At 33.2% G+C, this 144,179-nt stretch overlaps 2 protein-coding genes across 4 annotated transcripts; both read right to left on the bottom strand.

Moving 5' to 3' along the window:
• Positions 1–13,982: 13,982 nt before the first annotated feature.
• LOC118183478 (nucleoside diphosphate kinase 5-like) lies at positions 13,983–30,465 on the bottom strand. Of its 2 annotated transcripts, none has more exons than XM_085825551.1 (2): positions 30,360–30,437; positions 13,983–20,617 (listed from the first exon to the last, which is right to left on the bottom strand). In XM_085825551.1, the coding sequence occupies exon 2, from the start codon at positions 20,577–20,579 to the stop codon at positions 19,821–19,823; it is 759 nt and encodes a 252-aa protein (XP_085681677.1). In that variant the 5' UTR covers positions 20,580–20,617; positions 30,360–30,437; the 3' UTR covers positions 13,983–19,820. The 2 variants fall into 2 exon arrangements, with proteins under 2 accessions (XP_085681677.1, XP_035208926.1); XM_035353035.2 differs by having other exon boundaries at positions 13,984–20,632; positions 30,360–30,465.
• A 12,153-nt stretch (positions 30,466–42,618) lies between these two features.
• Positions 42,619–120,377, bottom strand: LOC118183472 (solute carrier family 12 member 2-like). 2 transcript variants are annotated; one of them, XM_035353026.2, is made up of 26 exons: positions 120,049–120,377; positions 116,597–116,788; positions 115,965–116,146; positions 112,893–112,970; positions 108,400–108,475; positions 104,024–104,119; positions 101,473–101,612; positions 98,646–98,765; positions 93,292–93,403; positions 92,954–93,078; positions 92,518–92,712; positions 89,999–90,106; positions 89,769–89,892; positions 84,567–84,668; positions 83,084–83,239; positions 81,058–81,157; positions 76,875–76,986; positions 76,174–76,308; positions 72,976–73,082; positions 69,711–69,859; positions 65,128–65,415; positions 61,860–61,974; positions 51,558–51,644; positions 48,152–48,257; positions 45,262–45,329; positions 42,619–42,944 (listed from the first exon to the last, which is right to left on the bottom strand). In XM_035353026.2, exons 1-26 carry the CDS (start codon positions 120,068–120,070, stop codon positions 42,809–42,811), a joined length of 3,231 nt encoding a protein of 1,076 aa, XP_035208917.1. In that variant the 5' UTR covers positions 120,071–120,377; the 3' UTR covers positions 42,619–42,808. The 2 variants fall into 2 exon arrangements, with proteins under 2 accessions (XP_035208917.1, XP_035208919.1); XM_035353028.2 differs by lacking the exons at positions 115,965–116,146; positions 120,049–120,377 and having other exon boundaries at positions 116,597–116,707.
• Positions 120,378–144,179: the final 23,802 nt, after the last annotated feature.

Here is a 144,179-nt window from a genome sequence, read left to right as displayed (position 1 = left end):
TGGAGTCTTTGATATATTTGTTTCACATTGAAAAAATTCTTCATTGAGGTCTTTTCCATGTCATGTTTGCTAATTATTGATGAGTTTGTGAACAAAGGAAAGAACTTATGTGATGATAAAATGTGATATCAGAATTCTTAAGAAATGTAATGAATTTGCATGTAAACATACATCAGAAGTTTGCAAGAAGAATTGAGCTTCAGAAGTTAAAAAGCTAACAGGAAAATAAATAAATGAAGTCTTTTAGCACATTGAATGCCGAGTATGAATTCAGTGTATTTTTTTAAAGTCTGAATTTGTCGTCTGCTCTAGGTCATTACACAGAACTTGAGGAGATGCCTGAATTTAAACCAGTAACTTCTTTTGAATATGATACAGAAAAATGCAGCAGAGATTAAAATTATGAATTAAAATTTTGTAGATAACATGACTGCAAAAAGAAGGAATATCGCACATTAACACTTCTTTAATTGTAGATATATCTGTTAAAAAGTATGCCTTTTGTTTGTTTGTTTAATTAAATGTTAAAAGTAAAAAAAAACTAAAAATTATACCTGCAAGATTTAAGGAAATCTCAGCTGCAGAATTGTTAGACTGTTAAAGTAAAATGTGATTTATCTAGTGCACAGTTCAATTCATTTTTTAGACAGTAATAAAATACACATTTTTGAGTAATAGGTAAGACTGAAAGTTAGAAGAAGTAGAAAAAAGTGTATTAAGAATTGAAATTTTCTGCCCTGTATACTCTGAGAATGCCATAAGTTGTTTTGAAAAACATAATAAAGGCAAATGCAGTTCTAGATAATTTTTTACAGTAGGCTACTTATAAGTATTTTATTTTTGTATGCTGATATTATTTTTATATCTGCTAAAAATTCTTGCAAATTTTGTGTAAAGTCCTGCCTGATTAGGTGAATAAAATTGTCACTCCTGTATGAATCACTGGATCCTTGTGTAAATTTATCCACCATCTATATTTTTAAAGTGATTATTCAATGTGTTAAAAGGTCTAACCAATTTTATTTAATATTTGACTTATATAACACACTTTTTGATAGTGTTGTCTAGTATTCAGATCCTTTTTATGAGTTTATCAAAAATCTTTATTCAACTATTGCCTCCTTTTTAAAATTATGAAATTGCAGATGTAAAATATATACATTGTTTACATTTTAAAAGCAAAAGATAATTTATTGATACTTTATAAATAAATGTAAAAATTTTTATTCCTTTTTATTTCAAAGCAGAAAATGAAAATGTGATTCTATTTCATGTATTTTTTTTTTTAAGTGAACATATTATATTTATATTATCTGGTGATATTTTTCTAGCTGTTTCAAGAAATGTTTTTAAAATAATATCATAAATTGAGTATTATATTTAATATGAAGTTGTTGCAAAAACAAAATTTATGATTGTATTTACATTGTAATTCCAGTATATTTTAATGAATACTATAGGCATAACCTGTTTCATATTTCTTATCAATTAAAACATCAGTAGATGTTTTTTTTTGGGGGGGGGGTCAGCATTGTATATGGATCCACTGTACTGAATACTTTTGAGTTAATTTAAAAGTATTCTTTAGTTATAATTCTATATTGTAATAACTGTATATATTTTAAATTGTTAATTTTGAAGTGCTTAAATGCTGTCTGTGTTATTATTATAACCTGAATGTCACCAGCTGACTTTTGTCTTCCAGTTTTACATATATGCTGTTTATTTCTTTAAATCTAAATCTTATTTGTTCTAAATTTATCATTATAGACATGCAATTTGCAAAAACACACTTTTGTATAGTACACTTTTTGAGTTAATATGGTTTATAAATTAGTCTCTCTTTTCTTAACTTTATATGAGTGAATTTTGTTTAACATATTTCATCTGTGCTTGTATCCAGATTATTGTTGAAGAATGTGGAAGGAGGAAGCAACTATTAATGAAATTGATAGCAGTGATTATGAATTAGGTTTCAGTGAAGTGACTTATCAAAAGTGCAGGAGTTATTAAAATCATAATACGAAGAGTTTGGCTGTAAGGATCTTCTGAACTTTGATCGGCAGCAGATACACTAAAGCAAAAATTAATTTTCCAAACAAGAAAACCCTTTCAAAAAGCTGATAAGTGGTTGCTCATACAACAGTTTTAATGCTTTGTTTTGCTTTTAGTAAAGTAGTTATAAAGAAATATAACTATGCGAAAGAATTTATATTAACAGCTGAATGAATTATGTTTATATATATTTTCATATTCAAAATTAACACTGTTTTAATAACATAACATTTTACCTGGATAATTTAATTTTGTTAATTGAAAAATGGTTGCATTGATCCTGAACAGTATTGCATGAAATCAGTTTGAAAAATATTTTAACATATCTAAAATTTATTTATTGTTATACGTGCATATACTTTTGAGCACTACTTTTAAGTTCTTTACTAAGACGTTTATATATGTAATTCTATAGTGATTCAGTGGTCTGTGAGATAATTTGAAAAACCAAAAAGAATGGGATAATTCTGAAGAAACTCTTTTTGAATTTTCTTTATTGAGAATAAAATTTGAATCTTATATGTTGCTATCTGGTGTAAAAAACATGTATCTTCATAAAACTTACATGTTTCCTTTGCCATATTCTTCTGCGTCTTCCGTTTTGATAAATGTTTACTTCATTTAATATGATACTTTTTACTTGTATCATCATTAACCAAGCTGAGCATTTTAGATATTAGAAAGATGTCACTGATGTAAAAATGCTTTTCTTATTCCATGGTTTGAGAAAGAAAATATTTTTCTCCAATTTTATGGCTAAAATACTGATTACTGTTTTAAGTAAGTGAAAGAAAGCATGCGTTATTCAATCAGTATATAATAAGCTTCTGGTGAAACAGAGGAATTCTATTATGTCTAATATGATATAAGCCGTTAAGTCTAATATGATCTGTATATAACTTTAACAGAAAATACTACCAGTATTAAGTTTTTTTTAATAAAATATAATGATCATGTTATACACTTTTTACTTACTAACAAATTATTATATGAAAATTGTTATGAATGTAGACTTTATATTTCTATTCCATGTTTGCTTCCTGTATTGATGCCAAAACACTTTTTTACTAGAATATATTTTCTACTATCTATTTGTGCTATTTATAACTTTTGACTAATAATTTTGTACTTAAATTTAAAACGAATGAACTGTGTGATTTTTTGTACTTCCATTTTAATAAATATTTTATCAAGCAATACATATATTATGTGTAATTTAGAAAGCAATAAAATGGTATAGCATTTACACTTCACTGCATTATGTAATTTACTGTTATTGACTTACCAATAAAATGGTAGTTTAACTTTTACTTTTAGATTAATTTGATATGAAAACTTTATCGTTCACATTGACTATAATATTAAATTTTCCTTAAAGTTGTCCTGTATAGTTGATAATAATATTAGGACAGTGTTATTGTAAAAATTTCTCGTAAACCTTTACCAATAATATTTTCAAAGCTGTATCATTTAATAACCAAGAAGAATTATGCTTTCCAATAATGCTTTTTTTTTATTTATATGTATATATAATATAATCTGTAAATACAGTGTTTACTTGTATTTTGCCAATTTTTCGTCGTGAAAGTCGAGGTGCGAGTATTATGTTGGTGAAATCTACTTCACAAGATTGTACACTCTAATAATAAAACATTAGTGGTGTAAAAAATACATTATAATAAAATTAGTAATTTAACAAATGTTGTCAGATTATGTACTATTTATTAAATAGTCTTTTCATCAGTTGTACACAAAAAAGACACATTTTTCTTTTTAATATAAAATTTTTATAGACATAAAATTCACAAATGATTTGTGTGAAAATTTTGACAAACAATTCTAATAACATAATACATAATAAATCACTTTCACTGAAGGTAATAGTATTACTTGTAATTTGAATGGGTATCTGAAGAATCTCCGTCTTTCCGTAAAATGTTATCTTCACTTCCACCCAAAGTGTTGAGATACCCGTCTTCATAAAACTTTTTGAAATGATATGGCTTGTTATTGAAATACAGCTTTCTAATATCCAACTTCACATTAGTTCTAGGGGACTACTTACTTTTCCACTGGGAATTAATATGAATTCTACAGTAATAACGGCAAGATCTGTTTTGGCTTCTGAAAGTTCCTTCCCACATACATGAACAACAAGATGTTATTGGAAGCTATTGAGTACCAAGCACGGCTGGTTTTTTGAGCAATGCTCCAGACCTCTTTTTGCAAACCCAAACTTTCATCATTTTTTCATCCATCCAACACTTTTCTTGAAATCGCACGTGGATTCCAGCAGACCTTTAAGAACAGTTTTCCTTTTAAAATTAACAGTTGGAGGTTGCTTACATCCATCTGTTGTAATACCGAGCATTACAGTGCAGTGCATTTTTACATATCCACTTGTGCACACTGAAACACTTGAAGCACCTTTTTCTGCAACAGTTGTATTGCATGGCATGTCAAAATAGACTGGCAACTGATGAGCACTTCCAGTTGCGGATGGGAGATAATCCATTCTTTGGAAAGTCGGATAATGTACTTCTGAAAAAGTAGTCTTATATATGTAAAATCCAGTGGCAGTTTCTGGCAAACACTTCTTCTTTTAACTGTTAAATCCTTATGCCACACAAATCTGCTTATCCTCCCATGACTAGTTTTAAGCTTTTCTTTTGGAACATTTTTCTTTATTACAGTTTCCTTTGCAGCAATTCACACGAAACCGCGCATACATAATTTCGTAATGCATGAGCATAAGAAAGAAATTCATTTTCTATTTTCTATCATTGGGAAAATTCCATGCTTTGATCTTCTGAATGCTCTCATAGTTACATTTGTTTCTTGTAGCAGTTGTTTGGATTTTTTCCAGTCTCATTAATTTTTCACTTATATTCCATTCTCGTTGAGCAGCTCTGTTTCCGTTCTCTTCAGCATATTCAATAATCTTCAATTTAAATCTGCCATATAACTATTATTATTTATAGACTTACCCATATTCAATTAAAAAAAAAAAGTCCAAAACACACAACGAAATTCACCACAAACAAAATATTGTCAAAGATTCTTTTTATGTAACTTTAAATACATGCAGCCTAGTAAATTTAGAGAATGTGCATACTTTGTTTAACTAAAAATGAGTTTAAAACTATAAAATGTAGGGTGGGGAAATAAGTAATCCTGCTCCAGGGAGCTCTTCCATCCTTCCAGCGGAAACGAGCAACTCCTTATCTCACTATGGAGTGACCAATGAAAATATCTATCGCAAGCTGATAATTTTCTATTTTCTAGATGAATGTGAAATACGTGAGTGCGACTTTTATACGGGAAAAATTATTTTGACAATTTTGTCTGGTTCAAAACAGAGGTGCGAGTAAACACAGCAATGAACTTATCAAAATAGTTTGTTAGAAAATCACTTGCAAAATATAATTAGCATTGACTTACAACAATCATTTTGTAATTTTAGGGTGGTACTAATCAATTTTGGTTTGTTATTTCATTTGCACATTTTTATTTTATTGATTCATTTTATAAAAACATGCAGTGTACAAATTGATTAATTACTGAGTGAATAAATTTTCCTTTTAAAGTCATATACTTTTCTTGCTTTTTACCCCTCCCTGTTATATATTGTTTCACAATTAGAATTTTTTTTGTCAAATTTTGAATGACAAAGGCAGAATTGCTCCAAAAGTTATTTTTGGCACCTAAAAGTACTTACTTTCCCTCTAAATTATATATAAAAGAAAACCTAAGCCGTTTTGTCAGTGAGACGTCTTGGCGCACTTCTGCTTTGTGTGTGAGAATACGTATATACATAAATTTCCTGTTCCAGTTCTTCAATGAGTATCGAGCATCGCTGCTGCTCATCTGGCATATATTAGCCAGTGAGCCCAAAGCAAGATCGTGGATGTTATTTTGTTCATCTTGCCGTTGAGCGCTGTGAACTTCATGTTTATTCGAGAAATAGTAAGAAATCATGATATTTTGTGTTACTTATGTCTGCAAAAAAAAGTGTAATATTCATATACGTTTAAAAAATAAAAAATTGGCCAGTGGGCAAGAAGGCAGATTTTTTGATGCACAAAACTGAAAGTTTACTTTTGGTCCCACTCGGCAAAAATACACTGAAGGTGCAGAAACTGACTTAATTCACTATTCTGCTAAGTTTCACATGCAAACAAATATGGCTGCTATGGTTAAAAAAAAAAAAAAAAAAAAAAATTAGGCTTAGCCGCAATTAAACAACTTTTACATTGTTGATAATGCTGCGACTATTGCATGCAGATTAACTGAAGGCATAAAAGCCTTAATTGGAAGATAAGAACAATATAATTCAATCATTTTTAAAGCATGTACAATTTACAATAAGAATGAAAAAAAAAAAAAAAAAAAGCGAGTGTACGGAGGCGAGTATCAGAGTAGGTATATATGTATATATACATATTTATAAATACTCTTGGTGCGGCCGATTGCAACCAAAAAGGGAGGTGCACAACTACATGTTATAGCAGTCTTGTATACAAAATTTCAACGTTTCTGTTCTGAGGCTACTTATTTTTGAGTTACGCGGGATACATACATGCGTACGTATAGACGTCGCGAAAATAATCTCTTCTGAATCCATTTTAAATCCTTTTTGAAACCCGTTTCGGGACAAAGTGTCCTTTATTTTATCCTTAAGTACAGAGATCATGGAAAATTATCGTTAAATTAGATTCGATAGCGATCAAAATGGATATTTTCGTTGAAATATGATACCCAAAAATTTTCGCGATACTTCGTACAAGGAATGTAAAAATGAAAAATTAAGTTTTTCTGTGGAAACAAAGCGCCAAAAAGTTAATGCAGAATGCCTTTTTACTTTTTTCTCTCCCTTTTTACTGTAGCACAACCTACTACTGAATGCATTGGATCATGCTGCAGTTTTATTTAGAAAAGTGTTTCCCGATAGCGAAATCGCTGGGAAATACTCAAGGGTGAGTACGAAAACGGCTGCAATTAATAAAGAAAGAAAAATAAATCTTCATTATTGATTGCATTAAGTATGTGATTACATACTACATAAATTTCCAATCTACGATGAAGCGATTTTTCATCCAAAGTTGCAAATGTTGCTGCTCTAGCAAATGCACCTTTTTCTGGTATAACATAATTTTTTAATAGATTTCCAGTTTTTACTTCATATAGTTTTGAAAGACAACGATACTGATGCTGCAAATGATTGCAATCGCAGTTTTACAATTAGAAAACTTGGATCAAGTTATGAAACCAGCAAGGATTGATACCCAATGGAGTTCTGGAAAACTGAAAAGGTGATGGAAATTCAAAGTATAGTGAACTGTCTAGAATAATATTAGCCGTCCTGACAATTACTAGTGCATAATTATAATAGTGCAGATTGCGAGAGGATTTTCACTGTTGTTAATAAAACAAGTCGGTTCTGTAGAAGAAACAGAAAAGTTGAAATTTGGGAACAGAAGTTCGTTTAAAGGCAGGGCTTAATTTCTAAAATCAGAAGTGCTGCAGCCCTCTCGAAGGCCGCCAGGAAGAAGAGAAAAAATAAAATGACTAACGATTAAAATAATTAAATTAAAATTGAAATTCAATGAAATATAAAGATATAAATAAAATTTAATACATTATTAAATTCATGATAAATAGTTAAATTAAAAAAAAAAAAATTGGCCCTCATCGTATTTGGAACTCCAGCTGGACTTGTATATCATTCAGAAAGCCTTAGGCATTCTCCGGCTGAATTCAAGCCCTGAATATGCGATATTAAGGGATGAGAGAAACAAAAACCATTCTTTTCCCAACATAACATATTTTAAAATATAACCATTAAAGCGGAGAACAGAGAGAATGATAGAAACAATATGGGAGTATGGAAAGAAATTTTAATGGAGAAGTGTAGCTTCGAAAACAGAGAAGAGTTCTAAGCTTTATGACCGCGATGCCCTACCCGTATAATTCTACCTGTCAAGCAGAATGCGACTGTTCCAAAAAATTTCCCTAGAATCCACGAGAACAAATGTAAGGTCTGCAGTGAAAGGTCACTAGCACTGGAAGTGCACAACCATGATAATCATTTTTAGTACTTTCGGGACAAAACATTTTGCCCCCTCTCATAAATTCATTGCACTACTTAGAGAAAAAGATTTTGACATGTGGATGGAGGATTTTCTTTACTTAAAAGTATTAACACCTTGTCCCAGGTAATCTTAATCCGGCGGACCTGCCATGGTCTGATTGTAGCTCTAAACATCTTATCGAGATGGGGTTGTGGGAAGGACGAAAATGGTTAAAGGAAGAAGAAAATAATTTGTCTCAGTCCGAACAGGCTTCTATTAGTTACGTCAGAAAGAAAACTGCAGTATCATTAATTTCCTGTACAAAAGTATATCAATTCATGAATTTTTAAAGAATTTCGAACTTTTGCAATTTCGTAACTATCATTTGTTGAATGAAAATATTCCTATCAAAACGCAAACAGAAATTATGTTTTTCCATCTAAAATTTCTATCAAAGCAAAGAAAGAGGCAGAGAAGTTGGTGGTGTCTCAGATACTGTCAAAGGATTCATTGTTGTGAAAGATGAAGATAACATTATACAAGTAAAAACAAAGTTGTCTGAACTTGACGAATTTTCTTTCAAATATCCAACTTAGTAAATTGTTTAATACGATATCCAAATTAGTAAATTGTTCATTACGAGACTGTCATGCTAGTTTCCAGACTGTTGGTTCCGTCTTGCGAGAAATTTATCGGATTATTTCTTCTAAGCGTAACATTTGAAGTGAATTATAAAATTGCATTTGAAATGCAAAATGTTTCCGTCAAAACTCTTTGTGACTCCACCCATTCGTCTTCCATTCGACCAACTCAGGGATTCGAAAGTTTTTGAAGTTGTGGACATCGATTTATGTGGTCCTCACTTTCTAAAGAACAAATCCAAGGTATGAATTATTATTTTCACATGTGGTGCGCATTGAGCCATACACTTGGAATCAGTGACTAATTTATCAGCAGAAGACTTCACCCCTGCCCTCAGGAGAATTTCAACAATCCACAGCGAGAGCGGAACTGATCAACGAACAGCCTTTTGAAACTACCAACAATATTTTGAAATCTTTGAACTGGAGTCAAATAGAAAATTCTGGGGACCTAGCTACCATTAAATGGAAGTTTATTCCTCCACAAGCCACGTTGTTGGGTGGCTCGTGGGAGCGGCTCATTCGCAGTGTCAAAAGCCTTCTTGAAGCTACAATAATTGACCTCTTACATACACTCACTTCCAAAAGTTAAGCACGGAGAGAAAACCTCTACATAGTAAGTTACCTGTCTATATTATCTGTACATAATGCCTTTACTGATGAGGCATCTACACCATCTTCAATGTTACGCTTCCACATTAACTTTTGATATTACATGCCATTTTGTTAATAATTTTGCATGTAAAAGTTTATTTTAAATACTTCGTCTTGGACAGCCAATCCGATGTCTTGCCGCGTCACACGTGACTATTGGTCATGCCCCTTTCACCTCCTAGTTTGTCCTCCGGACCCACCCTGAGCATTCAACTCACAACATCGTTCGTAGTAGCAACTTATGTGACGACAGCCGGAACAAAGCGAGCAAATTTGCAAGCTACTCGCTGCTAACACTGGAACTGGAAGGGTTACAGAAGTTGATTGTAAGTGCTGATAGAAGGTGTTTAAAATATTCGTACAATTTGTCTTCAAGACATACGTGTTTCTATGACTTCCAGAAGACGAATGGAAGATTTTGAGCGCTGGCTTGCTGTGGGGCGAATTGATGCAGGATAGTCGATCACAGATGTTACTCTTTTCTTCGGCGTTTATCATTCTGTAGTTTCACGTTTATGGAAACAATTCCAAACCACACAGACAGTTGTCCGAAGGCCCGTAGCCGGTCGCCCAAGGGTTACAACCTCCGCGGAAGATCGATATATTGCTATAGTAGCCGAGCGGAATCGCAGAGCGACCTCCACACGTGTGACATCTATGGTTACAGCGTCCATTGGTAAGGCGATATCTGCAGCTACTGTAAGATTACATAAGCGTGTACTGTACGCCCAGATACCTCGAGTTTGTGTTATTCTTTCCGTCCAATCAAGAGGGGCACGATTACAGTGGTGCCGGGAACATGTTAATTGGAACGTGTCTGACTGGGGCAATGCCATGTTTGCTGATGAGTCAAGATTTGCTCTGGAGCCAGATGACAAGCGTATAAGGATATGGCGTAAACAACGAACACACAATCAGTCCCAAAACATCACCGAACATCACGCATTCCGAGGCGGAAGCATTATGGTGTGGGCAGGGATTTCATTAGGATACCGAACTGACCTGCACATCTTTAAACGGGGTTCTTTGACAGCTGTCCGGTATCGAGATGAAGTCCTAGAACCCATTCTGAGATTGTACGCTGCAGCAGTTGGCCCTACTTTTGTTTTAATGGACGATAACGCACTTCCCCAAAGAGCTGACATCGTCGATGACTACCTGGAGAGTGAAGGGATTGCGTGTATGGTGTGGCCAGCAAATTCGCCTGACCGTTAATTCTATGGAAAATTTTTGGGATGCTCTCGGCCATGCTGTATCTTCACGTTTACCACCTCCAGCCACTCTTATTGAGTTGGAAACTGCTTTACAAGAAGAATGGCAATTGCTTAATTCTGCGGTGGTTGACCACCTAATTGAAAGCATGGTCACAAGGTGTAAACATTGTATACAGATGAGGAGGGATTACATATCCTATTAATGTCCTTTTTTTCATTTTATGCTGTTTATTTTCACTTTATACATAATTCTATTTAAGTCTCCAGTATGTCATTAGGTGATAACTTACAAAAATTTAATATTGCTTTCATTCCTGTATATAATTATTTATTTTGTTTTACGCATAAATATATGTGCTATTTTCCTGCCGAATTTTGTGTTAATCAAAGCAGTATTTGTTGATTTTCTTGCATTTTACATCTTCGTGCTTAACTTTTGGAAGTGAGTGTATATTGCAGAAGAGTCTGATAAACGTATTTCTTTGACTCCATCATTTTTTATTCAAGACACACAAAATTGAAATATCTGACCTAGAGAAAATTAATTCCCAGAAATTTCGAAAACGATACCGAAAATGCCAAAATATAAAAGATTAATTGAAAAATAGATTCCGAAAGCAATATTTGGCAGCACTCGTTCAAAAATAATAATAAAAAAGGCTCGAGCTGTCTAGGTGGGTGATGTAGTACTAATTGAACTTGGCAGCCGAAAGAGATTTAATTGGCCAATAGGCAAAATCAAAAAAATGTTCCCAAGTTGAAACGGTTGAGCACCTGTAGCAGAGGTGAAAATATCTTCGGATCATTTTTAGAACTCAATTTTAGGACTCTAATTTTTTATTCTTTGAAATTAAGATATTAGTTTTTTTTTTAAAAAATTATTATGTTATTTTTGAGTAATGACGTAAATTTAATTTTGTGTATAATTTCTGGCTTCCACCATAAACCATTAGTATTTTCTCCTTCCTTCCAGCACGCCTTTGTGGTGTAACAGTAGCACAATCGGCGCGTATTCGAGAAGTTTAGGTTCGAGTCTTTGCGAGGGCGTTGTTCATTTTTCATGCCTCCAGTACCAAAAAACTCTAATGACTCTACACTGGCGCCCGAACTAAAAGGTGGTGAACACAATTCGTCACCACCAGGATTTGGCGATTAGGTCCCCTAATCCCTTTTAAAAGGGAGAGTATATAAGGTATTTTCTCCCCCTTCCAGTATGCAATCGTGCTGTAACGGTAGCACACTCGGGGAGTCTTCGAGAGAACGAGGCCATTTCACATTTTTGACGTATTCCCTATTTCAAAAAGTCCCAATAACTCTAGAGTGGCGCTCGAACTAAAAAAAAAAGGTAGTGGATGATGATTCTTCACCACTAGGATCTGGTGACTGTGTCCCCTAATCCTGAGTCGCCTTTAAGAACGGAGAGTATATAAAGAATTTTATCCCTCCTTTTCTGCATGCCTTCGTAGTGTAACGATAGTACACTTGGCGTGTATACGAGAGGACCAGGCTCGAGTCCCGGTGAGGGCATTGCTCATTTTTCACTTTCATAACATCAAAAATTCCTAATGATTCTAGAATTGCCTTAATAACCTGTAAAAGTTTTACGAAGATTCTACAAATATAAATCACATAATATTTGCATTAGATTTTGTTTTACATCGTAATTATAAAAATGGAATCTTTAATATCTGCAATAGATTTAGGAAAATTACTGTTTTAGATATAATCCAATGGATTAATGTTGCACTGAAAGGAGGAAATTTTCTACAAGTAGGGGTTCCTAACGATGCCAGTATTTACCCCATGGTGGTCGATGAAATTTTAAGCAGGGTCAAAGATGCTCAAGAAATCGATAACCGAATATGGAACTGCAACAGATCGGCATATTCAAGATTCCATTGATTTTAATAATTTTAAATAATTAATTATTATTATTAATATTCAATTAATAATAATTAACTAATTATTAATATTCAATTAATAATAATTAACTAATTATTAATATTAATGAATTAATCAACGAACTAATGAATTAATAATTAATAATTAATTAATAATTTATTAACTATTATTTTATAATTAATTAGTAATTTAATTAATGATTTATTAACTACTATTTTATAATTAATTATTAATCAACTGACTAATTATTATTTAATTATTTATTAAGTATTTTAATTAGTTATTTATTATTTTATGTATTAATTTATTATTGTATTATTAATTAGTTATTTATTGGAATAATGTATCATGTAGTAAGGAAGAAATAAAAAAATAAATATAGAAAAAAATACTTAAAAAGTGTAACAAATATTCTCTATTCGTATAAAGCTAATATAAACTTAAAATTTAATTAATAAATTTTAATTGCAAAAATAAAATTAATTATTGCTGCGAACTAATTTATAATATCATTTAAATTCTAAGAGCATATAAATTAAGTGCACATATCTAAAACCATGGAAAAATATATAATATTCCAAAAAAATTAATCTCAAAATTTTTTAAAGGAATTTTTAAGACCTAATTAAATTGCATAAGTGAATAATTATTGAGCAGGCAGGCGACAGACTTATCAAGGGAAAGTTGCCTCCAAACCTAATTCTTCAATTACTCAATTCGTGTTTCGTCATCCATATAGGCAAGGGTAAAAGTAATTCAAAACCAAAAGTGAAACCAAATGTTGTGAATTACTAAAAAAGAAATTTAAACTAGTAGGAATTTTGAGAAACTTAGCAAATAAAATGACTAGGATTTAAAATATTAATTAATGTTAATTAAGAATAGAAAACGAAATTTTTTAGAAAATTAAAGTGATTTAGAAACTTTGGCCTACTGAAAAGTTCCCCTACACGAATTGTGCATGTAAACCTAAAATAAATTATATACTATCTATCAAAATATAAAAATAATAATAATAAGGCTAGTAAATAGCAAATTTTAATTTAACTTACCTAGAATTATATATTTGAATTCCTGAGTGTGGACTAGCATTTGCTACACTATGTGAAGTTGAATAGTTTGTTACTGCTAACTGTATAAATAGAGAGCGCTAATACAATGTAAAGATGAGTGTTAGCTGCTACCTGTGAGAGCTATTGTAAAAACCTATGCTGTAAACTTTAATAATGTAAAATACTTGTTTTGTGTCCAAAAATGTTGCTAACTTTGAGGCATTGTTAAAATGTGTAAAAAAGTAAAAATTGTGAACTGCTACTGTTTGTGAAAATAGATGTTGCAAGGCTACTAACGATGTAAAAATTTGAAAAGATGTTATTGAAATTTTTTTTAGTATAACACATTTATTAATAACATTTATTGATAACATTTATTAATAACATTTATTGATAACATTTATTGATAACACATTTATTGATTCCTGATAAAACACATTTAGCCCATACATTTTAATTGATGAGGTGGGATCAGCGGAATGTGATGAATCAAACATAACAAAAATAGTAAAAATTTTTATTGCTTTTCAAAAAGAAGCATCAGATGAAGGAAATTATGAGCAATGCATGAACTTAGATCTTCCATTACTTAGTTTTATTGAAGCATATGATATTTTAAAAGCCTTAAAGTATTTTGCACTCATAATAATGGTGAAAAGTTTAGGTTAATTCCTGAATTAGAATTTCGCTTTGAAAATCGTATTATAAGTATAAAATGCCATTGGAAGAGTATTACTGATTATTTTAAATCAAAATAAAATGCAAGTGCTTTAATTATTAATACATATTAATGTACAGTTTTGTATCATTATTAATTTAAATGTTTCAATACATTTTAAAATAACAAAATACTTTTTGTGTTAATAGTGCCCTTTAGTTAACGTTAATGAAAAAATGTTAATTCTGTATGACGAAAGGAAACTTAATTTTTTTTTTTTTTTACTTCTGATTTGAGAACACCTTTAATTTCGAGACCATTTCACTTCGGTCCCAAAGATATCCTTAAAAGCGGAATATACAAGGTGTGTTCGAAATGTTCGGTGAATTTTACCATAAAAAAAGGAAACAAGAGAAACAAGCAAAAAAGTTTTACTGGCCTTCAAAATATTCGCCATTAGCAACAATAAACTTTTGACATCGGGTGTACAATTGTTGGAAACTGTCTGCAAAGGCTTCTTTCGGTATGGCTCGAAGCACATTTGTCACACGTTGTTGGATCTCAGTAATGACGGAAAAGTGTTGGCCTTTCAGAACTCCTTTGAGGCGGGGAAACAGGAAGAAGTCCGCGGGAGCCAGATCTGGAGAATATGGAGGGTGATTCAAAACTGAAACCTGGTGCCTGTCGAGGAATTGGGTTACACGGATCGCAGTGTGCGGCCGGGCGTTGTCATTGAGCAGATTCCACTATCCATTCCGGTACTGTGGCCGAATCCGGCGTATGCGTAGCAGCAGCCGTTTCAGAACCCCCTCGTAGTATTCCGCATTGACGGTTGTAGCCGCGGGTACAAATTCACAATGGATCAAACTCTTACTGTCGAAAAAGACGACCAACAACGTCTTGATCCTGGATTGTGTCAAACGACTTTTTTTGGGAGCGGGTGACGACGTTGAACACCATGCCATGGATTGCCGTTTGGTCTCAGGATCGTATTGATAGCACCACGACTCATCCCCTGTAATTATTGTTTCCAAGAATTGTGGATTCCGGTCACACGTGTCGATAAAACTCCAGAGGTTTCCATTCGGTGTTGCTTTTGCTCGTCTGACAGCGAGTGCGGTACAAACCGGGCGCATATACGTTTATGAAAATGTTTGTGCACAATGGTGCTCACACTGTCTAGGCTTATCTGCAATTCGCCAGCTATCATTCTTAAAGATAGTCTTCGATCTGCCGCAAGCATCCGTCGAACTCATTCCACATTGTCTGGAGTTGTGCTTGTTGTAGGACGCCCCGACCGCGGCTCATCTTTGACATCCTCCTTTCCGTCTGTAAAGCGTTTAAACCACTCATAAACACACCTTTTACTCACTGCTTCTGGACCGTAAACTTTCTCTATCATGTAATGTGTCTCCGTCGCCGTTTTGCCTAACGTGAAGCAAAACTTTATGTTTATGCGTTGCTCCATGTCACACTGACAATCTTTCTCACACTGACTGTGTTAAACTGCTCATAGCATGCGCTTTCTTTTATCTGTCGTAAAATGGCCGTTAGATGGCTCTAGATGACATTTCGCTCACTGCGTCTGCGTGAGTGCAAGATCCTAACCGGCGTGGTTTTTAATTATGAGACCAATCACTGAACTTTTCGAACACACCTTGTAGGATAGGTGATGATCTACACAGTTGTGTAGAAAGTAATCGCCAGCTGTATTCTAGCCTGAAAAACCACATAATTTTCTGTTGTTGTGACTTTAACATCAGAGCAAGTCCACGAACTTCATCGTGCCGAAACGTGCAATATTGCGCGTGTCGTTGGCAAAACCCTTGAGCACCGTACAGGTGATAGTACGACTTTTGCTCAGTTCCACCTCCAATTTTGAAGGAGAGCACCATTCAGGGGAACGGGTCTGAGGGTCTTCCACCCCTTTTCTCGTACCCTCAACCTCTCGAGAGTAACATAATTTTCTTCCAGTCTAATGGATCATGGTAAGTAAAACTGTGTTTTAAACTATCATTTTATGTGAAAAACTTACTTATGAACAAAATCGATGCTTAAAGTCTAAGTTTAAAATGAATGCATCATTCAACTTTTAACTTTTAGTAAGTTCAGGCTCTGGATAAAAAAACTGGAGATATATTTTCGTTATAGTTTTCTTTACATAATTTAACAAAGGAAATAATTTATTTTTGCTTAATCTAAGCTTAATTTGATAGAATGGTAGTAGACTTTAATTGTAATTAGTGGTGAGCTAATAAATATAATTTTAACAACATTTTACCTTTGGAAACAAAATAGCAGATTCTAATTAAATATTTTATTTTTTACAAAAACAAGAAATACAAATAATTGTGAGTGATACAAAACATTTTTAAAATAAAAAATCTTAAAATTAATTTTTTTAAAATCACAAAATGATATTGAATTGCATAAAATAACATGTAAATTTGCCGCAGTCAGAAGCTACCATACATTATTTTCTTCACACCAGTTAATTTTCTAGGAGGTTCTAAGTCGAATGGTTGATTTTTCAGTAAAGGGTTTTCCTTAAGATGTAAAATTTCTTAAAGCAATTTTTTATTTAAGAAAAATTAAACTAGTAAACATTAATGGTAAATCAAGCAATAAGACAATATTCAGTTCATCGTCTAGTTGTTAATCAGCTTAATACCCAACAATAAATTTATTGAAAACAGACGGCTTGCTTAATTTATCTACAGTGCGCTTAATTGAACTAAACGCTTTGTTTAGCCGAGGGCTTTGAGGTCACAAGAAACATAACCTGAGCTTCCTTGTAGGCAACGAGACCTTACTACATCACAAAAACCGGTATAGGAATTTTGCCTAAATGTTCTAACTTTTCGACTTCATGCTAACTTAGTATAAGAACCAATCAATCATAGCGAAGCAAATAAGAACTGTACATTCAATCGGCTGTTTTAGTCAGCAGCACGTTTCCGCTTGGACAACTTTACTTTCCTCGATGGTTAAGGCTTAAATTACACTGGTGAAATAAATTAAGAGATTTTGCATATTTTATCGAATTGCATGAAAACAACTGAACTGAAGGAAACACCACTGCTTCTAGATAAAAATGCAAATCTTGTACAGCAAATAGGTAAGCCTACACGTGTGTGTAAGCGGAGCCAGCAGAAAAACAGGCTTTATTAACGCGTGGAGGGTAAGACGAATTGCGTTCGCTAGCACACCTCGGCGAATTTCTTGGTGTTATCTTGCACGAATCGGTTCAATTCACATCGGAACAGTAAAAATGAGTAACCACCAACGTTTAGATGATGGAATGTGGAGAGGGTGCGAATTGTGGAGAGGCTAGAGGAAGGCCAATCGCAAGTCCATATATGCAGAGAGCTTAATTTAACCCACAGCGTCGTGTGTAGCATATGGAAACAGTTCCAGGATACTGGATCCATCGAGAGAAAGCCTGGGCAAGGTCGTCCAAGAGCCGCGACGGCCAGAGAAGATCGTTATATGTCCATTTTAGCGAGGCGTACTAGAGGGGCTACAGCTTCTCAGCTCTCTTGGGACCTGTATGCAGCCGCAGGAACCCGTGTAACAAGGGTGACTGTTTCCAAAAGACTGAATGAGAGAGGGTTGTTTGCCAAAAGACCGGCTGTTTGCGTCCCGCTGACGTCCCGCAGTCCGATTAGCATGGTACAAGCAACATAGTCATTGGAGTACGGAGCAATGGGCGACCGTTCTGCTCACCGACAAGTCCTGTTTTAGCCCAAACACCGATTCTCGTCGTACTTTCATATGGAGAGAGCCAGATACTCGCTACCTACTCCCGAATGTCCGCGAAATCAACAATTATGGCGGTGGCGGTGAAATGGTCTGGGCAGACATCATATTGGATGGGCGCACATCTCTCTACGTCTTTGACAGAGGCTCTGTGACTGGTGCGAGGTATGAGGTTTTGGATTTCCGGAGTGCAGTGGGCCCCGAGTTCATCTTAGAGGGCTTTAACATGAGGCCACATAGAGTTCTTCTGGTCGACGAATTTCTCGAGAGTGAGGATATTTGCCGGATGGATTGGACAGCAAGGTCTCCAGACCTCAACCCTATAGAACATGTCTGAGATGCTGTGGGAGGGCAACTGCAATTCGCAACCCCCTCCGAGAACCATCAAGGAACTGAAAACAGCGTTACTGAATGAGTGGGACCAATTGCCACAGGCACTGATATACTGCCTTATTTCCAGTATGACATCATGCTGCGAGGCCTGTATGGCTGTGAGAGGGGACCATACCGCCTCTTACAGCCATACAAGTATTTTCTTTTGTGTCTTCTGCAACCAATGTTTCAGACCTTCAGACTCCCATTAGTGTTACAGACGAATATGTCTGTCTGTTATAACCGTTGAATGTTTATTTTGTTTGTATTATATCCACCTATGTTCAAATCAAATTTTATTAAAACCTGTCTAGTAGTTATGGAGATCGTAAATTAAAGATGAAAATTCTCTTAATTTATTTTACCAGTGTATATTATTTACGGCATAAGTCTATGACAGTAATGACGAGTAGACCATCGTGTGAATGGTCCCAAACGGAACCAAATCAGATCCTAATTCTCAGGAACGGAAAGACCAGCGTAAGTGTGATTAAGAAAAGGATGATCTTTTTTCTTGGAATAAATAAACAAGCGCACAAAAAGAACAAGGGGCTCCCACAAATTATCGCAACACCTCTTTAACTGATTATAATAAAAATATTAATGTTAAAAATTTGTTTTGTAATATTGTGAACTTTTAAAATGTTATTGTGTAATGCTTTAAAATATGTGAGTGATGAGTAAACAGTAAATATAGTTCACTGATTTTCAGAATTTTTGGATGCAATTCTCTTATACCATAGGTATCGACAATTATAAAAGAAGAACATGCAGTATTGCTGAAATTAACGTTGTAGATTTTTTAAAAAATTATTTTATTCGTTTATCATATGTGCTTTTAAAATTAAGTATTTGATGCTCGAGTATTTTTTCTCGCTTCTTGATTAGCTAATTTTGCACACATTTCGTATTTGGAAGATAGTTAAAAGTTTTTAGGAAAGTGGCCAAATAGGATATAATTCGTGTTATACTAACGGATGAAAGATAATTTTTTTTTTTATATAAACTATTTTCAGCTTCCGTCGTTTTGCCCTTAAAAAATCAGTACAATTTCTGCAGGTTTAGAATCCTGCAGAAATCCTGCAGGTTTGGAATCCTGCAGAATCCAAGAGATAAAGACACAATTTATCTCATTGCACAAATTTAAAATAGGATTACCAAAACACTTCTTCCTCTGGAAAAATGGAAATGAAATGTTTCACAGACCAGTTTGTAGATTTTCGAAAAGAATTCTGAGAAATTTTGTTGTACATTACTGAATAAAGAAAATATTTTTCATTTAAAAATTCATAAAATCATCTAAAAAATCTAGTAATAAGGCCTTCTGTTAGGAATTTTTTAAAAGAAGCTAATCGGCCTACCACACCAATAGATTAGGATTTTACTGGCAAAATGAGTGAATCATTTAAAAATAAATCTAATAATGAAACAAAATCTTGTAGTTAAGGCTTGGTGTTAGGGTTATTTGCAAGAAGCCAATCAGCGAGCCATACTAATGGATTATCAGGTTTTTGCCTGCACAATTGAATGAGCCCCTTCAGAAGTATTGGATTAACTGTCTTTGATAAGTACTCTCCAGATGCTCCTAACTTGGATTCCGTGTCGAATTTAGCCTCGGGGAAGAAAAATCGGATTTCCTTTTCCGCCTGGGTGTGAGTTTCACTACCATGTACCGCGTTGCGTAAGATGGATTCACCACCGAATTTGGCTCTGATACTGTCTGGCATGATTTCGCGAGCAACTCTTGGATCTTCAGGGCCCATGAGGCGCACAAGTTTTGCAACTGCACCACGGCCACCCAACACAAGAATTTCAACTGGACCACTGGTCATGAAGTCCACAAATTCTTCCACATCAGAAGTGGGAATTGGTTCTTCTACGTCTTCTATTGTGATAACTGGCATTTTGTACCTAGGATTTCTCGCCTTATCCGCTTCTATTAATTCCTGATACAGTTCGTAGTATCTCTTAGCATCTTCGTCTTCTCTAGCACGGATATAAAAGTCTCTTGCTTGTGTGGGTTTAAGATACATTCGTCTTCTGTGAAGAACGAAAAATTTCTCTTTTTTTACGATGGATTCGATGGCTTTAGCCTTAGATATTGCATTGGGCTTGATGAGCAGCAAAGTTCTTTCGAACTCAGGTGGAGGGAGATCATCTCCAAGACTTATAACTCTATTCTGATTTTCATTCGGCTCCATATCAGAAATATATTATGAGAATAATCAAAATATCGTTCCTGAAATGAAATAATCTGTAAGAAAAAATACATTTAAAATTTATTTTGTCTTGTATCAGAGTTAAATTATTTTGACATTCAGGCAGAAATGTACACATGTTGAAAGTAAGTAACAAAACTTCATAATATACATTTCTCAAGAGTTAAATAAAATCGCTCTTTGATGCAGTGCCACTGCGTGAGTCAGATTCGCGCCCTTTTGAGAAAAGTTATGTTTCAGCGTCCTTCCGTAAAAAAATATGAAAATCAAAATGAAATTAATTAAAAAGAGATTTATTTAGGACATAATATAACAAGCTACTTTTTGAAAACAAAGCATCTCAATAAATAATAACAATTCAAGTATAAAAAAGTCACAACGCAGTGCTATGTTTCGAGCTTTGGTATATATATATATATATATATCTCAAAAGTTGTATGATCTTAAATTCACTTAGTTCAGAAACAAGTTTTTCTAATACTTGCGCAGTAGCTGCAAATATATATATATATATATATATATAAGACTTAAAGGAAAAGGACGGTTAAAAAAACTAAAGCTATTTAAAGTACATTTGATGCAGCTAATTACAGAGTTTACAGGTAACACCATGTAAAAACAATTACACTAAATGAAAGCAGTTAAATTTTACGCGAAAAAGCCTTTGTCAAGAGTCATAATTTTGAGTATACCAGGGAAGAATTTAGGCAGATCAAGTAGACTGTTATAGATTTCTTCTAGAGGAAGTGAGGTATATAAGTTTTCAAAGTCATAGCAGTTAATGTTTTGGATGTTAATTATTTGAATGGTATTAATGATTGTTTTCGCACTAAATGAATTTAAGATCATACAACATTATATATATATATATAATGTTTATTCTCCTAGTTTTAGCCGTCACAAAAAGAAATACATAATGTCAACACAACAAAATATGTATTGTATGTAAGCAATCTGTATACAGTATACAACAATCAATAAAGTAATCCGTACCAAACCAGTTATTTACTATTTCAACACTGATAAATTGGTCAGTGTTATTTGTTAAATTTTATTTTGTATTGATAACAAATTATCTTTTATTAATCGCAAAAATGTTTTCTTGAAAATATACATGCCCATTTTACGTTGTCTATGAATGAATTAATTTGCTTTCTTATAAATATTTTAAAACATCGTGACAGAGTGTTTAAAAAATTTAATAAAATCTGAAGAAAACAGTTTTAGCACTGTTTAAGCTTTCTACGCGTATTTATTCTCCTACATTTCTTGGCATGTTTGCATAGCTACAGCACTGCTTCTTAGAAGTATCAGTTCTTGAAATATTTTTTCATTCTGTGGTTGGCGTAATCTGCATCGAGTGAAGTGTTATCAAAACTGTACCCTTTAAATTGGTTTGATTTATTTGATTATGACAAAATACTCAAGGGCTACCTGCCTAAGGGGTGGGATGACTTCTTCGAAGACTTTCTAACCTTTAAATTATTCTTTAAGTAATTGTTGTTTGGTTCATAGATGGTTAGATTAGGTTATTTGAATGTATCAAAGCCACGAAGACCTTCTGTCTAAAAGCAGGTATACCTTTCTGGAGGATTTAAGGGAAGCTGGTTCTTATTCATGTTATGCATAGAAAAACAACGAAAACCAACCATGCAGCTAGCCCGTTCGTCTGAGTTCGAAGCCGAAGCAGATCGAACTACCAGTACTAACGGTTAATCAAATGCACCGATTGCGAATCGATACATCAGAATACATTACTATCCAGAATAAAGTGGATAAGCACTTGATAAACTTTAAGGAAATTTAATACAAAAATATTTTATCCAGTGAACAACAATATACCTATGGCAATTAAAAGGAGAAAATCACATTTCTGTGATATAGAAATTCCTGTGATATTTCGGAAAGATAAATTGTGCGTTCATAAAATCATACTAGTTTTTATTGTAACAAAAATAAATCTGAAGGACAAAACTTCTTAGCATTCTAAATGAATAAAGTGATGTCAAATTCAAAATGATTTCAACAATTTTTAATAATTCCATTGTAACATGACTTACAATTTGAGGCAGTTATACATATTTCATTATAATCAGCTTCTTCAGGTATTGCCTTCATCTCGATTTAATCTTTTCTTTTAGATAAAATATCTGATATAGACACCATATGAATTGAAGGCCGATTATATCATACACATTATTTGCTGCATTTCATTTAAACTTATTTTCTCGATTTTTATTACAGATATATTTCTCATTCAAATAATTCAGTTCTCACTTCGCGACAAGGCAAAAATACATAAAAACTCGAAGCATCTTCGTTAAAAATTGTAAAAAAAAAAAAAAAAAAAAAAAAAAAAAAAAATCAAATACAGAAGTAGAAAAACAACGAAAATTGCATGCAGATTAAATAAAGGCAAAAAAACCTTAACCGGAATATTTAGGACGACATAATTCAGTCACTCTTAAAGTAAAAAATGCGCAATTTACAACATGTAAGAATAAACAAATGAGCCCATCGAGCCAGGTAACAGATTGGGTATAATATATATATATATATATATATATATATATATATATATATACTTTTAGTGCAACCAAAAAGGGAGGTTCGCAACTACATGTTGTAGCAGTCCCATATGCAAACTTTCTATGTTCTAAAGCTACTCGTTTTTGAATTATGTGAGATACATACATACATACATACATACGTACTTTAAAAAATTATATTATTGACTTCCTGAATCTGGGAAAAAAAAAAAAAAAAAAAAACCCTCTGAAAATGCTAATTATCGCCCTCATTTTTCCGAGTGGCAACAGTCTCGTACGCTGGAGATAAAAATCTGCTTTATTTCGAGAAGTGTGGGCACAGCGATCGCTTTCAAATCGTAGAGTTGGTTAATAAAATTTTTTTTAAAGTTTTACAACGAAATAAAAATAGCATTGCCGAACATTAAATACATTATTCCCGATTCCAAAAATTAGTGGGAAGCCATTTCAACTGTTCAAATCTTTGTACGACTTTAATCAGACGAGATATTAATCAAAAACTCTGAAAACACTTATTTTTTCGAGTGGCAATAGTCTCGCGCGTTGGAGATAAAAGTTTATTTATATCTGAATTTATATCGCGATTATTTATATCGGATTTATATCGCGATTGTTTATATCGGAAAGTGTTGCTACTGTTTGCTTTCAAATCGTAGGGTTTGTTAATTAAAAGTTTGTAAGTTTTACAAAATCTATATATATAAAGAAAAATGTTTGTTTGTGTGTTTCTTTGTTTGTTCGCGTTACTGATTTCTGATGAATTATGATTAATCTTTTGCCACATTAAATCAACTAAAATTGAATATAGATGAAATATTGGTCGGAACTCGAGCTTTTACGACCATTTAATTAGAAAGTCAAAAATCATTAAAAATTGCGTGCCTTTGTTCCTGATATAATGAGAGAGAATTTAGTTTATTTTTCTATCGAAATTTTTTATATGGGTTCCATATCGCATAAGACTGAAAAATGTATGAGTATAAATCGTATTTTTTTGTATCGTTATCAGAGGAGGATTACAGTCTCTCTTGTTAGATACATTACTCTCAATCTAACTTAACTGGTATCGGGTACTTCCGCTAGTATATAAAATATATGTAAGATAAAAAATACGTAAATCAGCTTTATAATTTAAAAGGTATTTCTCCTACCTTCTTAGCATGCCTTCGTGGTGTAGTGGTCTGCACGCTGGGCGCATATTCCAGAGGTCCGCGGTTTGATTCCCGGTGAAGGCGTTGCTAATTTTTCAACTCTCTCGCTTCGAAATAACATAATGTCTCTACATATTTAATTTACTAATAGTCTCTTGATTCCTCATTTTTAATTTGGATATTTCGTTTCTCTATTCTAAAAATAATAACATCGCTGGACTGCGTCCTTTCTAGATTAATCTATGCCACAAAGCGTGCGTAATGCTGATGACGTAGTTAATTGGGAACTTGAACTCTGAACTTTTGTATCCTAAACCAAAACCTTCTCTTGGTAAGCTTCTGTCTTGGATAAATGCGCACTTGTAGCTTCACCCTCTGTGTTATTAGGATGCAATCTCCTTGTGCTATCTTTCTATCGCAATAGTATTCAAAAATGTAGATTTTCTGAAAACAGGCACGATTGGAGTACCAAGGGAATTGTGGCGTCAATAGGAAATAAAAATGGAATTAAACCACCTCGACTGCCAAGTTTCTAAGTAATTAGGAATTCATGATTGTATATAAGAACATAATTCGTGAAATTAAATTAACAGAAAGATATTTTAGCAGCGACCGCTGACCTTTCTTTGTACTATGTACCCAGCTGGTAGATTAGTTGTATCGGCTTGGTCTTTTGCTAGCTGTATTTGCTCGCGTGACTGAAGGTCCTGAACTTAAGTTTACAATAGGACTTTTCTGCTGAATTGCATACTTCTAATTACTCTGCTGAATTGCATACTTCTAATTACGTAGTTTTATAGTAGCTTACATCCTGGAAGAAGCAGTGAGTTATTTGTAATACTTGTGCTGTTTGTTAAGTTAGAATGCAAAAGATTATTTAAACCAGCGGTGCCCAACCTTGTGCTCGCCGATCGTTTTGTATGTGCTCGCCAGCCTTATTAGGTACTATGAACAAAAGATATTTTTAAAATAACCATTAATTTATATCTCTTAATTGTTAAAATATGGTAAGCATTTATAGTCATAAGAGATATCTTGCAAGACGTTATAAAATAACTGATTGCTGACTGATGAACTTGATGGCGAAGCGAACATGGAATCTTATTGCTTCATTCCGATGTTAGATGGCTTAGCAGGGGAAAAGTACTTGAACAATTTGCAGAACTTCTCTCGCCAATAAAGCAGTTTTGGGAATCCGGAAACGAAAGTTATAAAGAATTGGACGATAATAACTGGTTATCCGATCTGTATGTTCTCAAGCATATAACAGCTAAACTGAACAAACTGAACGAAGATCTCCAGGGAAAAGTCCCAGTCAATTGAAAAATCCTTTTTCAATTGACTGGGACTGTATCTGCTTTTCAGATAAAGTTAAATTTGAGGGTAAATCAGATGAAAGAAACAAATTTCATCCATTTTTCAGAATTTATCAAGCCATATTAATAACCACAAGACAATTGAAACAGAGATATACTCGGAAAACCTAAACGCCCTGAAAAATAATTTTGAACGTCGCTTCTCTAATTTCCATAAAGTTCAACAAATATTATTATTCATCTCAAACCTATTTACCGAAATTAATATTTCAGATGTATCACATAAGATTGGAAATATTAATTCAGAAGTCAAACAACAAAAATCAGCGTTATATTTTCAAATGTAAATTTTCTGAAAATACGCACGATTGGATTGATTTTTGTTCTTTGACTTCTGAATTAGTATTTATTCGGCGTGTTATTGTGTCTTAATTGGAAATATGTTTAACAAAAATGTTGACGTTTTGAAAATGTGCTTGCGATAGGCCAAAGTTTGGGAACCACTGATTTAAACCTTCTTCTAGGTTTGTAGTTACTTTTACCGGAAGTTTAGGACTGGGCAATAAGTCGCCTGACTGTCTACATGTAGCCAGAAGTTAGCTTGAAGTACTTAAATTTCTAAAAGATTTCTAAAAGTTAGCTTGAAGTTAATTATGGAATGCAGGAATTGCTACTAATAACAGGGCATTGTACTGATTTGGTAGTACAAGAAATTGCTGTGACTAAATCAGAAAGCTCTAGCAAGAGGCTTCATGAATTCTACTACACTGATTTTGAGGCATAAGAACCGAAGAGAACTGCAACATCTTTTAGAACATTAAGGTTTTATATCAAAATGACCAGAGTGAAACATAAATGAATTGCATGATTAAAGAGAGTACGCAAAAAAGAGACTTGGTGCAACAAAGAGATTTGCTGCACCAGTTAAGAACCGGTGCAACAAGTCTTGCCTGCCTGCCTTGGTCTTGCCTGCCGGTGCAACAAGTCTTGCCTCTGTTCCTGTCCTCTGCGTCATTTAGATGCTCTATGTCCAATACAAAATTTTACAATGTTTAATTTGAGCTTTCGGGAATGCTATGTTGATTATATAACTTCTTTGGAATAAACCTACTAATGACCTTCCGGATTTCTTTCGCAAGGTGAACACTTCACACGCGAATGAATACTTTATTTTTGAAATTAAGTTCAACTATGTCCCTCCCTTCTTGGACATACTTGTTAGAAATTTGATAATGAATATTATTATACGAATATTTTTCGTGGATCATTAGCTGTCTTCACACCGTTGGTTTTCTTAAGTATATGAATATCTGATTTTTATACCCTCTTTAATAATGCAACTAGTTTATGCTTTACTCTTGTTATTTTGATAAAAAATCTTAATGTTCTAAAAGATGCTGCAGTTTCTTAAGATTATTCTACTACTATCATCAAAAGCACATGTAAGAGCTTTCCAAAACTTCGTTTCGTTTTTTCAAACTAAGAACATTTCAGTTTTTACAATCGGTTAAACCTTCATTCTCAAACTCAATTCTGTCTTTTCTTACTCTTCCATAGTCTCCTTCAAGTTTCTCAAATCAAATTTGCATTCCTGAACGATAAAATAACAGATTTTTATTCATGGATCCTTTATAAAATTTCTTTTAAACGGACAGAAGTGAAAGAAAAAGGTTACAGTTGACAAACAGCTTTGAATCTTTTGGGATGAGCATACGGCCGATATTTTAAAGAAACCTAAGCAGCATCATTGCATGCATAACATCATCACCAGAAAATAAAACCGTTTAGAATTACTCTAATATCTCCTAAATGAAGTTATTTTAATGCTTTTAGCCTACAGATTCGTCCTTGCAATCATGAATCCAGCAACTCTTATTGTATCTATGATACATTCTAACAAAAAAAAAAAAAAAAAAAAAAGGTTTACTGAGTATTGAGATGCACCATTTCTTTTGTTGCAGGCAAATTGTTTACATAAGTTATCTGAAACTCAAATTACATGTGGGCCAAATATACGATTGTGGGCCAAATGTACAATCCGAAAGCTACTGTTTTTTTAAAAAACAAAATGAATAGTTTTTTTTAGCAAAATACATTTTTTTATCTAAATTTTAAATTGTATTTCCTAAATATTTATCAAAGCATACATAAACAGTAATAAAAATCATGAAACGAAAAAAAAATATTCTCTATATATTTTTTGTCGAAATCTAAAAGTTTGCATTTACAAGAAATTTCTGTTGGCTACGCTTCGTAACTGAAACATGTTAATAGCGAAATATTAAACCCTTTTTCAAATTCAGACATTTATTTCATATAACTCTAATATACTGAAGGAACCAATTAATAATTTGGTAATTTAAATTAATAATAAAATATAAAAAAATTTCTAAATGAGACAAAACATGAGAATAAATAATAATGATCTTATTTGTTAAATATTTCTTTGATGCATACAGAGAAAATTCATACATTTGTAAGTAAATAATTATAAACTTCTTTATCTTTTACTATACAACCTTCAGCTACAACAGATTCGATTTTGATAAGGTTTGTTATCTTGGAGAAAATTTACTAGAAACTATCTTTATCAGGAATTGTAGATGCTTATCGATCATTCTTTTCTATTTTTATACTTATTAATTTTCTGTTGGAAAAGAAAAAGATAGAAAGAAAGAAAATGTTCACATAATAAATATACCAAATAAAGCAATTAATCGTTTTCCGAAAATTCGTAACTGACGGTATTTATCATTTGACAAGTATGAAAAAAGTTAACTAGATTGGTATCTACAAATTTTTGAACAAGAACTGTGTCATAATGCAAATTAATTAGCTTCATTTGTAGATTTTCTTGGGCGTTACTCATGTTCGTTTTAATGGTAGTGCAAATAATGCAAACTTGGACTCTAGATCATTAAAATCAAATCTTTCTTCAAATTTTTGTCATAACAGTGCTAATGAATTTACGATAAATGCATTCGCGGACTGCAAAAACTTGCTTCTGGGACAAATGCAGCCCGCAGACCACTGGTCTAGATTAACACATATATTGTTGCTTATAGCTTATGGCTTCAATCATTTTGTAAAGTTACTTCCACGTCTTCAATTATCTAATCCATTGCTACTTAAGCATGGTGAATACATTACAAAGAGCTTGTTGTAGGGTTGAAGGAAAGTTAATCTAACAGAAGATAATTTTAGGTTTTGTAAAGAACCATTTACATTTGTCAAATCAGTGATGTGATCACTTTGTTCATGTCATATTACAAGACTTGCGAATGACATAGAGTCCTGAGGCCAGTTTCCTAAACTATTAACCGTAGCAAATAAAAAGTGGCCGGGTTTATCTTGGTTTCCAACTTTGCAACAAATATACAAAATGACAAATTATATCCCTTTTTGACAAAAGACGAAGGCTTTGTTATTGCTTTTCCACTGTGGACTTCCAGCACACAAAGCAGAGCATCCTCGAGACACTTTGATTTTCACATCTTCGAGACACTTTAGACACCGATACTGCTATGCTTATTCTGGGCTACTATTACCTCGGTAGCACTTTCCAGAGATTCAGAGAGTTTCGTAATGGAGCCTTTGAGTAAGAAAATGCGTAGTGATTTTCCTAAGAGAGAGATCTTAAGAAATCTGTAGAAAAAAGGTGAGAGACGTTGTCTCATGTTTGCATCGTCCAGGTACATTGGCAGTACTTTAGATAACGAAAGATTTGAAACATATATTTGCATGAAAGGGGGTGATTCGACGGAATGAGAACCAGAAACAGCAAGTGCAGTATAGCATAATGGAAAAATCCTTCAATATGCCAAATAGAAACGTAAAACTTTGCGTTGGAACGCATTTGTTGCATTATTGTGACTTGTCTGACAATAAGTCCACGAATTCTGTCGTGGTAAGATGCACAGGATTATGTTTATCGTTCGCATGGGTCTCTGGATATATGTAATAGTACAACTTTACTCAGCTCCGTTCAAGTTTTGAAGGAGAATTTTTCGGGGAAGAGCAGATTTGTTAAGCTTAAATGATATGTACATGAATTGTAATAACAAATAGCAATACTAAGAGTTGTATATCAAAGGGTGAAGATAATAAATAAGTCCTATGCTTTAAAACCTGAGAAATGTAATTATCCCATATTAGTTAGTCAAAAGAAATAAAATTTCGAATTCTATCGAATAAAATATGGAATGTCAAGATACATGATAGTGAGAAACTACATTCATTTTTGGAAATGCCATAGCTATTTTTATACAGAGGACAAAGCTATCGGATTAAAAGAAAACTATTCAATGTAAAATTTAAAATTTGACTAAAAAGAAAGCTTGGAATTTTAACCAAAATCCAAACCAACTTAAAGTTGCTTTTGACAAATTTAAAAAGGCAAAAACCATATTGTATTTTATAATTTATCTAAGTTCACCAATTTTCAGCAAGTGGCCAAGGTAATTAATTTCTTAGTGAAATATTAATAATAGTTTCTCGTTTCAGCTTGTATGTTGGAACGAAGCAGTGCAGTTGCTTATCATGATTACTCCAGCATAAAATAAATACAGGATAGTTACCATTTTAGGAAATCTTCAATTAAAGACATTCACTTTGAGAAAAGATATACTTTAAAAACAATCACCCATTCGATATAATTAATTTGCATTTTGTAATCCTTCAAGAAATCTGAATATTTTAATAAATAAATATAAAGCTCTAAATCAGTGACTAAAAATAAATACATACCTCTTTTGTTACTATTTCTTTCTGCGAAGCCCAAACAGTTTACACAAAGAAATACGGAAGATCATTGACCATGCCCGCTTGTGAAATAACAATGATCGATAAAAACAAACTAGAAATATCTTCACCGGCAACGGGCGGCCACTGGTCATTTCCTGTGGCGTCATTGATTAGCCCACTCAAGTGGGAGGGTTCTTGCTGGTTACCTTAGAGACCATGAGCTGTCTCTTCGAAGTCGAAATGAAAACCCATGTGGGCTTAGTAGAAACAGAAGAATGTAAACATGCCTTTCGGTAACAGATTACATGTACGCCAAAAGTTAAATATAATAGAAATATGTAGTCATTGCGGAGAGATTATTTATTGACTCTCATAAGGGAATTTTTCTCGCAGAACGTTTCCAAATAAATCTTTGTATTAGAAAGGAAAATGCAAATTCAGTAAGCATTTAATTAGTCCAAAGGGGCTTTGTCCCTGAAGACTATTGTTTTCGTTTTGCGATTTTGCGTTGGTTCGCTATAAATGTCCGTTTCACTTTTCAAACTGTTGCCTGAGTCCTACATTATATTTGAAGAAATTAAATACTGAAAAATATGCATAAATGTATGCATATTTCTCGCATTGTGATAAAACAACGGTACATAGAGCCATCGAATTTTGAATGACGTTATCCTACTGCGGATGAAGGCATGTGGAAGCCCAAATTTGAAATTTGAAATTTGTTTTATGAACGATTTAATATTTTGTAAAATTTTAACGAATTTTTGATTAGCAAACTCAAGGATTTCAAAGCGAGCCATGGCAACGTTGTACAGAAAAAACATTTTTATCTCCAGTGTCGGAAATTCTAAAGATATGCTCAATTTAAAACTATTTTGCGATATTGCTCTTGAACTGAATTTGATGGTTTAAGTGCGAAGAACGTGATATTTAATAAATAAAGGCAACATACAAAACTTTAAAAAAATGCCCCTTTAGGCGTAATATAATTTCTGAAAGCTTTGAGATTTTTATTTATTTTTTCATTTGCTCAGCTTGCTGTCTATTCCAAAGAAAATCGGTTAATAGTAAAAGTAATGTTTGTCATCCACGAGTTCCTGTTGCTATGGTAAGTTAGAATAAATTCTTTCAAACCACGAGGTTTTCTGTTTTGCCAATAACCAGTGCTGTCTTCTTAATTGTTGGATACATATTGCCCGTTAATAACACATTTACTTATTCTTTCAGTTTCTTAAATCACTTGATGTTTCATTTTTATAATTTAATGGGTGTTCTGGAGATGTTTTGTAATTCAGTCCAGTTTCGTCAGTATCATACGTTTCGTGTGCCCTTTATTCATTTACAGCCTAAGCAAGATGTCTTGTATCTAGTTATCAGCTTCATGACGATCCGCTCCTTACTTCTCACCATCAATTTCTGGTAAAGAATGTTTTATTTCACCTTCTCTAACTACTGGGCCATATGTAATTTAATACAAAATTCTCTAGTATACTACAAAATGTTAAAAAAAGCCCCTTCGGACGCAGTTTAAAATCTGAATCCTTTCAGATTTTTACAAATTTAATTAATTATTAATTTTTTCTTTCTTTTCTTTTCTTTATTTCCTAATTTGCTTGCATTTTACCTTTTGAATACAATAAAAACGAGCTTACTGTTCTGGCATCGTCCGCGTAGATTATTATTCCGTTCTTCAGATATAACCTTTCTTCTTCAAAGTCAAATAAATTACCAGTTTATTTGTGCTAAAGTTCTATTTTAAAAATTATTCAGTGAAGAATGTATATTTGTTTATTTTGAGAAGAAAATAAGTCTTCCACCCCCCGGATAGGAGCTTATCGATAACCAAGTGAATAAAATCACTGACCAACAATTTGTTTTGTACTATGATTTTAAATTATAAGGATTATTAAAACAAAGGAGTATTGTAATGCGCTACTTCAATACCACGTGACTCGAAAATTTAGGCTATAGCTCGATTTTTCTTTAGATTTGAGTAGTCAATGCTCACTGCAGTTGAGCTGCAGAGGTTGCTACTGTAGTATACAATTTACACTGCTCGTCACTGAAAATGCAACACCAAGAAGGATTGGTCAGAAATTTATGCAAATTTTAGAGTAGACGCACGTCACTGAGTTATGCGAATGATGTGAAATGCGAAGCACTCCAACGCACGTGAAGTAAGATATAAGGGAAGGAACGTGCAGAATGGGCAATATTCGTGTCGTTATTTCTGCCAGAGGAATTATCGAAGAAAGTTGGTTTTTGTCCCGGAGGATACGTGTAATAGGAGAGAATGCCAGGCCGTCATCAACGAAGGCACGTCCAGCAGATAGACGACTTTACGAGGGGTATGGTGATCGGACTGAAAAGAGCGGGTTAGACCTTACGTCAAATCGCAGCTGATACCCACATGGATGCGAGCACGGTGCATCGGCTATGGCGAACATGGTTGGAACAAGGAAATGTGCGAAGACGGAGGGGTGCAGGTGCAGCCAGAGTGGCGTCAGCACGCGTGGATCGACGCATCCACCTACAAGCTGTGGCGGTCCCGCAAGTCACTTGTACCGCGATTCTGCAGCATGGGAAAGATACCCTGGATGTTCCCGTGTCGACCAGAGTCATTTCCCGTTGATTGGTTGAACGTGGCCTGCAGTCTCGGCGTCCGTTAAGAAGACTGCTATTGACCACACAGTATAGACGCGAACGTTTAGAATGGTGCCGGACTGGAGCGATATGGATGACAGAATGGCGAAACGTCGTGTTCTCAGATGAGTCACGCTTCTGTTTATCCAGTGACAGTCGCCGGATACGTGTGTGGCGTCGACGTGGAGACAGATCTAATCCGGCAGTAACTGTGGAACGCCCCACCGCGTGACAATGTGGCATAATGGTTTGGGGCGCTATTGCCTATGATTTCAGGTCACCTCTAGTTCGTATTCAGGGCACTATGACGACCCAACGATACTTGGATAATGTACCGCGGTCGGTGGCAATCCCCTACCTTCAGGGGCTGCCTAATGCAAATTTTCAGTAGGATAACGCCCGATCACATAGTGCTCGCATCTGCCAACATGCTCCGCAAAGTATACAGATGCTTCCCTGGTTACCGTACTCTCCTAACCTGTCACCAATCGAACATGTGTGGGATGTGATTGGACGCCGTTTTCAGACTCTGCCCCTGCCTCGTTGAGAAGACGAACTGTGGCAAATGATTGAAAGGGAATGAAGAGCCATCCCTCAGGACACCATCCGCTCTCTCATTGAGTCTATGCCTAGACGTGTTTCTTTGTGCATCGCTGTCCGCCGTGGGCCTACATCCTACTGAACCTAAGATATCTTGGGATTGCAATAGATAATAAACTTAACTTCATTGAGCACCTACAGTAAATTAAGAAGAAAACCTCCAGTATAGCTAACAACCTGAAAAGAATGCAAGGTGTCGGATGGGGCTCAAACCCCCAGATACAAAAGCTGCTGTATAATGTTATAGAAAAGTTAGCACTGTATGGCGCAGCGATATGGGCGTCACCAATGACGGTAAGAAAACAAAAGCAACTCCTATCCATAAGGCCCTTTCTTTTAAATTATTCGAGAGCTTACAGAACAACCTCAAATGCTGCACTGTTTCAGCTCACTAGCAGCATCCCCCTGTTCTTAGTAGCAGAGCAGGAACATGCAAAGGCTTCAGTTCTTCGGCTAAGAGAAGACTGCAAAATTAAAAATGAGATAGTAGCTGCCAGCTCTTACACCTCACTGATCCATTCATATGAAAGACACCCAGCTAGCCGAAATAATATCACACTATGCATAAAGCAGAATAAATACCAAGCATTATTTCCGAAGATCTACACTGATGGTTCTGGCATAAACAACGGAAAAGGATGTGCTTTAAAAATATATCTCAGTGATCATGACGCAAAAGATTTCAAGTTCCAACTTGACAAAGAGAATAGCGTTTTTCAGTCGGAAATGTTCGCGATTTTGCAGGCAATCAACGTAAGCACACATCATCATTTTCCAAGGACTTAGATCTATACAGATTGCCTCTCGGCAATGCATGCACTCGTGAACACAAATAATAGATCACCATTAGCTCAGGAAATTCTTATAAAGTCCTCCAATGCCCAAGGCCAACACTTCTTTATAATCTGGATCAAGGCCCATGTTGGTCATAAAGGAAACGAAGAGGCTGACATATTAGCCAAGGAGGCAGAACAGGGAATCAATGAAAAAAAATAAAATAAAAAAAAATAAATAAAAAAAAATAAAACTACAAATCACAACTAAAGACTTATGGCAACAGTGGTGAGACGCTGCAAATACAGGCAGAAGAGTTTACAACCTCTTCACCAAAGTTGACTCTCCTCCAATCCCTCTCTCCAGACATATCACGTGGTTTATCACGGGGCACGGTCCCTTTCCCACGTACCTCTATGCAAATCTTTCTTCATCAGACTCCTGTGCATGTGGTGAAAAGGGTCACCCCGAACATTATCTATTTTCCTGCCCGTTTACAGATTCCTTTCATCTACACTCATGTCCATAAATTAAGGATAATTCGGAGTCACGCGGAAATCGAACTATAAAATAAATATATCACCTGTAAAATCACTACACACATCTTCAAGAATCATATGCAAATTTCAGGAGTGTGTATGTGTGATTATGGCAAAGCCTCGAGGGCTATCTGCCTAAGGGGAGGGATGCCTTCGTGGAGGACTTTCTAAGGGAAACTGGCTCGTATACACGTTACACATGGGGAAAACCACGAAAACGCCCATGCAGCCAGCCCGTTCGCGGGATTCGAACCTCGGACCGAACTACTAGTGTTCAGCGACTTTACCGCTCGGCCGCTGGTGGGCCCCCGCAAATTTCTGGAAGTATCTAGATGACACCGATGGTACATCACAATGACGAGAGTGTAAGAGAGTGATATATAAGGAATATCGGCCGTTTGGAATGTGGGTGTTTAAATTTTTATGTCCACAAGGGTCGTGCGCGGGGCCACACTTATGGAACATAACGCGTAATGAAGTGCTCTCTGCTGCATGGCCCGCGCACACCCAAATCTTCGCCTATGCTGATGACGCTGCAATGGTCGTCAAGGGACGGACTACGGACGTTCTCCAGACAAACTGTAACGAAGTGTGTCACATCTTTTATGTCAAGTGCACCAATCTTAAACTGCAAATAGCAGATCATAAATCTAAAATCCTCTTGATCCCTAAGAAAGGCGGATCACTTGCAAGACGCCCTACGATCAAACTAAATGGGCATAGAATTAAAATTGTGAATACCTTGAAATATCTGGGTGTCACTTTTGATACTAAAATGACGTGGCTCCCCACATTCAAGATCTCAAGCTAAGAACTAGTGCTATAGTTAAGCAAATGCGCCAGTTTTATGGTTATAAGTGGGGACTCAATCCACACATACAAAAAGTGTTATATACGACAGTAGTGGAAAAGATAGCTACATACGCAGCAGCAGTTTGGTGCCACCCAATGCAGGGCAGGAAGATTAAACATCTTTATACCATACAACGGCCCTTCGCATTGGGCATTACAAGGGCCTACCGTACAACCTCATCGGATGCTCTTAATGTATTAGCTGGTCTACTCCCACTACACATACGAGTTGAAGAAGAGGCGGCCAGACAGATTATACTGCAACTCAAAAAGCCAACTGTGTTTGACGAGGAATACTTCCATCCGGAAGAATATGAAATCATTGATCGACCACTGCATGTCCACCCACGGAGCAAAGGCTCTGGTGTCAAAATCACCATCAACCCGTCTACGACTAATTTCCCCACACTATTTAACATCTTCACCGACGGCTCCAAAATCGATGAAAAAGCGGGATGCTCATACATAGTCATGCGACATGATACAATTCAAGCAAGATGGAAAGCACAACTGCGGCAGCATAACAGTGTTTTTCAAGGAGTGCACATCAAGCTTGAATGGATCAAAGCACATGCGGGTCATCTCGGAAACGAGATGGCGGACCAACTTGTCAAAGAAGCGGCGTTAGGCCCGACAGATTTGCAGTTCAATATCCCATGGCCGGCCACATTTCTAAAGAAGTCACCACGACTTAAAGCCATTGGCAAGTGGCAACAAGAATGGAATGAGAGTACCACTGGAAGACGTGTCCACTACCACATCAGCTATGAACGGAACATTGCCAATTCACAGCTGATTAGGTACATTTCGGGACATGGACCTTTTCCTGTATACTTCTACCGATTTGGCATCTGTTCCTCAGATCAATGTACGTGTGGACACACAGGCTCCCCGGAGCACTACCTAACTTCTTGTCCACTCACAGAGGGACAACATGTTCCTATACCAACGACTAACAGACAGTCATTTTGTAAATTCCTTATTAAGCAGCGCCACTTAATCCAAAAAATTGGACGTATGATGGATAAGCTGGCAGACCTAAACACAGACTTATGCCAAATATAGCAGTCCGCGCAGCCTAAGCACACTTGCATATACTCAATGCAATATGAACTGCATAACGTTACAAGTACTGTGAAATTTATAATGAATGGACGCCTAAACTCTGCGTCTGATTTTACACCCAATATGCAAACCACATAGGCACATGTAATATTAAAACGCAATAGTATCTGTAAGTTTGTTCCAAATGTAATCTGCAAAATTGCAAACTGTGCGTATGTGTGTCTAAGACAAAATGTGCTATACTACAGTTCAAATGTATTTATGTAACTCCAACATAGTAAGCGAAGCTATAATGTAACCAGTGTTCAAGTCATTGATTTATATGTAACGTGTGTTTAATGTAAATATAGTGTCTAAACTATTGATTGTACTCAGTATATGTTTTTTATATTTATGATATTTGTGTATGTTTTTTATATTTTAGCATGGTTTCTTCATATAACTGTCCAATGGCTTATTGTACCGATTTTATGTAACATATGCTTACTGTACCCATGATATCAGGGACTGTATTCTGTATTGTAGCATGCTCCCACATATGGTTATCCTATGCAATTTTGTGTAACTATCTTCCATGCTTTACTCCTGTATGTATATAACTATGTTCCATAGCATATTATAACACGCACCTGTGAAGCGCAGTAAGTGAAGTTTTAACGCAACCAGAATTTCAGTCCTTGATTTATATATATAATGTCTGTTTAATGTAGACAAACTCAGTCATTGATTTTCATGTAATGTATGTGTAATGTATATATGATATCTGTGTTTGTATTTTATATTTAAGCGTGTCTCTACATGTATTATGCATTAATATGTAACTGTTTTTCATGCTTTACCCCTGCATGTACATGGCTATGTACCATGGAATATTTTAACATGCTCCAGTAGTAGCGCAATAGCATCTGAGTCTTTGATATATGTCAGGTTAATGTAAACATAGTATCTCAGTCACTAATTTTTATGGACATATGTTTAGTGCTTATATAATATTGTTTCCATAATCGTTATGTAACTCTTCACAAGTTTCATCCCTGCATGTAAATAACTATGTACATAGATTATTTTAACGTGCCCCTGTGTGGTGCAGTTAAGTGAAGATTTAATGCAACCAGTGCCTTCATTTTTTTATATTTAGGCTACGCCTTTTTAATGTAGATATAGTATTTTAGACGTTAATTTTCATGTAACGTGTGTGTAATGTATGTGTAATGTATCTAAGATGTTTTCATGTAATGTATGTGTAATGTATCTATGATATCTGTGTTTGTATCTTATAGTTCAGCATGTCTCCACATATGATTGTGTTATGCATTATTATCTAACTGTTTTCTATGCCTTACTTACCCCTGCACATATATAACCTTGTACCATAGAATACTTTAATATGTGGCTGTGTAGCGCAATAAGTGAAGCTTAATGCACAGCGTCTGAGTCCGTGATATCCATGCAATGTCTGTCTAATGTAAACATATTATCCAAGTCATTAATGTTTACGTAGCAAAAGTTTAATGTATTTAGGATATTGGGTGTTAATAATTGTTAAGTAACTTTTTCCATGTTTTACCCTGCATGTAAATAACTATGTACCATAGAATATTTTAACGCGCCCCTGTGTGGAGTAGTAAGTGAAATTTTAATGCAACTAGTGCCTCAGTCCTTGATATTTAGGTAATGTTTGATTAATGTAGGTATAATAGTATGTTAGTTATTGATTTTTATGTAACATATGTTTAATGTATCTATGATATCTGTGTTGGTATGTTATATTTCAGCATATCTCCACATATAACTGTTTTATGCATTATCATCTTACTGTTTCCATATCCTACCCCTGCATGCATATAACCTTGCACAGTAGAATATTTTATCTTACGCCAGTCAGGCGCAATAAGTGAAATCTAATGCACCTAGCGTCCGAGTCCTTGATATTTATATTGACACTAGTGGACGTGGCGCTACACCAATTAACCGTATGGTAAAGGGGTTGTGCCCACGTCCTCCGTCGCATGTCGCATGTCACACGAACTTAAGCGATTATTCGCTGGCTAGTTCTTAAGATTCGTCACTTTCTACAGTAACTGAGATTTACACAGTGAAAAATCTTATATTTAAATGTAAGATTTTGACAGGAAAGAAACTTAAAATTTAACTGTTAATAAAATTAACACTTACATAACAAAATAAATTTTAACAACCTATCATCGGATCTGTGTGCATTCAATCTATTGCGAACCCGTACGCACGCAACAGTATCCTTGTTAATTAATTATAAAAAATAAGTTTTCTCTAAATCTGCGTTATCTTACGAATTTGGGATATTGTATTTAGTTAGTTATAAAATTCTGTTTGTTATAAATAGATGATATTATTGCCAGTTGAGGATGCATACACCATTCTTGCTTTCTGAGAAAGCAAGAATGTTGCATACATCCTCAAGCCCTGGAACGTTGCTAAAAGGTTTTTGATTTAAACACCATGCTTAAGAAATTACAGGTCAGTTGAATGTTTACTTTCATATCTTGATAAATTGCTTTAGGGTATCTTCATGTGCAGAATGCTTAGCCAACTCAACAGTGTACCAGATGAATAGTTCAGCTACCGATAGGAACTTACAACAACTAAAAACTAAACAGTTTGCGTACATCATGAAGTATATTGAATTAGCTATTCGCAATAAACAAAGCATTGCTGTCCTGATGCTAGACGTCACCAAAGCTTCTGACATGTGGGGACTCATGAACATATTCTTATAATCAACTCTCTCTTCGAAAACAGGAAATTCTGTGTAAAGCAACTAAGCAGTTCTATAATATTTCTACTCAGAGCAGCACAAGGCTCAATAGTAGGTGCCCCTTTGGATGTAATATTTAAATTACGTCCAAAGAGGCGTTTTTTTAACACTTTTTCTGTTACCTTTATTTATTAAATATCACGTTCTTCGCACTTAAACATAAAATTCAGTTCAAGAGCAATATCGCAAAATAGTTTTAAATTGAGCATATCTTTAGAATTTTATACGCAGTCTCACGCGCTGGAGATAAAAATGTTTTTCTGTACAACGTTGCCTTTGCTGGCTTTGAAATCCTTGAGTTTGTTAATCAAAAATTCGCTACAGTTTTACAAAATCTGAAATCGACAATAAAACAAATTTCAAATTTGGGCTTCGCATGCTCTTATTCGCAGTAGGATTACGTCATTCAAAATTTGATGGCTCTAGGTATCGTTGTTTTATCACAATGCGAGAAATAGACGTACATTTATGCAGATTTTTCATTATTGAATTTCTTCAAATATAATCCAGAACTCTAACATTGGGTGGCAACAGTTGTAAAAGTGAAACGGACATTATTTATAGTGAGCCGACGCAAAATAGCAAAACGAAAACAATTGTCCTTCCCCACCTTTGAGAGATTACACCATTAAAAATCACTCCCACCCTTTGAGGACTAGTGCAGAAAATGGAAGACCAACATTAATCCTGTCGAATTCTGTTTTTGTTTCTTTATAAGCTAATAAAGGACGTATTAAAAATTAAGTAATAATCCTAAGTTACTAAGAAAATCTATTTCTAAAGTTAATAAGACCAAATATTTTAGCATGTAAATTAATAATATTGAAAAAGAACTTCATGTGAATCTTACGCTTAAAGGAAATTAGAATCAAGGCCAATCGCCTTATGATCAAATCTAAGTCAATCTTGCATAAGGATGCTTCGCTAAATCTACTGCTAAACAAACCCATCTATACCTCAATCATCCTAACCGTTCGTAGTTTATGCCTTTAAATTTGGCTTAAACAAGTGCTACTAAAAAGTGTATCGAAAAATTTCGAATCATACAAAATGGTTTCTTCATCTAATCACCGGAGCCCCATGTTGTGTTTAGAATGCAGACCTGCAGAAGGATTAAAAACTGATAATATGAAAGATTATTTGATTTTCCCCAATGCCATCAATGCTAAAAAGGGCTAACCTGTTAACTTCTCAAACAACTTAAGATAAATGATAAAAACGCCCTTTTAGACGTAATTTAAAATCTAAAACCTTTTAGACTATATATATATTTTTATCGTTTTTATTTTTGTTGTTGTCTGATTGAATATGACAAAGTTTTACCAGTAAGGACTATCATGTGAGTCTTCAGGAAGCCTGTTTTCAACAAAACAGTGCTTTTTATTAATATTCCTTTATAATTCTGATTATTTCGTCTGATTTCATCTGACTTCTCTTTAACTTTAAAATTTCATTTTATCAGTTAATGCTCAATGCCATTTGAACAAAGTGGGATTGCGAAATGCCATCAATGCTAAAAAGTAGTGCAATAAGTCATGCGGAATATGCGACATATAAAATCAAATCAAATTATTACTATTAAAATACATAAGAGGGAATCGGGACAAAGATGAAACGACGTATAAATGTAAAAGACATATAAACATATATAAACGGTGCTCCACTGTTATTTATAATTTTGAAATCTCACTGAGACTATATTTTCCAATTCTGGGAGTATGAATATTTAGGTTGCATCTTTAAATTCAGTTTCGAATTAAGAATAATTTTATTTATTTTCTGGAAAATACTAGGGGGAACTTCAAAACAGTAGCTTGCGCATCAATGTATCAATGTACGAAGATGCATAAAATCTTCCATTCTCGTTCGACGACATTTATCGGGTCTCTAAAAATGTTTTCACTTATGCTCATACTACAAAGACAGTTTTTCATGCATTGACAAAAACAAGTTTTTGTCCATTGACATTTATCTAATAAGAAAACTGACTAATTATCTTTCTTTGCTTATAATAAAGGTTTGAATCCTCAATAGCTTGGAATCCAGGCAGCTGTTAGGTTCGTCATGCGTTTGATCTGTCTCTGAATGTACCAGGTGGCCGAATGAAAAGAACGATAAACATTAGTTTGAACCGAGTTTGAATCTGTACGAAACGCTAAGCTGCATATAGAGTTTCATATGTTTTCCTGCATGTAACGTAAGTACAAGCCATTATCCTTTAAAAAACATTCCTGTAGGAATACACCTTTTCCCTTTAGCAAGATAGATTTCTTGGGCTTTGTCATATTCAATCAGACAACAACAAAAATAAAAACAGTAAAAATATGTATAAAAAAATCTAAAAGGTTTTAGATTTTAAATTACGTCTAAAAGGGCGTTTTTTTAACGTTTTATGTGTTTTTATTTATTAAATATCATCTTCTTCACAGTTAAACCATAGAATTCAGTTTAACAGCAATATCGCAAAATAATTTTAAAATGCGCATATCTTTAGAATTTTCGATACACAGTCTCGCGCGCTGGCGTTAAAAATGTTTTGTTGTGTTGCAGTGCTACCATTGCTCGCCTTGGAATCATTGAGTGTTTTAAACAAAAATTAATTAAAGTTTTACAAAATATGAAATAGGTAATAAAACCAATTCGAAATTAAAAATTCGAGCTTATAGATGCTCATATTAGGGGAGTACAATGTTATTCAACGTAAGTTTCATTATTTTAATTTCTTTAAATATAATACAGGGCGATAACATTTGTAGCAGCAATTTGAAAAGTGATTCAACGCTTTTAGTGATTCGACTCAAAAGGCCATTCTAGACTATTAGCTCTTCTGGCTAATAAGTTGTATATATCAGTTTTAAAACCATGAAATGTAAAACTTTCCACCTTCAAAATTTTACAATAAATATGCAATTGTAGATATAGTCATTCGTAGGAGCAAGCTAATTTGTAATCAATGAACTGAATGTAAAGCAGCGTTTTTAAAACAGAATGATACTTTAAAAGTCAGAGCAATTTATTGATTCAGTATTTAAAACATATTTTTCAAAATCTAAGTAAAAAAATCTACATATCTATAATCTATAGCATATACAAGTGAGATGTAACATACAACTGGAAGAATAACAATTTTCAATAACTGCTATCTGTAAAAGTTCAGAGCCAATGGAATGTACTAAAACTGTTATTTAAGAATAGAAAGTTAGGACAGAATTTTGGTTTCCTCTGACTAACAAAAATGGTGGCATGCCATTAGTTAAAATATCTAACCAGGCCATGTATAAGAATGCCGGGCAATGGTCTTTTCTTGGCAAAGGCAAAGTCCTGCAAGCAAAAAAATAGTAAAATATTTATAATACTTATCTTATGAATTTCGTATTTCCAGTAGCTGAATATAAAAACCAGATAGTAGGTATTAGAATAATTCAGATTCACTGGTTTGTAAAAGATAGTAGTTCATGTTTTACTGTATTTGTAAAACTTCATAAAATCCAGTTTGAAAACTTCGGTACATTTATTCTTGTCTTTCACCACTAATATTCATAGTTATATATCATGTGTTAATTTCTAGTTTTAACATTCTGAAAAGTTTAATGTTTCCAAATTCATAACTTCTTTTATTTTCTCAATAAAATGTATCTTATTATTCACCAAAAAAGACTGTTTCAAAATAAAAATACCACTGAGACGAAACATCTTCTTAATACACAAATTTCAGTTGACCGGCCAAAATGGTTGCTGACGCCTGGTCTAGAGCTTTCAAGTTGGATAGGAAAAGAAAGTTAATGGAGTGCTTCTTTTCAACAATGCAAAACGTATACCTGTAACTTAATGGTATAGTTAAAGTATAATGATTGTGACATGTGATAGAAAAAAAGCAGGCAGGTCTATGGCAAAATATTTTGCATAAAGAAATAGTGAACATATTCTCTGAAATGAAGCGAGGTTTGGGAAAAAGATATAAAAATTTTAAGCTTCAATTTTTTTATAGAAAAAACACTTTCAGTTAAAATGTAATCACGTGTTTCAGCAGCTTATAGAGCTATAATTTTTTGATGATTAAGTTCGGCTATGCATATACGTATTATTTCAATACATGTATTATTGTATTGATTACAATATATGATAATGTATTATTTCAATAGATTAGGACAACATTTCTATATGCTTTCGTTGCTCAGAACGTAGAACGACACGTGTACAGAAATTATGAATGGGTGAATTGGGTATGAGATTTTATCTGCTGTGGTTTATAAGGTATTTCTCCCGCCTTCTTAGCATGCCTTCGTAGGGCAGTGGTTAGCATGCTCGGCGCGCATTCGAGAGGCTCGTGGTTCGCGTTCCGGCGAAGGCGTTGCTCCTTTTTTATCTCTCCTGCTTCGAAATAACCTAATAGTCTCTACAGGATTTTTATTTTTACATCAACTTACAAGGACCATTTTAAAAGTTTATAGTCAAAAACTCAACAATTTAATTGAACGTAAAAGTGTATTTAAGTGCAATGCAGGGGAAATCTCTAGAACAGTGGTTCCCAACGTAATTTGCCCCAAGTTATCATTATTAGAAGATTATGCCTCCCTCTCTTCCAAAATTCGAAAAATACATGTAAATTTATTTAGATTTTGATTAGTTTTTAATGCATTTTTAAAGCAAAGATCAAAAGAAATAAAAAATATTCATAAATACTAAAACTAATAAACGTAGTTTTTTGTATTCATGAACTAAAAACTAAATACTTAATAGCTAAATAAAAGGTTGATTGCGTCTTCCTGAAAATATGAAATTTTCCCTTCAGGAAGGATTCCTTCCTCGTTGAAAGTTCCTTCTAGAATGTTTCACTCTGGAAAACCCCTCTAGAACATAAAATAACTGCTCTATAACTTTTCAAAATATTTTTGCAGTGTAGAGATTGATTTTAAATGTATGGGTAGGGATGGGTATTTTAAATGTATTGATAGAGTATGATTGAAAAGTATTAAACGCTTTATGGTCAGGTTGATTTTTGGTCAAATGTATTTGTTTTTGGGATAAGGAATAAAATAGCCAATAATTATATTTTAACTTCGTTATAATTATTTTTTAATGCATCCGGTTCTACTGAAATACACAATTAATGATAAAATTACCAATGTTGTAAATTTCAAAGGAATTATTACTCTAATTTTCATAATTCTAAAGCTCTGAATGAGATTCAAATTGCTCTTTCTCAAGTTTAATATTGTTTATCTTTGAACCTTTAAGGAAGCCATATAAAATTTTCAATCAGAATAAAAAAACGGCCTTCTACGGTATTTTGTTTAAACCTTTTCGTTTCCGGGGAAAAAAAAAAAAAAAAAACTAACGAAATTTCCTAGGTGAAGCCAGCTTCTTTGCCGAGATCTGAACCCAAAGCGAACTACCAGCGTTTTACTACTTCACCGCTAGTGGTTCCCCGAAACAAGAACTTATTTGTGCTAATGAAACTAGTGAATGTGAAATTTTTGGCCTTCTTGGATATTTTGTACCTTTCTTCTAAGAAAAGTGGTGACTGTTTAATTCTTTTATTTGAAAACTGAGTTAATGCATTTAACAAAAAATTTAGTATTTTTAAAAATTCTTATTAGGGAAACGTAACTTAAATAGATGTACATTCATTTCTTACATTATAACCATGTTTGAAGATTTCGAATGCTTCTCGAGTAGCTCTCGAAGCCGTAGAAACTGATTTGTCTGAAAAATAAAAAATTGGAATTAAATCAATATCAAATTTATTGGGATTCTTACCAGTTACCATACAATTCTTAATTCTGAAGGAGAAAGCATAATATATTTCAATGAGTTTAGTACATTTTTAGTTTAGTATAATATTTTTCAATGAGTTTCTGATTATTAACTCAAATACTTTAAACTCCAGCCTTTCCTTTATAGCGTAAATCACAAATAATAACTTCAAGCAATTATTCTGAAGATAAAGGCTTTTATCTCCCAAAATTAAGCAGTATCCTTTAAAATATTGGGTCATATAAAATGTCTCCGCGTTTTGTTTCGCCATTAGATGGTGTTGATGCCTATATATCCGGCAATACTTACCCGATTGTGTCAAGCGAACATGTGCTTACAAGGTGACATTCAGCTTCCACTGTTTGTGAAAATAGTTATCTAATACGTTGCTTGTGTCAATCAAGCAACGTATTAGATAACTATTTTCCAGACCAGAGAATTATATTGATTTGAAAATGAGTGAAATATCTGAACAAATTCATTATGTTATGCTGTTTTACTATAAAAAGCGTAAAAAGGCTGCAAAAATATGCCGAAAAATTTGTGAAGTGTATGGCGAGAATTCTGTGAGTGAACGAAGGGCCCAAGAGCGGTTTGCTGGATTCCGTTCCGGAAATTTCGATATCAAAGGTGCACCTCGCTCTGGTCACTGAAAAAGTCTCTGAAATTTTGCAACTGGTGGAGCAAGACAGCACATAAGCAGTCAGGAAATAGCAGAGGCACTAAACATCAACCACATAACAGTTTGGAATCATTTGAAAAGAGCAGGTTACAAAAAGAAGCTCGATGTTTGGGTGCCACATAAATTGCAACCAAGTGCAACCTGGCAAAACCATCAATTCGGCCCTGTACTGTGCACAAGTCGACCGTTTGAACGAAGCAATATATATATATATATAGAAAGACCGGAATTGGCCAAAAGAAAGAGAGTTGTATTCCATCATGACAATGGGCGGCCACACACATCTTTGATGACTTGGAACAAATTGATGGAACTTGGTTGGGAAGTTTTGATGCATCCACCATATAGCCCGAATCTTGCATCGTCTGACCACCCTTTATTTCCGTCTCTGCAAAACAGCCTTGATGGAAAAAAAATGGCCGACCGAAGAGCTACTGAAAATCACTCGGCCAAGTTTTTCTCCGATAAACCACAGAAGTTCTATACCGATGGAATTATGAAGCTACTCGGAAAATGGCAAAAGATCATAGATAATAATCGTCAATATATGCTTGATTAAAATTGATTTACAATAATAAAAAAATTTGTTAAAAAAGTACCAGAAAAGCGCGGATACTTTTTATATAACCCAATATTTTGGATGAACTGTATGTAGTATCTGAGTTTCTAATTAAAGCTTTCCCTTGCAAATGGATCTAGATAGAAAGGCAAAAGCTACAAAACTGACTATTGCTTCAACAGGAGTTTAAAATATAAATAATTATAAATCTCATTATTATCTGAAGTAACTCACTACTATTAAACCGAAATGAAATTATTATTTCTTTTCATAAAAATATTCTTAGAAAAAATTTGAAATAATTTTTCATACGTAAATGAATTAGTTTAAACATTGATTTTTTAAATTAAAAATGTTGTGCAAAACAAGCGGTATATAATTTAGAAATCTAATTTACCGTTATGTTGGTTCATGTATATATAATGAATTTTTCAACAATTATGATGACGCAAGATACCCCTTATTTACGTATTTAAATATTATTTTACGAAAATATAGTCTATTACTTTAAAATAAGTATTTCAAGGTCGTATCAACATCCCTTCATTTACGCTGGTAATGTGTAATCTCATCACCACAAGGAGGAAGTTTGGGGATTTTAGCAAATTAGAGAACTCGACCTTTTTTCCGCAGCCGTTGTTACCATGATAAAGAGGTACGATTTTGAAGTCCTTAAATGGCTTTGAAGTGCCTATTCCAAAGTAACAAATTATAGGTTGGTTTCCGTAATCCCAAAGAATTTTTTTAACATATTACACAAACTACTTTTGCAATACGAAAGGATCTCAAATGAGGTTGCGCCGTCTATTGCACATGTAATTTCTGTATTCAGTTTATAGTTATTTTATCCATAAACTGATAACTGATTATATTGCAGTTTTCATTCAGTCGAAACAGAACACTAAAAATGATTACTCATTGGCACAAGAATTGTTAATGATTTTATGCCAAAACAGCTTAATTAACTAACTAACCTACCCCCAAAAATTAAACACTGTTTAAATTAGAAGAGAAACGCGCCAAAGTGAAATTTAAAATTAGTAAAGAAACAACCTTTTATTTGGCGTAGATTTAGAGAAGCAACTCAATCGATTCCGAGGGCAAACAGGTCCCTTTTTCATCAGGAGCAAAGAAATGTTTAAACATTTAATGAAGAATGTTTTTAAACACTGTTTGTTAAAAGCATATAATAGAATCACACGTTTACTTATTCACTCCTGACAGAAATAAAGAACGCTGGCAGAATTTTTAAATAATTCAAATGGAAAGATTTTGCTCCAAAATCTCGAAATTTCGAAATTTAATGCAAGAATATTTAAGTTTACATGTAGATTTGATTTTAAACCAGGATTTTTAATTCGTAGCAGTGAAGTTTGTTCTGCGGCAGAATTTCTAACACAGAATGTTATGTTATTACATAACAAATAATAAAGTATTATTATGACATAAAAATGAATTTAAATATAAAGAAGCATATGCTTTCTTAAACACGAATGATTAAATATATTACTAATATTGAACCCGTTTTACTTTTTTCTTGTGTGAATTGAGGCAACTTCTAGTTATGGCTACTGGATCCTTTTCTGCTTCGTTCTTTGTCAACCACTTAGAAATCGTGTTCTCAAATATCTGCGCACTTGAAAAACATTTAAATTAGGGAATTTGACATGACATGTTTTTAAATTATTTGAAAAACATTTATTAAAAACATAATCTACAATGAGCAAAAACTGAACACAATTCATAGATTTGAAAAATGTACCATTATTTGAAAAATGTACCATGATACAATTTTTAAATGGCGAATTTTTTCATAGAATTCACGATTCTTCATTTACCACTAGACAAAAGAAGATGTTAATTGACAAACACGCGTAAAAATAAGAAACATAATAGATTAAAATATTTGAATAAATGAGTTATTATCTGTTTGAACGAATGTTAGTTATTATTTATGTCATGGATATGATTGATCAACATTACTTGAATTAGAATTTATGATTTGATGTATTAAATATGTAGCGATTCCCATCAATCTGCAACTGCGGTTAATTGCTTTTATTAATTCCAATCTATAAGTTATTATATGAATATTCTAGAAGGCTTCAGTTTGTCAAGAATAAAGGGATCTTAATCCAGAAGGATGCTAAATTTGTTACTGTCCTGTTTCTGTAACGATATTTCTGGGTCTAAAATTAAGCGATATAAAATCCTGTATGTTACACTGCGAGAAAGAAAAACAGTTCTATATCTCCCGTTCTACTGGGCCGATTGATGAAATTCAAATTGCGTCCTTCATGTCTTGAAAACTAAGGATATGTATTAGATTTATATACAGCACTGTTCTAATATAGGCATTTTGACACAGAATCGGACTTTTATGAAATAACATAACCAATTGTTTTCCATATTTCAATTCTACCACTCAAATTACGCCAAACTGCCAAGTTTTGTAAAAATCGCACGAATAGTATTAAAAAAATTAACTCTCAAAATTTTAGCTCCTCAATGTTAATTGTGGTATATATTTATTAATATCTCTTTTTTTATTAAACCTATTTGATTTTTTCTTTCACATTTCGAAATTTAGGTTCATTCCAAATAAAATTCACTCATTTTTTTATGATTTATTTTTAAAATTTGTAATTTTAAATAAATTTTCGGAAAAAAATCTGAATTATAATCTATAAAAGTTTTACCATCATCTTAAAGTAGATGCATTTCTAAGCATACCTGCAAAAAAATGAAAATTTTTTTATTCAAACTATATAAATTCATACATAAATTTATATATTGGTGCGTTTTGAAATTTGACATATTTATTGAAAGCGATAATAACATCAAATGTGGCTTATACACTTTGTTAAAATTATATAAAAGGTGAGCGATGTGACTTTTTCCCGCTCATGCACTGTATAAAAAAGTAGGAAAGATGTGGCTTTTTTCTTGGTCCTTCACAATGGAAAGGAAAGGAAATTGGGTTGCCATACATTAAGAAGTTCGCCAAGTGAATTATTTTTGGCGCAAACTGAAAAAAAGAGTCCAAGATAAATTTGAGAATTTCTCCGTAAATTTCGCACCAAATTTATTTAGGGATAATTTGAATCGTAGAATCGAAATATGGAAAAAAATAGTGTTTTTTTCAGAAAAAGGTCTTATTTTGTGTCAAAATATCTATGTTAGAAAAATGCTATATATAAATCTAATATATATCCTAAGTCGCGCTTTCCAGACATGAAAAACGCAATTTGAATTTCGTCAATAGGCCCAGTAACAGGAGACACAGAACTGTCCCCCCCTTTTTTTGGCCAGTGTACATATAGGTCATTAATATAACGGCAAATAAATGTTGTATACATGCATGCATGTTAAATCCATACATGTATTCTGTCATAATCATCCGTTTTTTATGTCAAATTACTAGGTAACATTTTACTAGTTGTTATTGCCCTACATTTTTTTTTCACTTTCTGGGATCACTGAGGTGCGGTTTTAGCTCAAGCAGCAGAACAGAATATGTTTTTTGTGTAATCGAAAACAACACACAGTTGATAAAAACAAATGCAAGCAATAGTTAGTTTCAAGTAGATAAATCATTCTCTCAAACATCTCAGGCAATTTCAAGGCAAGACTGGATTGGATTACTTAGATTACGCCAAATCACACGAGGCTATCTGTCTAAGGGAAGAGATGCATTTGATAAGACACTGTAGGGGTTGTGCCTGAAATTAAGTGTAAGGTATGGCGAATCCTTGAATAGACGTTTAAGCGATTTAGCCCTACGTCTGAGATAACACAGAAGGATATACGTAAAAGACTCTTTTATTCAGAACTCAAAACAACTGAACTGAAAGCCCTAATATACATAAGAAAATATACATGTGATATATATTTTACTTGTCAAATGTTTATTTCTTTTCCAAGTGCAACATTTTCTTTTTGAAATATGAAGTTAATAAAATGGCAAAACCAAAGAACAGAATCTTTAAATATCTCTGGAGAATGAAATTAATGCCGAGATAGCGCAGTTAATGGAAGACGCTTTTGTATTATCCAGTGAGACGCATTCCGATGATCTCAGAGACCACGTGACTTATGTATAGTAATGTAAACAGTTAAAGTCATTATTCCTCTTCTCCTCTTTACGTCGTTGGCAATTTTCGTGTTCTAGTAGAAGTTATTGTCTTTCTTTCTGAAGATATCTGAGCATATATCATGCTCAAAATAGAAGTTAATAAATTAAATAAAGCGCTAGTGGCTGAAAATGCGTTAAAAATACAGTGTTTGAAGAATCAAACGCGCTAATATTTTTTGGGGAAGAAAAGCTGTGCGCACAGTAATGCAAAATTGGATCTCGAGAAGCGTCAGTTTTTCACATAAACACAATCCCGAATAAAACATCAAGGTAGTCTGGAAATCTGTACAAAATATCTTTCAGAAACCCTCATGGTTTGCTTTTATCTTTTGTAGGAATTAAGATTATGAGGAATCGTAAGATGTTTTATAGTCCCGTAAATTCTGCGGCCCTAAGTCCAGGCCTCTTGGCTTAGGCTGTAATCGGTCCTCACTTAAACTTCTACTTTTTCTTTTTCGTTTCCAATTTTTTTCAGTGAATCCATAATTTTCAATCAATTGCTTCAGGAAATACTTTGATGGTCAAAGTATTTCCTTACTTCAATTGTCTTATCAATGCCATATTTTTAGATTTCTTCTGAGTGATCCAATTTCTACGTAAGCTTCTTCTGAAGCTTACGTAGAAATTTGATTATTTGGCCTCTAACAGAAATTATTAACAGAAATACAATTTGGACTCAAATAGAAAAATCAGCAAATATTGATAAATATCGTGAACATATATAATGCAAAATTAGCATAAATTAATACTTTAATAAAATTACACGCCAATGTTTTATTTCAAAATTAATCCAGAAATTACCTTTGCTGATGCAACGGTTCTCCAGCTGATGACAGTACAGACAGATCCGTGAATGGAATTCTGAATTTTCGAAGTAAAGCCGCTAAACTGTTAAAAAGTGCATTATTATTAAATCATTTTAGTTTGCGATAAAAATGAGAGGAAAAAAAATAAACTTCCAAAGAAAATGTTTCGGAAAAATTTTTATAAAACATTTAAGTTTCTTCCTCTTACATAATAGGTGCTTTACAGTATTTTACACAGGTACATTATGAAAGCTTTGCATAACTCTTAAGAGTTGCTTGATACAGACTATTAATTTCATTCGTTCGAGTGGCATAAGATGCTAAATGATTTATTCCTAGATTCTTAGACCTTTATTCCTAGATTTGCTAATATTTAGTTCTGACTTAAACTCTGTTCTGCTCTTTTGAGGTCCTATCATAATATTCGCTCAGTAAGTTTATGCAAATTTCATTACAAATGCCATAGAAGGTTAATCTTTACCTGGATAATCAACAGCAGCTAACCGCAGGTAACCGCCCTGTTGAATGAGAATAGTACTTTCCTACTGTATTTATGAAAGGATAACACTTATTACTTACTTTGCCTTGGTAAGTTGATTTAAGCTGCCTTGGTAAATTGTTCGTTACTTTGTCTTAGTAAGCTGATACAGGCGATCCAACGTAGGCCATATAGTTTTCAGATTAATATGTTACTGTAAAACAATTGAAACATATCAACGAGAGAAGTCACCACACGTTGTGCTTTGTATAACGAAAAGCAATTGTTTTAGCTTGCGTTATAAGGTGTTTTCTCCCACTTTCCTAGCGTGCCTTCGTGGTGTAGTGATTCTGCACGCTGGGCCGGTATTCCAGAAGTCCGTGGTTCGATTCCCGGCGAAGGCCATCACTCAATTCTCATCTTGCCTGCCTCTAAAAAAATCCCAGTGTCTCTACAGTGTTATCATTTTAAGTTTGTGAAAACACCATAAATGGCCAATAAATATCTGTTTAATTTTGAGTTAGAATTATTTTTGTGTTATGAGCTAAAATGTTGCTAAGACTGATAATTCATCAAAGTTACAGACGAAAACTTCGTGCCGCGGACAACAATGTTGTGAAGAAAACAACGTTGAAGGATAAAAACATTGTCGTACAAAGCATCCTGGGAGAAAAGACAGTAAAGAGTAAATATCGCAGTTCTAAAAAAATTATGGTATAAAATATCGTAGTAGAAAATATAGTTCAAAAACTTTGTAGTTTCAAAACATCGTTGTATAAAATATCGTGCTAAAAATAAAGCATCTACAAATCATCGCAGACAATACGATAATTTTAAGCAATTTTAGTAGGTACCTTCATGCATATATATATAATTCCTTTTTTCTAATCCTTTTTATATTATATTCTTCAGAAAAAGGAACTGCTGTATAGAAGAAATTAATTAAATAACTTTAATAGTTAACTATGTTAATTTTAAAATTCTAGTAACTGTTTCACGTAGCTTTAATTACCTACATATTTTCATTTTTTGAACGCTTAAATTTCCTTCTTGTTTTCCCCTCAAAAATTTATTAGTCTATCCAAAAATACGAAATATAGAGGAAAAAGTATTCCACCATTCCTTCTTGCGTTCCCAGTCATTATACGAACACACATTTAAAACGTTTTAAGTATGCGTCATACGTGTGCGATGTTACCAACATGCGATGATTTGCAGGTGCTTGATTTTTTACCAAGCTATTTATTTCGACGATGTTTTAAAACTGCGAAGATTTGTAACTGCTTTATTTTATACCACGATGTTTTAGAAGTGTAACGTTTTGTTCTTGTTTTTATTCTCTCCTACTATGTTTTGTACGACGATATTTTCCTCTTTTGTTGCTTTCTATGTGCCGTTTTCATCCGAGATTTTTTTTGGTGGTTTATTTTCGATAGACATCCTCTTCAGACCAGTTAAATAAGTTTGCGATTAGTCATTAGGTTGTAACACCAGTTTTAAGTTAATTTCACACGGCAGAATCTACAAAAATCCCGCGAGAAAGATAAGAAATGTAATGATTTTGAATTATTATTGTTAATATCTTTAAAATTTGCTTCCCCTTCATCTTAATTTTTCAGAATACATATTTTTCAATTAATGGAGGCTCATACTGATTGTTATTGCTTATAATCACTTGCTGCAAAATTTAATTCTTATAGGTACTCTTTTATTACATATTCTAGACACAGTAGTTAAAAAAATCAAAAAAAGAAAAATATTGAAAGGCTTCAGATTTTAAAGATCGCCTAAACTAACTTATTAAGGCTTTTTAATCCTTCGATGAGTTCGCAGTCCACCAGTTTGATGTTGCACGCATTCCCACTAACTCATTACCGTTTTGTGTGTTGACTTTATTTATTAAATATCATATTCTTTGCCCTTACGACACATTAACTTCAGTTTAACAACAAAATCACAAAATATTTCAGAACAGCATATCTTTAGAATTTCCGATACACAGTCTCGCGCGATGGAGGTAAAAATGTTTTATTCCGTACAGTGTTGCTCGCATTCAGATCGATTAGTCTGCTAAAAAAAATTAAAGTTTTGCAAAGAAATCAAGTTTTCAAAAATTAAAAAATTTGGACTTCCAGGTGCACGTATTCGGGTGGAGAACTACATTATTAAAAATTTGGTGCTTGTACAAATATAAGATGAAATTAGAAGATGTATAGCTGAATAAAAGAATATTATTTCAATAAATTTTATGTGCCCAGAATATATTTAAGCAGTGAATAGAGAAATATCTCCCCATCGCGAATTAAGATATGTTTTGTATCAGTATATTATGGGTTGATATTTATAAACTATGCAAATGCAGAACACAAGAAAAAAGAATAATTCTTAACTCTGAAATTAAATTTAAATTACCGTATAATTGCAGTGATTTGCATCATGCACTGTTAACAGAAATTCGTATTTTCTGAATGGAATGTTTAAAAGATTTGCTAGTTTATATCGTATTGGGATTTTAATATTACTAATAGTCTTGAACAACAGAAACAAAAGTATTTTATTGTAATTTATTAATACAAACTATAGATGCAGCATTAAAGAATTATCATATTTTGATGAAATAAAATCCGAAGAATAAAAAGAAAATACTTTAAATTAAGAGTTCACCAGTAAGCATTTAACACAGTGTACTATAGAAAGATAATACAAATAAATATCTCTTGAACAGCTTTTTGTAGACTCTCAGTTTTCAGCATAAAAATGAATCAATTCAGTCAATTAAACAGTTATGCCAGTAAAAAAATCGATTTAGGACAATAAAAAATACAATAAAAAATCGATTTAGGATGCCATTAAAAAGAGATTTAAGTTATTGAGTGTACAAAATATTCCAAATGTTTTTACTAACAGGAGTCTACAAATATGAATTTGAAATTTTTACTTAGATCGTTATATACACTGACTACCAATAAGTATTTGGACACCTATGATAGAAAGGAAAAACGAACTTTATTCAAAATCAATAGTTGGTAGAACCTCCACGAGAGGTAATTACAGCGTGGACCCTCCGGGGCATACTTTTCACAAGTCTTTGTATCATAGCTAGTGGTATTTTCTTCCACTTGTCTTAGAGAAGACATAGAGTTCCTTCACCGATTTTGCACGGGTAGTGCACCCCTGAATTCGGCGATGCAACTCGTCCCAGACGTTCTCGATAGAGTTCAGGTCTGGACTCTGGGCAGGCCAGTCCATTCGATGAACTCCATTGGCACCATACCAAGCTTTGGTTAACGTCGAAACATGACAACTGGCATTGTCGTTCTGAAAGTAACAGGGGTCCAACCTGTAAAACTGCCACAACGTAGGAAGCACATTGTCATCCAAAATAGTGCAGTAGGCATCGGAGTTGAGCTTACCATGAATGGGGCCCAAGGGTCCCAGTCCATACTAGGAGAAACAGCCCCAGACCATAATTCCACCTCCGCCGAACTTGACTGTTGGCACAATGCATTCTAGCAGGAGACGTTCTCCAGGTAGAAGCCAGACCCAGACCCTGCCATCCGAACGGTAAAGGGTGAACCTTGATTCGTCACTCCAAAGAACCCGTTTCCACTGATCTACGATCCAATTCCGATGTGCTTTGCACCACATCATTAGCCGAGCAGCGCGGTTGGACTTTGTGATCAAAGGCTTATGGGCAGCAGCACGACCATGAAACCAAACAGAACAGATGTGCTTCCTTATGGATGCTATTCATTGAAACAATACTCTCGGATGCCTGTTGAAACTCCTCGCGGATGAGGGCCATCAGTTGGGTGCCGTTCTTCCGAATTTCTCTTGACAGTACTCATCGGTCTCTATCTCCCAGTTTCGTTGGTCTGCCGACTCGGGGCACATTCCAACAATTACCACTCACCTTCCACTTCTTAATCACATAGGCCACTGTCGATTTTGGGTACTTCAGATCGCTAGATCTGTCCCTTAAGGATCGGCCACATTTGTGATACCCGATAATTATACCTTTCTCGAAATCAGAAAGCTCCGAACTGCGAGGCATCTTGCATGCGACTAAAGCCGATGCTTTTTCCTACACGATATATACCGGGGGAGTCCGTGACGTACCTTAGGACCGCAGATATCGTCATGTGCATAGGTGTCCAACTACGTTTTGGTAGTCAGCGTATTTCTGACTTAAAAAATACCTTTCATAAATTTGTATAAAATTACTTATCTGTGGCAATATTTATATATGATTCCCTAAAATGCTGACCTATTTGAACGATATCTTCGGTAATTCTTACGATATAAGGAAAGATGTATTTTATTTAACCAATTTGGTTCTGGGGAGACGTTTTCACATTGACACTTTTCTCGTACGATTTGTACATACTAATTGAAATTTCTTGCAATTTTACAAAAGGTATCATGCGTCTAAAACTAGCCTAATCTGATAGCCATTTTATTTGGATTAATTGGATGGATTATTTAGGTTACAGCAAAAGCAAAGTCTATGGAAAGGAATGCCTTCGTAAGGAAACTTTTTAAGAGAAACTGGTTAGTATCCACGGAAAAAGCTACATGGGAAAGCCATGAGAACTCCCAAGTGTATTCTGAGAAGTTTGAACTCAAGTAGAACTACTAGTGTTCAGCGTATTTACTACTCAGCCATTGATAGGCTTCGATCTTATTTTATTTATTTCTTGAATTTAAATAATCGTGAATATATAAGCCAGTCGTTCAAGGATATTTAGTTATGCAAACTTTCTGAGACACCTTGTCTTTAATTAACATCTTTTTTCCATAGCTACAACTAAGTTTTTATAGCGAGATATATGTGAAGAACACGGTTAGTTAAATTGTGGAAATAAAACACTTGCGTCATCTGATTAAGTTCTAGTAGGTTTGAATTTCAAATAGGTGACGCTGAGTTTCAAATCTTTATTTTAAATAAAATTAATAGAAGTTGGTTACCAGCTTCTGATATATCGGTTAGTAACCGCAAGCTTGACCAGTCAAAAAGCATTGACCAGGAATTGGAAGATCCTCAGTTCAAATCCCAAACGGAGCCCATGTGCTAATAATGCTGAATAAAATGTTCCTCTTTTATGTAAATTCGCAGTAAAGTCATATCACGTGCATGAAACGTTCAGTAGAGAATTAGAGTATCAGATAGCACTAGGGTATACTCTACAGAAGAAATAAGTGAAAAATGTTCCTTGGACAATTTAATTTATGTCGTAGAGCAAATGGAGTTAAAGTATATTTTGATATTTTGATGAGCAGAAAACGTGGGGTATTTTCTTTGATCAGAAAACATCATTGTCATTCCACGACCATTTAACATGCTGGATGTTTCATTCACTGAATTCGAAATTTTTCTTTCATAAGTATGCTTCTATTCAGTTAAAGTTTCCAGACGATTCAAGCTATCGAAAACGATGGTATATGAGAGCCATCAAAGTACTTTCCCAGAGTTTCCAGGATTATCAGGAGTACTTCAGCAAGTATATGCGTTTCATGGATATAATTTTAAGGCAATAAATTCAAGCAAAATTGCGTTATAATTTCAAGCAAAACTGCGTTATAAACAACTTCCGTGACCATTTGAGCACTGGGATTGAACTCTTCCAGGAAGAGACAAAAAATATGAATGGACGGATTCCTATTGATATTCTTTGTAAGGGAACTTCATTAGCCATTGTTGTGCTTTGTCCAAAAATGTTTTTCCCAAATAAAAGGGGAGGGAGTCCGTAAGTCGATTGGGTAACTGAAATAAAGTGTTTATACAGAAAAATCGTTTAGTTGAAGTTTAAATTTTATACTTAAGTAAGAAATACTTAAATTCATTGCCAGTTTAAATTAAAAACAGTCGGCGAGTGCTGCAGAAGATGGAACAATAAGCTACTGATCACACTCAAAATCTGAAAAGGTGTCTCAAATTTGCTAGAAACAATAGTGCCAGATGTAAATCCAGTTACTTACTAGAGATTTTATACCGATTTTTGGATCTAAATCATAGTTAATGCCTTATTCTCAGAGTATTAAATTTAAAGTAAGTAGAGCTTCTCCGTTAACAAAAAAAGAATCATAGACAGTTTTCAGTGGGAGAAGCCAACCAGTCAGTATCAGTTGAAACTCAGTAGTTTCGTTAACACTTAATCAATCTTTGCGAAATACACACACACACACACACATATATATATATATATCTTTTTGCGAAATATACATATATATATATTATCTTATATATATATATATATATATATATATTTCACAAGCGAAACTCTACGACATTATATACTCTCTCGCTCTCTCTCTCTCTATATATATTTCACAAACAAAACTCTACGACTCTTATTGCTCTACGACATAAACTATTTTGGTTTTCATATTTTGTATCTTATATATATCTATATGTATATCTATACATATATCTATAAGTATATATATGTATAAGATACAAAATATGAAAACCAAAATTCTAATTTAAATTAGCAATAACCCTTAATTCCTCATTTTTAATTTAAGTACTTCCCTTCTTTATTCTAAAAGTAGTAATATATTTTCAGACTGCTTCATTTCTAGATCAATCCATATACGATGTAGATAATTCGGAACTTAAACCTACACTTTCTCTTAATAAGCTGCCATAACTGGATAACTACGTACTTTGTTTCTACCTCTATTCTCGCTAAAACGCTGCCTCGCTGATCTCTTCCTATCACAACAGTATCAAAAATAATTTTAATAGGCATGATTAGAACTCAAGTGAATTGTTGCCTCAAATGTTAATTGAAATAAAGATGGATATTTAATATATTATTTTACATTATTTTTAATTATTTTACGGCTATCTAGTTTGCTGTTCATTACGGATTCAACATTCTATAATCTAAGCAATTTATGTTTCTACACCATCATTACTTCTAAATCTTGTTTCCATTAAAATGCAGTCACTCTTTTTACAACATTATTATATATTATATATATGTACATTATTATATATATATATATATATCTATAACATACATGTACATAAGTGTTATGATGTAGAAAAGTAAAACCGAAACTTCCACTTCGTGGTGCTATCGCTGAAATCACGAGATACTATCTATAGCATTTTATATATCCTTTTTAATTTCTTTTTTTAATTAAACAAATTTCATTACAAAAGTAAACCAGATTTTACTTACAGCAACCACGCCTAAAGTACGTGCACATTCCCCCCCCCACAAGGAAGGCTATAATCATAGCCGTAGATACTACATAGGTTTTAAACAAGTATTCGTGTTATAAATACATTATTAAAACAAGTTAGTCTGACGTAGAAACAAATGTGTGTTTTATTTTATTGCGGTTATTATTTCATGTAATTTTAGCTTCTTAGGATTATTGATTGTATATATGGAAAGGTTTAAAGTTGAAATGAAAAATGAAAAAAATGTTAATAGGAGTATTGCGTGACAATCCATTGGATAATAAAAGTGCACAACACACGACATATCAATCTTAGACGTAAAGGAAGAAAATATTTTATTTAACATGCTAGATTAACAATCTACGTGAAATTTTTTATAAAGTCATACACAGAGAATTTATTTTTGCTTGCGTTAATCACATGCAAGCAGCATAAGGCGAAATCTTTTGTTATATATATGAAAATTCTGGAAATGTTATTTATAAATTAATCTGCTTACTATACGTGGTAATGCACTCTTTTTCACTGAAGATATAGCAACATCATAGAAATAGCAGACTGACTGGAAATTATTAAGAAGCCTGGCTTATCGCAGATGATATTAATGTTTATAATTTCAGTACATTTGTAAAAGTATTACTAGTAGAATGTGAACTTGCATTTAAAAGAAGGATCTCACAATCATGTCCCCAAAACCGTTGTGAACTAGACCAAATATCTGATACTTGAACTTAAATATGCCATATTACAGATAAAGGGAGAGCTATGATTAACTGTTGAGATCTGGAAAAGGAAGAATTATTAGACTGAGAACTGGTTTATCATGTCGTGATATTTCCGCATACGTCATCTAAAACCTTAAGACAGTTATGCACATAATTGCAGTAATGTACAGAAAGTTCTGAACATAATCACGACGGACATGTAACTCAAATCCCTCTCTCTCAGAAAAAAAGTACACTACATGAGCAATCTCATCACCGAGAATGTTGCTCAAGGTACACCACAGGGAACTAAAGATTTTACGTGGACGCTTCCTCTCAGTTTTGATGGAAAATATCTCGGACGAATGTACCAGGGGTATTTCACCTCTCGTCCCGTACCATTAAACCTCTTGAGAAGGCTTTCGGCTTGCAGAATTTTAAGTGTACGGTGCATTTATACTACAAACATCCAATCCTTTCCCGGGATTCGAACTCGGGCTCAACGATACGGCAGCCAGCAGCACTAACCACTATACCATACCCATTTGAGGCGCAGTACAAACGGATAATATGTTAGCAGATATATGCAGAACCTAATAGGGAAGAATCATAGAAATTAGAAGTATTGAATGGCTTGGCAAAAAACGATCATCTCCAAATACAGCAACTAGTATTATTTAGCAAGCCAATTATTATTACGACTTCCCTGAACCTTTCACTATAAACTGAAAAGAGGTTGCCCAATGATGTCAAACATAAGCACAATAAAACTTCGAATGAGAACAAGCACTACTTCTTGACAAATCACGATGGACAAATATTTGCTCACAGATGTAATGGAGAAAGGCACCAGGAAGGCGATTTGCAAAATATTTACCTGGGGTTTGATAGTTCACGACTGTGTTGCGTTTCATCTACGTTCTCACCATATATACTCTGCAGGTATCGTGAAAAATATATCATCTGTATATCTTGAATATAGGCGTTCGCTTTTAGCAAGACAGTGGTCGTCCTTACATCACACTGTTTAAATCTTCTATGTAGTTTAACCCGTACCACTACTTCATTGGACTTCCTCGTCCAGACATGGGAGAGAACTGCGTAATGCATTACTCATCTAGCCCCTGAATGTCGTCATTTGGTAAATATTAGCTCATAATTTCAAATATTTTGCCATCTTACTTTCTTTAATAATGTAAATGTCATCCTAAAAATGGAAGTTTATGGAAATAGAGACTAACGTTAGTAATTTAAAAAATTTAGCTAATAAATGCTGCTTAAATGCAGGCATTCATGAGCATAGAGGATTCATGAGGTACTCATGAGATCCCAAAACCCTTGCCATTCATAGCATTACCTGGAATCAATGATGAAAAATTTGGGATGCGTACAAAAAAATTTCTTCGAACGGATCTATCATTTCACACCTTTGCCTTGAACAATCTGCTCATGATATGTATAAGAAATATTGATCTAAGCTGCAAGATGATTTGTTGTGTTACTTATATTTGATACCACAAATCACCTGGCAACACTGTTAGCACAAATCTTTGCTGGTACTGCAGTTCCAGAGAATGTAGATACAATCATACCACAATTGTAACAATGATGACTCATTTGCATTTGAAAACTTATTTTAACTTATCGAATGAGGTAAAAGATTTAAAACAGTTTGTTATTACAAAATATTTGCATTTGAATCCAGGCTTTATCTAGATTTAGTACGTCATTTTTCATGGAGGTTTGGAAAATCATGTATACAACTTGCAATCTAATGCAATTATTTCTTCATCTAATTTATTCTTTTTATTAAAATTGTGTAAGAATTTAAAAGAACCTAACTGAAATAAAGACTGCAGTTATTCTGGAATGGTAATTAATAAATACCATTTTGAAAGTTACAAAATAAATATTACGTACTTCCTCTGCTCATCGCTGATGACTTTATCATCTTGAGCAACCGAAAAGACCCTTAGTTTGCAGTCCTTGAATCGGGATCGAGTTGTTAAGATATAAGGAAGTAGAAGCGTTAAACCTATGGAAGGAAAACAGATTTCAGTAAGAGTATTTTGTTTTTAATTTACGTTTAATACACTATCCTCTAATGTATCATGACGTGTAATTTGACGGATTGACCTAGCATGACATGTAGTTTGGTTTAGTTGACTATGGCAAAGCACACTTAAGGCTATCTGCCTAAGGTACGAAAAAGCCCATGCAGCCAGCCTATTTGCATGGATTTTGAACCCAACTCGGAACTACCAGTGTTCAAAAATTTTACCGCTCGGCCGCTGGTGGGCATGTAACTGAGAAGCGACTGAATGGATCTGAAATATGGAATTTACTTTATTTAAGCATAGCATTTTAAACATTTCAGATTTAATATACCTGAGCTATTCTAAAATTTTAAAGGCTCATGTATGATTTATTAAAATATTGCCATCTTGAAGTATTTTGATAAAACCCACGTTCTGTGCTTCTTTAGTACTTCTCTGTTTCTTTAGAAATTTAGGAGCTTCATGACGCTGTACTTCATAAAATGTATATTTTGTTATGGTTTGTTATGTTTTTTTATGTTATTCTAAAATCTTGTTGCTGTTATGAAATTTCAGGTTGTAACATATAGAGAAATATAAAAATTTGCCTGATATTGAAAATTATTTTCTAAAATTTAAAATTTGCTTTTTGATGTAGAATTGAAACTTGCCTCATCTCAAGCATTATTATAAATCACATACTCATTTTGTTTACATTAGTAGTGAGTTCTCAGTTAATTAGCTCTATATAAATGTAAATTTTATTGACATGAAAAGAATATCAGGAAATATGCTAATACACATATAAGGATTATGTTAATTTGATTAACAGTTAAATTTTGAGTTAAAGTTCCTTTCCTGTAGATTTTTAACTTCAACTTACTATTTCTGGCCAGAACGTAGTTTTAGAATCACGTCTGAATACATAATAAGGAAGAGCGGTATTTAACCGCGAAGCTCTTCGGTCTTAGTGAGAGAGATACCAGGTATTCTGTCTGCACGCGCCCGCCTTTTTAAGCTACTCTCTCGTAAGCTTCGTAAGTTCGGCCGTACTTTAGGCCCTTGATAGCTTCGCAGTCTATGAACGTTAAGGGGCCAACTCTATTAGAACTTTTGATAGCTTCTATATCTCTTTAGTTAAGATTAGTTTAGTACTATTCTTAGTCTCTTAAGTTCAAAGCCCAAGTGTCGACTTTATTGTACACTAAAAGACGGAGTTCTGTTAAACGTTAGTTGGAATAATAAAGGGTTCATTTACCCTTCGATCTTGTTGTTTCATGTCACACGAAATCAAGCGATTATTCTCTTATCAGTTCTTAAGATTCTTCCCTTCCATCAGTAACTTAGAATTCACAAAGTGAGGAACTCTACACACAAGAATGTACTCAAGAACACATATGTAAAGTTAAAAAAGGTTAAATTGAACGATATTTTTTGTTATAATACAACAGTGTTTTCGAGGCTGTGTAACATGTATAAAATGTAGCTTAGTTAAAAAATATGAGAAACTTAAATTTTCTGACAAATTAAAAGTTTTTGCTTCGTAATTTACTTTTCGCTGAAAAGTTGGGTGAAAGGAAAGGTTTAAGATATATAGAAATTTCACACACCTGATGGAGAAAAAAGAAAATGCATATTACTCACATTAGGTGACGGTTAACATTACCGTATTTGCCGGCGTATACGACCGGCCTATAAGAAGCACCCTCTATTTTATACCCATTTTTGAAGGATGAAATTTTATTACTGATCATTATAATGAATTTACAGTATTTTAAATATAAAGTAATACAAATACGAAGTAATACTTTCTGTAAATACCCAATTTATGAGTTGCTTTTGTTTAGATACTCTTCCTGATTCCACCAAGTTCTTATCAGTTTCTCAGTTGGAGGTGGCCCGAAATGCCTCTCTACAGCTCTGCTTCCATGTTCTTTAGCATAAGCATAGCAGTGCCGACGTTGGCTTTAAGCCATAACTTGAGCAACAAATTTAAGAAAACTGAATTGTAGAAATTTCACACTTAAAAGTCGTTGACAAAAATTCGAAAGTTTAAACGAACCTAGCTGTGATCGTCGATGACAGCGCATGCGTATTCACTGAACTCTACGTAACTGTAATATTCTGACACTCCGCAAGGAAGCAAGAAAAAAATTGCATAATTCCAAATAGAGGAAATTTTCAGAACTGAGTATCGACGTATAAGACGCACCCCATTTTCAGCCCTATTTTCAAGTGAAAAAGTAGTGTGTCTTATATGTCAGCAAATACGGATAATACATTATGATGTATTATAATAATACAATGTGGGATAATACATTATGATCTTTTATAATAATACAATGTGGGATTATACATTATGATGTATTTTAATAGTACAGTGTGGGATAATACATTATGATGTATTATACCATCGTACGGATTTTATAGAAAAAATATTGAAACAAAGGTATTTAACTTTCCAAACGTTATGGATGTAAAATTCCATATCGAAGAATGGCTTTCCCATTCGTCACACATGAAAATTTCTGACAGATCCTTATGAATCCGATGTTAGACTAGATGTATATTTTAAAAAAAGGAACCAAGCTACACGGTAAGAGGGTCATTTTGAAATTATAATCCAGAAATATGGTATTTTATGGGTCTCTGAAATTTCAGGGCCAAACCCGTAACGCTGGGAGAGTTAAAAAAGGAGCTTTTATTTAAAACTCATAAAATAATTAACGAACTGAAAGAAGGAAAATAACTGAGTAGTTTAGAGGAAATAATGGATTAAAAAATTCTCTTTACGGAGTTCATCAACAAATTTATATCACGAATAAATAAAATGTGGGGCGTTATATAGTAATATTACTTCATGTACCGAGCTGCTGTTCTCTGAATCGGTCATCAGACAGAAGGTTCTCATGCTAAAACTCCAAAGACAAGCTTATGCAAACATTATCTTGTAATACACAAAGCACATACTAACTGAGTTAGCAGCTATCTTATATCTAATATACATCGCAATTTGGTTTTGAAATATATTTTACAAAGCACGTAACCGAATTTGATCACGTAAATTAACGAATAGTTAACTTAATAATACCACAAGAATTAAAAAAATATTTTGCTTTTTAAAAAGAAGAAATTGAAACTAAACTCCTTACCACCATCATCGTATAACCACCAAACATCAATATTTCCTTTCTTCTGCTTGTGATGAAATGTGTTAGCCATGATGTGGTTAAAATGATCCTTTGTGCGAGCATATATTTCCTTTTCTTCTAGTTGCACTGAGTGTTCTTCAATCTGTAATTCTTTGCATACAGCTGCAGCAAAGTCTGACGTAGACAGCTCGGTGTGTTTTGTAATTGTATTTGCATATGATGGAGGAGCAGAATTTCCTTCTATATAAGATGGTTCTTCAAGTACAGTTTCTAGTGGTAATTTCGTACCTATGAAGGAATAAAATAATTGTATTACAATTGGTTATTGCAAAGTATTTTCGATCTGTTCATCGTGACTACCATTTGCTTTGCTTTTTTGAATATATATTTTTATATAACGATACATGTAATAATATTTAAATATATATTGGTTAATCCCCTTGAATATATTGATATCAAATACCAACTAGATATTAATGTTTTGTGAAAGAAAAAAATTTCTGATACAATGTTAAAAGCAAACCCATTATGTATGTTACACGAACAACAGTCTGCAAACTAAATGACCTAACGTGTACACTGGTGGCTCTAAAATATAAGACAACGCTGGGACTGGTGTGCACAGTAAACGCTTTTCATAATGTACTCCTGTAGGACACTTCATGTCGAATTTTGATGCAAGTATCCTTGTAATCTCCCTAGTTACAGAAAACCTCAAGATAAAAATCAATTGTTCCTCTAAAGCAGTTATTCTAGTCGATTCTAAAGCAGACATCCAGGCTGTATTTAAAAATCCCCACACAGATACCTTGATTATCTCAAAAATAAGACAAATCTTGAACTTTCTTTATAAATACAACAAAACAATTATTTTTCAATGAATCCTTTCACATGTGGGTATCGACAGCAACGAAAAGGCAGACTCACTAGCCAAGAGAGGAACACTTGAGCCACAACAACAAACCACTTCCACCAGAGTCACTTAAAAAGCATATTTTTGAGAAATTCATGGATACTCTTAAATCTGACCAGGTAGCAAAATCAACCTGGGCTAACATTGAAGACACCTGGAAAAAGTTTTGTCAAAAAGCCCGTAAACATACTGTCGCAAACTTCAGACTGCAAACAGGCCACGATTGCATGGCACATCATCTTAATAAAATAGGCATCCTTCCATTCAGTATATGGCAAATTTGTAATTCGGGATTCATGAATGCAGACCATTTTCTTATATGCCCAGAACTAGATAAAGAGTCTCAGAATTATAGTGAGATAAGCAAACTATACTGGAATTCCAGAATTTTCATGAATGCCTTTTAAAGACTGAATCTCTTATGTTTCTTTTCTTGTTGTTTAAATTTTTAAGTTTTTAATTATGTTCCCATGTTCATTTGTTCAGGTTCTTACTTTAAATATTTGTTCTTTTTTATTATATATCATTGCTTTTGTGTGATACTTGAGCTATTTTATATGTTTGGATTGATCCCTCCAATAAAGCCATATGTAACAACAACATTTAAATATGTGTTATAGTCACGAATGTTCGACATACTTAGCATACAAAAGCCCTACAGCGCAACCGTTCTGCATTGATATTACAGTGACCGTAAAGAAATAACTGTATCCAACACTCACAAGTAGCTATCATTTTTTAATAGTGGGCACTAGCCCCATATATATATTTTTACGTCGGGCGCTAGCCATTGTTTAGGCTTTCGCCACTTCTAAGGACAGAAGAGGTGGTCATTTTATTATAGAGGCATCTAAAAGGCACCGTTACCTTCTATAAAGAAACAGACAATTTACATTCATATCTTCTCCGGGGTTCGAAACCGGGCCCTGCAGTACGACAGTCGACTCACTAACCACTTTTCCACCTGAGCAGCCTAGTAGCTAACATAACATGCCCCACTATGCTTTACTAGTGGAAAGTTTACGACGCACATGTATCCGTAGTGTCCGTAATTTGCTTCTGTTTCAGAGTTAAAGATTTTAGCACCCATTTTTCCTAGGTGGTAAGAAGTGATGAACTTGTAATTGAGACACATCTGCCAGTCCATCCGTTATTATTCGATGATCTTCTCGAAGCGACAATCATATTGGCTACGTTTATCATAATATACTATTGACTGCATTAACAAGAGTTTAAGTAGAAATACTGTTTTGCTTTGAAAATGAAACACGGTCGGTCGTCTTTAAATTGTTTTAAGTATCGAAATGCTATCAGTTGCGATAAAACATCTTAGCCATATGTCAGCTACAACATTTCATGACATAGCATCATTTACTTTGTTCCTATACAGTGTGGCTTTTCTTTTACCTTTTTATTTAGCTTGTTTTTCTGTTTGTTACCGTTAAATTTTAACTATGTTTCATCCCTTTCTACAGCGCCAATTCTTTTTAAAATTTACCACCGATATATATTTGCAGTAATAGTTCAATATTATATAAATATTAAAAAAAATATTTATTGTTGTCTTTCAAATATTCTCTTTCAGCTGCCAAACTAATCATTGCAGAATTCGTTTCTTAGCACCACTGGATAGGATGAAAAACAATTTTTTAAATGGCGTTTTGAAATGTGAAATTTCACCAATTTTTAGACAGTTTTAAATTTCACTAATTTTCGGACAATGTTTGTGTTTTGAAAATTCACAGTTTTCGGACAATGTTAAGAAATCCTTCTATCTTTTTAACTTTATAACTAACTTTTTAGCTACTAATCAATGATGGGTTTTTAGATCAAATTTTATTCGTTTTTGCTAACATCATCGTTGATTTCAAATAGTTATGAGATCGAATTTTTAAATCAAGTTGAAATTGTAGTGGTTTAATGCTGTCCAGGCTCAACGGACAGATCGGAAGGCAAAGACAGGGGAGAAAAAAAAAGATCACATCGTATGCCTCTTATTATTACAATTGGTAAGAAAAAATAATTTTACTACCTTCACAAATGATGATTTTGTTAATAATTTTCTTCCCACTCAATAGACTGAAATGTGTAAAATTGTATAAAAAGCATTTTAAACTATACAGGATGTCCCGTAAATGTCGCGGGACACATTTACGGGACATCCTGTATAGCTTTAGTTAAGGTAAGTAATTCTTCAAATTATCATAATAGTTTTAATTATAAGTGAATAAAATCGTAAAATGCTCATATTAAAATTGTTTTGGGACATTAATGGAATTCCAAGGAACAATAGAACTGATGCTATAGAAAGGGAATATATAAGAATGATTACATTCAGTTCCCTCTTTGACAATTTAAAATCTGTCATTTTTTGATGAAACATCATTTTATTTAAAATTACATATTAGAAAGAATACTGCGATAATTAAAGTGTTTTTATTAGTGCATTATCTAAAACAGTATAAATAAAAATCATTTTTAATTGCACCATTCCATGCGCTTACGGGGTGGATTTCTGCAAATGAATACATATAAGTTCAAAGCTGCATGATCAAACATCATTTTCCGCAGGCGATAAAGAATTCGCTTTATATTTGCGGTATTCCACCAAACGCATTGCCAGATTTATTTACTATAATTTCTTTTCCAAGTAAAGAAATTACAATTTCATACAAATGCTATTCCCCAAGTTCAAATTATTCGTGAAGATTTATTTCGTTGCTACATATTACTTGCTTGTTAAAAATAAATTCATCCTCAATTTCTTCTTTTATTATCCTACACATGCAGTTGTAATGATCTGTCTCTATTACTCCACATAAACTAAGTTAGATCCTACAATGAACCTGGCGAATTTTCGCAGAGGCGTGAATAAATTCAGCACGGAAGAAGGTGTTACTGTAGAGAAATTAGGATTTTTTTTGAAGCAGGAGTCATGAAAAATGAGCAGTGCCTTTGCTGGAACTCGGATCTCTCGAATACGCGGCAAGCGTGCTGACCACTACACCACGAAGGCATGCTAAGAGGGCGGGAGAAATACCTTATACAATATATGACTATCATTGCAAATGCAAGTTGCAATGATATGATTGTAAAAATGTAAATTGCAAATGTATCATTGAAAATGCACAGATACAGAACTCTGATTAAAAGTTTTTAAGCTTTTATCCAATCCCAAATATTGATTACTTTGATGAATGCGATTATTTTGATGAATACTCCACTCAGAGATCGTGAATTTTTTTCCGAAATGGGCACTTTCTAATTTCAGATTGGTTTCAAATGAGCACCTTCTTCTTCAGATTCATCTTATCTTTTCCTCTGGTTTGAAGCTATAGCTACAAAAACTCACACTTTATTTCTCTTAGCCGCATGGAACGTTCTGTTCTCTTACGATTTATTGCTGTATGTTTGAGATTATCTAAACAGTTGTAAAAATTTAATAAAACATATTTTATATCTCGAAATCTATTTGAATGTGTTTTTTTACTATATTAAGTACTTTATTAAGAACTATCATTTGGTTTTTGAGAAACGATATACATCCAAGCGCAGACCTCCACATATACTGTGAATATATAAGCGGAAAACAAAATTTCTGGTTTTCATTAGTGATTTGAAGCTGAGTGATTTTAACTGCTTCATGGTTTGAAATTATTACTATGCTTACATTGCGATTTTTGCTTTTTTCGAGCTTTCCCTTTTCTTTCATGTCCAGACACCACAGGCAGACCCTCCTCAGTATCAAAATGCAAGGAATAATCAGTTCCTCCTAGCACTCTCAAAATACATAACGATAAATGGGCATCTAAAGTTTCACTGAAAAGTTTAGAAGAAAAGTAATGTAATTAGATAATACATTTTACACAAAGACTAACATTAATATATTAGTGAAATTTAAATTACATTAATATATTACTGAAATTTAAATTACATTAATATAGTACTGAAATTTAAATTGAAATTAAATTGATTTAAATTTGAATTTAGATAATTAAGGGAAGTTGGAACTCAAAAATCTTCAAAAAATTGTAATTTCGGATTTTTGCATTTTCAATTTCTCTACACTTTTATATTCATTTTCTACACTACCTAATCATTCTTTAATCTCTATGAAAATTAGAACTGTAAAAAATCTAGTTTTAATTTGTCATCGAATGTTTTGATCAATAGGGATTTTTAATAACGTGATTTTTTTATACTCGATGTACCTTTCTCAGGAACTACTGCTCACAGGTATTTAAAATTTTTATGGCTTATTAAGTTTCCTAATACTTACTGAAATGAGCTTTTTGTGATAAACTGAGAAAAAAAAATTAAATATTTTTGTGTGAGCAAAGTGCTAAATTTTACTATGCCTAACAAAATATTCTGTAAATTACTCTAAAATGTTTCAAGTAATCAGATAGGTATGCGTTTATCACACAAAAAATTTTAAGCATGTATCTACAGCAGATTTTGAGAAAAGGTACATCGAAAATGGCCAATTTAACATTGTCGATATAAGGGTTGCTGATACTCCTTAAAAATGTTACTGAAATGTGGATAAAGCTAAATTTTTCAAAAGATATTTTCTAACTGAAATCATAACTCAATAGGAAGTTTAGAAAAGACACGGTATAAAAATTAGTTTCGTTCTGCATGTAATTATAACTTTAGAAATTATACAAAGCCAGAAAATAAAATGTTCATTGCAAGGGAAAGCGTTAGAAAAATAAATATATACTGTTATAGAGTTTGGTGTTCCTTAGTAACATACACTAGATTCAAAACAGTAAAAGACTATCTGTGAATTATCACTATGTTTTGTAAGCACCATTGAGAAAGGGAAATAGTGTAAAGGACCCTTTTATTGATTTAAATGGAATTAAACAGTTGGCACCAACTTGTGCTTACAAAACCAACAGTTTTCGCTTAAATTAGCGATAATTGGTTAACTAAAGCTAATAAAAGTAACTTAGCCTAACGGGTTCACAACTGGCACTGACCTTAGGTCGGCGTAGACAACCCTAATGGCAAGAATATCTCAACGCCCCAGAATATTAATCCTAAGAGAATCAAATTTAGCAACGTGGCCTTCAACCAAGCAGAACACGCTCTAATTCTACTCTCTAAAACTTTCCTTTAAATAATCCCTTCTTTTTATCTCATTTGAATATTGCGCGAGTTAGAAATTTACATTCTGGCAGGAAAATGGAAATTAGGGCAATAGGATAGAAAAATAACATAAAACAACTATTAATTTAGAAGTCAAACAACAAAATTCAGCGTTATATTTTCAAATTTTCACAGGACTAATTTCGATGGTTTTACCGAACCATCATCCTCAGCTGCAAAAGCGCAAATGGTTCGCAAGATGACGAAAATCACGTTGAAAAAACAAGAAAGCAAAAAAAATGAGCCTGTTTGGAGCTTCTATAATTAAGATACAATAACACGACGTGGAAAAAAAAAAGCAAAAAATAAGTCTGTTTGGAGATTCTATAATTAAGATACAATAACACGTAGAAAAAAAAAGAAAGCAAAAGATAAGCCTGTTTGGAGCTTCTATAATTAAGATACAATAACACGTAGAAAAAAAAGAAAGCAAAACATGAGTCTGTTTGGAGCTTCTATAATTAAGATACAATAACACGAGCTATTGTATTATTAAAATTGTGTCTTAATTCTTATAAAATAACTAGTTAGACACTAAAATGGTATCTTGTACTCTACAAATATTTCATGCTATTTATCATAACATAAATGCAGTACACTTTATAAAATATTATGCAGACGAATAAATTGAAATAAGTTAATTAAATTACATAAAAATAAGTAAGTAGGTTTACTAATTCCTGATGCTGAAGTTGCTGGATGCTTAGATCAATAATATCCGCACAACTGAATGTCAGATCTGTAATTGTACCAATGCTACTCCTTTTGAGATTAAATTAAATTGCAAAAAAGGATTCGACACTCTTAATACCCAAAGGAATGACTCTGAACTGAGATGCAGGGAGATCAATATCCCGAAATACACAGGAAGAGACACTGATGATATGCTGAGTCGTGAAATGTATTTGAATCTTTAATATTTGCGCTCCTTCTTTTCTGTAGTAAACAGATCTTGATAGGTATAGCTTTTCTGTAGTAAACAGAGCTTGATAGGTATAGCTGACATCGTGCAGTAATATATTATATTATTTCTACTATGAATTTCCGTTGCATTGAGATTTTAACTAGAATCTATTTTAATCCTTTTGGTAAAGTTACATAGCATCAGGAAGACTATTTCGATAATTATAATTAATTAATATATGATTATAGATTTAATTAATTAGATTATATAATTAAAGCAAAACACTTGAGAGCTATTTGTCAAAGGAAGTATGGCCTCATGAAGCACTGTTTAAAGTAAACTGGCTTACATTCACTTTACACATGAAGAATACTACAGAAACACTAAAGCAGCCAGCCTGTCTGCTAGGATTCGAGCCTACGTCGATTATTGGAGAAAATGATGTTTAGAAGTTCTTCTTGAACAAAATTATTAAAAATGCACGTAACAAAATTAAAAAAAAATCTGAGTTTTATCATCGGTATATAAAACTGCTTATCAACTGTATATTTAACCAATAATTTATTATTTTAATGATTATATATACATAGAATTGTTACACTTCGAAGATAAACTGATGAATGTTTAATAAACTGTAATACAATAATTTATGATAATAGCTATAATCTAGAATTCACAAAGCATCTATAACTGATTCTTTAGTTACATTACATTAGATCTTTGGCTTTATAAGAATTAATAAAAGAATTTGAAAATAAGCACTTTTTTCAGACTTATTAAACATTTATCAAGCATGTTTTCAGAATTACTAAAGTATTTCATGCACCCGTTTAGTTTCATCTACTAAACGCAGCAGAGAATTAATAAGACTCACTGAATTATGTCAAAATATTCCAATGTCTCTTTGGCATCACATGTTTTCCAATTTTCTTTAAATCCCACCATTAGAATGTTGGGCTTCATTTTACCTATACCGGCTGTCTAGAATAAATGATATATCTTATTACAGCAAATTAATATCTATCGAGACATCAGGTTATTATATATAAAGGGAAAACAACAGAAGAATGGCAGAGAAGAATTAGAAGAATTTCAAACAAAAATTTGGGACTAAACATTTCGAAAATATTGAAAACAATAATGATCTGAAGAGAACTTAGTTGAATCAATGTTAATTATGCTTTTGAAATTATTTTGGATTGCATATTTTTGTTTTAAAGCTACATAAAATTTTTTGTTCGAATTTATTAGTTAATTGTAAGAATTTGTTACCATACCTTAGTTTTATGAATTATAAATTCACTTTATGTTTGCTATTTTATTTTATTGCTTCAAAAGGATGCTAAAAGTTTAAAAAAATGGATTTTTAATATATATATATATATATATATATATATTTAAAGCAAAATAAAATAAATAACATGTTTAAAATTCATCTCATAGTCAATTCGGCATAAACAGACAATCATGGTAATCATCATAATCATGGTAAGAAGTACTGCGTCACGTAAATAAGATAGTGGTTGCAAATGCTGACTGCCGTACCGGAGGGCTTAGGTTCTAATCCTGGAGAAGACATGTATGCTTGTAAATGTTATTAAATATCACATTGTTGGCGGTTACGCCGCATAAAATACGATTCAACAGCAAAATCGCAAAATATTTAAAAACAGCATATCTTTAAAATTTCCGTTCTATAAACAGTCTCGCGTGCTGGAGATAAAAGTGCTTTTTTCTGTACATCGTTGCCACTGCTCGCTTTGAAATCCTTGAGTTCGTTAATCAAAAATTCGTTAAAATTTTACAGAATATGAAAGAGATAATAAAGCAAATTCGAAATTCAAAATTCGAGCCTCCAGGTGCCTATGTTCGGGTGGAGGATTATGCTATTCAAAATTGGATGGCTGTAGGTACCGTTGTTTTTCACAGTGCGAGAAACATGCATATATTCATGCAGATTTTTCATTGTTTAATTTTTTAAATATAATACATTTGGTGTCAACAATTTAAAAAGTTATACGCCGTTTATAATGATTCAAACCAAAATGCCGTTCCAAAGTAATATTCCATTCGGGAGTAACGTCCCTTTTGGGATAATTAGAATATTAATAAACGTACGTATGCATGCATTGAATTATGAACTTTTTTTATTGAATTATGAAATAAACACTACGACAGTAGCATCAGAAACATAAATGAAAAATCTGGCTTTTAAATAAATTATTGCTCAGTTATATTTTATGATACCTAAACATTGATTTGTCATATTTTACTAACTGTCGAGAGAGGAAATGGAATATTAATCTAAATACTAGTTTAAGAAATTAATCATAAACAAAGAATCAAAATTATATGATAGACTATACTGAATTGAAGAAGGGAAATATCATTAATGATTCAGAAAGAATTAACTGCAGTTACTCATAGAAGTAATCCTGTTGTCATCATAGTAATTGAATATATATCTCCTTAATTTGTTTAGAACATGAAATATTTTAGTTTGATAGCGATAGTATGCATTTTGATGGTCACCTTTATACGTAGCTGATGATCTTGATTTCGCTAGGAGATGATAATCGTAGAGAAAAATAATAATTGATATCTATTTATATTCTTAGAAACAGTACTCGATTTCAAAACTAGTCTCGTAAGAAAGTGAAGAAAAGGTTCATTATACATTTATTTTCGAAAATGGAAGTTTCTGGAAGATCATTGTCACAAAAAATTCATTTTACATCTATATACCCACACGCACATTGATAAAATAAATCTTTCGACATTGCACACGCATATACACTGATGTGCCACTGAATTAGGGATAGACATGGCTATACAAATTTTATATCGCTGCGCGTCATCTGTGCTCACGTGAGGAAGTTGTGGTAAATGTAGATACAGCTAGTGCTGTTTTTTAATCAGTCGTTTCAATTAACAGTATGGGTAAAACTTCTGATTTAGACAGCTTCAATCTCGAACAGAGAGTAGACACCCATTCAATTTCCAAAATCCTCAGCGGAGTAGGATTTTCAAGGTCAATAGTGTGAAGAGTATACCGAGAATACACGGATGGTGTAAAAAAGGACTAGCGATCGGGCAAATTGCAAAGGACAATTAACCTAGAACAAGCGTGGTGTGAGGCGGCTCAGCCGTATTGTACATAGTTAACGAAGCCAAACATTAGCTCAAATTACCACCCAACTGAATCAGGGCGACAGTCGTACAGTCAGTAATGCAACGCTCGCTTCACCATATGGACTTCGGAAGCCGTAGACCCACAAGAGTACCTTTGCTGAATGCATGCCATCGAGCTGCACTTCTTACCTGGGCAAGAGAATACAGAGAATAGACTCTAGTGGACTTGAAATGGGTAGTAAGGAGTGATGAGTCTCGATTCCGACTAATTAATACCGATAGGAGGCTGAGAATGTGGCGTCAGACTCATGAAGCCATGAACCCTGTATGGCAAATTTGAACTGTACAAGGCCATGGTGGCTTTATCATAGTCTGGGATGTTTTCTCTTGGCAGTGTTTGGGGTCTTTGGTACTTGTAACAACCTCCCTCAGTATGATTCGGTACGTAGAGTTGCTGGGCGATCATCTCCATCCATTTATGTTGCCCTGTCATTCAGACGGAAATGGGGTATCCCAGCTAGATAAGAGCATCTCTCATAGGTCCCGGTTGGCTACTGCGTGGTTGGATGAGCGTTTTTCGAACTTCACTTTCATGAATTGGATACTTAAAAACCCTGACTTAAATTCTACTGAACATCTTTCGGACGTTTTGGAGAAAGGTTTGAAACCTCATCACACAACACTAGCGACTCTTCCTAAATTATAGACAGCTTTATTCGTCGTTTGGAAGCCATTATAAAGGCCAGAGAAGGCCCAACTCGTTATTGATTAGCTATCCCTAATTCAGTGGCACTTCAGTGTATATAAGAATAAATCCTCTTTTGAATTATATATATAATGAATAATTCAAATGATAACAAATACAGATGACATATATATATATATATCACTTTCGAAATAAGTGCAGAAATGATAGTTAATAGTTAATTTCTCATTTTACCTGAATCAGACTACAGACACCATTTAGAAAGGTGTCTGCTTCAACTAAGCAAAAGAACGCTTTAACCTTTCTTTCTGTAAGCCACTTGGAATTCATTTCATTCAGAAGTCGCCGATCCTGCCAGCTCTTCGATTCCTGAAAAAAAAAAGTAACAAAACTGTTCTCTGTAATAGGATTTGATTCTGAAATTCTGTAAGTTGATGAGGAAAAATATAATGATTAATTTGAGAGAAAAAAACTTCAATTTGAAGCTTCTGGTTAGAGCCTAACATCAAATATGTTATTAAATATTGTAAATACCAATAAATGATAGAATTATTTACTAAAGAAAAGATTTCATTATTTAAGATGGAGGTGTGAATGTACACGAAGTTTGCCACAAATACTTTCTTCATTTGAGTTAGGAAAAGAAATCCTTTTACTGAAAACAATAAACACTACTTAGAAGTTTAAAAATTTCAAACATTGCTTTGAAAATTTATTTGTTTCATTTTTATATGAAAATGACAGGAATTATTTTGAAAGTAAAATATCAAACGTCTCTCACACAACATATAAATAGGGAAATTAAGGAATGGACCCAAATTAAAGGTACTGGACTATTTATTCTGATCATTCATTCTATATCTTTTATTTTACATAAACGCAGACACTCTGTAGAATTTTCATTCTTACAATTAAGGTATTTTAATCGTTCTCACCTTTGAGATGCGAGCACATATTTGAAGACCGAGGTCCTTAGTGAAATGTCCTGCCAGGTCTACTAACTGAGGTCTACTACTTGCGTTGCCAGAAAGAACTAAGACCGCTGGTCTGGAAGTATGCAAAATAAAATAACCAGTTATTAGAGTATCAAATTTTACAGCATAATTTAATAAATTATTAGCTACATAAATTAAAAATATGAGTTTAAATTACAATAATATCGAAATATAAATACGAAAAGTTTTTTTTTCAAGGTCCGATCGGTCGCGAAATGAAAATCAAAATGAAAATCAAAACTGTTCATTTGATTTTCATATTTAAATACATCGTATTAATCTCTACATAGTCGCCGCTCCGACTGAGATATTTCTCGTTGCGTGGTGTCAACTTTCCAGTATCCTAATCATTGAAGGTAGCCGCCTGTGGTTTCAGCCAATTCCTTTACGCTGCTCTGCAGCTCTTTGTCTGAGCCCAGCTTCTGCCCTCCTAGCACACTCTTCACATGAGCAAAGAGATGGTAATCGGAGGTAGTCAAGTCCGAGTTGCATGGTGGGTTATGAAACACGTCCCATCGAAAACACTGCAGAAGTCTATTTTTTGCAGCAAGCAGGTAAACAATTCCAAGCAGGTAAACAACAAAGTGTTAAAAACACGAAATGCGAGAGAGAAATTAACCTCATTGGCTTCAGAGGTTCACACGCGGTGCACATATTAAAAGCCAGTCATTCAGTATCCAAGTGTAATAAGTTTTTAAATCTGAATGTTCAGGAGCGCTTTAATTTTATCAAGAAAAACAATATCTGTGTCTCAAATATTTTCTTTCAAATCATAAAATTTTAGAATGTAGATGTATTTATAAGTGTAAAAAGTATTTTAAAATCATTATTTACTGCATTTTGAAGGAGTTCAAAATGAGCCAAAAATGCGTAAAAGATTTACTGACAGTTCGAAAGAGTTATTAGTGATGGCTAAATCGGGGTAGAATTTCATGAGTTCTAGCCCAGCAATTAAATCATCTTGTGTATCAGACTTTAATTTTCAGCATGAGAATTCATTAAGTATTAAATTCACCTGGTGAATACCAATTGTGTACAGCGATGTTTGATCCTGGAAGCCAAGCGAACCTGATTACAGAAAAGTGTATAAAGAGATTAGTGTTATCGAGAAGAAATGCGAAGGTTTTTATATTTCATGCTTAGGATCGTCGGATACAAAAATAATGGAATTGCTAAAATGTCATTTACAACACCAGTATTTATTATCAATAGAATTATTGGAGCGTTGCCTCCTTTTACATTGGGTTTGAAGTACATTGAGGAATATAATGATTTAATGCTAACGGATTCAACATTCTACAAGAGTGTGCCTGTTAATATGCTTTTAGGCGTAGCAATTTCTTTACCGCTTCTGAAGGGGGAAACGATTAAATGCGGAGAAGATAAACCAGTAGTCTCTGGTTCTGAACTAGGATGGATTATTTCGGTTAGTGTGAATACTTAACAAAGGTTAACTCCGTTATCTGTGTGAATAATATACAAGCGGAGACGAAGCAGATGCTGTCGAACTTTTGGAAATTAAATGCTGTGCATACATTTGATATGCTTATCAAATCGGAGAAAGCATGTGAAGATTACTTTAAATATACAAGAGAGGAAAGTAGTGTATATAATGTGAAATTACCCTTTCATTCTTCGACTTCACAGCTTGAAAATTCGAGACATTTATTTATGAGTAGATTCAAATCTTTAGAGAATTCACTTTTTAAATAGCCTCAGATATACGAAAAATATAAAGATTTCATGAGGGAATACATTAAGCTGAAATATGTGGAGAGAGTAACTGACAGAGAGATTTTTACTGATTCTTCGTACTTCATGCCTCATCATGCCGTGTTGAAGGAATCAAGTACTATTACTAAGCTGAGCGGCGTTTTCGATGCTTCAGCTGCAACAACGTCGGGTGGTACATTCAATGATTATTAAATGAAGGCCAGCAGTTCGGCAAGAGCTGTTTCCAATTCTTCTACGGTTCAGAACTTACAAAGTCGTGGTATGTGCCGATGCAGAGAAGATGTTTAGACCAATTCAAGTTCATCCAGAAGATACGAATTGGAACGAATAGTATGGAGAGATAGTCCTAGTGAGCCCTTGAGTGCATTCAGATTAGTAACGATTACGTATGGAACTGCCAGTACCCCGTATTTGTCTAAACTCTACATATAATAAAAGAAAGAGTCTGTCTGTGGGTATGTCTTTTGTTCGTGCTGTGCATAAGCTAATAGAACCAGTGCTACGAAGTTTGGTAACACAGGGTGCATGAAGGGTGCCAGTGCACTTCGAAGCGAATTTTTCAAAATTCGAATGAGATTTGTTTTTAATTTTATGTTATTTGAGGAAATTGTATCAAATCGATGACACGCAGCAACAATGGCTGCACACTTTTGCCATTGTTGCTGATATCAGCACTGTTGCCACTCGGAAAAATGAGGGCGATAATTCGATGCAGTTTTTAATTTAATGTTTCTCTTAGATACTGGACTTTTGTCGAGAGACGTTTGTTTTCCGGGAGATTTAAAAGCCAGACGAAGGCTGGCCGCATAGTGACTATAATAAAACAATTGCTTTAGATGAGCAAGATAGAGTCCCTTTGGCATCAAGAACTGTCCTTCGTTACTTTTATGTAGATGATTTACTTTTAGGAACAAAAATTCAAGAAGAAGAGAAAATTGTTCAGCAATTAACTGAAATGTTGAAAAAAAGTGGATTCCGCTTAGGGATGCGGATTTGAAGAGTTAAGCTGTTTTAGAGAATATTTTTGAGTAGTTACGAGAACCCAATACTTTTCTGGAAATAAGCAGGGATATGAAAGTGAAGGTATTGGGTATATTAACTGGAAACCCTCTAGTGATACTTTTCCTTTTTCAGAATGCATAAATAATAAGTATTTCACCAACAGAACTATTTTATCAGAGGTGGTCAAACTCTTTGATTGGCATTGCTAGCGCCAACAATAATATATGCGAAAATATTGTTACAAGAGTTATGGAATTTACAGGTTGGTTGGAATGAAATCGTTGATAACAAAATAAGTAGAACGTGGAAAAGATTTTACTTAGAATTACCCTTACCATCAACTCTACAAATTGCGAGGTATATTTTAAGTTCGAAGGCAATTATTATAGAAACTCATGCTTTTTTTATGTCGCATTAGAAAAGCTTATTGTAGAGTTATCTACTTCAGAACAATCAACTTTGATTCTTCAGTCATTGTGAACCTTCTGACATTAAAAAGCAGAGTTGCTGTCTTAGGAACCTAGTCTCTTTCAAGAGTCAGAGTTACGTGCTGCGTTGCTTTTAACCAATCTCTTAACATTCAGTGTTATCACGCATAGAACTGCCAATTAGCAGTATTTACGCATGGAAGACTTATGGGTTACATTGGCATGATTTTTTTATACGAGCCTCACCGTTGGCTACCTTTTGCGGCAAAACGGGTTGCGAAGGTATTGGATGGAATTTTATCGCTGGAAAAGAACATACTGCAAACTGTGGGACCAGAGGTTTTATTCCATCAGAATTTTTATGATTCGAGTTGTGGTTGAAGGTACCACAGTGGTTAAACCAATCTATAATTCATGTACAGCAAGATTTAAATGTAAGATTAGAGAATGAGGTTATGTTATGGAAAACGTAAAAGATTTTTATTTCAAATGCTTTTAATTTCGGAAAGCTCAGTGCATTTTCGAAGTTTTCGTCATGGTTACAGCTATCTAGAGTATTAGTGTGGTGTATAACGTTCAAGAATAAATGTAGAAAGTTAATTATTTATCTACTGAATAACTTTGTGAAGTTACTTTTTGATTGTTAGGATTATACAAAGACCTGAATTTTCAGAAGAAGTATTCTGTTTAGAAACGGGTAAACTCTTGAAGGCGTAGAAGAAGAGAAGGAGTTAAAATCTGTTGCAATTTTGTGCGGTACAAAACGAATAAAAATGTACAATTGAACTTCTTATTTGAAGTGCCGTACTGGAATCTAAATTATTTCAAAGCTATCATGTTTTCACTTACTTTCTTTTTCTAAGAAAATAACACTGAAAAGGACATACTGCAAATTCTTTAAAGTTATTAGTGCTGTTAAATTTCTCTGTTAAATTGCACAATTTAATCATCAATATTACCTGTAATTTTTTACATGTTCTTCGACTCTTGAAAGTTTGTTAAGGTGATGAAGAGCGTTTCTGTACACGTAGCCTTGAAAAGATGAACCCCAATTTATATCTGAAGGAAAACAAAAACAGTAGATAACAACAAGTTGGCATAGTTAACATCAAAGTAAGGTAAAGTATTTCTTTTATGAGCCCAATATGAAATATTCATGGAGAAAATTCCAATTTTTATTAGTCATTTGAAAGCCTGTTAGTCAATTAGAATGTTAGCCTAAAATATCAAGCCAATTTCGCGTAAATTACATTTTTGTGTATAATTAAAAAAAGGTCGAATAATTAAATGCCTGTTTATGATTTAGTAGCGAATAAATAAACGCTACTAAATCATAAGCAATAAAATTCTTCGGTATAGCGTGGGTAAATTTGCAAAACTGTAGTGCAAAAGAGCTGAGTGGCACTTTCTGTTTCAGCTGCAAGAGTGAAAGTGTCGAAAAAGAAACATGTACATTTCACACAAAAAAGTGGGGGGGGGGGCAGTTTTATATCTTACTTTCTACTACCTCGAATGACGAAATATGATTTACGTTTCTCATGTCTCAAAAGCGCGACCGACTTAATTGGACTTTTTCTGAAATGACATACAGATTTTGTTTTATATATCGATTCTACGACTTAAATTATGCCTAAATATTAAATTTTGTAAAATAGCAAAAATTTCAAAAATTTATCTTGGCACATATTTTCAGTTTCCGCCAAGAATAATTCCCTTTGCGAAATTCTTAATTTATGGTAACCTATTTAACCTTCTCTTTGATTGTGAAAAACAGGAAAAAAGCTGCATCGTTCAATCGTTCATTCTTCTAAATGATTTCCTTTATATTTTATTTTTTAACCATAATTGTTATTTTTTTGTCCGTAAATAACATTTGAAGTTTTCTTGCTTAAAACAAAGATGTTAAATTTCAAAATGCGTCAAAATGTCAATTCCCACATATCTTAGCAAATTTTGAACCAAAAATTATAATATTTTGCAGATATGGTTAGAAATTTATCTACTTTTAAAACCATGGAAAAAATTTTATAGGTTACAATCCAAAAACGTTTTCGAAAATTCCTACAAATTACTAAAAGATACAAATTAAAAAAATAAATCAGAAAATACCTGCGAATTTAATTAGAATTGAAAATAATTTCAAATTGCGAAAGAAAGAAATTAAGAAACATATACCAAATTCAATTAACATTGAGAAGCATAACATAAAACTATATAACACTGAAAAAAAGCATCAGCACTTAGTTTTTAGTTCAGAGTTGACTTCGGATTATTGATAGTATTGGGAGCTTTCCTCTTTGGATGATCTTTGCATTGTGTTGTGTTTAACGTTGCTAATAGTTTGAAGGGGTAACTACTGATTGTGCTCTGTTATACTGAGAAGAGCTGTATTTTTATGGAAAGTTCTAGAACTGTAAGGGCTCGTTTTATTAAACTCTTTTGGGAAAATAAATTTTGACAAGCTATCATTTGTTCTATCTGCATTCAATCCATTACAAACCCATCCGCAAGCAGCAATATTAAGTTTTAATCTGGTCTTCTAATTTTCTCCCCAATTTTATTGATTAACTTAATTTTACTGTGCAGGATTGTTTGCATACATAGAAATCTGTAAAATATGCCTTACCCAGTTTATAACTAAATTGTTTAAGAAAATAATTTTCCAGTATTTTATATATTTTCAAACACCTTTATAGTTTAAACACTGATTATTATTAACAGATACATGTAGAAGCTAGGCCAGCATTGTAGCACCACAGGTAATTGGAATGCCCCCATGCCCCAAAGACAATATACGCGTACAACATTCATACCTTCTCCGGGATTACAACCCGGGCCCATCGGTTCAGCAGTTAGTGTTACTAACCACTATATGAACTGGGCGAAGTTGTGATTAAAATTTTGTGCATATATCTATGTTAGAAAACAGATAAGCTTTAATGCGAGAAACTTTAGCAATATATCGAGTAAACTTTTGTACATTACCTGGACATGTCTTGGATAGGTAGATGTAAAGTGCAATCACCACGACATCGGTGACGAGAGCAGTTATCCAGTTCATAACAAACATAATAACAAAGCATAGCAAAGCCCCTAAAAGGCTCAGCCATAGATTATAATACTGGAAACCTGGTCGAAATCCTAAAAAAAATAAAATGCTATATTTGCCTCTTCATACAAGTAAATTATTTACATAAAGGAAGATATTTTTTTGTTATGTCTGTTTTGGAAAATATTTTGCGTCATCTTTAAAGTATTAAGTTTCTTAAAATGCTAAAATTTGAATCCAGCGCCAGGCTAATCTGAATTGATGGTTATTTTCTTGAAATGATCAGAATTTTGGAGTGGTTTTCATAGGTTTCTTAGTTACTATTTAAAAGCTTTAAATGAAAATTTTTATTTCTAAAAGTGAATTTTCTTTAATATTAAAGTTTTCTACATAACAATATAGTTAAAATTCTGTTTTATACATGTGAAATTTTATATCTGAAATTTCGTCTGTACCATAATTGATACAAATAAGAATAAGATGTGAATTTTATTACAAAACAGAACTTGGAAAATGAAAGTAACTTACATTTTATTTTAAAATTTTTAATACGGTAGCAAAATTTTAGATTGTTTCAAAATTAAATTCATTTCCTTTTGCCCTTGTTCCTTAATAATGTAATCCGAATTATAAAAATATAAATGATTTAAAAATCAATACAATAGTCCTTCAGGGACAAAGCCCCTTTGGACTAAAAAAAAATCTGAAAGGTTTCAGATTATAATAACGTCCAAAGGGGCGTTTTTTTTATCATTTTGTGTGTTACCTTTATTTATTAAATATCACGTTCTTCGCACATAAACTATAAAATTCAGTTCAACACGAATGTTACAAAATAGTTTTAAAATGAGCATATCTTTAGAATTTCCGCTGGAGAAAAAAATGTGTTTTCTGTACAACGTTGCCATTGGTCGCTTTGAAATCCTTGAGTTTGTTAATCAAAAATTCGCTACAATTTTATAAAATCTGAAATCGATAATAAAACAAATTCCAAATTTCAAATTTGAGCTTCCACATGCCCATATTTGCAGGAGGATTACGTCATTCAAAATTCGATGTCTCTATGTACCGTTGTTTCATCACAATGAGAGAAATATACATACATTTATACAGATTTTTCATAATTTAGTTTCTTCAAATATAATGCAGGACTCTAAAATTTGGTGGCAACAGTTTGAAAAGTGAAACGGACATTTATAGTGAACCAACGCAAAATCGCAAAACGAAAACAATAGTCCTTCAGGGACAAAGCCCCTTTGAACTTAAAATAATTTCCTGTTTAATGTTCCAAAGTTTTCACTTAAAATACATTTTTAAATTTCAGTTAAAATGATTACTTTTCATATTTTTAGGGATGTGCATGCTATGAAACGAGGTTCTTAACTGGCACGATTTAATAAGAACAAAATAGGCAGTTACCTGGAGATTTGACATAAGATGCATGAAAGCATGAAAAATTAATGAGACCGTTAGCTGCCATGAAGAAATTAGAAATAATCGGGGCTACAGCATTCAGATCCCCTAAAAAAGATATGAGCATGTAAAAAACATTAAAACTAGCTAAGATAAAAATTATAAATTAGAAAAATTCATTGACTTCTTAAAGCATTAGAAAACAGGGATACGTTTTTAAATCTGTAATTTTAAGTGAAAATCTATAGTTTTATTTCACGACGTATTGGAGTATATAGAAACGTCCTGCTATTATTAAAGATCCAACTATAACTATGCATATGTGATTAACACCTTTTATTATATCTAAAAATGAATTTCTGTCTATTACATGCTGTTAGGTAGTTCTAAATCTGCAGCATGTAGATCACACTTAAGTATGCTATAAATTTTCATTACTGTATTGGAAGTTGCTTGTGACAATGTAGTAGCGATGAGGAGGGTATAGTTGTAACCTCCCATAAAGACTGCTATACACAGTGTATCTGAAATGCTTGAAAAAACTTAGAGGGATAATAGTACTCATCAAAATGAACAAAAAAAAAAAAAAAAAAAAAAAGCACTGGAACCTGGGGTCCCAAATAAAGTTTAAAGGGTGAAAATCGCAAAAAAATGGTAATCTCGCATGCTACTTTTCTGCAGAACTGGCTAGTAGTACGAAGCTGGTTTTCTTTTCACTTTGTGCATATCCGGTGAAAAAGAGATAAGAAAAACTGGTAGAAAGCCAAACAAATCTGTGAGCAGGAATCCACGTATGCAAATTTTCTATATTTTTAGAAATAAACCAATAAACTCAAGCATACGTTGTAAGTGCATGAACCGCCAACGACGATAGGTAGTATCATTGCGACGTGGGTAACCACCTTGATGGAGTTTACCCGGCAAGATGGATTGGACACGGTGACCCTGTTGCTTGGACTTCACGCTCTCCGGACCTGAACCCCTTGGATTTCTTTTTCTGGGGACAGATGAAATCCCTCATATATGAGACGCCAGTAGAAACGACAGAAGTAGTAGCACCGCGTATTGTGACCGCTGGCAGCAGAAATCCAGGAAATTCCCGTAATCTTCGAGCATGTCCGCCAGTCGTTCCTCCGTCGATGTGTGATAATGTCCGCAGTCGACACTTTGAACAATTGTTGTAAAATTTTTGTTTTCTCTGGGCATATCACGAGTTGTGTTGTATCTATTCTGTGCAATAAATATTTTTCTGGAGTGTTTTTCTCTTTGCTCAGTATGTCCATCTCCTGACGCATTTTCTCGATTTTCACCTTTAACCCCCCCCCCCCCCCCATGTTCCGTTGCATTTTGTTTTCGTCTTGATGAGTACCATCATCCCTTAAGTTTGTTAAAGCATTTCAGATACAAACTGTATATTAAAATTTCAAACAGATCGTTTCTAATAAAACAAAATTTTTATTTTTATTTAAATGAAATATATTTTCGTTTTTGCAATGCATGGATTTGTCTTCATAAAACTATCTAAGCTTTGTAATAATACGGAACAGAAAAAAATGCAACGCGAAAAAAAATAATATTAAACTACTAAAATTTCCCCTCGCAAACCACTTTTTCTGTTGTTCCACGTGTAGTAAACAAAAGTTCGCCATATTTTCTTTAAACTAATGCGACAACATTTCTTTCAAATTTACTTAATGCCGTATGCGTTATTTCTCGCGCGATCAGTTCATTTTAATTTATTAATTGCGCTGAATTCATGAGATAAATTCGTACGTTTTTCAAAGGACAATTAGTGATTAAAAAGGCAAGAGAAACTTTTTTTTTTTTACAAAAGTTCCAAGCGAGGTAGAATTCCAGACAGAAGTTTCAAGAAAGCATACCCAGAGAAATACGGAAACTCAGATATTTTCCTCTTCGAAAAATCAACTCCTATAACTACATCAAGATCTTTGAGAATCAAACATTTGGAGGAAAACAACATTCTTTTTGAAGAGCCTAGCGTTGGTTATATGCTACTGATAATTTAAGGGGAGGGATTACAGATGAAGCATTTCTACCTCAAGGGAAATGTAATTTAAGATTTCAGGACAAATGGCTGCGCCATTAGAAGTGGCTGGCTTACAGCCTCTCCTCAAATGGAGCATTTTATAAAGTTTACGTTATATTTGCACCTGATGGAGCTGGTACTGGGAGTCAGAAATAAAAAATAAAACTTGTGAAACATTCTTTAAGTAATTATAAAGATGCTGTTGAAACATTCAATGACCATGAGGCTCCATTGTGTCACAAAAAGTCTGTACTACAGGAAGAATATTTATTGAATGCTGGCAGAGGAAAGTTTGAACCAATACATCTTCAGTAGCACTGTGATTTTATATGGCAGACAGGAATTATATTTTCGCGGCCATAGAGATAGGGGACCACTGAATCAGAATCAGAATCCGATGAAATCAACTGAATCAGAATCCGATGAAACTGTGGTGTGGTAACCGTGTAAGTGACCAAGTAGTGACGAAGATTAAAACCTCCCAGTGTTTTTCCGTTTTAGCTGAAGAGACAGCAAAAATTGCAAATGTAAAGCAGCTTTCAAGCTATGCCAGGTATTTTGACGAAACTGAACATCGCATTCATTAACATGCTTTTGGTATTCTTACCCTGTTCATGACTGCACAGGAGGAAATACAGCTAGTCGTATTCTCTGCACAGGAGGAAGTACAGCTAGTCGTATTATAGACTGCCTGAAAAGTACGGGAATAAGCTTGAATTATCTAAGAGAAAAAGGATATGATGGGGCAAGAAATATGGAGAGGTTCCTATAAAGGCGTACAGACCTGTATTTCTGAACAGTATTCACTTGCATTATATGCCCACATATTGCCTACAGTTTAAATCTCGCTGTTTTTGAGAAAGTAATTCAGATTTTTTCTGACAAAATGACTGCAGTGTATAATTTTCTTAATACACCTAAAAGACAAGGCTCTCTGACAGCAAATACAAATAAAACTTTGCCTGATTCAAATAAAAAATGTTTGAAGCAGATAAATAGTACTCGTTGGGTAGAAAGGGAGGATGTGCTTTTTGGATATTTTTAATACCAGTGGTAGAAACTTCGGATAATATAGCTCAATGGGAAGAAAAGATAAAATGCTATTATGGCTAGTCATCTGAGATGCGCCATTCTAAAATCCGAGTTTATTGTAGCTTTAGATGTTCTGATGAAGGTATTTTCAGTCAACCTCCCCTTCAGTAAACTTTTTCGGAAAGAAGATACAGATTTAGTCTCAGCAATACAATTTACTGGACAAGTTGTGGCTGTGCTGAAGGATAAGAGAAGTTATGATGTGGAGACATTCAAACATGTGCTTGTAGCAGCGCAAAAGCTCAGTGGTGATCTGGCTCTTGAAATCACTATACCAAGAACAGCCAAAAGACAGAGTCGGAGATGTAACGTAAAGACCACTAATATGGAAAAATGCTTTCAAATTGCTGTTTGTTCGCCATTCCGTTACTATTTTGTAAATGAAATTAATGAAAGCTGTTGGAACACAGTTTGCTATTTGATTTACACTATGAAAAAAAGAAAAGGGGGGGGGACAGTTCTATATCTCTCGTTATACTGGGCAGATTGAAGAAATTCAACTTGCGTTTTTCATACCTCGAAAGCGCGACTTAGGATATATATTAGATGTATGTATAGCATTGTTCTAATTTAGGTATTTTGACACAAAACAGGCCTTTTTCTAAACTGACATGCCAATTTTTTCATATTTCGATTCTACGACTCAAATCATGCCTAAATATTAAATTTTGTAAAAGTTGGGGAGGAGTTTACGGAGAAATTCAAAAATTTATCTTGGCGCATTTTTTTCAGTTTGCGCCACTTGGTGAACTTCTTAATTTATAGCAGCTTTCTTTCCTTTCCTTTTTTTCATTGTAAACGAGCTGAAAAAAGTCATCGTTCCTTATTTCAAATAATTTTAACATAGTGTGTAACTACGTTTGGAGTTATTATCGCTTATAACAAATATGCCACATTTTAAAACGCGCCAGTATGTAAATTCACGTATATCCTAGGAAATTTTGAATAAAAAACTCTAATATTTTGTTGGTACGCTTAGAAATTCATTTATTTTAAGATGATGGTAACAATTTTATAGTTTATAATTCACAATTATTTTCAAAAAATTCATAAAAATTAATAAAAATTACAAATTTGAACAATAAATCAGAAAATACTACGAAATTTATTAGGATTGAACCCAAATTTCGAATTCTGGAACAAAGAATCAAGTAAGTTTAATAGAAAAAGAGGTATTAATAAATATGTATCAAATTCAATTAACATTGAGGAGCTAAAAATTTCAAAGCTAAATTTTTTTCGCAGATGTTAGACGTAAGGGATAATATCTCCTAACCTCTTGGTTTCTGCATCACCTGTCAAACTATCATTAAATTAACTAGTAGTGTGTTGAAACCATTCTTTTCAAACATTTCTGCAATGTATTTTGAAATGACAGGATAAAAACTAGAAGGAAAAAGTTCCTGTCAGAAAAATTATGTACCATAAAAATTCTAATTTTCGAAATTAGTTTAAAATAAGTTACTTGCATGCCAAAATATAGAAGCGAACTTTTTTATTATGTTTAAGGCAGATAGTCCTGATGAGTTTTGGCACAATCTAATGAAATTTACTATCTGCTGTTTTGTTATGTTGATGCTCATATGCATCATTCATTAACCACTGAAATGTCATGCAATTACTTTCAGTTAATGTAATTCTAGATTAATTAGGGCAATTCTTTAACCTGATACAGACAAACTAATTTTGGCAGAAGAAATGAAGCTTTTTTTTTAAAAATCTTAAACAGCACGCTATTTAATTGAACCAGAAAAATGGCTCAAACAGCATTGGATATTTTCACTGCGTGGAAAAATTATATCATTGAGAGGGGGTTTTAAAAAATAGTTGAATTTTAACAACATTTTACACACTTTTAAGCTTTTTTATTAGATTAACTTTTAAGTTGCTGCACCGAAGGCAATTTACGAAAATGTGGAGTTAAAAACAAATACATTATCAGCATGTTCCTAATGTAAATTGAACTTTTTCAGAAAATAATTTTTTTAACCACATTTTGAAATTTCTTTCTGTGGATTTATACTATGAAAAATTAAAAAAGACTTTAATGAGATATAATACATGCTCACCGATTAATGTAAAGACCACAGCTATTACGAAAGTCAAAGCCAAAGATCGCCTAGGATCATTGTCAGCACCATAACCTTTACCTAACCACGTCAATGATGGAATGAGGCCGTCTAAACATAAAGCCTGCATCATAAATCAAAATAAAAATGACTAAAAGACTTGAAGAAAAGCGTTTAAAGCATCAGTATTACAATGATAAGGAAACTATTAAAAAAGCTAGAGTAATTACCTGAAGAATTCTTGGCGCACTGACAATGGATACAAGTGCCGATGAGAGAGTGGCGGCGAAAATACCTGCGTAAATCAAAGGAGGAAAGGCGGAAGCGAGCTTCATAACCTAAATTTTAAAATATTTCAATAATACAATATTCTAATTTAAAATTTACTAATTAAAATTAAGATTAGAGTTATTATCATATTAATTGCAATCACATAACTAGAACTATTCACAGAGAGTTAGAATGGCAGAGATGACAAAGATGCTAGATAAAGTTCGTATTAATATCAGTTACGTAAAATATAAATTATCATGGGAATTAATTACTACCTAAATTAAATTTTAACTAATTTGATAGATCAGGTAGAATGTCCAGATAATTTGACTATTACACATTAACTCGTGTCAATCGACTGCTTCGTAATTAATCATTTAAGCAATTAGTAATGAAAACATTCTTATTAAGAAAACTGGATTACTTTCATTCTACAGTTGTTGCATTCTTCTTAATTCGTTTAGCATGGAAAATAAGGTCGCATATGGATAAAATATTCCGAATTTTTTTGACATTATATTCTAAGGATATATAATTTTAACAAATTATTTAGGATTTAGGTTAAAATAACACGCCGAACAACGATATTTTAGAAGTCAAACGATCAGCGTTATATTTGCAAATTTTGTTGTTTGATTTCTAAAATACTTAGGACATGGACAGAGATTTGTGAATTTTCTTGAACCTCTCTGAGCTGTATATATATATATATATATATATTTAAAAAATTAAAATGCTGATTGATGAATTTTTACTGGTTCCTTATTGGATATTTTATTTGGCCTATTACTAGAACTCAAACGCATTAACGAAACTTCTTTATATGAACTTTATTCAACGGAGAAAACGCATTTCCAACATTTTTGTGCATCATTATGCGGACTTTACCCTACATTCTGTTAGAATAATAACTTCTCCCACCACGCAGTTTGCCAGCATCACAAATTTTAATCGTAATCGCGGAACTGCACGTGTGGTATATACTCGTAAGCTACCGGTCAGAATGGTTTCTTCCCTTCTTGTAGTCGTATTTTTTCATAAAAAGAAGCAAAACTAAAGGTTGCGATTTTTTAGATGAAAATGCTCAGGGTTAAAATTCATCTGCCACTATACCTTTCTAAAACATCTCAAGCAGGTTATCTATAGGTGTTCGACTTCAGAATGTGCATTACTAGCGATGTATGACCACGTACGTGATTACATTTCAAGTGTGTTAAAGAATGTGAAAAAAAAAAAAAAGATCTTGCACCTGTACAAAAATATTATGGGCACTGCACGAAATTAATGTGAGAAAATTGCGACTGCATATATGTTCGATCAGACAGGATTGTAATTTATCTCCGAATAGTCACGTTTCGGCATTAGCCTACTATTCCATTTTAATTCGTCACGTTTGGTGTTCTAAGTTATGATATTTTATATGAGTGTGAGAAATGTTCCATATTTAATCCAGAAAATGTGTTTGATAAAATAAATGTGAGATTAGAAAAAGAAATTTGTCTCCGCAAGTCTCATGAGTGTGGGTTATTGGGTAAGTCAAATATTTATTTATTCTTGCCACTAGGGTTTAATTTGCAATGCACTACCACTAAGAATTCAGGCAAGTAAATATTGGGCATCCACTATGTAATTTAATTAAGGATTTCTAGATTGATATTTGGTTAGATTGTCACATTACAACGCCTCCTAGTAGTGCACACCACTACACATTCATACAAACAATTAAAGGAAACTTGCAGATTTAATCAGTTCTGCCATTTAAAAGTGTAATAAAGGGGGGAAAGTTAGCATTATATGTTAAGTGGGAGACTTTCTAAGGAATATATTTCTAAGGAATATGGAAAGTGACATCTACTAAGGTTTCCTGTGACGGGATAAGGGCTAAAAACGGTTTTGAAACACTGGTCGTAGATGTCATGCAATAACGGTTAGCACGGCATGTTTAGAGATCCTTATTCCCCTGTAGGCACAGCCATTTTCTTATCGAATTACTGGAGGAGGTTAAAAATTAAGTCGCCTTTGTTAGGATTGCCGCTAACACCACAGCAGCATCGTGAATTCTTGCAGTATATCTCGCCACAATTACTGAAGTGATGGATGGCAAACTATGGTATTCTGATTTCGTTTTTCATCTCAATTCACTGATCTCTCCCCAATCAAACTTCTATGAGATGTGACAAGTTATTGTGATTTGATGTGACAATATTCTTTTTGCAATGATAATGAACTTCGATGAGTATCATATGGTCTGCATTGTCTTAGGACATATTTCGAGTCCTTACTGTGCCAGCCTCAGTTTTGGCCGAGTTTTGTCTCATTTGAAGCCCTTTTTTCATGCTGTCAAATTTTGTTCTGTTGAACAGTGTATTTAAGACAGACTATGAAAGCTATTTAAATAATTTTTTTTCCATGATTAACTTTAATTTTTGCTTGAAGTAAATTAATTTCTTTTTATTATTCCATTACTACTACTAACCTGATAATCATTTTGCAATCCGTATTCACAGGGTGTCAGAGTGCAATTCTGTAAAGTTTCATTGATGTAGTCTTGGATATCCCCAGTTGCATCCCGAACAGTTGTGAAACCCAGCCAAATAATAAGAAGAACATAACTCAGTGAAGTTGTCAAAATCGATAAAAGAGTTCCTTTAGGAATAGCACTACAAGGATCCTGAAAAAAATGCTTATATTCACACATTGAAGTGTATGTGAATACTATAATGAAACATAAGAGGTTCTACTATATCTGCATTATTATTTAAAAAGCATTCTATTTTTTTTCTATAAAATAGTCCATGAATTTGCATATTTTGACTATTCAAATGGATTAAGTACTATAAATGTATACATATATCATAGCGATTATGCTGTTTAATTTATATATTATTATTATTAGATATATTGAAACTCACTTTGAGGTCTCCTGAAATATTTGCACCGGCCAGTATACCAGTCACAGAAGGGAAGAAAACTGCAAAAACGCTGAAAAAATTTTCATTTCGAAAATCGGGTCCCATGTTTGAAACTGCGACATCCACTATGAATATTTAATAAATACCAGTTTATCCCAAATTTCACGTTATATAAACAATTAAAAAGTTTTAGAGTTATACATTTCTAAAAATCATATGTAAGACATTTTATGCACAAGAAGGAACGTGCCTGTGTATCTCTCTTTATATATATCTATACCTTCATAAGATTGTTTTATCAGGAAACTGAAAAGAGAAATTTGTTACATATATCTTACCATTCCATCCCCAAAATCCTTCGGCTTTCTGTTCCAAAGTGGGTGGAAAACATGCTCCAACAAAATAATCCATCATAGCAACTAGCAGAATTACTAGTAAGAGCATCTGCGTCTGGAAATAAAAAAAGCGTTATTCAATAATATGAATAATATGTAGATTTATTGTAGAGGGAATCAACTTTTCAACAATCAAAATGTTGTATAGATAAATATCATTTTATAATTCATTCATTACCCTGCGTCATGTTTAGTATTTTATACGACGTTCTAGTTCAGTGAAGCTAAGTCAACTTGTAAGGATCTAAAGTTTTACTAACGTTTATTTTATTTTAAATCTTTACTATCACTTCTTATTTTCTACTTCCGGCCAGAATTATAAGCGTTAAGGTTTTTATGCAAAGTTTGTCTGGCGAACGCCAAGTATTTAAGTTGTGGCCTTTTGCCAAGCGAGAGAGAGGAAGCAGTGAGTTCGAAGCAGGCCGCTTACCTTAGAAGTTACGCAGTTGCTGTTTGCCTTCCAGGCCAGAGGTTTTAATCCTCTTGATAAATTTAAACGTATTGTAGTGTTCACAGTCTCTGTACTACATACACTTCCTGTTAATATAAGGCCAATCTTCCCCGTTTATTAGTTTAAAGTTAAATTAGAGTTTAGTTTTATTTTTATACTTTTACGTTAGACCCCAAGTGGCGGGTCAGTGTATTCCGAAGTACGGAAGTTATTGTATATAGAGAAAAATAAAGGGTTTTCTATACCCTTCGTCTGTATCCTGTCTACTTACCACAATTAGTGAACATAGCTTTAGTAAGCTCTCTGTTCCGAGTCAGGTCCTTGTATGTTCCCGAAGAAGGTAAGAAGGAACATTGACCCTGATAAACTTTTAGTAAACGCTTCACTGATGCATGTTATCTCATTATGTATATTGGGATAATTGTCAGATAACGCTTTCTTTGAAAGGGTTCCAATAATTTAGTAGAATGAATACGAAAGCGTCTTAAGTATTCATCTTGCGTTGAATGTACAGCTGTCGTAGTTTAACCACTTTCAGTATTAGAAAATTAGCTAATCTTTCTCTCATCTTTAAAGTCATGCTTTCATGTGGCCAAACATTTTAGATATTTATTATTGTCATAATATTTTCCACCAGACCAACGATCCTCTGTACACATTGATACCTTAAGACAAAGCACAGTGCAGCTTTAGTGCAATTACGTAACACATCTTTTTTAGGGTATTATTAAGATCAGTTTCATTAAATCCGTATAGGTCTCTTGATACTTGTGTTAACCGGCTCAAAATATTTCAACAGATTTCTTGAAATAAAATGCTGAAGCTTGTGTAGCTTGTGTATTTGTATAAATTGTGTAGGAATTTATGAAACGAATTGGACAAAATTTAAAATATCCCGCAACACGTGGAGAAATTAGAAACAAAAGATCGAAGCGATTTGATATCGTGAAATCAAAGAAACAAAAATGATTTATTTCCAACACTCTTTTTGAGTCGTGAAGAATTCAGAAAGATATAAAAATACTAAGGCTTACACAGGGAATCAGGTACAGATGCGTATTTTCGATCAATTGATTACCAACAGTACCAGTAAACCACATTTGCGTTGTACTCTTACGATTAAATAGCTATAATGACACCAGAGAAGTGTTCCAGAAGTAAAAGTGATGTCAGTAACTTTGATGATGGAATTGCAGAAGTATCTAGTGTGCAGTCCCAACAAGATATCAATATGAGACATTCTAGAGTAGCAGTGTTCAGTCTTTTTGATAAGTAAAAACCTTTTCAACGTCCCCTTGTATTCTGAGCCCTTCGTCTGGCTTCAGTTTTGTAAGAGTTTAGTAAGAGTTTCATGCAACATTCTGTAAATAAATTATTTGCAACAAAAAGGACAATTATTTCAAACAATATTTATTTGCTACAAAACGTAATTTGAAAATTAACCCAAAATTTATTAAAATAACAAAGAGTAACGCATTCAGAGAGAAAAAACTTTTGTCCAAAACTTTTACTGAGAGGAATGATGCTGCTTTTTGTTATCCCAGATGTACTTAACATTAGCTTTATGGTTTGCGAAAATCTGGCCAAACATTCCGAAGATTTATCCATCAAGTACTTTATGGCTTGGACTTTTGTATTCACTTTGACGGTTTGCTTGTGGCCTTCATCAAATAAAGACGAGCACAGGAGCCACCGTGAGATTGAGAAAACACGGGTTAAATCTGAATCCTTCTAAATATATTCTGTGAAAATGTTCGGTATTATTTCTTGGGTGTTTAATGACCTCTTCAGGTGTTCGACTTTTCCTGAAATGCAATAATTTTTAACTTCCCTAAATCAGTAATAATGTCTAAAATAAAGAGGGATTTTGGCAATGTTGAATTTTTACCGACGATTTTTGCCTAAGGCAGTTACTACCCAAGCTTCGCTTCATTCTCTTTTAAAAGATAATGAGAGAATGAAAAACATTCCGTTCCTTGAACAGTGGATACAAATGCGGACTTTGAAAATTGTAAAGCTGATCTAAAAAATTCAGTGACATTTCGTCACCATGTTCCAGGCCAGCAGTTGTCGCTGATAGCCGATGCTTCAGATGTGGCTGTTGGAGCAATGTATCACTCGCGACAAGATAATATTCTTTAACCACTGGCTTTTTTCTCCGGAAAATTGGCTCCTTGCTGAAATTATGAACAGCATATATGATAGAGAATTACATGCTTTCTACAGCGCTGTAAGGCATTTTTAGTATAATTTCGAGGGACATATTTTTACAATATTTACGGATCATCACTCTCTAATATTTTTGTTCAGAGAAAAATCAGATTTTGCATCACTCAGAGAAATTAAACATATTAATTACGCTACCCAATTCAGTACCGGCAAACAATATCTTCCTGAAACAGAAAACATTGTGATACATTGTCACGAGTTACTGCTTTTAATAAGCTGGGTGTAACAAGTTTTGCACAGATTGCTGAATTTCAACTTGATTATCCCGAAATGAATCCTCTGTTGTCCACTGAAAGTTGCTCATTAAAATTACAAAAGATGGAATTGTCTCTTAGGCTAAATATATATTGTCATGTAGGTGGGAACACGATACGTCCCTTTGTTCCCAGTCAACTCCAGAGAGCAGTATTTGATTCACTCCATAGACTTTCTCATCCATGTATACGATCCACCAAAAAACTGTTTCTTTTTATTTGGCCTTCTGTGTCAAAGGATTGCGTTGCCTGGACTTGTGCTTGTATCGACTACTAGAAGTCTAAAGTTCCACTTCGTACACATAGTCCATTTCACTATTTTTCCGATGGCTGGAAGTGAAATATATTTCGGCTGAAACAGTCGCTCGAATGTTTTTCACTCATTAGATTGCTAGGTTTGGAGTTCCCATCACCTTAAGTACCGATCAGGGCCTACAGTGTGAGTCCGATTTAACATTCAGAGCGATTTCCGAAGAAGAATGATATGGCAGGAGCCAGGGACACGCTGTCGGATGCCATACATTGTTGATAGAATCAATTATAGAGGATTACTGGACTGGGATAGAAGCAGACGGCCGCATCGTCCTCTAAATGATTACTCGTGCTTTCCGATATCGTGATGAAATTCTACATTCTCTTGTGCGTCCTTTTATCGCTGCAATGGGTACCGACGAGATATTTATGGACGATAACTCTAGAGCTAGAGTGGTATGGAGTTATCACTATCACAATCACAATTTTCCGGAGAGTGAAGCCATTCCATATCTGCCACGCCTTACCTGATCACATACAACATGTATGGGACATGTTGGGAGGAAGGATAGCAGATCGCCGTGTGTCGCCAGGCAACCCTCCCCCCATGAGCCTCGGTATTACTACAGGAATGGACGCTACTGCCACAACAAGCAATCAACGACTATTGCCAGGCTGCCCTCGCCGTTGTCAAGCTTGCATTCCAGCTAGAGAGTATCGTACCGTTATTAGTGTGACGTTACCAATGCACATACCGCATCTAGTCGACCGATGCAGTAGTCATAATACATGTGTTTTTATATGCCGTTACGTAGCCGTGTGGTCTAGTAATGCCACACCAACCTTTTGGAACAATTTCACGCATGTCCTTTTAAGGGGGCTGATACACCTTAAACCCTTTATGATCTTCGAATATGTGACTGTTGCAAGAATTGGAATATTTTATTTATTTTAAAAGAATTACTTCGAACTTTATGCAACTGACTACATAATATACCTGCTTCGGAAACTAGTAACCAGAAAGTTTGTGTTGCCACAAATATTTTTGTAATTTAATTCGCTTTGTGACAAAATTTTTCGTCATGTTCCCACCTTGCTCGCATGATATTTTAAAAATGGCTAATGGTACATACTTAAAATTTGATGGAATTCTTTATATGGGCACTATTTTTTAACTGAACCAAAAATCTGATGAATATTTTAATATTAAAAAATTTTATGCACGAAAACATTACAGATTTTTTTAACAAAATATATTTTTTAAACTCGACTCCAAATAAAATAGAAATTTAACATGAAATTATTAGAGTTTTTGGTTCACAGTAGTTTCCAAATGTTATGAAAGCTATATATTAAATATGGAATTAAATTATGCTACAGAATGTTTTAAACTGTGCCTGCAAGGTCAAACGTGACGAAAGATTTTGACACAAAGCGGATGAAATTATAAAAATATTTGTGGCAACTCAAACTTTCTGATTATTATTTCAGAAAGCAGCTATATTGTGTAGTCAGCTGTAAAAAGTTGAAAGTAATTGCTTTTAAAATAAATAAGTTATCCCAATTCTTGCAACAGTCACATATCCGAAGATCTTATGGGTTTTAAGGTGTACGAGTTCCTTTAAATAGTTTTTGTTTTATTCCATGTTTTACCTTTGTTGTTTATTTTTTTAGCAGGAATGCATTATATAGTTCTATTTTATTTGTAGATTTTCGTAGCTGTATTGTAAACTGAAATAAATTAGTTGAGATCGAATGTTGAAAATACTGGTATCTTTAAAAAATGTTGTCCGAATAAACAATTATAACACAACTTTAAATCTTCAGCTCATCTATCTTCATTTTATTTTTTAACAACAAGAACAATGGTAACGCTTTGCGACTGAGCAGATAATCTCACAGACGATGTGCTAGCTCGTATCTCAGTACAAATACGAAAATTTTAAACAGTATCTAATGTGTAGTGCTTGAAATTTATATTTTTCTTACTTTGAGAGCTGTGTAGGCTAAATGAGAAGAAACTAGAATTTCTCTTTAATATTAACTAAATAAGAAAAAACTTTTCTTTCCGTATTTTTCTGTCTTTAAAAAGAATACGAAAATTTACTTGCTTTATTCTCAAAGGCCATGCCTATTCCAGTGATAGACATCATGAGAAGCAAACAGATAACACTGGTCAGGCGAATATCATTTATGCCGCTTGGATATTCTACAAGTCCTGTGTGAAATTCCTACAAAAATTGAGAAAATGATATTATTATTAAAATAGAAAATTTTACAAATTAATAAGCAATTTTATTAGGGATCATAATAATTATTAAAAATAAATTTTGCAAAATTGTATGCATAAACGAATGAATGTCCTACAAATTATGTTCAATCAATTTTTATTTGAAAAACTAAAAACATGGTATATTCACTAAACTCTAACGAAGTTTACTAGGTAGCATTTGGTTCTTTTTCGTAAACAAGAGATGGATACGTTTAACCAGGATTTTAATTTAAAAGATAAAAAATTGATTTTTTACACTAAATATTGTGGCCATCGAATGATTTTTGAACAGCTAATTACTATAATGTTCACATTTGTCATAAATAAAAATAAATATTAAATAATAAGCAATCTTTTTAAATTTTTTAAATTTCAAAAATTTATTATAAATTTTAATTAAAAGAATTTCTTAGGAAACGTTTGCTGAACAGGTAGTGAACCCATGAAATCTACTTACTATCTGGATGTGCTGACTACTGCATTACAAGGGACTGCATTATTGGGGAAATCCCAAAAATTCCTTGGAGTGCTGATTTTTTATGAACAGGTTTTACCCTTAAGAGGGATTTAGATGGAAAAATTTTAAACTTTGATGGTTAGGCATAAAATCATATTTTTGAGTTCACAATATTGCAGAAATTTTATGCTTTCATCCATCTTAAATATAGTACTTTACCATCGTGAAAGGAATATTATGCTATTTTTTGTACGTTATATACGGGTTTTGAGGATCGCAGTAAGCAAAACAAGAACCACCGAACCAGTGGACGCCCTCGAAAAATCTGAAAGTTTTCAGATTTTAAATTACGCCCAAAGGGCCGTTTTTTTAGCGTTTTGTGTGTTACCTTTTTTTATTAAATATCACGTTCTTCGCACTTAAACCATAAAATTCAGTTCAACAGCAATATCGCAAAATAATTTTAAAATGCGCATATCTTTAGAATTTCGGATACACAGTCTCGCGCGGCGGATATAAAAATGATTTTCCTGCACAACGTTGCCATTGCTTGCTATGAAATCCTTTAGTTTTTTAATCAAAAATTCGTTAAAGGTTTACAAAATATGAAATCGATAATAAAACAATTTCCAAATTTCAAGTTTGGGCTTCCAGATGCCCATATTCGCAGGAGGATTACGTTATTCAAAATTTGATGGCTCTAGGTACCGATGTTTTATCCCGATGCGAGAAACATATATACATTTATGCAGATCCTTCATTATTTAATTTCTTTAAATATAATACAGGGCATTAATATCTGGTGGCAACAATTTGAAAAGTGAAACAACGCTTGTACTGAATCAACGCAAAATGCCAAAAATTAATAGTCTTTATGGGCAAATTACTCCTTTGGACTAAAAAACTGATTGTGATATGAAAACATTTCTCCATGCGCTGTTTCTAGTACACTACTATGTTGAAATTTTTTTTTCTCTAAGAAGTTGAGGTTCGCGAACTTGAATTTTTGAAACTGGAAATCTTCCAAAATCCACAATTTTATTTCTACAGCAAATAGACTCTTAAATTATCCCAGATACATACTTTACTTCCGAATTTAAATCTTGAGAGATGGTAGGTAAGTTTTTAACACCCCTTCTTCTTTACTCCAAGCGCTTATTAACATAAAATTTTGTCTACATTTTGCTCCAAAGGGCTGTTAATAGGAGGAGGTTCCCTATACCATTCCATCAGAACAACGTTCAGTTTTAAAATTGTATTTAATAAAGGAAAATAAAATTATCGTCGAACTTTATACTCCTAAGTTCACTATCTGAGCTAGCCTGGTTCATGCCAACAAGTTTTTACTATACAGAACATATATTGATAATAATGCAAAATAAATTAAAACAATACGTTTAAAATAACTCCCATATTCAATTCGGAAGAAAAATATATTAGAAGCACATTGTCAAACTTCATGAAAGACGCATAAAATGTCAAAACCAAAAATAAAAAAGAAATTTACATCTTTTACTGCATCATCCATGGGTTGATGCAACGAAAGAAGCAGATGCGTCAGCCTATTTCTGTATAACAATTAAACAAAAATTTTAACTTCTGATTATTACATTATCCACAGTAAGAGAGCAGAAAATGTCACGTAATGCTAGTATGTGTTTTGGATTTAGATGAACAAGTTAGCTGCATGAGATTTTATAGTTCTCTTAACATGTAGAATATGCACGAGTTAGATTTACGGCACAAAGAGACAACCTTTGATAAAAATCTTCAAATTAGTAATTAGCCATTCAACTAATGAATCTGAAAATACTCAGGGATTAAAATATGATTGAGTTTTCGTTTTCTTTCATTTATTGGATGAACCACATTTTGTGATTTTTAGCTAATAAACACAGCTGACAAAAGTTTAAAATTGTACCAACTCTCGGGTACATCATCAAGATGTAAATCGATAACATGACCCTTTTCCTTTTCTTATAAATAATTCAATAATTATATATTCAGTAATTAAATATATATTTAAGGAATTTTTATATATGTACATAATTTTAGTAGAATTATATGTGATAATGTATTATCTTTTATAGTATTATATAACATGAAATGCGAAACATATTTTTCTTCTGATTTCGGAGGAAAACAAACATTTGATGCACTATATAAAATCAGTTTTCCAATAATTGGAGATGAATAAATTTTGACTCACTCTTAAAATGTCTCGTATGGCTTCTCCAGCTCCTATTATATACATAGCTCCAGACACTGCATTGGCAAGAAACAAAAGGATGCCTACAACACCTCCGAATTCCGGCCCTAAACTGCGGGAGATGAGATAATAAGCTCCTCCTGTAAATATACAATTCTTTATTAGTTTCAAAAGTCTTGAATAACATTATCAGTAATATATATATCATTTCAAAGCGCTTTGCTATGCGTAGAAAAAATGCTTGAATAAAGACAAAATCAGTATTGGAAACAGATGCAATTTCAGTTCCAAATACGCACCGTGTCAATAAAAATCATTATACATTCTTTATTTTAACAACCGTTGATGGCAAACATACGTATACTTCAATCACACAGCTGTTTTAAATGACGTAGATTTAATTATGTTTATACATTTTCAAGTTTAAAAATTCAATTTCGTAAAAAACTACAAAATCTAAATTTTTGTAAGTTCCATCGTCTTCTGCAGTTATACTTAGCAAACATTTATATTAATTGTAAAAAATAAAAGGCACTAGGTTTGATTATAATGTGACGAAAAATGATAGACATATTTAATTTCAAAGCCTGGAATTTTTGCCGTCATTTCCGGCTTTCCTTGATATGATGGTTAAAAAATTAATTTGAAGAATTTGAAGCTTTTTGCCATTTTCAGTTTCAGTTTATGATATTTATGTTCATGTCATGATATTCAGTTTTTTTGGGGGGCTTTGCTTATGTTTAATTTTATTTAATTGAATAACGAAACAACTACGAAACGCGGCATGCAAATATGGTTTGGTGAGTTGTATAAATGATTAAAGTTGTAACACTAATCAACAGTGTGGAGGGATACAATACACATCTGGAGTGTGTATAATGGGTGGTATAATGTTAAAGGGGTGTGGGAAATGATGAGCATTTGCAACCGCTCTGACGGCTTGAATACACGCCATTGTAACGAAAGATGTCTTTAAGACGTACTTGACGGCGTTACGAATCGGCGTTAGACATTGATAGAGGTCGTACCATAGGGCTAAAAGAGGCCAGTTGGTCGAACAGACGGATCGGCCGACATATTGATCGAAACGTTGTCCGTTGGTGGAACCAGTGACTTAGCAAGGCAGCCCGACCTACCATGGTGCGAGATGATCAGGCAATTACAAGGGCTGCCATTTCCCACCAGCAGTTATGATATCATCGATTCAATACTATTTGCCAATTAACAGGGATGCCGGGATACGATTTTAAGAAGACTAGGTGACGCTGGGTTCAGTTATTAAGACGTCGATAACTGAGTGCCATTGAGTGTCGTCTTCCATTGTGTCGCTCTCGCTCAAGCTACACAGGATCCGATTAAAGAAATGTGATTTTCAGAGATAAATCACGCTTTTTTCTTAATGCGCATGTGTGCCCTGAGATGGATAGATGAGCGGCACTGACGACATTTTGCAGCCGGTCGTACTGTCTATGTTAGCATGTCATCCAGGTTCTATTTTCCAGCAGACACAGACAGAAAGAAGTACAGGGGGCACAAAAACATCGCCATGGGCAAAACTGGTATCGCCCCACTGCATTAACCATCTATGGAAGTGCACCCTGACCGGGCACACTAACGCCATGCTCGGGCATAACAATGTCTTCAAAGTGTTAATGTTCTCAACTGGTCTTCCCGAACTGTCGTCCATCGAGCATATTTGGGATAGGTTTGGCAAGCAAAATCAGCCGTGTACAAATACGTCCCGATTCGCTGATCAGTTGCTCAATTTGTGGAAGAATCTACCACAGAGGGTCATGTGTGCAACTTAGTAGACTGTATGCCTACCCGGGTATCACCTCCTTATAGCTTCCAGGGGTTGCTTTATCACCTACTGATTTTCACATTCTTTGTATGCTACTCGTAAATAAAACGCCTTTTTTTGGTTCTAGGTTTTGGTTATTTGTTTATCTACTCCAAAACTTTACTACTACCAAGTTGTGGCTTACCTCTTTCTGGGTGCATATATTTTTTGCGGTAAAGTGTATTAACATCAGAAATTTTTTTCTAAATTAAATACGTACAAATGCAAGCATTTAGCTCGTCAGTTTGCGTACCAGCTTTGAACATGATCTCAAATTTAAAAACTAAGTAGCTCTCTCAGCTTTACTGTACGAGAATCAAACGTTTTGCGTTTCTTCAAGAATAAGTACAAACTTTTATTAAATATAACTACAAAGACCGGAAGATCGTATGAAAAGCTAGATTTTATAATTTTTATAAAACTGGTTTTTTAAATTTAAAAAGAACAAAACGTGAATATGTTCCTTACTTAAAATAGTTTTGCAAGTCTACGACTAATGGTTGCGAATATAACGGCCACTTAACGAATTTTTATGGACACACTGTATACTTTGATACCGTAGTAATTATTAGCAAGGAGGGGTTATTTAACTGTACATTACCATATGCATAAAACTAAAGAGCTCAGTAATTGTTTATTTTATAAGTATATATTTCAGACGAAATTCTACAGTTAACCATTAGAGGGTTAAAACAAAATTTTAAGACATACCTCCTCGCACATCGCCGTTGGTACATATAGCCGACATTGATAAGGTTGTAATTATAGTAACCACAGTGGACAGAAAAACAATTACGATGGCGAGAACTGAAAGGAAAATGGTATAGTAAGAACTTGTTTTTTTTCGAAAGTTCAAAACTTTTCTTATGATGTTATTTATTATATAATAGTTTTTTAAAGTATTCATTTATCTATGTATAACAATTAAACAAAAATATTAAAAACCTTCTAAGATTATAGTAAAGACCCACTAAAATATTTTTAGTAGGTTTTTGCAAAATAAGAAATGTATATATATAATGAACAGATACAAAGTAAAAATCAATTCAAAACCTAATACAATTGCGCCCTGAAAGCAGCAATAAGGGGTGATAATAATGCAAAATAAATTAAAACAATACGTTTAAAATAACTCCCATATTCAATTCGGAACAAATCATGCGAAAAATATATCAGAAGCACATTGTCAAACTTCATGAAAGACGCATAAAATGTCAAAACCAAAAATAAAAAAGAAATTTACATCTTTTACTGCATCATCCATGGGTTGATGCAACGAAAGAAGCAGATGCGTCAGCCTACTTCTGAACCAACAAGTACACAGATTAAAAATTATACTACTTAAAATAACTTCAGAAAATTAATAAAAGTATTCTGTATTTTTATCAGTATTAACCCCTACAGTCCCTAGTAAGTAGCGCAAAAATTTGCAAAATTATAGCATCAAAACCGTAAATAAGCTTATAAAAGCTTAAAAATCTAAATCATTGTTTTCGTTTTGAGCAAACAGAGTCTAAAAAACAATACATACACACACACACATATATATATATAAGTACGCAAGATATAACAAAATACGATAGCTGCTTCAAAAAAAAAAAAAAAAATAAAAAAAAAAAAAAAATAAAAAAAAATAATAATTGGCGACCTCAAACTTAACATTTTAGATTTGGTAATATTCCCCTAAATTCATCTGTTCTCCCAAATTCGAGATTTTTCTACGTTACGTAACTACTTGAAAAGGGCAACCCAAACTAATATTAACCAATCATAGCTTGTCTCTAGAATCGCACCTATCATAGCTTATCTATGATAAGTGTGATTCTATAGACAAGCTATGATTGGTTAATATTAGTTTATTATTAGTGACTGGTTTATATATTAACCAATCATACCTTGTCTCTAAAATCTAGTATAAATACCTCTGGCAGCTAAATTACGTCACTTTTTCTGCTAGCTTCTACCTTGCTAATATCTTCTCACTTTGTTCCCCGTCTAAAACGTCTGCGTCTTAATTTTAAGAATCAATATACATGGCAATTTATCATAGTTCAGTATGACTGAATCATAGAAATGTCTCGGATTTCATTATTGATTGGATAAACATCTTACCTTCATCTGGCAAGCCTTCATCCTCAACTACAACGACAAAGACTGCGAACTAATTCTTTTTCTATGCTTCCGGAATTATTATATATATTTAATGAGAGCACGATTTGGAAAGCACTGATGGAAGAACACTGAGATTTAGAAGCGTAGCAAGCGTAGCAATGTTGTCATGCTTTATTGCGTAGATGAAGGAGTCCGGTACTTTAATTTTTGGCCTCCGAAGACACTTTATTGCGTAGTTGGAAAGATGAATGCATAAAACAAAAACTTCCAGATATGGCCATTTCGAAACATAATTTTACTGCAGGATAATCCACGTCAGATCATCTTTCTGTAGATAAGATATTTTTCAATCATAGTTGAATACAGTAATTTCTATGTACACGGGTTTTAAAGTACGACGTCATCTTAGGCAAATAAGCAGCAGCGTGGATGAGAAACGTCTTACCAGGAGGAAAGCGTAAGAGAAAAGGACGTAGCAATTAAGAGGAAGAAAGGAGGGAGTCAAAAAGTTTCAGATCCGAATTAAAAAGTTTAGTTTACAATTATTTGATTGGGCAAGAAGTATCTGACTTAAGCGTTCCGTAGGGTCGCAGAATTAATTTGAATGACTTAAAACGCTATTAAGACAGAGACAGGAAGTCCCCAAATTAAATAAAAAATAAAAGAGGTTATAGCCATTACTTTAATTAGTTATATATATATAATTTATAATAAGAAATCTTTCCATATACCATCTCCAAGGAACACAAATTAAATTTTAAACGATGAAAGAAAAAAAAATTTAGAATATAAATTTAAAATAGTAATTTCAACTCTTGTTTGTCAATCGGCTAAAAAAAAATCTTTAATCGCAAAAATTCAAAACCAAAAGCAAATTTTAAATATTAAATAAACAGCTATTGTCATTTATCGCAGATTAATCAACTTATCAAGGGGATAAACCAATCTACTATCAATTAACAACTAAATTAAGAGATTGTTTCATCTTACTTCCAAGTACGCATCGAATTATTTTCTAGATTCAAACCATAAGTACAACTAATACTCAATCCAAATAAAGATGTTAGCCCATTTAAACCATAAGAATCTTGCAAATAAAAATAGCAAATAACCTTAAAATTAAGGTTTCTCATTAAGAACACAATTAATCTGTACGAGATGCTTACTTTAGAAGACATATCCTCTACACTCTCATTGAAATTCAAAAACAGAAGTAAACAAGTAAAAGTTTATTCAAAATCAAAGAAGATAAAAAATTATACAATCTTAAATAAAATTTCAAAACAAGTAGTTAATTAGAAATTTAAAGACCAAACTAGTACGTTAAAATTAACAAACTTGCCTTCGTATATATATATATATATATATACAACCTTGAAGATTTGTTTAGCATATGCCGTTAGAATATTTTTAATAATAACAATAATAATAATTGAAAAAATGAAACTGCCTTTCTGAAGTTTTGAAATAACATATCTAGAGAGAAAAAATTGAAATTGGATTTTTAATATTTTTGAATAAAACCTTTTTATGATACGATTTGAAATAATTAAAAGCTTTTCAAGAAATATGAAGCATTCATATTTTCTGATTTAAAATAACTATAAAAATTTTCTTAATATAATTCTTTTTATCTATCATATAATTTCCTTAAATTATGAACATCTGTTTCAAGGACATTTCTTATTATCATAAACTGCTATATTTCTTAAACTATCATGCTGAACATACGGTATCGTGTGCTGAAGATTGAAAATATTGATCCCAAAGAAAATATTGTATATTCTCAAAAACTCCTGATTTATTCAAAAGCATTAGGAAGTGTTGTTGAATTACTTTTATTAAAATATTCTTATCATCGCAATTACAGTAAAATTATCATTCGCTATTCAGCAATATTTGATTTATATCATATGATAAACACCCTTTCAATTGTTTAAATAGAAAAGAAACATGTCAGTGTAAAATTTTATATTAGGCAAAAAACGCCAATCTACAGTTTTTTTTTGCTTAATTTTAAAATCCAATTATTTGCAAAAAAGTGCTTTTAAAGAAAAGTATAAATGGTGTTGTTTTGATAAATAGGATGCTGTTAAATTACATAGATCAGAAAATCTGCGAGGATGACTAAAATTATAAGAAAAGCCATTGACAAATATCCTTTACAAATATTTAGAAAAAATGGGGGGGGGGAGGAGAATACTTTCCCAAAATACTGAATCGTATAGGATAGCCTAAAGTCGCTGCATAACTGAAAATTTACAATAATAAAATCATAAAACGCGTTTACCCTGCATATGAATTTGCATGCAGTACTATAAAATGGGACACGTTTGTATAGTGTCTAACTTTGAATGATGCGGACAGCTGCTGAGCTGGGATAGTAGTAAGTGACTCTGATTACCGTACCGAAGGGTTTGGAATCGAATGCCGGAGAAGGCAGGGAATTTTGTAAATGTATACTGTCTTTACGGTATGACTCTTTGCCACGGCGCATATGACTCTTTGCCACGGTGAATGTAATGGGATTGTGCTGACCCTTGCCAGAAAAGTGAGATTGGTAACAACAACATAATGCAGAGAATACTGATGCGTAGTGTTTGGTACCTTGAAAATAAATGTGAACTGCCCTTACACTTTCGAAGTCACTAAAAATGTACAAAAATAATATATATACTACATCTATTCATTGAACATTTAGCTGAAGAAGACATTCTTAACAATTATATCCAGCAAAATACCTCAATGTCCCGTTCAGCTCGCATTTGCATGTAGCTGTTGTCTGATGCTTCGCAATATTTGTCTGTCAAAATTTCTGGCTTATTTTGTGAGTATATTTTAAAGTAGAATCGCACAGAAAAGGAGGACGTTTAGTATTCGTTATACTAAGAGCATTTGCAACTCTCATATCAGGTGTATAGTGACTTTTAGATTTCCCTGTGGGTAAATGTATATTACATGCAATCATGACTTACTTATTCCGCATTGTCCTGTCATCCAACCCATGCGAAGGAAAAGCATGACGCCCCATATATTCAACAGACATCTTATCTGTAAGATATAAAACATAATTTAATATTATATTGTATTTCCAGAAACTGAAGTTATTGTAACAAACAACTATTTTGTGTAAACTGGAGGCGCAACTGTAGAGATGTTTCTTTTAATTGCAGATAAATTTGAAATGATTAATATTTAACTAGCTATTTTGTAGTATTACAATTTATGACCTATAAAATTTTAAATACATATCAGCTTTAATACTTATACCAGGATTTTACACTCTGAATCAAGGGAGGATACACTACTTCAAAAAATTATTTTGCTATGATGAAAAAGTGTCATGAACGAACAGGAATTAGAAACAAAGCGATTAAAACTGAACAGAAATTAACCATTTATTGAGCATGCATAGATACAGAATTATTACTTGCTGGCGTGATATACAGCCCTAAGAGGATATTCGGTCTGGTATGAACTTATACAGACCCGGTATGATATGGATATTGTATACATGGACTAGTATGAATATGTAAGAGGATACAGGTCTAGTATGGACATGTTATACAAATTTTAAATGCTGTCATGCTGAATTTCTACCACATATTCTATAATATCTCACCAAGTTCCCTCACAGTACAAGATGGCATTTTAATATGTGCCATATGCACTGGATTTGAGAAAGATCTGGAGATCCATAAGCCAAGGAAGGCTTATGACACTAAGTAAACATTCCATGGAGTTGTTCGTCGTGTGCCTTTGGGCAACAGACGTAAAAGCATTAATAATTACATTAGGACGCAAGATGTAGACAAGTGGTATGAAAGTAAAGCTAAAAAAGATGGTATGATAAGTAAAGATGGTATGATAAGTAAAGATGGTAACGTAAGAAATTGTTCCGCAAAAGGGGTAACGCAAGGTGTAAAACATGTCCCATAGTGATGTGATAGGAAATGCTTGGTCAGGCCTCCTACGCAGCGAATTGTCTCTGAACCAAATAAAAGCGCATCATCGCTAAAATGATATCGAAACATTTCAAACTTGGAGGCCGTGACATCAATGTACGCCTTTCGATGGCCAGGAATCATAGATATCTGTTATAATGATCACCAGTATTTATGTCCAGGCCTTTTGCAAGGTGCTACGTTATCAATACATCTAAGACATATGAGCGATGGTTCTGAATGACAAACAGCAAAGGTGTAGGAATATTTATGGCAGTTCTAGTTATCATACGATCATCTTAAGAAGCGGTCATCTTAGATTTGTTGTTAACAGTTACAGACTCTCTGATATGGAGTCACTGAAAGCAGTATCAACTCACTGTGTCACAACTCTGATTCTCATGATGGGTGATTTATCGGTACAACCACTCCGCTTTTCTGAAGCGACAATACAACCTGTAATGAACTTGCAGCCTCTGGTGTACTGGATGAATCTTTGGGATACTAGTATTTGCTCAGAAAAAAAATTATCATATAAGCACAAGTATTGACACAGCCCCTGAAAAGTGTCTTTAAAATTACGTTTGAAATGTGCATTTCTACATGGCTTTAGACTCATTTTGCACTTCCAATCATTCACATAGCTGGTAGTTTCCAATCATTCACATAGTTTATGTTATACTAAACTGCAAGAATAAGAGATGATTTCAGGCTCTTTTGGATACAAACTATCATTTAACGCACTAGGTTAGGGTTGTTAGGTAAAGAATTTAATGCATACAATATCCGAACGCATTAAATGGACTGTACGCCAGCAGAATTGAGAGCTTAATTATACATTTATCGTACGGAAAAAAAAAACTCAGATTACTGTGATGATGATAATAAAGTGAAAGGAAAGGAAACTTAGATTAGATATTTTATCATCATGAGATAATAAAAATACAATTCCTCAATATTTTTTGAGATGCTGTTACATGACGTGCATTTTTCTGTTAAATTAACTACACTACAAAAACTTAAAGAACAAAAGGTTTTCCTGCTGTAGTGCTGTAAATTCTGAGGGCATTGTGTAAAGCTTACAGGAGAAGTAAGCCATAAGATTAATAAAACATATACCTAAAAGAAAAGTGCCACAATTTATTTAAGGAAACATAGGTATTCAAATACTTACGATGTTTCATATATACAAAAGAACTGATTTTCGGAAAGCATTTATGCTTATCGAGGATTTCTTTGTGAAATATCGTAAATATTGTGCCTCAAAAATCATTCGCTGGATTCTTTAAGATAGCTATCAGCTGGCTGAAATAGTAAATCGCCATTGTGCCGTTCAATTAGTTTTTCAATGACTGCAAGGCATCAAAACGTCAGCTTTAAGGGAGTCGATGGTAACAGTTCCTTTTGAAGATTCGTTTGGTTAAAGGGTGATGGAGCACGACGATGCCTCAGCTTGTCGACCATTTTGTAGTCACAAGAAAGAAGAATATTGCTTTATGAAAATGTACAATGTCCTCGCCGGGACATTAACCTGGACCTCTCGAATACGCGCCACGTGTGCTACCGTTACACCACGATGGCAAGCTGGAAGAAGATAGCCACTGTAGAGTCATTAGGGATTTTTATGCTGGAGGCGTGAAAAATAAAATGAGCAATACCCTAGCTGGGACGCGAAACTGGGCCTCTTGAATACGCGCCGATTTTGCTGACGTTACGCTACGAAGGCAAGCTGGAAGGAGGGAGAAAATACCTTATACATTTACCAAATAATATCCTCATTTGAGCAGAAATAAATGTAGATTATCCTACTGGTTGTATGTATTCCTCGCAGGATCAGACACAGATCAGATGTATTGAAAGCACATCCTCAGTCCGTATATAAGGTATACACTGCCACAGTAGCAAAAGCTTTATTTTAGATGTTCAATAACACTTTCACTAACAAGAAAACAAGGTATTCAGGAAACAAACTGGCCAGCCTGATAACCAGACTTTAATTGGATAAAGCACATCTAAGGTCATACTAGGAAAGAGTTAGCTGCTTTCCTTTCCCCTTAAAGACATTAAATAATCTGCAGTAGCGGTTATGACAGATGTGATATTTTTCTCCCGAGTTAAGTATATGAAAATTAAATCTACGGTAAGCTTGTAAGGATCTTAAGTTTTACTAACGTTTATTTTATTTTAAATCTTTACTATCACTTCTTATTTTCTACTTCCGGCCAGAATTATAAGCGTTAAGGTTTTTATGCAAAGTTTGTCTGGCGAACGCCAAGTATTTAAGTTGTGGCTTTTTGCCAAGCGGGAGAGAGGAAGCAGTGAGTCGAAGCAGGCCGCTTACCTTAGAAGTGACGCAGTTGCTTGTTGCCTTCCAGGCCAGAGGTTTTAATCCTCTTGATAAATTTTAAACGTAATGTAGTGTTCACAGTTCTCTGTACTACATACGCTTCCTGTTAATATAAGGCCAATCTTCCACGTTTATTATTCTAAAGTTAAATTAGAGTTTAGTTTTATTTTTATACTTTTACGTTTTGACCCCAAGTAGCGGGTCGGTGTATTCCGAAGTACGGAAGTCATTGTAAATAGAGAAAAATAAAGGGTTTTGTATATCCTTCTTATGTATTCTGTTTACTTCCCACAGTTTTGAACATAGCTTTAGTAAGCTCTCTGTTCCGAGTCAGGTCCTTGCATGTTCCCGAAGAAGGTAATAAGGAACATTGAACCTGATAAGCTACCAAGCCTGTGTTTACAGAAGAAAAGGGCAAATTCTATATTTCTATATTTAAATTGTTCTTCTTTTTTATTTTAGAAAAAGAAATTATTAATTTATTGTATGTCACGTGTATTTTGATAATCACGTTTTATATATTATCTAGAAGGGCAAAATGTAACTTGTAATACACTCAAAATCTCTGAGGTAGGAAGGTATTTCATAGTGTAGTGTAATTAAAGCGTAATGAATTGTTCATAAATTTCAATTTTATTATATGGAGACTATATACAAAGATGTAATTATTTATCTTTCACATTTATCTGCTTACTTTTTATACAACACCCCAATCCATGATGCCAGCATTCTTCATACAGTTCAGCACTTAGTAAGTTAATAATGAATTTTTATAGCTGAAAGTATAAGACTAGAATCGATATTTAAAACATTTTCCTGGGTATGTCCCAGTCCCCAAGAAAAGATGTCCCAGTCATACTGACATTAAATAAGGCTCAAAGAAATTTAGTCTACTATAGAGATTTAAAATTTGTTACGTAACGGGGAGCAGGAAATTTTTTGCTGGCAGCAGGATTGCATAAAGAGATAAAATACGTACAGAATTAGTCTCCATAGCCCTCGGGAAAAGGAATGTTATCTGCCTCTTACCGGAATATTATATCGTAAAAATATTAAAGTATGATTATAAAAATACATTATTAGGAAACATTTATTCATAGTTAATCTAAAATTTCCGGGAGAGCCCTTTTATTACTAAGCATTATTAGCATTTTAAAGAGAAACTTATTTTACTTACATATACGCCTTTTATCCATCCGAACTTGACAGCTCCTTTATCTTCCCCTTTGCCCGAAGAAAGGTATGGATGACTTTCCTAGAAAGATGCAAACATATAAATTTATATTTTTTCCACTATTTGAATTTAATAATTGGTAACATGAACTAATATTTAAAAGGATTACAAAATTTAAAATTAATATTCAAAGTTACGTTTTATTTTGAATACCTAGACATTTAGAAATTTACAACTAATTATAGTCTTACACGCTAGGAAATCGAATATATGCAAGTAAGTTAGCCGATTATTAATACCTTTTTCTAGCAAGAGATAAATACCTTTTGAATTGGATAGATACTTCTAGAATTAACACAAATAATTGTTTTAACAGTTAAATTTATTACACATATTATGGTAACTCGATATCTCACTTGTTGCCGAAAGTCAGCATTGTATCATCTGAAAATACAAAATCATGTGAGGAGTTAGTTGATAATTCAGCATTTCTGGAAAGTGAAGGATCTCTTCTTAAAATTTGTAGCATATTTACCCGTAATGGTTAACAATTCATACATACTTAAAATATTTTATAAGTTCGAAATAACCTAAGGAAAAGTAGAAAATGCGAAATTGAAGAAATTTGATATTTATAATCAAGTTAAATAAATATATGTTAGAGTCAGTTTTTTTACACTAGTAAATATTAAATTAAGCTAGAAGTCAATTTGCTTAATTTCACTAATTAAGCTTAATTTCACTAATAAGCATTCTTCTTTCCTGAGGAAAAGAAGAATTTAGCCATTTACAAAACGTATTTCACCACTGGCCATTAAAATTGCTAAAAAAAAAAAAAAAAAAAAAAAAAAAAACAGCAGAATCTTGTTTATTATACACATAAAATGTAGTAAGAAAGAATACATGATTAAATTTTCAGGTGGTTTGCGGTATATAGCATGTAGAATTTAGAATACATTGCCAAAATTCTGCAACAGCAACGTACTCTATGTACTGAATTCTGGCAGCAACAACGAGCGTCGAGTCGAACAAACCTTGAATGAGATATACGGTTATTTCATACGACGTCAACTCTACTCGTATGCCTGTCGTATCATCAGTCGTAATGGATGGCAAGTGGTGACGTGCCAGTGTCTCAGCAATCCATGACCAGATGCTCTCGTTGGGTGAGAGATCTGGAGGACGTGCTATTCAGGACAGCAGTCCAACACCCGCTGCATTGAGGAGGGTCAAGATAGTACGGTAGCATTCGACGGCATATTATCTTATTAAAACATAGCTTCAAACACGCTTCGAAAACAAGGCACAACCACGGACCTTGACACGTCAGGTATATAACAGTGGCTATTCATATTACCTGCTGTGCGAACAAGAAGTGACCACGGTACGTGACCAAAGGCACCCCAAAGCACCGGGCTAGGTTCTGCGTCCGTGTTGCGATGACGAATGCAAATTGGCAACGTTCGTTCTCCTTGGTACCTCCGTGCATGGATACGTCTATCATGATAATTCATACTCACTCCTGTGTCTAGTGTGGTCACTCGTTGCACCTTTGTAGTCGCGCCTGTCTCTGCTACAGCCAAAGAATGTCTCCCTACAGATTCTTTGGCTACAGCTACGAAGGAAGCCACAACAATGATCACTGTGCTGACAGTCAGTGGTGCTGCTGACGTCATTGCAATGTTTGTGGGGACACTTGTTGCCCTGCACACGAGCCAAATTCCTGACTCAAGATGTGACTATATGACCCCGCAACACCCGCTGCATGTGGGTGTTCCACAAGACTGTGAAAATAGCATGTCTATTAGCTCATACATTAGTAGCCTGGTACGACATTTACCTAAACAACAATGTTCAAATACAACTTCCAAACGAGAAACCCGCCATGCAGTCTTCCTATTCAGAACAGCGTAGATGACGTGACTCATACCTGATTTGCACACCTATGCTGGAATTCTAATCATTTGCATATCCCAGCATCTGGAGGTTTTCACGCAAATTGGACGTTTATTGCATACCTTCTTCATAGCGTAGCAATTTTAATAACAGGAAGTGTATTACCCTGACAAAAATTTTGCAGTCAGAAGATAATGCCTATCCACATTTTCATCTCTGTTGTAGTTACTTCATTAAAATTACATTTTTACTGTGAATATTAAAAGTATACTGTTTTATCTTTTGCTATAAATAAATTAAAGCAAAATAAGTTTATTATTGCTTAACCCTTTGCGGCACAGTGTGTCCGGTCTGGACACACCTAAAAATTTCCTTCTGTACGCACAGAAAAATTGAATGAAAAAGGATTTATATGTTACTTTGAGCATTCCTTATTTATAGTAGATGGCAGCTCAACACAAACCATTCCATATATTTTAGCCATGTTTAGTTTTTTAAGACCCTCATTAAAAAAAAAAAAAAAAAAAAAAAAAAAAAATTAGGGTATAAAAGTTGTTTGAAATGAAATTTCTATGTTATTTTTTTTGGCTGTATGCTAATCTTCTTATTCTATATTAGTTTTAAATTTGTACCTTGAAATCTTGCCTAAAATCAAACGGCAAACCCTAGGTGTGCCCAGACCTGGCTCACCGATAATCTAGAACAACTGAGAGTCTGTATTCTTTGTTTCTCCGCATCTTATCGGTAAGTTCATTGACAACAATGCTCGTTTCACCACTTTTTTCAAAGCTCTATTCGATCAGTGGGCCCACTTTGGGCACACCCACAGAATTAAACGATAAGTGCTATCTTCACGAAATTTGACTTGTGTACTCCTCTAAGCCTAATTAGACTGCCTACCTCTTTTTTTTTTTTTTTTATCAAAACTCCGGCTTTAAAAGGTAGCGTGCTGGAAAGGGTTAATCATTTAATGGAACAGTATGGCTTTAAATAAACAGAAATCAATACAATGTTATTTCCGAATGCTGATTATTTAACTTCAAATGTTAGAAAACGTTCGAAATGAAATGTCAGAAGTTAATATCATTCGGATTATAATATTTTAGTGTAACTGTTAAAAAGCTTTTAACTACAAACAACAAATTTTCTACTTCATTTAAGTTATGTCAGAAAACGAACCTGGTGGGCTTCGTGAAGTTCATCTAAGGAAGGTCTAATCATGTATTTGTGCATAGTCAAGGAATTCCGATAATTTTCCAATCGAGGTGCGGCCTCTTGATTGTAATCCATAATACTGTCTTCAGAATCTTTGAAGAATTCAGAAAATATAGAATTGGCTCGGCTATTTTTTCCCAAAGCATCTGGGAGAAAGAAGCATGTTTACATATACCATCGCTTGGAAATAAATGGTTACAGTAATAAAATCGTAAAAAAAAATCTGAAAGACTCAGTCAGGTTTTTAAGACAACTTATTTAATAATCGATATACTTCATTTGAGTAATTGTTTAGAGAAACTTGGTTGAAACAATGCAATAGTTTTCAAGATACATGCATATATGAAATCTATGAGAAGCAAAAAATTCAAATACATCAAACGTTCGGGCACACACATGACTTTAAAATTCCGACATAGTCATTTTAATCATTTATATGAGAGAAGAAAAGTATTTAAATTGAAATTTCTTTTTAAAAATAGGTATGCAATGAAGACGCCATTAATTAAGCATCAGTGATAAACAGTCTTGTTTTAATAATTACAATATAAATCATAAACCCGGGGAATGTAAATTCCTAGTAAACGAAACCTTACTTTCATTGTTATCTGTGATTATTAGAGAAGATGATCTTCGTCGGCCTGGAATTATAGAAGCAAAAACATCTGGTAAGCTCAACCGACTAGGTTTCTTGTTGTTTGAAACTGCTTGCGCCTCGTTGTCTTCCGCATCAAAAGCTGGATTATCACTACCGACGACAGATATCCGGAACCTGCTCCCAAAATTACCTACAAAATATTGATTTGCTTGGATATTAGCAAGCTAATATAATTAGAAAAGAATATAATCTCGAAAGCAATGTAGAAAAGATGCAAGTATGAACACACATATACACGCACACACACATATACCATTACCATTAGTTTACCATTTTCTTGATTTCATTTGTTATTTAATTACTGTTATTTATTATTAATATAGCGCAAAATGCTTGGAAATTAATTAAATAATGAAGAAGGAGATAAATTAAATAGCATTAATACTTTCCTATAGTAGTAATTATGTACTAACAGGAAATCACAAAATAATATATAATTAAAAAACGATTGAATCAAAAATAAAGCAAAATTAAATTAATAATAAGAAACAAAAATCGCGCAGTATTAAAAACAGCCGAAATTCTTTCGTGTTGGAAAAGACTAAAGAATTTTCAACTATGAGGAAATTTGAAAGAAGTAGCTTTGATTGTGTAAAATCAAGTGGAAAATTAAAACAAAAGCCTACATTCTTAAAGTTTCAGTTTATAATCTAATAACTTGAAAAACTTGTCATCAGAGTTTCAAACCTAATTTTAAAAATTAAAGAAATTTAAAACAAATATAAAAATCGTAAAATTAAAAAGAAATTGTAATGTCTTATTGTTATGCTAGTTTCAGTACAATACCAGAAATACTTCTAAGCTAATAGTTGTAAGGGAAACGAGTTTATTAGTTTAAGAAATAGGTCTAAGTGTATAAGATGTAGAAAATGAGTTATTTAAAACAGCAAAGTTTGTCTCGATATAAAAGACGTTGAACATAAAATTTTGTATTTAAAATGAGCTGTTCGAAAAAGCAAAGCTAAATTGTAAGAAGACTATGTGCTATAATTTCGCTTTGTTATGCTGCTACTTGCGCATTTTAAGAAATAACAAAAGAGACTTGATTATTCGAGAAGTAGTTATGTATTTATTTCAGTGCACACCAGGAATGAAAAAAAAAACTTCCATCAAGTGAATATTTCCTATATTGCCAGAACATATAAATCCGAAAATTAGAAAAAAGAAAAACTTGCAGATGATTAAATATATGAAATAGCTTTCTAAACTACACGATTTCAGTTAAGTGCACTAAGAAGCTAAATTAAAAAAAATTACCTTTAATAATATTATTAGTCATATCATGTAAAAATAAAATAACAGGACTGCTAACAGAAGTGGATATATAAATTTAGATTATCAAAGAGAAATTGAAGAGAATTTAATGTACTCGTTCTTAATGTACGTAATTTCGATATTATCGCTTCTAATGTTTCTTGAAATTTTATTTATGTTTTAATATAATTCTAATATGGGTGTTTCATGCTTCTGCACTTAATTGCATGTGATCAAGAATATAATGATTACTGAATTCTTTTTTAAACGTTTTATACATTTAACTAAAACCGCAAAATTTGAAAAACTTTGCATGCATTTTATTAATACTGGAAAAACGTAATAAAGAAGAAACCACTGCTGCCTCTAAACTTAGGAAATATATTCCTTTTAAATAGCGTAACAATTAAGTATGCGTGATGTAGTCTTTTTTTTTCTAGGCCATTCGATTCATCTTGATAGCATAAATTTCCATTCGTTTCATTTAAATTCGGTCTCCTCCTCACTTTAAAAACCACGGAGCTGTTAAAAACAAAAATTTAATCTTTTGATTAAAAATCCACCTCTTTAGCATCGTATACTAGTTAAAAAATAGAACAAAGTTTGATAAACAATCCAAATTGGGTGAATTTCTTTAAAATGTTCGTAATAGACTTCATTAGAGAAAAAGAGCTTTATTTAGAAGATTAATTTTTAGTCAGTCTGACAATGCGAAGATAGAAATTCTTTTTTAATTAGCTTTTTTTTTGTTTTCGTTTTCTTCTGTTACACAACAATATGTGAGAAAAAAATTTGACACTAAACAGAACAGAATCTACATCAAATTAAAAAAAAATTGTGTGGGAAATAATTGGTATGCATTGTGATTGAAAAGATGCATGTGTGAAGAAGTTTTAGGAAGACTGCTCGTTACAGGAATATTCAAAACTTGATTTCAGTTTTAACTGAACAAACTAATCAACTAAGAAATACAAGCAAGAGGTACAAAACGAAGTAGAACAATGTAAAACTATTGAAATTCTTATTTTACAACTTAACAGGCTAGAAAACAATAGGAACAATGAAGTGTTTGGTTATTATATGAGAAAAAAATGAACTGAAGATTAATAACTATTAATATATGTATCTTTTCATTCGAATTAAATAAAAATTAGTAATGTTGATTGATACTTGAAATTCAGGATTCGCAAACAGGAATGTGTCTAGAGTTGCGAAAACTAAAATGATCGTTTGCTATCAAGCTCAATTAATTCTAATAATATAATATAACTTTAATTATGATCAATTCTAATGTTATTAAGATTATGATGAGATTACACTAAAGGACAATTACAATCCAAACACTAGTACGTGACAAAAACAGCGACACAAAATTAAACCTCCATCCTTTATTTATAGTTTAATTCAAATCTTATTAAAAACCTATAACATTAGATGATTTATTTATTATTTGCTTAATATTTTATTTATGTGCAAGAAAACAACGAAAACTTTGCAAACAAAATACTTTTGGCCAACTGAGCTACTACTCTTTAAAGATAACTATTAATATATGTATGATAACTATTATAATAGATAACTATTTATTATTATAATAGATAACTATTATATATGTATAATGGTTAAGACATTCGTTTTTACGTTGGCGGGCACTTAGCCGATTTAGGCTTAGGGACTTCTAAGGCTGGAAGTGGCGACCACTTTATTGCGGAGGCACCACATTAGGTGCCTCCGCAATAAAGGCCATCGTTATCTCCTATGAAGGGACAGACAATTACGGCGATGTCTTCGCAGATATTAGAGCCCGGGCCGTTTGGTATCTCAGTAAGCTCCCGTATCCTCTATACCGTCTAGGTTGCTGATTGGTTAAGACAACCAGAGACTGAATGGTTAAACTGGTGAAACTCATTAAAGTTCTGCAACTTAACAAAACGTGCCTGAGTATTTTTGTAACTTCTATGCCCATTTTAATATAAAATCACAGATAACGTATCTTTAAGAAATTTGCTTTAAGAAAATTAATCGCCATAAGGAAGATTTACAACACTATATTCCGTTAAGAACAATGGTAGAAGATTTACATTATATTTAAAAACTGCATTCATTCTAATTCTAAAGAATGGTTTTATGTGATACCTGTACTTCCGTCAGATTCCATGCTTTTATTAAAACTTTCAGTTTTGGCACAATCGGTGAAAGTTTTCTTAGTCGTCTATGAATCCCGAAATTAGGAATAACATTCCATTGTAATTTTTCTTTTATGGACTCATTTTGAACTAAATAACTTTTAAGTACGAAGGGTAGAAGCACAGTATTCTCAATGCGAAGATAGTCTCTCTGAAGACGAAGAGATTTTGGACAACGAGCGACCACGAAGGGGGAATGGTATCCACTACCTTCCAATCATACATCGGAAACTGGAGAAAAAGGCACCGTGCTTCTTCTTCGTCGTCACCAAACGGAAATTCTTGTTTGGAATGTAGCGGATTGACGCAGCAAATATGTAGATCATCCGAAACTTTTTATTGCGTTGTCATAGGAACAATATATCTCAAGGACCAATAAAAAATAGTATCATGACATGATATCTCACGAAACAAAGGATCGAAAGTTCAAACTTTAAAGGAATTTACGCTTTAGTGATTCCATTTTCAGTGTTGAACAAACACATAAAAAATGAGCAGTTATGAAACTTATCCCCCTAGATGCATGGCTGATGTAATCTATCATAAAAGAATTTTTATATTCTCTATATCAAGTGGGTCTGAAGCATTTTACACTATTGTTCTTTTAAATGTTCTACTTCAAACTGTTCATGTAATTAAGAAATCATAAATGGAATATCAATTCCAGTCATATTATTCTGCACTGCGACTGCAAACTGCTTTTAAGGACGAAATGATTGATTTTAGTTCACTAACTAAAAATAATTACAATCGAATCAGATAAAAAATTAAAAAAGCGCTGCTTTAATGAAATATTTTCGAACACTTTGTTTCTATTATTAGGTTTCATCACTGAAACGATTGATTTAAAATAGAAAAAAATGCCCTACTGTCCTTTCCCACATAAACTTCCGTATCGGAGACGTACTTTATCTGACTATCACTTTATTTATTGCTAAATTAATCAAGATGTCTTAGAATTAACTTTATCCAGAATTTTCATTTAATTAAAAATATTTACCATTTTTGATAACTTAGCAAAGCGTCATATTTTTGGAATAAAACAAAAAAAAAAGTTATTCATGATGTTTAAATCGCCACGCTTACATTACATGACATAGATTTTCGACTTGATGCTCAAAGAGTTCTCAGTCCATAACGTTTAGATTCAAAGAGGTATTGGTATCTGACTTCTACTACTTTAATGACACTTCAACAATAAATCATCTCTCCTGTATAACTACATAGTTAAGTTTCTGCTGCTAGTAATCGTTTCCCCTCAACTGAACCCATTGTTGTATGCAGGCTTTAGCCACTTTTAGGTTCTCTCCACTACTAAGGACAAAAGTGGTGATCATTTTATTGCGGAGGCACCTATAGGCGGCCACAATTACCTCCTGTGAAAGGACAGACAATTTATACCCATTCCTTCTCCGGAATTCGAACCCAGACCCTCTGGTATCGCAGTCGGCTTCCCTAACTACAATACCGTCTGGACAGCACTCAGTCTAAAATACCAGTTTTATTCCCCCCTAATAAATATGGAGCAGTTAGGGGAATCGTAAGTCATGTTTCGAGAATCATTACTTAACTTACTAATGTAGAGACCTATATATGAATGTACCATCCGTTTGAACACACTGGATTTATCAAGTAGATTTGAAGCTGCGGTCATATCAGCCAAAGTATCATCTTGGCATTGCAGGATAGGGATACACACTTTGGCCGAAGTCCGTCACCAACAAGGTTTAGCCAGCTCTCGCCTTCTTCCCTAGCTTATTCTTTAGTTGAAGGTTGGATCATCTATAGAGGTGATAAGTGCTGCTTAACATGAAAAGCCTATTATGTTATTATTTCTAGAGCGTTCTTTAAATAAGCGATTACGCAAGGCATTCAGAGATTTGACTTTATGGAAATTAGATAGATATGGAGTATTTCTACTGCAGACTTACAAGCAAATCTTAATACTGAAAGTGAAAGCTTCAATTCGGGTATTGCATGCATTGTTTACAACTATGTCATGAGCTGTCCATTGAGTACAAATGAGACAGATTGTTTTAGACAGATGGGATGCTTTGTACGAACGGTTATGAGAAAAATCCTGATAGCAACGATTATAATTTAATTATTATCATTGCATTTTATGATGAAATTTTCTTTTCTTCTACGTAACAAATTAATAATTGCGCATTTAACAAGTTTTTATGTGTTTTGTAATGATTTAAGTTTGTTACCTATCATAGGCTCTTTTACTTGAAATATGCTAGGGAAAAGCAGAATAGGTGAAGATCAGTTTTCAATTTCGATTTTTATCTGCTGTGGGCTCTGAAATAATAAAAGTTCTAGGCTTTAAGAATAGTCCCACAGCTGATAATTACTTAACCTCCAAAAGTTTAATATCCAAATACCATTGTTAAGTAATAATGCAGAATAGCAAAATATTTAAAAAGGATTTCTCAAAAGAAAGGAATGATTCACCATTATTATAACTGCATAATATCATGCGGAGACAGCTTGGCTGTAGCTACGTATGTACTACGTTCATTTCGAAAGCAGAAAACTTTTCTGAAGGTCTTCTGAATACATAATTTCTTACGTCCTTCATTATGAAGGAACTGCAAAAGCATATCTTATTTTTGAAAATTCTATGAGTGACAAATGAGCAAAATCCATTTTCTTAAATTGATGAGATTGCTTAAATAATAGAAAGATATGATCCATGCAAATTTTCTATGTATAAAATGGAAAAAAAAATTAAAGAAAAATAATTGTGCTGGAATTATTTAAAAAAACTGAAAATTTGTGCTTTGAAGAAGCATTTTATTTTCTACCGTGAAATTTCTACCATAATTTTATAAGCGTAAAAGCAGGCTTTTGTGAAAGGGATTGAAATGCGATTCGAGAAACGGATTAATGTTAAATAAGAGCTTTTAAAATGCGGCCTAATTAAAGGATCGAAAGTTAGATTTAGGGAAAGGAAGAAATTTTGTTAGTTTCCTTTTTACTTTCTTGAACGAAGTATTATAATCGCATAAAGTTTCAGATATCATATTTCAACGAAAATATCCATTTTGACAGCTCTCGAATCTCTGTACGTATGCCCATAATTAATGATTATTTTTTCCAAAAGAGATTTTAAAATGGATTCAGAAGGGCTTTTTTTTGTGATGCTTGTACGTATGTATATATGCATGTATCTCACATAACTAAAAAAAAATAACCTTAGAACGTTGAAATTTTGTATATGGGACTGTAATAAATATGTAGTTTTGAACCTTCCTTTTTTCTTATAATCGTCTGCACCATCTGTTTTTTTTTTCTGTTAGAGAATGTGCATATTTTGCTTTAAAAGTGATTGAATTATGCTGCTTTTATGTTTCGGTTAAGGTTTTAATTAATCTACATGTAAAGGTTGTATAATTATCAAAAATGTAAAAGTCTTTGTGGCGCTAGGCCGCTGTTCGTTTACATATGAAACTCTTCGTAGAATAATGAATAAAGTCAGTTGATGAACTAACTTGTGTCTTTTTGTCCAGTTAGACCAAAAGTTTGTAGAGACATTAGGTTATTTTGGTGAAGAGATGAAAAATGAGAGAACGCCTTCGCCGGGAATCAAACCACGGACCTCTCAATTACGCACTGAGCGTGCAGACCACCACACCACGAAGGCGGGAGAAATACTTTATATACTCCCTCTTTTAAAGGGCGACTGAGGTTTTTAAGGGACCCAATCGCCAAATCTTGGGTGAGGAGAATCATCATCCAAAACCCTTTTATTTCGGGCGCCACTTGTAGAGACATTAGGTTATTTTGAGTCCGAAGAGATAAAAAATGAGCAAACGCCTTCGCCGGGAATCGAATCACGGACCTTTCAATTACGTGCTGAGCGTGCAGACCACTACACCACGAAGGTATGCCAAGGGAGAAATATCTTATAAGTTAACTTTTAGTTTAGTGCAACGAAAGTATTATCTTCTTGCCCATTGGCCAAATTGCTTATTTTGTTGTTTAAACTCTAAATTTACTTGTAAAAATAGTTTTTGGAAGTTTGCAAATTTTTTTGATGTTTTAAGACTTTCTGTATTTTGTAATTTTTAATGAAGATGTTTTGATTTTTGTGTGTTATTGCTTTGCTGCGAAGTGAGAACTAAATGGATTGAATTAGAATTACATCTTAATGAATTTAGAGGAAAATAAGTTTAAATGAAGTGCAGAAAAAATGTGTATAATTTAACAGGCTGTACAAGGAAGTCATGTGGTGTCCGCATCAGATTTTTATAATAACGTTGTATGTTTAGAGAAATAAGTACTTCATACATTTTGAAGAAATACGAATAATTCTAACTTCTATAACTAACATTCATTAATTTTATGGAAAAGATACGTAAAGCTAATTGTTATTATTATGAGGAAGATTATGACGTTATTTTTGTACTATAGATAATTTTAAAAGTCGTGCTGAAATTCAAAGTAAGTCTAAAATTTGCTTAATTATCCAAAATAACATTTTGGTCATTCTCATTGCCGAGTATGCTATAGTTTATTTGCATTGAATACTTCTATTATTCTGTAAAATTGCATGTTTGTAAATTACTACGAATTCGTAACTTATAAAAAAAGTTAAATAAAAAATTCCCAATAAGTTAAATAAAATAATTCCCATAAAGACTAGATAAAAAATATCTCAACCACCGTTTTTTGGTCACTTACCTCTGCAAAACTTTATTTTAATCCAATCGTTTTGAGAAAGCTGTGCAGATCATTTGCTTGCCAAAATGTAACTCAGCTGTAAAACTGCCTTACAGCATCTTCCACAGAGAACAGACATTAAGAAACATAAAACGGCAATAAGCAAGCACCTTCGGTACAGACTCTGTCATGCTTGCTTTTATTTATGTCCTTTATAATGGAAGTATTTTTCAGTCACCAGGGGAAAATGCTTTGTTCATGGAAATACCCCGAGGCTCCTTATTTGAGTTTTATTTAATTGTTAAACTTAGTTTTAATTTATTCGATTATGGCAAAGCTTACTAGGGCTATCTCTCTAAACAGAGGGACGTCTTCATGGAGGACTTTCTTGAGGAAACTTGGCTCGCATCCATGTTACACACGAAAACAACTACGTTAACGCTCATACAGCCGACCTCGTCACCTGGAATTAAACCCATTTCGAAATTGCTAGTATTCAAAGTCTTCAACACTCGGTTACTGGTGGGCCTTGTTAAACGGGAAGTTCTGTTAAAAGAGTTTAATTCCGAAGATGTTCACTTCAACTCCGAAAAACTGTCTTTAAACAGATTAATAATCTCGTTGTAAAATAGATATTTTAAACTTAACCAGGAAAACTTTCAATCTTTGCTTTACATAAATTAGATTCATTGTCAATACTATCAACTGAAAAACAGTTCAAATTCTGAATAATTTTTAGGTGATTTTCTCTTTGATTCGGAATTAATTAACAATCTAATAAAGTTTTCATTCTCTGGAACCGAATTAGTTAATTTCTAGGAGTGTTAGTTTTTTTTGTTGCTATTTAAGAGAAATTAAACTCACAATTCAGTACTAATTAAAACTCCTATAAAATACAAACTCAATAAAAATATTCTTACCGACCCAGTCTTATTAATGAATTCATAATGTGACTGACTTTTGATAATCAGAGTCATATTGGTTTCCCGCTGAAGGGATTGCAATGTTAAAATCCCTCAGAATGGTACTTCGTCTACTAAAATATGCTTCTCAAGCATTCCAAAACATAGATAGTTACCAAAATATAGACAGAGATATTTCGACTAATGTCGTGAGTTTGTCTTTGGCGAAAAAATATATCGCCAATGCTTTATAAAAATTTAAAAGATGATATTTATCTCAAATTCAATTCAAGTTGTTTACAGATTTCAATGTTTATCTACCCAGAATTAAGCATATTAACACTTATTAATTTTATTAAGCACTTAACCATTATAACAAAGTACTGCGTGCATAGTTATCACGTGTGAATCAATATTTAGACACAATTAAAAATAATCTTATTGCGGGCACCGCATAACTTTTTGGCCTATAAAGTTATACCAATTTTTTGCTGCATTTCATTTAAATTTAATTTTTTAGAGGTATATTTATCATTCAAATAATTCAGTTCCCACTTCGCGGCAAAGCAAAAATACATAAAAACTCAATATATCTTCATTAAAAATTGTAAAATATAGTAAAACATAAAACAGAAACTGACTTAATTAATGTGTTTCAAATGTAAGCAAATGACTGTTTGTTAGGCTTAATTTGCCGCTGAAACTCTAAATTGTTGACAATTCTAAAACTATTGCATGCAGATTAACTAAAGGCATAAAAATCTTAACCTTAACATAAGAACAACATACTTCAATCCCATTTAAAGCAAAAAATGCACAATTTACGAAGGCAAAAGAATTAAAAAACTAAGCTGACTGAGCCACTTAACATAGTGAATATATACGAGTATAAATATATGATCGGTACAGCTGATTACAACAAAAAAGGGAGGTGCACAACCCACGTTATAGCAGTTCCATATACAAAACTTCAACGTTCTAAGTCTACTTGTTCTTGAGTTATGAGAGATACATACATACATAAGAACATACGTAGAGACGTCAAGGGAAAAAACTCTTCTGAATCCATTTTAAATTAATTTTACAAATCTTTTTGGCGAAAACAGTCCTTTATTCTGTCCGTACGTACAGATGTCAAGCAAAAACATCGTTCAAGTGGTTTCGACTGCTTCATTGAAATAAGAATATCCGAAATTTTTCGCGGTTACATTATTTCCTTTACTTCGTCCAAGGATATAAATATGTACAAAAAGAACAATTTAAAAAGTTTGAGAAAATAAAAAATAATTAAGTGCATTTTATTTTATACTTTTGTTTAGTACGCATTTATTTCTAACTGTAATTGTCGAAAATTATTCCACTGGATTATCTAAATTAGGTTAAGAAGAATTAAGAAGGATTAAGAAGAATTATTAATGCTTATTTATGATGACGATTTTGTTTGCGGTAATTTTAATTTTCATTAACAAATATAATTCCAAGTACGAGTACATATTAATAACTACTGGTCGCACCTTCTAAATTAAGAAATGTAACCATTTAATAAAGTCTCTCTTACTCGGTGATCATAACTATTTAATGGTATTCAGATTAATTTTTCTCATCTGTGACTCAGACGAATCTATATCTTATTCCTAAATATTTCTCCAAAATTTTGCTGTTGAATGTTGTTTCCCAAAATTTGCTGTTAGGAAAACCATGATTTGGTATATCATGTTCCTCCAAAACGTAAATATGTTAATCAGCGCAGCAGTTATAAATTTATTAAAGGACCACGTAGTAATTAAATGAAATACCAGAACTTTAGTAAATAACACACAGAAGAATGAAATTATGAATATTATGAAGCTATATACTTTCTTTCGTTTCAATAATAGTACAAGAAATAGATTTTTACAGAATTCTATTAGAGTAATAGAATTATAGCAAAAATATTTAAACAAACGCATTTTGATGAGAAGGAAAAAGGCATTCCTATATTAATAAACAGAAAAGTATGCTATAATTCCAATCAAAAATATCATGTTCTTTACAAATAAATAAGAAATATAATATTAAAAAGCTCTATGCTTTTGATATTAGATAAATTTATTTTTAGTCCAAAGGGTCAATTTGCCCTGAAAGACTAATAATTTCGTTTTGGCATTTTGAGTTGAAGTCTACACACGGCGAATCACTTTTCAGATTGTTGCTACCAAATATTATCGCCCTGTATTATATTTAAAGGAATTAAATAATGAAGAATCTGCATAAATGTATGCATATTTCTAGTACTGTGATAAAACAACGGTACCTAGAGCCATCAAATTTTGAATAAGGTAATCTTTCACCTAATATGGGCATCTGATAGCCCTAATTTGGAATTTGGAATTTGTTTTATTTTCGATTTCATACTTTAAAATATTTATGAGTTTTTGATTATTAAATTCAACGATTTCAATGCGAGCAATGGAAACACTATACTGGAAAAAAAAAAAAAAAAAAAAAAAAAAAAAAAAAAAAAAAACTTTTTATCTCCAGCGGGCGGATCTGTGCATCGGAAATTCTGAAGATATGCCCATTTTAAAATTATTTTGCGATATTGCAGCTGAATTGAATTTTAGGATTTGAGTATGTAGAACATGATATTTAATAAATAAAGGTAACGCACACAACGTTAGAAAACGCCCTTTCAGACGTAATTTAAAACCTGAATCATTTCAGATTTTTTTATTAATATTAGTTTAGTATAATTCAGTTTCACTAAAAGTAACCGCATTCGAAAATACCAACCAGGAAATTTATTGTATATCTGTAATAATATCAATACCGTATGGAAGAAATAGTTGTTTAAATGACATGCAACATTTTTAGAGCAAATAAATCCGAGACTAAAATCTGAAATCCTCTTTAGTAGATGTATTTATCACGTTTTACCTATATATATTTTTGATTACATGTAAACTGGAAATCAACGAAGGTCAACGATGAAAAAGCAATTTTGGAAGGAAAAATTGACGCTCAGTTTTTTGAAATGATATGCTCTTTTTGCCAATCAGAAAATTTCCAAATTGCTTTTCATTAAAATCTGTCTGAAGTGATACATTATTTACATTTCATTGTCTATTTAATATGTCTATAATTTCAACTTATGTGTTCTCCCAGGATTTATATTTGCTTATCGAACGTAATTTCAGGCATCGCTGAAGATTTAAAAGGTTTTTGATAGTATGATTCGAAATTGAATTTAAATTATGAAGATACGAATTCTAATACGAAATTCAAATTTCATGTGTTCGGGATTTCCCATAAATCCTGCTGTTTTTATACATTCAGTAAGGTTAAATAATTTTAAACATTGTTGAATTTTTAACAGTAATTGCTGAGTTACATGATGGACGTTTACGCAAAATACTAACTGCTACAGACAAAAATAATTTAAAGCGATGTTCATAGAATAAATGGATGTGGGCATTTTTGCTGATTTCATTGTAAAAGCAATCTCATACTAAACTGCCAACAATGAGGAGAAATTAAAAAATCAAAATAAATTCTAAAAAATAGAAAATGGAGAGAAAAACGGGAAATTAAAAAAAGCAAGGAGTATAACTTAGTCATTTATTTTTTTACTCCTTTCATTTGAAGAGATTAGGTATATGAACCTTACGCAGTAACTGTTAGGTTGCCTTAGTCGTCTCTTATGTTTGAGTGGATAATTTACTACTTAATTCCAAAATACTTAATTCCCGAAGTTAAGGATAATTCAATCTAAAACGATTCCTGTATTTAAGGTCTCCACTGAAGCTTATTGTCTAACCTACCGTAAACCTAATGCTTAACTTATTGTAAACCTATTGCTTAACTGTAACGTCAAATCACAAATGACTATTCTGCATGCAACCAGGAATAAAATACATCTGCTCAGAAAGTTCGATGAAATGTGCCTATAGTTACAATGGATTGCTGGCTTACGTAAAGCAGCTATTACTGTCCTTCGAAGTAATCCCCGTTGGTACACATCTGGGAACAGCTAGTCCTGGAAACTCCTGGCGTAGTCATCTTTAGAAATGACCTTCAGATGGGTCGTAACATTCCGTTGGTAATCCAAAATGTCCGAAAACCTCCGACCCTTCAAGGCTGATTTAAGTTTGTGGAGCAAGAAAAGTCTGCAGCAGACAAGTCTGGGACGTAGAGCAGCATTTAACGTGGTGCCCTCAGGGAGCAAATCTTTATGAATAAGAGCTTCGAGTGTCGAAGGACACCATGAGCATTGTCTTGATGCGGGATTTCTTATTTCGCACCTTCTTGCTTTTCGGTGGCCCTGGCCACTCCATACTCTGACGATTGACTTCGGTGTCGTGCCTCAGCCACTATGGCTCCAGCGGCCATGACGATGGCTTTCAGGAAATTTGTGTTTGATTCGCCATGTCGATGAGGTCTCCACAGGCATCAAGCCGGAGTTGCATTTATTCCGCCGTCACGAGTTGGGAGCAAAGCTTGCGTTTACCCAAATTGTGGGTGTCTATATGAGGTCAGCCGTCTCACGACCAATACCCACTTTTTCGTTATCAGTTACACTGCAACACGCCGATCCTGGGCCAAAAATGCCTTCATTCTCTGTACGTTGTCGGGGATGCGTGAAGTTGCAGGCCGACCACTTTGAGGGAAGTCTTCAGCGGTGTTCCTCCCTTCTCGGAAGCGTTTGAACCATTCATACACACATTTAAATGTGACAGAACGTTCTTTATAAACGTTTATCAGTATTTCACGAGTCCCCCTCCCTGCTTTTCCACGTTTTAAACAGAACAAAACATTCGTTCGCTGATCCATTTTGAGTTACACACAATAACTTCACTCTAAAATGAACTGTTTTTACACAGTAAACATAATCATAGCACCAGCGCTCGGGAATTGGTTCACACGAATGTTGACCTGGCCAGCGCCGGATGCGCCGGTTGCACAGTCTTACGATTGTGAGCACTATGAGGTAATTCACTGAACTTTCTGGATAGAGGTTGCAAAATATCATATATCTGGTAGTGCTATTGAGAATTAAAGAAACTGAAGAAATAATAAAAGAGACCTAAAATGAATATACTGTAGGTGTTAATTATTAAATAAAAAATTTCTTGATATATGAAAATAAGGTAATAGGCATCTGACTGAAATTAGGCCTCAAAACATACAGACATTCTATCCACAAGACCGCCCAAGATTTCTTGTGGTGAAAAATTCCATTCGTAGTCTAGAATACCATTTTAGCTTTTGTGTGGTCCGACAACATCCCTAGCATCCTGGCCCACCAGCGGCCGAGCGGTAAAGTCGCTGAACACTGGTAGTTCGGTCCGAGTCCCGCGAACGGGGTGGCTGCATGGGTGTTTTCGTGGTTTTCCCCATGTGTAACGTGTATACGAGCCAGTTTCCCTTAGAAAGTCTTCCACGAAGGCATCCCTCCCTTTAGGCAGGTAACCCTAGTGTGCTTTGCTATAATCTCAATAAACCAAAACCAACCCTAGCATTTTGTATTAGATTGAGATCAGGTGATTATGCCAGAACAGGTTTCTTAACAATATCCTTTGATTCGAGACATTATTCTGCCGGTCAGCTCAATGTGGGTGATCATAATTATCTATTAGAAGAAACTCTGGGGTTATTGTACTTTGGAATTGTCCTGCGTATGAAGAGAGGATAGTATCCTTGTGTACTATAGCAGTTAAAGCTAAGTTATCGAACACTGAAGAGGGATAAGATTTTCCAATAAAGACGCTTTCCAAACCATGGTACTATAACCTTCAATCGTTCTCCTTCGACTGCATTTTCTAACCTGTATTGTGTTGTTGGTGTTCTCCAGACGTATTTATTGTCTTGAATTGATCAACAAGCTGAACAGAGATTCATCTATGAGCAAAACGTTGCTCCACTGTTGAAAGATTCAACATCAGTTTTCAAACAATATCGTAAGTGGTCTTTGCATCTTTGTGATATGTCAGTGGCATTCATAAAACAGTTATTTTGCATAAAGATCATATGCATTTATAATGTTATTGTTTGAAAGGAATAAGTTATTTATAATTTCAGCCTTTACTATAACTTCTTCGTTCCGTTTCTTTACCAGGATGCAAATTAAAATTTAAACTGCTGTTTTTGGTGTATAAACCAGAGCATGTTTCTTCCTTTCGCGGAGACTTTACGTTAGCTATTTCCAACTCGTTACGTTAGCTGATAAGTTTGTAAGTATTCGGTTTAACATTGGCGGTGCCGACATTTGAATTTGTTACTCCGCTACAGTAGAGTTATCGAATCAGCTTGATTAAAATTTAATTGAATAATCTTTGACTACTAGCTTACGTTTTAAAGAGAAATTTACTCTTCCTTTAATTGCATTGCCATGAGTTCTAGTTCATTTTTTTTAAGACAAGAACGTGCACTGATGTTATAATTTCTTTTTAAAAACCTTCCCATGGCTTGCAGTTATTCTAGAGACAGGCGATAATTCACTTCACGTTTGTTGGGGTTAATCGTTCGGGATCTACAGGGAATAGGAGTTCAGAGAATAGGAGGAATAGTTCGTGAGATACAGGAAATAGGAGATTTTGGGTATAGGAAGTTATGGTGGGTAACCGCATAATTTCCTATGTTCTGTTTGTCTGGATGTATATAGTTCTCATTGGAATAGACAACTCTAATGAACGTTGCCAAGTTACTAATGCGGTTGTGTTAGGATGTTAAAGTCAGACAACAGTCATGATTTGCTATTGTGATCATAATGACCTGTTCTGAAGCATCTAGTAACTTGATCTTCCTTCAGAAAATTTCTTAACAACAATCCTCAGATAAGATTTTGCTGGTACATCAAAAATCCCGTGAGTCTATCTGTTTCTACCCTATTCAATATACTACTAAGTTTCTACCTAAGTTTATATCGTTTAACTTCGTTTTTGGACTGAGGTTAATACTTACTGACAAACACAGTGTTTAGAATAATACCTTTCTAACACCAGTATCATTAGTTATAGAGTTCAATTAATTAAGCAGAACATTTTGAGCATCATCTGAGGTCGAAATGTTATGTAATAAAGAATGTCGTAGATAACGTCATAGTAATACAGAACGTAATTAAGCGTCTTTGTAATAGTTTCAGATGATGACAAAGGCCTCTTCGAAATATGTATTTTGTCATTCGGTACCAAAATAATAAAAGAGAAAAACCGTGGCCATGAAAAGCATTGAATACTGTTCTGGCTGTGAAGCCGAATTGCCCTGTTTTATATTCAAGGAAGTGCTTTATTTTTCACTTAGTCACTCTAGCTAATTTCCTAAAGTTATTGGACCATTATTAATAAATTGTTTTGAGTATAAAGCACAATATCGGTTTCATGAAAAAATTTAGAACAAGTTGAATTATTGCTCATCATTTATTTAGTCTAAATAGGGCCAAATAATTAATCGTGTAATAATTTTTGGTCGATTATGATTATCAATAAATAGTTTTACGAATGGTACCATCTGATAACAACAGAAATATGCATTTTAGGCGTCAGATGTAATCGCTGTGTAAATCTCATTGCTATCATGACATCATTATTGTGATTATTACTTCCAGTTCCTCAATTTTGTTATTAAATCTGTAATTGTGATAATTTTGCTATTAATGCTGTGAAGGATTTGAGAAGAATTTTTTATATCAATTGATTGAGTTTATTTTTAATACTTAATGCTTTCATGTATCTATGCAAGCATGAAATTTTAACTAAAATCGAAATAATAAGATGAAATAACTAAAATTAATAATAACTATAAAATATAACTAATAACTATAATGAAATAAATAACTAATATTGAATTAAAGATCGAAGAATTAATAAGAAGCAATTACAATAATAGCTATATTATAATGCAATTTTTATACTTCCAACTGGATTTAATTTGCAGTTCTAGGATTTTAAGATTTGATTCAAATTTCCTGTTGTTTATCATAATATTTATAAAATACTTTACACCGCTTGTAGTCTTTCAGAAGCATTGCAGGTTTGAAACAATTTCGTGCTTCAAGATTTGATTTCTATCTTCTAAATTGTCTGTAAATGACAAAAATAATTCAAGGATATTTACAATTTTATTAAAACAGAAGGCGTTCTAAATTAAATTATAACAATTCATAAATAGCAGTAATAATTAATGGTGTACATACGTGGTCAAATTTAGCAAAAAACATGTTATGTCTAAAATATAATGTTGTTATACACAGTATTCACAAAGATCCTTATCCGGCATTTATTTTTGCAAAGTATGGTATAGTAGCATGTACTTTCAGTTACATAAATGTTTTAAATTTTCCAAATTTTTGACATTATTAAATTTAAATAAATCAATTTTGTAAAAATTGTGAAATCTAACATTTTATATGTTCCCCCAATTCTTGCCCTTATATTTAGGAACATTTTGTACTCATTATAAAAAATAAAATACAAAATGTTCGACTCCCGTACGACCAAAAACTGATCGACATATTTGATATTAAATTCACAGATCATATTAAGGTTCCGTACACAAACTGAACAAAGAAATGTTTGTATTTGTACACACTTAATCTATTAATTTAGAAAAAAAATCTGATGTTAAGGTATTAACCGTTTAATATTTCTATGCACATTCTTGTAAAAAATATTGATCAAAATAAAATTTTTTAATTTGGAGATCTTATTCCGAGAATCACATAGAATTCAGTGTCTCAGAAAAATACTGGCAGCCTTCAGTATTGGTACGTTGCCAACAGTATTAATTTCAGACAACGTATTAGAGAATATTAACGTATTTTCAGCCAACGTCTTTCAAACTTTATAATTTTATAAATTACATATGAGGAAATTCACACCAAATGTAAAAAAGTTTAAAAAGTTATAAAAAATCCCGAAAGAATTTAACTCAGATGAAATGGAAAAAAAAAAAGAAAAAAAAAAAAAAAAAAAAAGCTCGAATTGTTCTAATTTATGCATTAAACGACTCGATAGTAAAATTTGAAAATGATGTCAAAATTCACAAATTTTGAAATTAAATATATCGGTCAGTTAGTTATATTTCGGTAGTTTTGGTTTTGAGTCAAACCTTTTGCGTTTTATTCTTTATAACAAGTACAAAATTATTTCTAAGTATAGGGACCAAAGGAATGTGCAAGAAGTTAGAATTCGCAGTGTTTACAAAGTTGATGTCTTTATGCTTAAAAATGCTAAAACACGATAATTTACGTTATTTAAAATATTTTCTAACTGAAAGTATGCGTTTTCGATTAATAGTTCTGTAAATAAAAACCGGGTAAAGACATTTATGGACAGGGAACTGAATGATCGACTTTTATAAAGCATCCATCATTCAGTTCTAAGCATGGAACGTTTCAGCTATATGGAGGTCAAAATATTCGTCTACCATGTAATAAATGTCATTATGTGCACGTAGACTTTGATGTAGATATAACCTAGGAATGCAAACATTTGTACTTGATAACTCGAACATCGCACACGAAGAAAAAAGCAATTCGTTTCCTATCTTATCCTACGTAATAAAACGCATTTACCGAAGGATGGTGAATCCATAATGTTGTTAATCGTTTCCTTGAAGTGCATCAAATGTGAATGTTAGGATGTTGTTAGAATTTCAATCTCTACTTCTCCTATGTTATGCAATGAAAATTTAGTACTCTAATCAGTTACACACAGGTTTTCAAGCTAAGTAGGCTTGCAACAGAATCATGGTTAGTATTTAAGTATAGAAAATACTTTTTGTCTTTGATTGAAAAGTAAACCCTCTGAAACAGAGATTTTGTTGCATACCTCTGTAATATTTAATAATAAGGAAACTATGAGCTTTCACATATTTATACTTTTAGTTCTTTTGGATCAATGTGTCAGTGCGAAGCAAAGGAAGTATTGTAACCGCAAAATATTTCGAGTATCGTATTTCAACGAAAATACCCTTTACGACTTCTCTCGAATTCATTTAGACGGAGATTTTGCTTGACATCTGTACGTACAGACATAATAAAGGACTCTTGCTTCCAAAACGGATAAATATATATATGTGTATATTCGGTCACTCCGTAACCCGGCTCGGGAACTCAGTTATTTTATTTTTATATGTTGGTAAATTGTACATTTTTTGCTTTAAAAATGATTGAATTATGTTGTTCGTATGCTCCGATTAATGTTTTTATGTCTTTAGTTAATGTGCATGTAATGGTTGTAGAATTATCAGCAATTTAAAAAGTTTAAGTAGTGCTAAGCCTAACGAGGCCGCCATTTGTTTATAATGAAATTGTTAGTAGAATACTGAATTAAGTCTGTTGGTGCACCGAATTCAGTGTCTTTTTCTCTAGTGGAAATTCAATGTCTTTTTGCCTAGTGGGTTCCTGGACTAGACCCGAATAGTCTAAGTAAGCCGAATAGTCTCAGAGTCTGCTCTCAACTGTCAACTGCCTAGTGGGATCAAAAGTACACTTTCAATTTTGCGCACCTAAAAACCTGTTTTATTGCCAGCTGGCCGAATTGGTTGCTTTTGGTAGAGGCTCTAATGTTTCTTTTAACTGTATTTGGTGTTTTTTCTGTATTTTACAATTTTTAATGATGTTTTGAAATTGTTATGTATTTTTTCTTTGTGGCGAAGGGAACACTGAATTAATTAAATGAGACATATATCTTTAATGAAATTCGAGGAAATGTTTAAATGAAATGAAAAAAAATGTGAATAATTTAATAAGCCATACAAGGAAGTAACACAACAGATATATTAAAAATTATTGTGCATGAAATTTCTACGGAAGTTTTAAAGAGCCTATTTAGATTTTCCTGGGAATGTAAGACATCATTTAACTCATCTTGCAGTTCAGCTATTAGAGTTGATATTGCATTGAAACTTTCCTATAATAAATTAAAATTTACATATGTATTCTGAAGAACATAAGGTATCATCTGCATTGATATATTCAGCTCAGCGTGACAGAATATAGACTAACTGAGGCATTTGTCTTGGTAAAATATGATAGGTACGAAACAAAAAATATATACTAAACTCTTTTGGGGACTCAATTTTAAGATTATTCTTAGGTGTTAAAATCTAGAAACATGTCTCTCAAATCCAAAATAGGTGTCCGCCGAACGCATCGCGAAGAAAACAACTAAGGCGAAAACCTCGTCGTACAAAACATTGTGGGAGAATAGATAGCAAAAACAAAACATCGCAGTTCCAAAATATTGTGGTAAAACATAAAGCACCTACAAATCATCGCGAAACGATAACATTGTAGTAATGCATTTCTCCAGGCTTTAAAAATATTCGTATGCTCACGTAATAATTTATGAGCACAAGAAGGAATGCGGAATATTTTTACTTTTATATGTCATATTTTTTAATTAACAAATAAATTTTTGCTGAAAAAATAAGAAGGGAATTTAAACTGAAAACGAGTAGAAAAATAGTGCTAGATATAGCGTTAATAAAATTATAAACTTATAGAATTTTAAACGCATATAACAAATATCATTAATTAATTAAGCTTTCTTATAGAAAAACAAAGATGAGTAACTGCAGTTCGTTACCTCTACTAAAACTGTTTAATTTTCAAATTATAAAATTTTGTTGATGATGATGTCGTGTCTATGACAAAGTGCAATTATAAAGCTCCGAAGCTGTCAAAGACAGCTTTTGCAACCTCCGCAGCTCTATCAGTATAAAGTAGGTCCACTGGGTCTTCAATGCCGATGTCAAACAGTCTGGCCTGGATTGCTGGGCAGCTGAAGATGTGATGGCGAGACAGTGGGATGTCATCTGAGCAATGAGAACAAATGTTGGTGTAACTACGCTGTCTGTCTGCAGAAATCCTCATCCCTCCTAAGTCTAGTTATGATAGTCGATATGGCTCTGTCACAATTCAATTCCGGGATGGAGTTTCCTTTAACTTGACCGATTAGTCTTTGGCTGGCAACTGCATTGGCATCAACGAGGGTTAGGCATTTGGATGGCTGAGGAGAATCACAAGATGACTTTGCAAGCTCATCGGCCTTCTCATTACCAAAAATATTTACATGAGCCGGTGTCCATTGTAAGATGCAGGATCTTTGGGCAGCAATGATTGTGCTTGCAATGCTGATCTGCAGTCAGAGAAGATGATGATTGCCTTGGAACTCTAGTCTTCTTTAGAAAGATAAATCTCCAGAGCACTTTTGATGGCGACGAGCTCGCATGTATAGTTGTGGAGATTTTCCCAACAGGAATACTGTGGCATTTCTGTACTCCGTCTGGTCCGATAAAAAAGACTCCCGCTCCTCCTCTGTTCAGATTGGAGTCGGAAGAGCCGTCTGTGTCGGCGATCGTTAGATCTTGAGTTAAGGACGTGAGTTCCTCAATGGTATGGTCACCCTTTTCTTTGATTATTGCGGTGGGATCTTTCTTGGTACAAGGCTGTAAGAGATTTAAATAAATTTTTGTTTGGTGGAGAGGGCATAGAATGTTGTAAGGCTCTTTGGAAATTTTGAGAGTCTCATATTTGAGGTTGATGTCATTTCTGATATCTTGTTCCTGTTGGAGGGTTGAGGATCTCTTAAGCCTGCAATTGTCACTCCATGCCCTGAAGGTTCTACTTGAGATATGATGTTCAGCAAGGGTTTGTATTTTGTTGGTAAATTTAATTGTTATTAATTTTCTTCTGCTCTCCAAGGGGGCGAGGCCGCATTCCTTTTCAATTTTGATGTTATTCGTTGATGAAACAGCTCCAGTGATGATTTTAGAGGCTCTATATTAAACAGCGTCGATCGTTCCTTTAACAGTAGGCCTTGCCGATGCCCATATGGGTGTAAGTACTTTTGGAGAATACAATTAAACAAGGAATTTTAATTATCTTACAGACTAACTGTTAAGACGTATTTTAGTTACTAAATAATTTTGCTAAAACAGATTTTTGTTTCATCAACTGACCAAGATCGCTTTATCAAATGTATTTCCAAAAAAATTCTTATCACTAAATACCTAGCTTGAACTCGAATCTTAGCTGTGTCATTAACATACCGGCAAATTATCTTAGCTAATCAATAAATCGTTTGTTCGCTAGCGCTCAAATCCGTTCATAATATGTAAAAAAAAAAAAAAAAAAAAAAAAAAAAAAAAAAATGGGACAACTCCTGTATCTCCCATTTTGCTGGGCCGAGTCAAAATTTAATTTACGCTTTTCATATCTCGAAATCGCGACTTGGGATAATTCATAGTATTATTCTAACATAGGTATTTAGACATAAAATCGGACCTTTTATGAAATGACATACCTAGTATTTTCCATATTTCGATTCTACGGCTCAAATTATGCTTTGTGCCAAATATTGTAAAAATCGCACGTTTAAAACATTAGCTCTTAATTTTAATTGAATTACTATATATTTATTAATATCTATTTTTTATTAAGTTTAATTAATTCCTTCTCTCCCAGTTAAAATTTAGGTTCAATCCAAATAAAATTCGCAGATATTTTCTGATTTATTCTTAAAATTTGTATTTTTTAGGAATTTTTATAAATTTTTCGAAAGAAAATGAACTCTAACCTATAAATGTTTTGCCATCACCTTAAAGTAGATGTATTTCTAAGCCCAACTGCAAACAATTCGAGTTCTTTTATTCAAAATTTTCGAAGGTATACGTTAATTTTATGTATTAGCGTGTTTTGAAATTTAATACATTTATTCTAAGTTATATTAACGCCAAATCTGCCTTAAGAACTTTGTTAAAAGTATTTGAAATAATGAACGATTCACCTTTTTTCTCGATCAATCACAATGAAAAAATCTGATGTGTATACCTCATGACTTCCTTGTACGGAATATTAAATTATATGCATTTTTTCTTGCATTTCACTTAAACTTATTGGATTGAATTAAATCTACTTCGCCGACAGCACATAAACCACAATAGAATAAATGTATTCTTTAAAATTCACTCTAGTATTTGTTTACCATAGCGACACTGTGGCGCTAGATTCACTTAACAGTATTATATTTCGTTCATATTATAACTCATGATGCACAAAATTTATATCATTTAAAAAATAGAATTATGTAATCATTGCCACATGTTCTATTCAAATACCATAATAAAGCTAGAATGATGTATAAAAGAAATTAAGCAAACAAAATAAAAAAGAAACAGGTTTTCACAGACGATTGAGTATTTCTCATTCAATTAATTCAGTTCTCACTTTGCGAGAAGGCAAAAATACATAAAAACTCAAAATATCTATATTAAAAATTACGAAGTAAATCTTAAACACTTATTTCTTCGAAAAAATTCCAGAAAGGATTAAGCATGATTTAATTGGCAATAATAAATGAAGGCGTTATCTTTGTTGTTGCGAAGCTAAGTTTCTCTAGACTGGCAACAAATCCACTAGTCTGCTGTTTTAAATGTAAACAATCAATGGCCGCCATAAAAAAAAAGGCTTAGCGGCACTTAAACAACTTTAAAATTGTTGATAATTCTAAAAATATCGCATACAGATTTATTAAAGGCATAAAAACCTTAACCGGAAGATAAAAATAACATAATTCAATTATTTTTAAAGCAACAAATATATAAGAGTAAAGAAACTGAGATCACTGAGCCGGGTAACAGAGTGGTATATATATAAATATATTTATATACGTTTGGTGCGGCCGATTGCAACCAAAATACGAGGTGCACATCTACATGTTGTAGCAGTCTTATATACAAAATTTCAAAGTTCTGAGGCTACTCGTTTTTGAGTTATGAGAGATAAATACAACGTTCGTACAGACAGAAAAATTCTCTTCAGAATTTATTTTAAAGCGGTTTTATAATTTTTTATAAAACGGAACTTCAGAATTTATTTTAAAGCGGTTTTATAATGTTTTATAATTTTTTATAAAGGAGAGGAGTCTTTTATTTTGTCCTTACGTACAGATATCACGCAAAAACATCGTTAAATTGCATTCGAGAGCGGTCAAAATGGACATTTTCGTTGAAATATGCTGCCTGAAACATTTCGCGATTACAATACTTCCTTTTTACTTCCTACAAGGAAGTAAAAGAGGAAAAAAAAATATGTTAATTTAAATTAAGAATTTAACGAAAGGCATTATTCTGGGCACGAACTCAAAAAAGAGAAATTTTTTAATTTCGTGGAAAGTTCTTCAACAAATTTTACAAAATTTAATATTTAGATATAATTTAAGTCGTAGAATCGAAATATGGGGAAAAATCGGTATGTTATTTCAGAAAAATTTGTGCCAAAATGTGAAAAATGTTTCAAAACAATATGTTCGATTTTGTGTCAAAATACCTATATTAGAGCAATTGGTGTACATAAGTATAATATATATGTCGTGTTTATGTCGCGCTTCTGTGACATGAAAACCGCAAATTAAATTTTATCAATCGACCAAACAGAACAGGAGGTATAGAACTCTTCCCTCCTTTTCCCCTTAGCCCATAGGAATATGAGCTCAGAAAGGCTAATTACTTTCGAAACAGGATTTTGCGTTGTATCACTCTAAATGGTTGAATCACTTTTGAAATTGTTGCCACCAAATACTATAGCCATGCATTATTAAATAAAGGAGAGTGAGCATGTATGTATGCTTCTCGCATTGTGAAAAAACGACGGTACCTAGAGCCATCAAATTTGGAATAACGTAATCCTGCACCTGACTCTGGGCACCTGGAAGCCCGAATTTGAAATTTCGAATTTGCTGTATTATCTGTTTTCCATTCTAAGAAACAAACACATTTTTTATTAACAGATTCAACGATTTCAAAGCGAGCAATGGCAACACTGTGGAGTAAAAAAGAACATTTTTATCTCCAGCGCGCGAGATTGTTTATTAGAAATTCTAAAGATATGCTGTTTCGAAATATTTTGTGATATTGCTGTTGAATTGATTTCTATGTGGTTTAAGCGCAAAAAATACGATATTTAATAAATAATGGTAACAAACAAACATATTAAAAAACGCCGCTTTAGGCGTAATATAAAATCTGAAAGCTTTCAGAATTTTTTAAAAGTTTTTTTTTTTCTTTTTAACTTTTGCGTGTGTGTGAAGAGTGTACTCTGTCCAAGGTAAGCTCATGTAAAGATGTAATTGCGTTAGATAATTAGCCAGTTGTTTGTTGTATTCTGAATCTGTGTAAATTATGTGGTATATGTATTGAGAGAAACATCGCCAAAAATGCGTCTAAAACATACCAGTATGTAATTACTGCTCCTTTGTTCCCTGAAATATCTATCTGGTTCTACATATTTGATTCCAAAATGTGAAAAAGAGTGTTGTAACCTCTGGAAGTGCTTATCATAATGCATTAAAGGTACAAGAACATGAAATAGAAGTTGAAAGAACTTTATGGAATAACTCTGATTCATTCAATGATACTTCATCATTTTCGGCTTTGTGCGAACAGCCTGTAAATTTATTACAGTTAGACAATAATATGAAGAATGCTGAATATAAACATTTTATGCATCAGGAAACAGATTTTCAGCAGTATGATATCTTCAGTTTAGTTCATGAGTTTGTAAACTTCCTCAACGCGGAAAGCGATTTCTTCCAGATGTAGCGAGCGATCTTTCGAATAAACACATTTTTATCACTCATAACATTAAGGGGAAAAAAACAAGTTAATAGCCCTTCAACTCGCTGACAAAATATGTGTTCCACAATGAAACGAAATAGTCATAAACCATGAATAATGAAAACTTTGATTTCATAGCAGGATGTATTTAATCTTCCACAGATGAAATAATAATCCATAAAATTAAAAGAGTTCAACCTCCACAGATGAAGGTTGAATTCTTTTAATTTTATGAAAGGTTTGAAAATTTTTAGTATTTTTAAAGAAAATTATTACTTTTAATTTTTATGTATATGTAATAAAAATATTTAAAATGATAATAATATTTTAATACATAGTTATATAGTTTAAAAGTACTATTTTATAAGAATTATTAGAATTACATGTAATAAAAATATTGAAAATGATAATAATATTTTAATATTCTAATAAGTTTTATAAAATAATACTTTCAAAATATGTATCGTTTGAATATTCTATAATGAGGAAAAATTATAAACATATTCCTCATTATAGAATAAATGACTTACAAATGAAAAGAAAATGGCAATTCACAGATTAGATTTCTGAAAATCAGAATTAAATTAAATGAAATTAAATTAAATGAAAAAAATGGCAATTAACAGATTGCATATATTCTGAAAATCAGAGATTCTGAAACTGTTTATTTTCGAACACAATAAACCCTTTAGCAATAAATGAATCTTTTAACAATAAATGAACATATAATATATCCAAAAGTACAATTTTTTAAATGACATGCTTTTAATAACTTCGAAGATTATTTTAAAAATTAGTGTTAGTTTGCGTTTTCCCTGTTAGTCTTCGGTATCGTCTTGAACGAACAAATTCAGGAACATTCTGTTGCTTTTAGAATGGTAATCCGTATTTACCTGGGTGAATTTGCTTATATCAGGCCTTTAAAATGGAAAACATTTCTTTCATCATGCTTATTCGGTTTATATCAATTGAGCTTTCTTCATTTGAATTTTTATTTATTTTTTTTTTTTTTTGTGGAGTTTCTTGATAGTTCAGGAAAGCTTCTTTTGGTCTTCGAGATTTGACGTACTGTTTTTTGCTCAATATTTTGGAGGTTTTGGCAAATTTTTTTTTATATTCTGAGCAACCGTGATAGCTGCTAACATGAAATCCATCACAGAAAATACAAACAGGACATTCTTCCTTTGGATTAAAACATTCGACACGTCGGTGGTTGTTGCCGCAGATCACACAGCATCTGATATTGAAGCACAGATTTGGAGTGCTTTCTCTTTCCTTTTCTAACTACTGCCTTGTGTAGCTTGCAGACAGCAAGCTGTGTCTGGAATTATTAAGGACACTACAGGTAAAGGAAATGCATGAGTGTGGCCGGAGGACAAGATACAAGATGAAAGAGGACGTGACTGCTTTGTCATGTGAGGCTGTAGAGGCATCTGGTAGGCTGGAGAGATGTTCGTCCAAGTTTCTGGAGCAGTGTGCCTTTTTGCAAATATTCAGTGCGTAAAATCATCAAAGTGCATTTGTCTCACAATTAAAAAGACTACATACAAAAAATAAATAAGTAATTACAAGTTAAAAATGTGCAGAAAGTCCATCAGAAGAGTCAAAGATATGTCTCAGTAGAAGTCTTCTGATTGGCTGTTGAGATGTGTATGCGAAAATCATGAAAACTTGTTGTTTGCAAAATATTCAAACGCAGAAACATAAAAATCATATTTTTCCTAGTATGCTAAGAGTTGAAATAAATAAAACAAGTAATATAAAAAAAATAAAGTCAATTCTTACTTCGGTGAACAAAGAGAAATTTCATTTTAGTTACTTTTTATTAACATTTTTCGTTTCTAATTTATGAAGTTGATGGTGATGTATAATTTCTCATTCTATCCATATCTTGTAATGCTTCGTTATTGCAAGG

Source organism: Stegodyphus dumicola, chromosome 10 (assembly GCF_044657685.1).
Source record: "Stegodyphus dumicola isolate Sdum_Otavi_A_Nest chromosome 10, ASM4465768v1".
Taxonomy (NCBI): Eukaryota; Metazoa; Arthropoda; class Arachnida; order Araneae; family Eresidae; genus Stegodyphus; species Stegodyphus dumicola.
This window is presented reverse-complemented; position numbering and strand designations above follow the sequence as displayed.

What these genes read in the sequence shown, in the direction of transcription:
- LOC118183478 (XM_035353035.2), bottom strand. Translation starts at nt 20,579, where the DNA reads ATGGAGCCGAATGAAAATCAGAATAGAGTTATAAGTCTTGGAGATGAT.
- LOC118183472 (XM_035353026.2), bottom strand. Translation starts at nt 120,070, where the DNA reads ATGGAATCTGACGGAAGTACAG. An exon ending in CAACGGCGATGTGCGAGGAG is followed by an intron (nt 101,613 to 104,023) that starts GTATGTCTTAAA and finishes GTATATTTACAG; the next exon opens with GAGGAGCTTATTATCTCATC. An exon ending in AAAAAAGCAAAAATCGCAAT is followed by an intron (nt 65,416 to 69,710) that starts GTAAGCATAGTA and finishes ATTCCTTCATAG; the next exon opens with GTACGAAATTACCACTAGAA.